This window comes from Equus caballus, chromosome 6 (genome assembly GCF_041296265.1).
Source record: "Equus caballus isolate H_3958 breed thoroughbred chromosome 6, TB-T2T, whole genome shotgun sequence".
NCBI classification, from domain to species: domain Eukaryota; kingdom Metazoa; phylum Chordata; class Mammalia; order Perissodactyla; family Equidae; genus Equus; species Equus caballus.
The window spans coordinates 12,569,820-12,691,715 of NC_091689.1; the positions used below are offsets into that span (position 1 = coordinate 12,569,820).

At 40.2% G+C, this 121,896-nt stretch overlaps 1 protein-coding gene across 1 annotated transcript; it reads right to left on the reverse strand.

Moving 5' to 3' along the window:
• Nucleotides 1-50,563: 50,563 nt before the first annotated feature.
• On the reverse strand, nucleotides 50,564-121,527 carry AP1S3 (adaptor related protein complex 1 subunit sigma 3). The gene is made up of 5 exons (XM_023642427.2): nucleotides 121,256-121,527; nucleotides 72,010-72,188; nucleotides 70,078-70,186; nucleotides 61,440-61,577; nucleotides 50,564-57,049 (listed from the first exon to the last, which is right to left on the reverse strand). Exons 1-5 carry the CDS (start codon nucleotides 121,448-121,450, stop codon nucleotides 57,014-57,016), a joined length of 657 nt encoding a protein of 218 aa, XP_023498195.2. The 5' UTR covers nucleotides 121,451-121,527; the 3' UTR covers nucleotides 50,564-57,013.
• Nucleotides 121,528-121,896: the final 369 nt, after the last annotated feature.

Consider the following 121,896-nt stretch of genomic DNA (forward strand, 5'->3'; position numbering starts at 1 on the left):
TTCACAATAGCAAAGATATGGAAACAACCTAAGTGTCCATCAATGCATGAGTGGATAAAGAAAATGTGGTATATACATACAATGGAATATTATTCTACCTTAAAAAAGAAGGAAATCCTGCCATTTGCAATAGCATGGATGAACCTGAAGGATGTTATGCTAAGTAAAATAAGCCAGTCACAAAAGGACAAGTACTGCATGATTCTACTTATATGAGGAATCTAAAATAGTCAAACCCATACAAGCAAAAAGTGAAATGGCGGTTGGCAGGAGTTGGCGGTAGGGGAAAATGGGGAGTTGTTTTCAATGGGTATAAAGTTCCAGTTATGTAAGATGAATAAGTTCTAGAGATCTGATGTACAACATAGTGCCTATAGTTAACAACAGTGTACTGTGCACTTAAAAAAATTGTTAACAGGGTAGATCTCACGTTAAGGGTTCTTACCACACACAGAAAAAAAAAGTGGACATGGGAAAACTTTTGGAGGTGATGAATATGTCCATTACCTTGATTGTGGTGATGGTTTCGTGGGTATATGCATATATCCAAACTCATCAAATTGTATACCTTAAATATGCCCAGTTTTTTGTGTATCAATTATACCTCAATAAAACTGTCAAAAATATTAAATGGAGAATGGAATTAAAAATGACTGTAGGGAAAAAAAAGACACTGTCCTCTTTCCTGGTGTAGCCCATGCCATGATCAGATTCAGTAATGCTCACCAGGCAGCTCCTAGGCTGTGGCTACCAGCATTCTCTCCATTTCTAGAACATAAGTGTTTCCCTCTTTTTTCTGGTGAAATTAGCCGTTGTGATGGTTAGTTTTATGTGTCAACTTGGCTAGGCCACAGTACCCAGATATTTGGTCAAACACCAGTCCAGATGCAGTGAAGATATTTTTTAAATGAGATTAACAAAGTCAATAGATTTCGAGTAAAGTAGATTACACTCCATAATGTGGTTGGGCCTTATCCAATCAGTTGAAGGTCTTAAGAAAAAGACTGACTTCCCCAAGCAAGAGGGAATTCTGCCAGCAGACTGCCTTAAGATTCGAGCTGCAACATCAGCTCTTCCCTGGGTCTCTGGCCTTCCAGCCTACCCTGCAGATTTTGTGCTTGTCAGCCTCCACAATTGCCTGAACCACCTTCTTAAAACACACACGCATGCACGCACACACACATCCTATTGTTTCTGTTTCTCTGGAGAACCCTGACTAATGTGGGCACCTTAAAAAAAAAGAAAGATGTTTCTTATTTTTATTTTATCCAATAACTCTAGATGTTTCCAGAAGTTTCTATATTGGCCTAGTGTTTTTCTTAAAAAGCCACTCAAACAATTCTTAACATTTTTAAAGCAAATTTATTTCATCCACAAAACAAGAGTGTTGTGGTGTAGTTCCCTTCTCTTGTTAAAAAGCTAGACTGCAAAAGTTAAAATTTATAAGTAATAATAATTTGCACTGAAGAAAAATTTCCTGAGGTAACATCTATGACAAAAACAAACAAACCAAACTCAATTGGGATTATATATATTTTAATTATCAGAGGAGGATGTTTAGATGGAGCCCTTCGGGGAGTTTTAAGTGAAGTGAAGTGACATACTGTTTTAATTTCTAATTAATTCAAAAACTGTCATTTCAAAAAACCAATCAGCCATTCAGCCATGTCAGAGTTGGAGTTTTCAGACTTGATTGTCAATAGGCAACAGTTCAGAACTTCCTAATAAAAAGCAAAATAAGAAGAGCTTTTTATGGAGATTTAAATAATTATCTACTGGGATTTAAATAATTATCATTAGGAGATTGCTATTTGATAAGCATCTGTATGTTCCCGCCTCTGAATATAAATAGAAGACACGGTTCACTGTTGACTTCAAACCGTCCCAGCTAAACCAACAACCTACTAGGCCAGAGAGCTAATTAAGTTCACTGACCTGACTGTTTTGCCATGCCATGGTTTATTTGCTTGCCCCCATAGGCCACTAGCTAATATTCTAAGTGTATTTGGGCATGTACATACATCTGCATGCATAAAATGTCCTATCTAATAGTAGCAATAATTATATCAATAGTAACCATGAACACACGGTGTTTCCTAAATGGCTGTCACTGTGCTAGCTATCTTACATGTGTCGTCTCATTTAAAGCTCGCTATAACTCTGTGCAGTAGCTACTTTTGTTATTCTCATCTTCCAGATGAGGAATCTAAGGCTCCTCAAGATTGAAAAGCTTCATAGCTAAAAATTGACAGAGATGTGGGGCTGGCCCCGGGGCCGAGTGGTTAAGTTTGCGCGCTCCACTGCAGGTGGCCCAGTGTTTCGTTGGTTCGAATCCTGGGCGTGGACATGGCACTGCTCGTCAAACCACGCTGAGGCAGCATCAAACCACGCTGAGGCAGCGTCCCACGTGCCACAACTAGAAGGACTCACAACAAAGAATATACAACTATGTACCGGGGAGCTTTGGGGAGAAAAAGGAAAAAAATAAAATCTTTAAAAAAAACAAAATTGACAGAGATGTGATCCAAATCTCAGTCTAGGAACTCACTCACTAAGCTTCAGGTTTCTCAATGTAGAAAGGGAAGAATTATGATGATGATAATACCATTGCATATAAAGTAATTATATTTTTCCAGGCATTGTTTTATACGTTTTGGCTATTTTAATTGATTTAATCCTCACTACTATAACCCCCATTTTACAGACAAGGAACTATGGTTAAAAGTGCAAAATCACCTGCCCAAGATCACACAGTGAGTAAATGGTGAAGTTGCATTCAAACCCAGGTGTCCAGCTCCAGCAAGGGCATCAGTGCTCCCATCCCCTGTACTAGCCTGCAACGATTCTTTAGACAAGCACAAGAGCCTTTCAGAGGTTCTGGGAGATCACAGCTATTTTAATAAAAATACTAAGATATTATTTGCCTTCTTACTCTCATTCTCTCATGATTCTCTCCGGGATTTTCCCAGAGGCTACATGGTGTGTGATATTGCCACAAATTAAATCTTGCATACTTTTTTTCTTAAACAGCAGTATAAGCAGAAATTAGGGCACGTTGGAGAAGCAACACGCTTTGGACTGAGGCAGGCTGGATGAAGTCCTGGCTTTTCTCAATGACCTTTGCTCACTTGAGTGATGAGCGATCACTCAACCTCCCCAAGGCTCCGTTTCCTCATAAATTTGTTGTGATTCATGAGACAAAATATTTTAAGTTCTTAACACAGTGCCTGCATACAGTAAACACCTAGTAGATGTTGCTCTTGTATTTATGATTATTATTTTCATCATTATCATAGGATATTCTCCATTGCTTATAAATACAGGGCTTTTAAACATCCACACGTAACAATGGCCAGACCGTGCCACGTGGAAGGCTCCCTTAGTCCAAAGAGCTAGACATCTGCCACTTCCTCTCCAGGGGAAGAAACAGTCCCCAAGCTCCCACATTCCCTTCTCACTAGAGGGCATTTTTCATTATAACTGTGTAATAACTATTAGTTTTGTATCTCAATGAGCCCGTCCAGGCATATTTAGCTTGTAGCTTAACTGTGCTACACGGTGTAGAAATGAAAAATAATGAAAAAATGTTGTTACCAAATATAAACTATTTCAGAAATATAAGCTGAAAACCTGTTGCTATGTGGGCTAATCACAGTTAGCCATCTTTTGTAATATCAGAAAACCATAATAGAGTAATATGTTATAATAAATTATAAATTAGTATGTAATTTAAAATATATATTATTCATATAAAGTATGCATATATTATAATATAATAATAAATAATATAATATCAGAAATTAGGCATTTTTCCCAGTTCCAAGTCACTGACTTCCAAAGGCACCTGTGAACCATAAGCGTAGTTTAAGTACCTAAACTTAGCTTAATAAATAACTAAAGTTACCTTAAAAAAGCATTAAGCTTTTGGTTGCCGAGCCAGCCACTCAAAAGACATTTTAGATAAGCATAATGCAGCTGTATGACACAGTTACTAGCAAAACAACCAGGTAGGAAACCAGGCCGCCCCCATCCGTGAAGTTCCCTCTTTCGGAAAGCCCCGGGTGACCTGGATAACTGACCATTTGGGTGACCCCAATTCTCCTTTCCCAGGCCTTAATTCCCACTTCTCTGCTTTAAAGCGGCCGATAAACAGTGACCCTCCAAAATCCTTCACACTCCACCCTTGAACCCTAATAAAGACAGAACCCCAGGTCCACGGCCTCTCTTTCTCTCTCGTGACCTTGTACGTGGCCTTTAGATGTGCCATGTCCCCTCCAGGTCCCGTAACTAATAAATCTTCCTCTCAGAGTTCCCTGATGGCCTTTGCTAAAGTGCATCCTGCAACCACGATAAGAGCCACAACAGTGGGAAAGGTCCGTGGGGCTCCCCACCAGCAATAGGGGCCTGGGCAAGGGCCTCGGGCCGTCCTAGCCGCAGGATCACCGTCAGGAGGCTGGGACCCATACCACAAGAACACATTTCTAATTAGGGATAGGATAATGTCTCTCTCTCCTCTCTTTCTCTCTCGCTATGTCATTTTATATATTTTATAAATATATATTATTTTGTTATTTATATATTTTATCAATTTTATTTTATCAATTTTTTGCTATTTTATGTATTTTATTTTATCTTAATATTTTATATTTTGTTATTATTTATACTATATGTATAATATCTAGGTTGTCAATATTAGAAAACAGCGATTCTGACAATCATTTAAATATTTTGGTGTTGCAGACTTTTAAAGAAAATTAAATATGCAAATCCAGCCCTGTCTGAGGAAGTGACTTCCTGTGCTTCTGAAATATTAAGCCAGTGATTGAAGTGTCTCCTCTGATCTCCTTGAAAGAATTAGGGACATTATGGGTGTGAACTGCTTCTGATTTCCCCCATGAGGGATTACGTAGGTCTCATCGCCTTAATATGAGAAAATATCAAAAAGGCAGAAAGCAGTGATTTTGCTAAGGAGTCTTAGATGAAAGGGCAAAGCTACCTTGCTGGACAGATTATGTCCACTTGTCTGAAGTCCCGCTTCATTCATTACAGTCGCCCAGTAAGGTGCATAACTTTTGGATGAAAGTCTTATTTCCCAAAGTTTCCCTTCATTAATCTGTTTGGACCGCTGTAGACAGAAATGCATTATCCTTTTTAAATTCAAAGGAACAGCTGGGTTGTGCATGTTGGGTCACAATAGGTCAGTGCTACCAAAAAAGAAAAATCAGAGTTTGGGGGAGATCAAATAAATAGATAAATAAATAACTGAAACCTTTGCTCTGATGAAGGAGAGTTAGTATAAGACTAGACGGAATCTGGTTAACCCAACCCTTACAGGAAACGTGCCAAGACCTAAAAGGATGATATTGTCAACTCTTGGGGAGTCAGTAACCTACAGGTAGGTGGTGGGCAATGCATGAGAGCTAAATTGCTTGCATAAAAATGGCCCAGGTAGAGGATTAAAATACAGATCCCCGGGGTGCAGCAGGGGATCTGTATGTTTTAAAAGTGCCCCAGCTCTTAAAAATTGATGGCAAGCTATTTGGAAACACTGACTTAGGAAGTAAAAATGAGACAAATGAGTCAACTTTTGGTATACTAATCTGTAACCATCCAATGACATTTCAGGAAAAAATCAAAGTATGCTGAAACAGCCCTACTTGAAATAGGAAAGATCTAAATAATCCATCAGATATTTTTGCCTTTGAATCACCAGTTTGACATCTTTTTCAGTCCCCCAGTCTACTTAACTGAGCAGTTATTTTGAGTTATAAACACACCACTTGCATCTCAACTTCAAAGGAAATATGAAATTGAGGGACAAAGGTAAACTGCTCTTGTGGATTCTATAATGATATTATAAAGGTTAACATTACTCATTACTGAACTAATTAGGCTAATTGCCTTTACAGAAATCTAGATTTGAATATACTGTAGACAGTGACAGTTTATTCCCACCCAGCTAATGGGACGGTTGGAGTTTACTCAGCAATTCCACGATGCTCTCAAATTCGACCTTCAAGTTCAGGCAATCTATCTGCGCAATGGCGTTAGCAAAGTTGCAAAGTTTCAACTTTGTCCTCCCAAGAGGTTTTCAACTTTCTCTGACAACTTGGCCTAGTGGCGATAGTCCTGGGAGAGTTGAAGACCTAGATGATTGATTCCCAAAGTGGCCATCTTTTACCATCAGAATGGGAATCACCCCCGATCACAGGAGGAGCTTCAGAATCTGCGTCTCCACAAGCTGTGCAACGTGATTCTGATGCGAGAACACGGCTCAAGATTCTATTTGCAACTTGGTCACTAAATGCATTGGCCAGGATGGAGAAAGTACGTAATCTCCCGCGCCTTGCTTTGCCAATCTATACAGCAGAACAATGATGTTTGGATTTTCCCTTCACCTGGGAATATCAGAAAGAGAACATGAGTGAATTTACATTTAAAAATTAAATCTGAGGGCTATGTTTAAAACAGTAGCATAACATAGTAGTTAAAAATAAAAGGTTTAGCATTAGAAAAATCTGGATCCAAAACTCAGTCTGCCACTTACTCATTGATCTTGCATCTCAATTTCATATCTGCAGAAAGGCGATAATAATGCCAACCTCATAGAGTTATATGAGATTAAAGGAGACATCGAATGCAAAATACTAGTCTTGTGATTACTACAACTAGATAATCAAAAAGTAGATGTTACTAAGGAGCTATAAATTTGCTGGATTTTTGCCAAGAGTGAGAAATAAAACCATGTTGTCACAGCCACTAATATTTTAGGAATGTTTGTTACTGCTGCATATAACCTAGCCCCTCCTGATTGATAAAGAAGCCAATTGATGGTAGAATGTTTTGGTTTTAGATAAAGGAACTACTAGGTGCAGCTTTTTCTGTGAAGTTTGTGCATTATGGAAGTAAAACTCTGAGCAATGGACCATCTCCAAGGATGCTAAGCACAGATCTTCTACTTATAAATATCACTTGCAGAGGCAAACAGGAAGAGCCCCTGGCAGGAATACACCTCTTGCCAGATGTTGTTTCATGTTTAGCCAGATGTCCAGTTGTTTTATTTTCCAGCCATAATTCATTACTAACGCTCATGAGGATGAGACCTTCTTGAGATGCCCTAAGAGAAATTCTCTCAGTGATTTTCAAGGATCCACTGTCCGCAGCGATGTGCAGTCTCCTGACTGTGTGCAAGAGTTTGCCACTTCCCCAGAATTCCAGCCTCTCTTGACAGCAGTCTGTTCAGCTCAGATCCATCAATACTGCGATTGCATGAGACATCAGCAGTCCGCTCTCTGCTTGTTTACTACACCAGCAGCTCTCAGGCACTCCTCTCTGAGGTCTGGAGGACCCCTGGAGTCTTGTCAATGTCTGTCATGGATGAGGAATTTGCGTGGAAAGACGCTGCTGTAACATGTGTCAGGAGAGAAAAGGAAGGATAAGAAGTCACTAGGAGTGAAACATAAAGCCTATTATTGTTACAGATCAACACCAGTTAGGAAAACAGAGCAGAGGGGTAGAAAAAAGGCAGAATTTGGAGCCAAAAAACAGGGATGTGAATTCCCGCTCCTACAGTCCTACCAGTAGTAATAATGGCTAACCTTTACTGAGCACTCTCCATGCACATTATACATATCAACTCATTTAATCTTCACAAAAAACACATGAGCTAGACTCTACCGTATCATTACCTTGGTTTTCTGGATGGGAAACTGAGGAAAACTGAGGTATACTGCAAATGAAAATGTTCCTTTAAGTCCATCAGTTACCTTCCTTTTAAACTCCTCTGATGGTCAATTCTTCTGTATGTCTGCCAACTATATTCAGGAAGCTAGGAGTCTGAAATGTCTGTGTAATTAATTTCTGGTACAATCGAGGGACAATGGGTCCATGAGGAAGTATCTCCTGCAAAGCAATGTGGTGATATTTGCCAAAGGTGAGATGTAAGACAACAGCATGTGAGCATTAGGCAGAATTGGGCAGCGTGGGACGGAAGTAAGGCTATGTCATTTACAGGCTAAAGTGAGTTTGTCAGTTTCCACTCACTGGATTACGTGAGCATTTCTTCAGATATTTTCTTCCAAAAGTGAGTCGTGTAAATAAAAACAATTTAGATAGATCTAAACATCTCAAGCTCTCCCCTCCCCATTAGGAATCTTCAACAGCTCCTCGATATCCAAACAAAAAGGTCCAGAACCTTTAACAAGGAATCGCAGACTCTTCACAATCTTCCCCAAACATCCCTTTCTGGTTAGGCTTTACCATCCTCCACCATGCACGTACACTGACTGTCACAGCTACCTCCCACCTCTGTTGCCAGAACATGCTTTTACCCCGCTATGTCTTTGTTCTTGCTGTTCCTTCTACCAGGTAAACTTTTTTCCTAATAGTTGTCTGTCAAAACAATACACATGTGTCTTGCTTTGTGAGGGCTGCCATAACAAAGTGCCACAAACTGGGTGGCTTAAGCAACAGAATCTTGTTGCCTCACAGTTTTCTAGGTCGGAAGTCTGAGATCAAGGTGTTGGCAGAGTTGGTCTTCCTGGGCTGTGAGAGAGAATCCGTTTCGTGCTTCTCCCTTAGCTTCTGCTGGTTTGCTGGCCGTCTTTGTCATCCCTTCCCTTGTAGACTCATCACCCCAATTCCTGCCTTCGTGTTCCCATGGAGTCCTCCTTGTGTGCTTGTCTGTCTCCAAATTTCCCCGTTTTATAAGGATACCAATCGTATTGGTTTAGGAACCCACTCTATTCCACTATGACTTCATCTTAACAAATTACATCTGCAACACCCTATTTCCAAATAAGTCCACATTTTGATGTACTGAGGCTTAGGACTTAAACGTGTGGATTTGAGGGGAACACAATTCAACCCATAACACCATGTCTCAATTCTTACGTCAAAAAATTACCGCATACCAATTTATTTAAAACTGTCCCCAAATTCCAAGGCAGAATGTAAGTTCCTCTCCTCTGAATTTACAAGCATAATGTACCTTGAATGACTTTCAGATGTCTGAGGGTACATCCACCACTTCTGTGTTTCTTAGTGCTTCACCTCGTATGCTTCTCTCCTGAAGATAGGATTTATTTCTTCTTCATCTTCATGTTCTCTTCGTGAACATAACCTTGACACAGTTGACGCCTTATCCATGTGTGTGGAATAGAATTTTAATCTTCGCTTTTGGTTTCTTCTCATGTAGTCACTTCTTCATTCTTTGTTTTCCCACCAAGAAGCTGCAACTGGCAACAACCCAAAGGATGCCCATCCCCTGGCCACAGAGCTGGTTTGGTAACATGCATGAATTAATCCAATTCCTTAACATTTTGGCTGACGTTCTGGAAGCTTCAGTGTATCAGCACAAACATTTCTCACAAATAAAGCCGCTTGTTCTCGAATACCAGGCTGATGTTTTACATAGGTAACTATACATTTATTTTTTAATTCACTCTACTGGCAGAATGCTACTAGATTTACTGTAAAGAATTTGAAATTGTCCTATTTAATCTGCTAACCACGCAGCTGAAGACAAGAGCCTCTTCAGATCCTGGGGAGCCAGCATCATGCAGCTGTATCTGGTCTACACTAGGTGTATCTAGTGTATCTAGTCTACACTAGGTGGCATCACAGACAACCAGGGAGTTGATCTCTATGGATATGTATTACAAAGGATTCCAGAGACTGCCATTTCTAACAATAGTCCTTTTCCGGGAAGAAAATAAACATTTAATCACAATATCTACACAAATTTTCATAAATTTGTGCTCATGGACAAATTACAGCAAATGATATCTATAATACCTTAAAAGTAGCATTTGCAAGCTTACATGTAAAACCAAGTATTCAAAATCAATATTTAAAGACAAGGAAGACTAACCTATTTGAGATGCCTCACCTTTTACTGTTTATTTCTTGCATGTAAGTTGCTATTTACCTTGTCTAAGGTGACCAGCCTGTTTTACTCTCTCCTCTCTATGCACTCCTCTCAAAGATTTCCAAGAGCCAGCATGGAGAGATTGGTACCTCTTTCTGCCACCCCAGCTGTCTGTGACTTCACTATTTGTGCAAGAAGTGTGTTAGTCTGCAGAATCATTAATTTAAGTCAATGATTCTCATCTCTGACTGCATATTAGAATCACCTTGGGAGACTTTTTTTTAAAGATTTTATTTTTCCTCTTTCTCCCAAAGCCCCCCAGTACATAGTTGTGTATTTTTAGTTGTGGGTCCTTCTAGTTGTGGCATGTGGGATGCCGCCCCAGCGTGGCTTAATGAGTGGTGCCATATCCATGCCCAGGATTCGAACTGGCGAAACCCTGAGTCACTGAAGCGGAGAGCGTGAACTTAACCACTCGGCCATAGGGCCGGCCCCAACCTTGGGAGATTTTAAATGATGTTGACCTCTTGATCCCTGATTTTCTGATTTAATTAGTTGGGCAAAGGGTCCATGCAAAGCATTGCTTTGATATTTTTAAAAAGCTTCCCAGTGATTCTAATATTCAGCTAGTTTATGAACCACTGAACTAACTTTCTGAATGTGTGACCCACAGACTTCCTGCATCAGAATCATCTGAGAAGACTAGTAAGAAGATACATCTCCAGGTCCTACCCAAACCTACTGAATCAGAATATATGGCACTGAGGCCCAGACATCTGCTTTCAAAAAGTTTTCAATGACTCAACTTGAAAGTTACTGTACTAAAACAGTAGTTTTCCTATTTCTTTTGCTGGGCCTCATCTTTGGTCACTTTTTGTCATTCGAGGGCAAGTCCCGTGAAGTTGTGACATGCCATGACACACATGGTTGGCTTACCCAACAGTCAATTCTAGCCCCTTTCCCCCTTTTGTCTTCCAATATAGATGCCAGAAAAGCTAAATCCTCACTTTTGTAGGTTCCCATACAGCTACGAATAATATGATGGCACTATGACCCAATTCGGCAAGTAACTCATAAGAGGAAGTCTGCAAGTGGGACTGGGAAACTCTTCCTTCTTTATAAAAAGGACTTGTGTAAGCTACATGCTCCTGGCTTCACCCTTTCCCTGTTCTTTCTGCCTTGAAACTGGATTTGATGCCATCTTGTGATCACAGAGGGGAAGTGTGAAGACAAAAGACCAGGACAATATGGCTGATGAAGCAGAATGATAGAAAGATCCTGGATCCTTGAAATCATTAAGAAGGCAACAAATGCTTTCTGTGTTCCTATCTGATAAAGCACCCTCCTCCATAACCCATTCCAGAGAAGAACCACATTTAAAGAAACACGACCTAGTTAGTAGTCTCAATTTTGATTCCTTTTTAAACACTTAATATTGTCCAAGAATTAGTCTACAATGCTTAATATATGAACTCTTTACCACAGTTTCCACCTCCACTTCCACCCTGTCTAATCCTAGAAATCTTTCATTCTACTGCTTCCCACCCCAAAGTGAGAACTGCTTTACCAGGTCTTCCATCCACCCATCTAGGTCCCTTAAGTCCTTCTTTCTTTTTTTTTTTTTTTTTTTTTTTTTTAAAGATTTTATTTTTTCCTTTTTCTCCCCAAAGCCCCCCGGTACATAGTTGTGTATTCTTCGTTGTGGGTTCTTCTAGTTGTGGCATGTGGGACGCTGCCTCAGCATGGTCTGACGAGCAGTGCCATGTCCGCACCCAGGATTCGAACCAACGAAACACTGGGCCGCCTGCAGCGGAGCGCGCGAACTTAACCACTCGGCCACGGGGCCAGCCCCCCTTAAGTCCTTCTTTCATCCCCACAATGCTCTACCCTCTCTTCTCCGAGAAGAACACACCCTCAAGAGTTGCTTCCTTTTTCTCTGAAGAGAGTAAGAGGAGCAGCAGGAAGCTAAGCAGGGCACAGAGGAGTGGGACAGCTGTGGATGCCTTCACAGTAATGATTTTTAGCCCCTCTCACAAGGAAACCAAAAATGTAAAACACATCAACTTAGATGTTCTGGGACTGAAGACAAAGGGGAGCGGATAGCAGGCGTCCTCCCACATCCGTCCATAAAACTCCAGGGATCCATTCTCAACCCAGGATGCCCCTCTGGATAACAACTGGAGCTTTCCCAACTACAGATGCCAGACTCTGCCCCCAGAAATTCAGATTCAATAGATTTGGGTGGGACTCAGATGTCTGGTTTCAAAGCTTCACAGATGTCTGATGAGATCTGAGGCTGATAATCCCAGACCACAGAGAGCAGCTTGAAAAACAACTCTCGTTGTGAACAGCAGCTCTCAATGAAACAAGGAAATCTTGCCCCTTCCTCTACTCTATCCTACATTTAAAGCAACTCAAATAATGACTAAGGCAGTTACTCAGCCTTCTGGTCACTGAGATTTCATTTCTCTTAATCAGAGAGAACCTGCAACTTCACATAAATGTGAATTGCTTCCTTGATTCCCCCATAATCTTTCTATCTAATATAAATACTTCAGCACAAGGCAAGAATAGCCTAGTCATCTAGCATTTCTACATCATCATGTTATTTTATCCACAAATTGTTCACTCCCCCTGCTTCTGATGGGTGACCCTGGCTGAGTCAAACTGAATCCGTGCAATGAACAAATACTTCTCCAAGAGAATGGAACTTTTGAGACACTTTCACACATTTTCAGAACAACTGGCAAGACGCAGAGCCACCATAATTATATATAGTAGTTCAGGTCGTATGTTTTGACCACATTTTTACCTAGCATTCCAGGCTTATCTGTTCAAAAAAAAAAAAAGAAAGAGGGAGAGACAGCCAAACATCTTAGTCTATTTCTTCCTATAACATTTTATTATAATAATGAAATTCCTTTGTTTTTTGGAACTATTTTTGAAATCTCCAGATGCAAGTGAAATAATTGATGAGTACCAACATGGGATAATAGCAATGTATCAAATGGAGGAAATTTATTTTTTCAAAAAGTTCTGATAGGATTCAGTAGATTTTAATGATATATTCACACCTCTACCATTATGTCATTGTCTATCCCAGATGTGTCACTACTTGTAAAGTTTTCCAACATTTCTTTCTCTTAGGCTCCTCGTCTCTAAAATAAGGGTGAGCATCCATCATGACTGCCAATCTCACCAGCGCTTTGAGACACAAAATACCTTTGAGAGCATAGCATGTTTTTAAAAATTACTAAATGACAAGTATAATTTCCATAGCTAAAAAATGTTTGTCCTCAGTACCAGTTATTAGTTCATCTATTTAAGTGAAAGGATTCTCCATGGAAACTGATCTTCCTTCATTCAACAAGCTGAACCCAGGCCTTGTAATTACCGAGAGAAGGAAACATCAGTTGAATTGATACTGTCCCAAAGGTTGTCCTTTTCATTTATTTCTTGTGAATCACGCGAACTTCGGGAAGTGCTCACACCCATGCTTTTCATTAAGGAACAGGTAATGCATTTAGCTCTTTTTTTTTATGATTCAGTCTAGAGAACACTATGATCAGGACCCTGGGGTTTCGAAATAAACAAAGTACTTTCTCATCAATATTGAGATAACCTCAAAGAAGCAGAGAGACTGGTTTGACTCAGCATAGATAAAAACCAATGCGTTTTACACAGGCAAAAAAAAAATATCTAAGCAAGATGGAAGAAGTTGTCTGCCAGGGTGTATGGCACAAAACCCACCTGGGCCTGTAGGCCAGGAGAGTAATTTTCTTTACACACCAGCTTCCAGGGTCAGTTCTGAGAGGGAGGCCAAAGACTGTTTCACACTCGCAGTTGGTAGTACAGATTCCCATTGTTCTGATACAGGTGGTAGGTCACCTATTTCCTTATGTACCCACATTATCATTTAAGGCACAATTAGATCCTAGGGGAGCAATGGTTGGACTGGGTGGGGGCGAGGGCAGGGGATCTGTGTCCTCAGTGGTAGGCAACATATGTACAGCCCCTCACCTTCATAACTACCTACTACCTTCTCTCTACTTCATAGTCTTGTTTTTTTTAACATGTTCTCAGCACAGCCTTTCCTGTTGACTTAACACATTACTCTTTCTTTTTCACAGCTTTATTGATACATAATCGATATACAAAAAGCTGCGTATATTTAATGTGTACAATTTGATGAGTTTGGACATACGTATATATTCATGAAGCCATCACCATAGTCAAGGTAATAAACATATCCAACACCTCCAAAAATTTTCTCCTGTCCCCTTTTTTTCTCCTGTGTTATTGTTTTGTGTGTGTGTGGTAAGAACACTTAACATGAGGTCCACCCTCTCAACAAATTTTTTAAGTGCATAACACAGTGTTTAGATGACATGTTACTCTCTATAAATATATTATCGAAAAAGAGCCACATTTGCCGAATGTGCTCAAGGAGAAAGACTGTTTACCCTAATCTTCCCCTGGCTGTGTTTCTGATTGTCATTCAAAGATTTTAAATGTTCACTAAATACCGTCATCAATGTCCTAAAGAAGGAGAAACTGTGGGATGTATTCTTCACAATGACTTTGTATAGACTCTCAGAATAAGCCAAGATCTAAGCTATATGGACCCAAAGTCTTTTCTTTTCCCAGAGATTATTTCTTGCCTCAAATGACATTCATTCTGTTTAAGAGCGCAGTTTTTTGTTCATTACAAGTGAGCACAAATACTGTTTGAAAATATGTCCCAATCTATTCTTAGCATCTTTTGAGGTCCCCCTAATTTCATCAAGTCCAGCACATAATGTTTCCACTCTTTCTTGGCCGTTCGACCAAATTTTCTCTAAGGTTTCCTTCTTGCCAATAGAAATGGAGATTGACTCAGAGTAATAAATTCTGCACACACTTATCAAGCTAACGCCTTTATTATCCTGATTGCGATACAAGAATGAATTCAAGTATCTACCTCTCAGACTTCTGCCGCTGTGTTTTGTATCCAGGCGCTACGTCCTCTTAGAAATGGCTCTACCATCCCATCTCAGCAACTGGCCCTTCTGGCTGATGGCAGTGCGTTAGGACGTGACAGAAGAGTAAATTATTGTTTTGGTGCAGAAATTCAACCCAAAAATTGGGTGGAATAATAATCAGGCATGTAAAGGAAAGTAACCATTGAAAGGGAGTGGATTTTGGAGTCAGCGTTAACACCTGATCTCAGGCATGGGCAAGTTTCAAATCAGTTTCACCAACAAGGTTAATGTATTTGGACTGTGCTAGAGGTAGAAAGGATGGTGTGAAGGCTAGAGAGAGTTCAAAGGGGAAAAAGTTTATAAGAAATGAAAATGAGGAGAAAGAACCTGGACCGTCCAGCCAGTGTTTAATGATATCTCATGCAGTTGCCCAACCAAGTCACTTAATATGTATTTGAAAGAAAATCAGGGGCCGGCCCCATGGCTGAGTGGATAAGTTCGCACATTCCACTTAGGCATCCCAGGGTTTCACCAGTTCGGATCCTGAGTGTGGACATGGCACCACTCATCAGGCAATCCTGAGGTGGCGTCCCACATAGCACAACCAGAAGGACCTAAAACTAGAATATACAACTATGTACTGGGGGGCTTTGGAGAGAAGAAGAAGGGGGAAAAAAAGAAGAAGAATGGCCACCAATGTTAGCCCAGGTGCCAATCTTTAAAAAAAAAAGAAAAAAAGAAAATGGGGGTGTACTTAGATACCTATCTACTAGTTCAAAAGAACATAAGGTACTTTGGAGTTATCTTAAGACCTTTTGCGTAGATATGATGAACAAAGATGAGTTATGACTCAGTGACTAACCAGAGGAAATGAGTCAGAAGATGGTGTGTTTAGCTATTTGAGCTTCAGCATCACCCTTTGCCAATCTGACATAGAGTTTGCCTGAAAGTTCAGAAGTAAACTTACTGAACATTATTTCTATTGTTAATATATTCATTTTCTAACATAAAATATATCTCCTAATCCCATAACTTTGGATCCAACCTTAGAATGAACTTCACTCTCGAAAGCCAAGAGGTTTTGATTTTTTTCTGTTTTTTTCCAAGTAAACATCTGCACTGACCATGGAACTTATTAAAATTATAGAACATTCATAAATACAATTAAATAATCTATACTCTCTTCCTGTGGAGCATATAAATTCATCTGCATTAAAAAGAAGTTAAATTAACCATTTCAACAAGTCAATCATGACAACTATGCAGCAGCCACATCATAAAAAACACAGCCTTAGGGTCTAGAAAATGTTTGGTAATTTATCCAATGAAATACAAAATATCACATTTTTCACATTATAAAGAAAGATGAGGGGGCCAGCCTGGTAGCACAGCTGTTAAGTGCGCATGTTCCGCTTCTCGGCGGTCTGGGGTTCACCGGTTCGGATCCCAGGTGTGGACATGGCACCACTTGGCAAGCCATGCTGTGGTAGGTGTCCCACTTATAAAGTAGAGGAAGACGGGCATGGATGTTAGCTCAGGGCCAGTCTTCCTCTGCAAAAAGAGGAGGATTGGCAGTAGTTAGCTCAGGGTAAACTTCCTCAAAAAAAAAAAAAAAGAAAGAAAGTATGATGGTCTCAAATTTCTTTTGCATTTGGTGCTCTGATAGCCACCCAAACACTTGGACTCATATTCATAATGAATAAACATCTATCTTTGAAACAAAGTGAGACCATGAAGACAATGAGAAGGTATTTTTTCCAGCTTTATTGAAGTATAGTTGAAAAATAAAATTGTATATATTTAAAGTGTACAACTTGAGGAATTGATAAATGTGTACATTGTGTCATGATAACCACAGTCAAGTTAATTAACACACGCATCACCTCACAAAGTTACCTTTTGTGTATGTGTGTGGTGAGAATGCTTAAGATCTACTCTCTTAGCAAATTTCAAGTATACAATACAGTATTATTAACTGTAGTCACCATGCTGTACATCAGATCTCCAGAACTTATCCATCTTATGACTGGAAGTGTCAGGAACATAGAAGTAGAGATATCTCTTTGAAATAATGATTTTTGTTTCCTTCAGATATATACCCAGAAGAGAGTGGCTGAATCAAATGGTCATTCTATTTTTAATCTTTTGAGAAATCTCCATACTGTTTTCCATTATGGCTGTACCAATTTACATTCCCACCAACAGTGAACAAGGATTCCCTTTTCTCCACATCCTTGACAACACTCGTTACCTCATGTCTCTTTAATAATTGCCATCCTAACAGGTGTGAGGTGATATCTCATTGTGGTTTTGATTTGCATTTCCCTGATGATTAGTGATGTTGAGCCTCTTATGTACCTCAACCATTTGTATGTCTTCTTTTGAGAAATGTCTATTCAGATTATTTGCCCATCTTTTAATTGGATTATTTGATTTTTTGCTATTAAATTGTTTTAGTGCCTTATATATTTTGGATATTAACTCCTTAACAGATGTAAAGTTTTCAAATATTTTCTCGCCTTTAAATTGTGTTGATTGTTTCCTTTGCTGAGCAGAAGCTTTTTAGTTTGATGTAATCCCACTTGTTTATTTTTGCTTTTGTTAACTATGCATTTGGGGTAATATACAAAAAAACAGATCACTGCCAAAACCTATGTCAAGGAGCTTTTCCCCTGTTTTCTTCTGGGAGTTTTATGGTTTCAGGTCTTACATTTGAGTCTTTACCCCATTATGAGTTAATTTTTGTGAGCGGTATAAGACAGAGGTCCAATTTCATTCTTTAGTTTGTGGCTGTCCAGTTTTCCCAACACCATTTGCTGAAGAGATTGTCCTTTCTCTATTGTGCATTCTTGGAGCCCTTGTCAAAGATTAGTTGACTATATGTGTGGGTTTATTTCTGAGCTCTCTATTCTGTTCCATTGATCTACGTGTCTGTTTTCATCCCAGTACCATACTGTCCTGATTACTATAGCTTTGTAATATAGTTTGAAATTAGGAAATGTGGTGCCTCCAGCTTTGTTCTTCTTTCTCAAGATTGCTTTGGCTATTCAGGGTCTTTCGTGATTCCATTCTAGTTTTAGGATTGTTTTTTCTATTTCTGTGAAAACTTCCATTGGGATTTTGAAAGGGATTGAATTAAAGCTGTAGATTGCTTTGGGTAGTATAGATGTTTTAACAATATTAATTCTTTCAGCCCGTAAACATGGGATATCTTTCCATTTATTTGTGTCTCTTCCAATTTCTTTCATCAATGCCTTGTGCTTTTCAGTGTATAGGTCTTTCACTTTCATGGTTAAATTTATTCCTAAGTATTTTATTCTTTTCAATGCTATTATAAATGAGATTTTCTTAATTTCTCTTTCAGATAGTTCATTGTTAGTGTATAGAAATGCAGCTGGTTTTGTATATTGATTTTGTGTCTTGCAACTTTACTGAATTCATTTATTAACTCTAATCATTTTTTTGGTTGGAGTCTTTAGGGTTTTCAATGTGTAAAATCACTTCATCTGCAAACAGAGACAATTTGACATCTTCCTTTCCAATTTGGATGTTTTCTAACTGTTTTTCTTGCCTAATTGTTCTGGCTAGGACTTCCTTCATTATGTTGAATAAAAGTGGGCACCATTGTCTTGTTTCTGATCTTAGAGGAAATGATTTCAACTTTTCACTATTGAATATGACATTAGCTGTGAGCTTGTCATATAAGGACTTTATTACATTGAGGTACATTTTTTTGGTACCTTATTTGTTGAATTATTATCATGAAATGATGCTGAATTTTGTTCATATGCTTTTTCTGCCATATATTGAAATGATCATGTGATTTTTATCCTTCATTCTGTTGACATGGTGTGTTACGTTTATTGATTTGCTTATATTGAGACATCCTTATATCCCGGGCACAAATCTCACTTGATCATGATGTATGATCCTTTCAGTGTGCTGTCTAATTAGGTTTGCTAGTATTTTGTTGAATATTTTTGACTTTATGTTCATCAGGGATATTGCCTATAATTTTCTTTTCTTGCAATGTCTTTATCTGGTATACAGCTAACACAGGCCTCGTAAAATAAGTTTGGAAGTATTTCTTCCCTCTTATTCAATTTTCTGGAAAAATTTGAGAAAGATTTGTATTAATTCTTCTTTAATTCTTGGGTAAAATTCATCTATGAAGCCATCTGATCCTGGGCTTTTCTTTGGAGATTTTTGATTACTGGTTCAATCTCCTTACTAGTAATTGGTCTGCTCAGATTTTCTATTTCTTCATGATTCAGTCTTGGTAGATTGTATGTTTCTAGGAATTTGTTTATTTCTTCTAGCTTATCCAATTTGCTGGTGCGTAATTTTTCGTGGCAGTCTTTTACAGTCCTTTGTATTTTTGTGGTGTCAGTTGTAATATCTCCTCTTTCACTTCTGATTTTATTTATTTGAGCCTACTCTTCTTTTTTCTTAGTTGGTCTAGCTACAGGCTTCTCAACTTTGTTTATTTTTTCAACAAACCAGGTCTTAGTTTTGCTTATCTCTTCTACTGCTTTTGTAGTCTTTATTTCATTTATTTCTGCTCTGCTCTTTGTTATTTCCTTCCTTCTACTAACTTTGGGCTTAGTTTGTTCTTCTTTTTCTAGTTCCTCAATGTGTAAACTTAGGTTGTTAGTTTGAGATCTTAATTTTTTCTTAGTGTAAGCATTTATCACTATAAAATTCCCTCTTACAACTGCTTTTGCTGCATCTTGTAAATTTTGCTATGTTGTGTTTCCATTTTTGTTGTTTCAAGATACTTTCTGATTTCCCTTTTAATTCCCTCTTTGACTTTTTGTTCAGAAGTGTGGTGTTTAATTTCCACATATTTGTGAACTTTCCAGTTTTCCTCCTTTTTATTGATTTCTGGTTGCATGCTATTGTGATCAGAAGTGATATTTGATATTTCAATCTTCTTAAATTTGTTAAGACTTGTTTTGTGACCTAAGATACAATCTATCCTGAAAAATGCTCCGTGTGCATTCTAGAAGAATGTGTATGCTGCTACTGTTGGATAGAATGTTCTGCAATGTCTATTAGGTCAATTTGGCCTAAAGTGTTGTTCAAAGCCAGTGTTTTCTTATTGATTTTCTCTCTGGATGACCTATCCATTGTTGTCAGTGGGGTATTGATGTCCCCTAGTACTATTGCACCACTGTCTATTTTTTCCTTCAGATCTGCTAGTATTTGCTTAATATATTTTGGTGTTCTGATGTTGGGTGCATGTATATTTACAATATGTATATCCTGTTGACGAATTGACCCCTTTATCATTACATAATGACCTTCTTCGTCTTTTGTTACAATTTTGACTTCAGTCTATTTTTCTGAAATAAGTATGGCTGTCCCTACTCTCTTTTGGTTTCCATATACATGGAATATATTTTTCCATCACTTCACTTTCTGCCTATGTGTTCCTTAAAGGTAAAATGAGTCTCTTGTAGGTAGCATATAGTTGGGTCTTTTTTAAAACCCATTCAGCCATTTAATATCTTTCAATTGGCTAATCCATTTACATTTAAAGTGATTACTGATAAGTAAGAACTTGCTGTAGCCATCTTGTTATTATCCTTGTCTTGTTATTTGTTTTCTTGGCTTCAATATGCACTGTCAAACATTGATATATCCACATTCATTTAAAATATTTAATCAATGTCATCACCTAAAGGTGTTGGCAGAATGTACAAATTACTTTCGATAGGTATAAAATCAAATACATGCTCAAGATTTTTATTTTCCATTCATGATCTTCCTACTTTTACATCTCCTGGGAAATGTAACTTCATCTGGTATAGAAAAAAGATGATAAGTACCCAAAGATTCACTAATTTTTCACTAAAGATTTACTGTCTTTAAAGTATTACAGGATTTATTTACATCATGAATTGGCAAATTGGCCTTTTCTGTAAGAGATAAGATAGTAAAAGTCTTAGGTTTTGTGGGTCACACAACCTCTGTCACAACTACTCAGCTCTGCTGTTTTAACACAAAAGCAGTCATAGACCATATATAAAAGAATAGACTTTGCTATGTTCCAGTAAAACTTTATTTACAAAAACATGTGGCAGGCTAGATATGCCCCATAGCCATAGTTTTCTGACCCTTGACCTAAATTATCACATGAGATCTTACATTTCCTACTCTTCATTAATCAGGTAACAATGAGGAAATGAAAACCATAAAACAGTAAATTTTAGGCATGCTAATAATCCGTAAGACTTCAGTTTCACAGAGAATAGCATGATAAACATTTTTCCCTCCAAATCTAACTGATAGTAATGTCTTGGACTAGTAGATGGGCTCAAGGTATATTGTGGAGGAGAGCCAATGGCAAACAGGACTCACTAATGGATTGTACGTAAGAGAGGAATCAACGACATTGCCAAACTTTCCAGCATGAATAAATGGTGATGATATTTACTGAAAAGAGAAAGACTAGGTAGAAATATATTTAGAGATGGAGAGCAGAATTAAAAGTTCTAGATTGAAATGTCAATTTTGAAATGTCTATGAGACATTAGAGAAGAACTGCCAGGTAGGCTGTCAAATGTACTCAGAGAAGAGGTTTTGACTAAAAAGATAAATTTGGGAGTCAGTCAGCTCATAGATGGCATTTAAGCCGTGGAAATGGATTAAATTACCTGGGCAAAGAATGTGGAAAGAGAAAGCAAGACAAAGAAAGATCTGAATCACCCAAGAAAGAACTAGTCATGTTCAGCATAGTTAACCAGTACTAAGAGGATTTTATTGTACTCCCAATCTCAGCAAATTTATAATTTGTTTGTGATAATAAACCCACATTCCTTTTCCCCAAGTAGTTTTTTCAAATATATTGAATCACACAGTCCTTTTTCTAAGAAATATCTTGGAGTGCATGTTCATCTGAACAAAATTTGGGAAATGTTATACGAGATAATAGTGATTAGTGTATCATATTTAATTTTGACTAAATTCGTTTTCTTTTACTCATCACCTGTGGTTTTCTAGTCAGAGTTAATATTAGCTTTCCCAGCATGAAGAAAAGCAGCAAATTTCAAATTCGGACTTGCACTGCGTTTTATTTCTATCCACCTAATATGTTCAGCATACTCCCTCTTGAGGTGTTACCTGCCCAGAGGTATAGGGAAAAGTCCCTGCAGTTTAATAACGTGGAGAGAACCAAGACTAAAAGAGTGGATGCTTTCTTGTTATCTGCTCAAACATTTTATCTTTCACTTATACAAGACCACTCTGTATTTTCAGGAAGGCAATGGGAAAAGGAAAAGAGAACAGTAGATCAAAGAAGATTGAGAGCGCTGAAGACAATGAATCTTGTGCAAATAGCCATTTCATTTTCTAGAGAGAAGGGGGCAAACAGAAGAGGTGGTGTAGTTTGACTTCCAAGATGGTTGAGCGGCTCGTATCACACCAACCCTCCAGTAAATAACAACTATAAACTCTGGACAAGGTATAAAAAACAACCACCTGAAGGTTCTGGAGGGTAAACAAAAGTGGGCAGAAAATGGAGTGGAGTCAATCTTTATAAAAAGAGAACGGAACTGGGTAACATTCCAGTTTTTATAACTTTCTGATGGAAAGCAGTCTCAAGGATAAAAGAACTGAATTGAAATTTGAACCTCCGCTTACTACAGGGGAGACAAAAATTTTCAGTTTCAGTTCAGCCAAATTACCAGCCTGATTTTAAAAAATCAATATTCTTCAGAGGAGCATAACAGAAGCAAGAGTTTCCATAACATGCTCTTTACAATGTTCAGGATACAATACTAAATTACTCAACATGCAAAAAAATAGGAAAACATGGCCCATTTTCAAGAGAACAGACCATATAGACCAATCCTGAGATCATCCAGATGTTGCTATTAGCAGATTAGGATTTTAAAGCAACTATTCTAATTATGTCCAAGGATGCAAAGGGAAATATTATCATAGTGTGTGAAAATTAGCATATCTCAGCAGAGAAATAGAAACTGTAAAAAGAAATCAAACATAATTTCTACACCGAAAAAATGCTATTCCTGAAATTAAAATGTTACTGGATGGGCTTAGCATCAGAGTGGAGGTGACAGAGGAAAGACAAGCCAACTTGAAAATAGATCAATAGAAATGATCCAATATTAAGAAGAATAGAAAAGAAGATTGAAAATTTAAAATGGAGCAGGGCTTCAGGGACCTGTGGGACAATATCAAAAGACCTATATTATATGTAATTGGAGTCTCAGAATGAGAAGAGAGAAAGTATGCGAAAGAAAGAATTTTTGAAGAAAAAAATGGCTGAATTTTTTTCAAATTTGGCAGAAGTAATAAATTTACAGTGAACACCAAGTGTTAATACAAAGAGAGCTATACCTAGACACATCATAGTTAATCTGGTGAAAACCAAACATAAAGAGACAATCTTAACAAAGAAAAATAATACATTGTACACAAAGGAACAAGAATCAAATAATCAGACTTTTCATAAGAAACAATGATCTTTAGAGTACTGAAATATTTTTTTAAATAGTCAGTGTAAAATTTTATCTCCAGCAAAAATACCCTTCAAAAATTAAAGTCAAGCAAAGACATTTTCACATAAGAGAAAATTAAGATTTCATAACCTGCAGATCTGCACTGCCCAAAATGCTAAGGATGTTCTTCAGGTGGAAGGGGATGAAAACCTGAATCTTCAGGAAATAATAAAGAACATCAGAACTGGTAAATATACAAAAGACTATTTTCCTCTTAATTTTTAAAAATACATATGACTAAAGAACCACACTGACCCAAATACTTGAAGATACATTAAATTTTTCATTTTTCATCAAACTGTTTTCAAGCTCAGATCTTAAAAGCTTATCAAATTTTTTCTGGCATGAAACTGAGTATATCGTGATTATTATATTCTTAAGGTAAATATATATTATATATTTATATATTATATATTATAATATTTTGTAATATAATTACATATTATATTGTATTATATTATATCATACTATATTTTATATATAATGTTGATGTCTATCAACATTTACTTGTCACATTCATTCTATCTGGATTTTCTTCTCCCTTTTGTATAGAAATGTGTCTAGAGTTGACAAGCTTAGCAAGCTTCTAGCCTAATAGGATTATTCTCGGAACATCTCTTTTAAAAGGGGAACACTTTTCTAATGGATTTCCATTTTGAGACTTCTGAGTTGCTAATAAATGAAGCAGTAAGTAATGAACACACTCCTGTATAGTCAGAACTCCTAGGTTCCAGGAAGCATACTTTGTTCATCAACTCTGCTGACATTTACGTTAAAATAAAGATCGCTTCGGCGGCCCGGGGTTCACCGGTTCGGATCCCAGGTGCAGACATGGCACCGCTTGGGAAGCCATGCTGTGGTAGGCATCCCACGTATAAAGTAGAGGAAGATGGGCACACACGTTAGCTCAGGGCCAGTCTTCCTCAGCAAAAAGAGGAGGATCGGCAGCAGATGTTAGCTCAGGGTTAGTCTTCCTCGGAAAAAAAAGAAAACACAAATGAACAAAAAACATGTCAGATAAGGGTAAAATTCTTAGAGAAAAACAATAAAATTTACCACTCCCCAAATTATGATGTAAAGTTCCTCCAAAAGTAAAAGCACAGTTTAAAAACTAAGTTAAAAATGACTTCAAATCCTGAACAGAAGGAAATTATATACTATTAAACATGTAGAGCGAAAGCATCCGGAATAAAGTCATCAAAGTCGTATCATATTCAGATTTTTAAAATAATTTCTAGAAGTAAACAAAATTTTACTTTCCCTGTTCTTGCATTTGCCTGCTTGACATATGTTCTTGACGCTCCATCAATGCCTCAACATCTATATATTAATATTAGCAATTAAACTCCTCATGTCTCTCAAAACATTTTCCTCTCATCACTTCCCATTTCCTGGTATCACCCTCTTTTTTGTCTCTGAAGTTCCAAACCTAAAAATCATCCTTGGTTTGACTCTCATCTCTCGTAAAAGGATTTACCTTGTCCTGCCTATTTTTTCATTGCAAAATCTCTATAAACTAGCCTTTTCTTTTCCTTGCCTCTGCCTCTATTCTAATTCAGGCTATAAAACATTTAATTTGGGGCCAACAAGCCTGGATTAGGGATAAAGAATACAGAAGTATAAGAAGATATTGTCCAAGCCTTAATAATAACTGGTGTATTTTGAGCATTTAAATTAATTCCTCTAATCCTTACTACAAGTCTATAAAGGAGACAATATTATTATCCTAGTTTTAGAGAGGGGAAGGCTAATAAAGAAGTTAAGTAACATGCCCAGGTAACACATGTATGTACAGTAAGAAGTGGGGCATAGATTGAAGCCAAGTAAGTCTGTTTAAGTCTGTATAAGTCTTAACCAGCACAAGTATTACCTTCCAGGGCCAGATACTGAGGCCATAGATAGCTTGATGACATCACCGTGCCTGTACTCCAGGGCAAGTCCTCTCTAATCAATTAAGTTCAATGTGCAAAAACATGATGGTCACAGAAATACGTTCCGTGGATCAATACCTGGTCTATTCTGGTGTGCTCTTCTTCACCCACAGCTTTAGGGGAAAGATATAAGCAGATTCTGCCTAGCTAATTGGTGATACAGTCTTATGTAAGGGGAAAATCTATTCAGGATCCCAGGGAGTTCAGTTTCTGCTGGGTTAGCCCTAATTATTTATAGCTTCCCTTCCCTCTGTTGCTAAGGCCATCCCTAATCATAGGAAGAAGTATAAAATGCAAAAATTTAAAAGCAGCTGGAGCTGAGAAAGAAATGGCCTTGACAGCACTGGAGGAAGATAAGAGAGCAGTTGCTATTGAAAATGCCGGTATCACCAGCAGAAAGCTATTTCTGCATGAGCCTGAAGATACAGAACGGGAAGAGAAGAGAGAAGGAAAGGGAGAGAGGAAACGATGGGGCTGCCAATGCTGCCTCGGTGTTAGGAAGTTTTTGCTTTGCCTTTTGAAATGAATCTTCTTAGTATGAAATTCGTCTTCAACTGTGCACACAGCCTGTGAAGGCGGAACGCTGTTCCCTTCTAAATCTGATTGCCCTTTTAGCATAGAGTGGGAAGAGGGTCCCAGAGAAAGGGCTGGAATAGCCAGGAGGACGAGGAGGATTTGCTCTATATGGGACCCCAGGAACATTTCATCCAACCATCTATTGATCATCTCAGCAACTAGTGTTTGTGAGCATCTTTCAGCCAGAATCACGGCTTAAGGGGCCGTACTCCTGGTTGAAATTGGCAGGATCTGAGCTTTTTGCCTGTCAAAATCCATGCCTGCGGGCACAAGAACAGAGATTCCTGTAAAAATTGAACATGTCAGCCGAATTAATCTCATTAAACTCTAAATGACCTTCCATTGAGGAAAGCTCATTAGGAAAGATGTGGCTGTGTTACTGCTCCTTCTCTACCATAAAAATCTAAGGAAAACAGAACTTTTAAAGATGTCATAGAATGTCCAAGATAGAGGTAATCTTAAAGATTATAGTCTGCCTTAGAGATCATCTCATCCAACCATCTTATTTTAAAAATGCTTGGCATAGGGAGAAAGAAAATTCATTAGAATATGTGATCCACCTAAGGGTTTTTTCTTAGTTGAAACATCAAATACTTGTAATATACAATATCTGTAATTTGATTTATGAAATAAAATAATCAGCAAATTTTGATGATTTCTTTTAATCCTTTTAAGTAAATCTCAATATAATCTAATGCATGACCTTTTCTAAGGATAACTTGAAATCACTCTTCATGTAAAGTTCTAATCTATATTATTCTTGTGTTGATTCAAATATCTCCTCTGGCCAGACTGATCTTCTCTCCACCATTAGAAGAAGCCTTTCTAATCTCTAACTCATTCTTGATATTTTTCCATCAAATTTTCCACTTTCTATTTTTCCATAGGTTTGAGTTCACTATCTTCTCACCAATATCACTATACATATTTTGACTTCCTGCTTTCTGTGTACTTATCTGTAGATTGAACTTTTAACATAGTAGAAAGTTCTTGTACTTCAGGTTTTGGTCTTCCAATGTCAATCGGAGTTTAGAAAAAACAGGCAAAGTGCAGCATGAGATATACTATTACTGTTACTAATAACAATAGCTAATATTTAGAGTGCTTAATAAGTGTGGGACAACTTACTAAGTGAATTACCTCATTTAACATGACACCTGATTTTCTCAGGAGGTTGGTGATGTTAACAGCTCCATGTCGCCAACAAAGAAATAGGCTGAGTTAGGAAATTTGCCCGAAGTCCCACAGTTAGAAACAGGAGAGCCAGGATTTTAGTTAGTGACCTGATATCAGAGCCCTCTCTCTTAACCACTATGTAATCCTGCCTATAAATTTGTGATGCAACATAGTGGGAGATGAAGCTGGAAAATCATTTGTGACTCAATTTGTTAAGAAGCTTTGAATGTTGTGCTCAATGTCTGAGTATAACAAGGGGAACTTAAGGAAAATTTCACATATGAGTGGTTCTCAGAGCTGAGTTGGGTTTTGTTTTGTTTTGTTTTTCTCTTTATTTTTGAAGGGGAAGATTCACCCTAAGCTAACATTTCTTGCCAATCTTCCTCCTTTTTTCTTCCATTTCCCACTCCCCCCAAAGCCCCAGTACATAGTTGGGTATAGTTGTAGGTTCTTCTGGCTCTACTATGTGAGCCGCTGCCACAGCATGGCTACTGACCAACGAGTGGCATGGTTCTGCACCTGGGAACCAAACCTGGGCTACCAAAGTGCACCAAACACTAACCACTAGACCATCAGGGCTGGTTCTCAGAGCTGAATTTTGAAAGAATAGTAGGAGTTAGAATGGCAGAGTTGTTCTCCAATCAGTGGGAAGAACACACAGAAGAGAACAGAGGTATCAGAGAGTGTAGTGAATTCGGGTACTGCATAAAATTTAATAATCATTGTATAGATAGATGAATGGATAGATGGATTAGTGAGTAGATGGATCAATTTCTATGGAAATTCATATTAGAGAGGAAGATAAAGGTATAGAAATGTCTAAAAGTTGTTAGTAATGCATTCTAAGCTCTGGTCACAACAATTCAAACCTGAGGGGTACTTGAGAAATATTATTAATGGGTGCAAAAAAAGATAGATAAACATTTAGGATTCCTCACCAACCTGGTAAATCTTTGTAGAGAATAGGAAAGGTTCTTAGCAAAAGCCCACCATCACTAAATCCTGGAGCTGCTAGCCCACCAGGTACCCACCCACAATCCCTACATTTAACTCTGTATTCATATGGGGTCAAACGATTGTCCAAGTTCCTTTGTAAAGGCTCACTAGTCCATCGTCTTTCCGGGAGAGCCTCTAGATACATTTGTACTATGCTTACTTCATGCAGGCAACTGTTCTAAGTGCTTTACGTGAGTTCGGTTATTTCTTCTCACTGCATCTCTAGGAGGCAGAGGCAGTAGTTATCCTCATTTGACAGATGACAAAAGGGAACCAAGATTTGATCCCAGGCAGCCTGTCTCATAGTCCACGATCTCAACAACTACACTGAACAGCCTCTCACAGCAGAATATATGTAGGTTTAGGTACCTTTTGACCTGGAGTTCAGGTCCCAGCTTGGCCGCTTTTCAGCTGCGTGAATTTGTGACACATAATATTCTGAGCTTCAAGTTCCTCATCATAAAATTCAAATAATAATGTATACTTGATGGTTATGTGAGTGTTATCTAAAGCACCTGGCCCATAAAAGTAAGAGAACTAATATTTAACAAGTACCCAGAGCCAGTTTAACTGAAGTTAAATGTTCATCTAGGACCTTCTTGCCAACCTGGAGAACATGCTTAGAACATAAAAATGGTTCTAATTACCCTCTTACCACCACCAAACTCTCTAGTTGACAGCCATGCAGGCGCCCATCCACATGTACCACTTTCACAGAAAGCAACTGTGAACTGAGGATTTTATATTCAGTCAAGATGGACTTTGCACATCAAGAATATAGAAAACAGTTTTAAACGTGGCAGAACCCAGAGTATATTGTATATATGTGCCCTTCTTGAGGATCTCCTAGAGGATGAGCTTCATCCAACCAAGAGACGATTAAAGAAGCAATGGAAAAAGAATGGATGGTGAGGGGGCTGGCCCAGTGGAGTAGTGGTTAAGTTCAGCCTTCTCTGCTCTGGCAGCCCAGGGTTCTCAGGTTCAGATCCCGGGTGCAGACCTATGCCACTCATCAAGCCATCCTGTGGCAGAGACCCACATACAAAATAGAGGAAGACTGAGATAGATGTTAGCTCAGGGACAATCTTCCTCACACACACAAAAAATGGATAGTGAGCTTTTAATATAAATAATTGTAGATTTAACTCTAAAACAAAGGTAGGAACAAGATGGAAGAATAATATTTAAATGTTATATGTTCTGACAAAGTAGAAATAATGCAATCAAAACATGAGAGGACAAAAAACTGGCAAAGAGGAGAGGAGAGTGACTTCACTGGTGAATAGGCAACTGGTGGGTGTCAAAGGATATCATTAAAACCTTACAAGTCAGATAGTGAAGATTAAATAAGGAAACATGGGACTGGGGGCATTTTAAAAAGGTAACAGTATAAAGGTAACTACTGAAAAACTAAAACTTTCTTAAATATCAAAAGAATTTTTAAAAAACAGCAAAGAAAACACACCACGTAGAGAAACACAGAAACCATAATATAGTATACAGAGTATTTATAAAATAATTTGAAAAAGTTAAGACCAAACAAAAGTCATATTATTAAATGTGAATGGGCTTAATTTACCTACTGAAAGAAAAAAAAAATCAATTATGCTCACAAAACAAGACCTATCCTTATGTTGTAGTAAAAAGACACACTTAAAACAAAGGGATTCCAAAAGGGTTAAAAAGAAGCGATGGGCAATTGTGTACCAGGAAAATGGAAATAATAAGAAAGCACACTTTCAGATTCTCATGTCTGAAATAAATAGAATTCAAGCCAAAAGTCGTTAAAGGTAACAAAGGACCATTTAAATACTGTGTTAAAATTCGTAATAAAGATCAAACAGCTATGAGTATCAATGCACCAAATAAAGTAGAAACTACCTTTATAAAGGAAAACATTCGTTTGCGGAGGAAGTGAGAAGCCTGGGAGTGGTTGATAAGCATAAAAATTCAATTCAAATAAAACTGGCTTTGCATTTTTTAATATTCGAAGACGAGTCACAGGGAGGTTTTGGGGGAGTTTCATTCTGCTGCAGTACTGGCATCCATTTACTTCTCCAGCAAGTATTTCTTGCATCTTGATCATTGGGATGGGTTGCTGGGCTCAGGGATACAGTGGTGAGAAAAACCCAACAGAGGCCCTGCCCCACCAAGTGTAGAATCTAGTCAGGAAGACAGATTGATTAAATAATCATGTAAATTAATGTAAGCGATGGTGCGTGCAAGAAAGGAAAGGTAGGTGGCATAATAAGCACATATGACAGGGAGATCTGGAACATTCCATCAGGGTCAGATGAGGCTTCTCTAAGGAATTGACTTTGTGACTGAGAGCTGAAGATGGCAAGTGGTAACTAGGTGCGGAGGCAGAGGATGAGAAGTATATTCAGGCAGGAGCATGCACTGTGCCCAGCTTTTGTAACATGGGGAAGTTTTCCTGTATTGAGGAACCATAAGATGTGCTCCATAATATAACTTTACAGTAATGCATCAGTAATTTTGAGGGGAAAAAAATTTGAAAAATGGGTCACAGTAGTTAGCACAGAATAAGTACTAAATAAACCCTGGTTTCTCTTACTATCATTTTCCGTTTCCACACGCTGCCTCCCACCTCTCTCCACAGCTGCAGCTCTGCTCAGGCTGCCTCCAAACGCTCCCAAGAATGACACAAACATTCTCTCAGCCCCCAGGCAGGAGCTCCTTTCAGTGCCTATTCTAAAATCTGTTCTGTGACATAGCAGAAGTGTTCCTTGAATGCATAAAATCAATGTATTAGTCATTCAGTAAATACATGTTAAGCATGTGGTTAACAACAGTGACGGCTAACAGTTGCTGGGTCCATACCATGTGCCAGGGGTATCTCATGGGTGGTGACCTCTTCACAACAGTTTTATGAGGCAGGTACTTTTACCGCCATCATTTTCCCAATGAGAACTTAGAGGAGCAGAGAAGTTAAGCAACTTCCCTAGAGTCACATACCTAGCAAGTGGCAAGGCTGGGTTTTGAATCCAAAAAATCTCTCCAGAGGATGAGTGCTTCACCACCGTTCCCTGCTGCCTCTTTTGAAACAGAAGAGCACTTGCTCACATAACGTTTACAACCTGCTTGGAAAGAGGTAGGGAGAGGGTGGAAGTTCAATAAATGGGTAAACAAATAAGCTGGATAATTGCCATTTGTGATTAATTTTATGAAGGAATTAGAGTGATGTGATCCACAGGGATTGGGAGAGGGGCGGGTGAATGCTACTTTAGAAAGTATACTCAGAAATGGCATCTCGAGGGAGGCACCTTAGAACTGAGATCTAAAAAATGGAAAGGAGACACTTCTGTGAAGAGGTAGGGAAAAGATTTCCAGCAGAAGAAATCGCAAGCACAAAGATCTTGAGGTAGAGCGAGACTGGTGAATGGGAGGAACCAAGAGAGGCCAGAGCAAGGAGGCGGAAGTGGGATGAGATAAATCAGCTCGTGTAAGACGCTGCTGCACAGAGGGAGGTTTGAATGTCATCTGAAGGACAACGGGAAACCAGTGGACATTTTAAAGCATGTACCAGGAGAAAAAGGCCTAGTTAATATTTTTAGAATTTCACGTTGACTTCTGCTTGGAGAATAGATTATAGGAATCAAGAGTGAAAGAAGAGACATCAAGTCAGAGAGACTGCTGTCAACGCAGTGAGAAGTAACCATGGTTTATACTAGGGTATTGCCATTGGACGTGAAGAAAGGGGATGGAAATAGAAATTAAAAGTCTTGGTGATAAATCAGAGGTGGGGAATGAGAAGTACAGAGGAACCAAGGATGACTCCTAGAATTTTTGGCTTAGATAACTACAAATGGTGGTCCCTCCTAAGAGAGACAAGGTAGGAATAAGTTTGGGGGGAAAATCATGAACTCCAGTTTGGATGTGAAATTTGAAATACCTATTGGACTTTCACATAAAGGCGCAAAGCACAAAGTTGTATATATGGTGTTGGAGCTTACAGCTAGAGATAGAAATGTAAGCATCATCGACATGTAGATAGTACATAAAGCCGGGAGATCACCTGAGGGGAAAGAAAAGAGGGTTTAGGCCATAGTTCCTAGCCATCACTGGCTAATTCACCATCCTTCTCCGGTCTCAGCTTTGTTATCAGTTAAATGGGAGCAAAGCAATCCTGCTATATCCTGTCTCAGGCTGGAGGAACCTAGGACTAATACTCTTTTCTTTCCTTCTTGATCGTTCCTCTACATTGCTGGTGAGTAAGAAGATATTTTCATGTTTTCCCCTAGCAGGTTCTCAAATGGGTAAGGGCTTCCTGGAGCAAAACAACAAATAATTATTAGATCACAGTTCACTTTCCTTCCGTTGAAGCTCATGTGTGACCCTGCAGATAAGTTCCAGACAGGAGCTATTCATTTTCCTTTCAGAACATTCGTGCTAGTGGGGCCAGCCATATTACTAACCTCTTTATGTAAATCAGATGAATCTGAGGTGACATTCCACAGCACAGAGGAGTAAATAAGCACCAGCTTCTGTATACTAACCACATAATCATAGCTGAAGATTCGGTTCAACACCCAGATTTACAAGGACCCAGCAAATCCTTTTGTCAGTCAATCAACAAGTATTTACTGCATGCCCTTAGGGTGCCTGGTACTGGATGAGGCTGCTTTTGTGAGCAAGCAAGTGAGTTCTCTGCCGTGAAAATAGAAATTTAATCACTTGTTCATCCAAGCTTTTCCAATATGCTTTTTCGTGAATGACTAACAGAATCTCTGCTGCAAAGGCAGCCTGCAAATCCCAGCCAGAGGCCTTGAGAGGAAGATGACTCATCCGGACCTGACGTCAAAGCCTCGTTCCTTTCAGAGGAATAAGAAGAGAATGGCAAGGGCCTGGGTAGCATGACCCAGATGCCCTCCCGAGTACCGCGTGGGTCACGATGGCCTCCTCCTCCCCCCGCCTGCCAATGATGATTTCAACCCAAAGGGTGTTGAAACTGTAAAAACTCCAATTTCATTGTCAAGTTGACTGGAAAACTAGAAACAGGAGTTTCTCTTCTTGTCAAGTCATACCAAATCTTTGTTGCGAGTTCTCTTCCTTTGGGAAATGCTGGAGGCATGCAGGCCCTTTCATAGAGTGTTTTGTATTGATTTATGTCTCAGTTCAGGCTGCTATAACAAATAACCCTGACTATGTGGCTTAAACAACAAACATTTCTTTCTCCCAGTTCTGGAGGCTGGGGAGTCCAAGATCAAAGTACCAGCAGATTCGGTGTTTGAGGATCCTCTTCCTGGTTTGCAAATGGCTGTCTTTTTGCTATCTCCTCACATGGTAGAGAGAAAGCGTCTTTTTCTCTTCTTATAATGGCACTAATCCCATCATGCAAGCTCCACCATCATGACCTTACCTAACCCTAATTACCTTCCAAAGGCCCTGCCTCCAAATGCCATCACATTAGGGGTTAGGGTATCAACATATGAATTTGGGAGGACATGCGCATGCAGTACATAACAATTTGTTTGCAGCCATATTAACAGTGACCATTTCCAGTTTGCCTTTTATTTTGTGATTCCCAAGGACCTTACCAGGTTATGCATAGGACTGTTCCACTGCTGACTGACCTTATTCAAACACAGGTTCAAATGTACCAAGTCACCTCCAGGTCACAATTTAACAAAACTCTAACATCCCTGTGAAAATAGTCATGCTAATTTGCCCTTGGAAACTTTTTGGCTACATCACATTTCAGCCTGCTAGGTGTTTGTCCTGGAGCCTCCCCGCTCAGGTTTGTCTCATTGTTTAGTCCCCTGGGAAGTGACATCAGATCCATTCTAAATCTTTCTCTTCTTTCCGAGGAGACTGGCTGTCTAACTAACAGATCAAGCCTAAACTGTCAAAGACTACTAATGGGTTACTTGCTTTTCCTCTAAAGTCCTAATTCATGTCATCTATCTGGCCACTCCAGCACCCACTGTTCACTTAGTTCTTTGAATTTTTGTTGCATAAGGGTCATTACGACTCCTCTGAGAATTTTTTTGATGTATTAACTTTTCATTATATCTTATGATTGGTTTGTGACTCTTGAGAGAGGTAAACTTTCTCTATCGTTATCCTAATTTTTCTTCTGTTCTTTTACTCAGAACACCCATCGCAATGCTTTACACTAAAGATTCACGCAGTAAGTTTGTGACGTTGAATTGAATTTACATGATGGGAACTTCTGGAACCACAGTCTAGTGGCATAAATCTAATAGCAGCATTTCCGACATGATGACAGGTGGGTAGGCAAGATCATCTGGAATTAGAAGGACTTTGGGGACCTCTTACTATGACCACAAATATGCTACTGATGTGGAAAACCAGCCCTAAGCAGTTAGATGTTAACCCTGCCCCAGCTCGGGCCTCAGTGTAACATTATCACCCAAATTCACACAGGACTGATTGGTAAGAGGAAACCAATTATTAATGTACTAAATTATAATGAGAAAAGAACCTGGCCTGTGAACTACAGCACTGGCAGAGGGCTCTTCCTTCCTAGAGGGTGAGTCTGCTAAGGAGAGCAAATTAGAGAGAGAAGATGCCTGCTGAATCCCGGATAAGAGTTAAACAGAAGTATTTTTAATAGGCTTTGGAAAGCTGATGAATGGCCCTTTCCTTCTCTAGAAGGATAAAATTTTGGTCACTTGGAATTGGAACCCCAATCCTTTGGGAAATGCCCACAGTCATTATGACAAATTCTCATTCTCTGACTCCGTTTTCTAAAACCTATGTAATTTTGCATTTTCTGAATTCTATATCTTCATCTCATTTCAAGACTCTCTACATTTCCCTCTTGTCTCTAGGGTGTCATTTCTGTGCTGGTGTTTATTATTATCACACTCATTGGGGCTCTGCCTGTTGTACTCCTGGAGGACATCTGCCTGGTAGCCTCTAACCCCTTCTAATATTCAATGTGACATCTCCCAAATTTGGATAGATTGATAAGAATACCCACTTAAGAAGATTGTGTAAGAATTAAACGCATGAAGAAATACAAAGCCCTTATAATAGTGTCTAGCATAAGAACTCAGTAAATAGTAGCAATAACAAATACAACAAAATAATAGCAACTAGCGTCTGTTGAGCACTGACTGTGTACCAGGCACTATGCTAATCTACCATCTGAGTAGATTATGTCCTCTCTCCCTAGCCAGATGTAACTAATGAGGATGAGATTTTAATTTCAACTGCTTTAGTTATCCACATTCACAGTCTTGCATTAGAAAAGTAAGAAGCGTGCACAGGTATGAATAATTCATTACTCCGTTAGCTACTCATTTCTACAATTCTTTTGCTTCTTTCTACTTAGAAAACAATGGCACAGATTACATCTTCACACTGTGAGTTTGTACCTTTGCCAAAACTGGACGAAAGCTCTAGACTCCTTCAAGTCAGCACAGACTCGCTTTTACTATTTGTCCTTTGGAGTAGGAATTGACTTCAACATTGGCCTCAAATAGCGATCTCACTGTCAGGTGATCTAATTACCGCTGGGATGCTATTTCCAGTCTTTTAATGAGACTTCAGTCTCCCATGAAGAAGGAGAAAGAGAAGGAGGAGGAAGAAAGGAATAGGGAGGGAGGGTGGGAGGGGAGAAAGGAAGGAAAGAAGGAAGGAAGGAAGGAAGGAGGGAGGGAAGGAGGGAGGGAAGGAGGGAGGGAGGGAGGGAAGGAAGGAAGGAGGGAAGGAAAGAAAAAAATGACAAAAACCAAAAAACCCTGCTTTGAATATATTCTGCACTGTAAGTCACAGGTGGGGGTGCTTTTTATCCTTAAATAAGGATATCTTTAATAAAACATTCCTTGATCCTGGTTTATCCAGGTAAAAGCAGCTAAAAAGCCAATACAAGAGGGAGAAGCTTGATGGAAAACACGAGATAAACTTTTGGCCATGGCTCCTATAAATTGCCTGAGGCACTTGTTGCTATATTTAGTCTTCTGAATTCAAGTCTTTGTCACAGATACAGTAACTAAGAGAAGCCTGATGTAACTGATATACAGGCTGCCAAGTGGCTTGGAGGGGTATAATTCATACACCAAGACCAGTTATTCTTGTTTTTCTGCGTCATCCCCTTTTCAGGGAAAACTTTAAATCATCTGTGGGTAGACAGTTCAGCCAACTAAACGTAAAATTTTCGTAAAATAGCTCCTGTACAAACAAAACAAATGAGCAGAAGAACATCTCATTCTCCTTTGGGGGTATTTTTCTCTCTATTTGCTTCCTCCCTTGCAGATTAGCTAAAGTCACTGATTCCAGAAGGGACCGGCTACATGCTAAATATACTCTCACACCTTCAGAAAATATTTAGTGACTATTGCCATGTACCACGCCTTTATGCTAAGCTCTAAGGATAAAATGATGATCAACACAGAGCCCCTGGTCTCCAGGAAGTTATTGTCTAGAGAGGAATTCAGATAAATTGGCAAGTAACGTGAAAGTGCTAAGACAGGGAAGTACTAGAGAGTAAGGAAGAACCAATCTTGAGTATTTCACCATTGAGGGGGGATAGGCAGGGATCAGAGAAGGCCCCTGAGCGTGACACATAGGCTGAGACAAAAAGAACTTCATATCAGTCCTTTATTCAACAAATATTTATTGAGTCCCTTATCTGCACGAGCATTGTTATAGACCTTGGGTTACAGTAATGAATAAGATGAATCCTCACCCCCAGGTAGCTTATTAAGGAAGACTGACAATAAATAAGTAGATAATGAATATATTACCTGCATAGATGACTGTATCACTTTAAGTAGAGATCACGGCTAAAAGAAACTAAAGCCAAGTAAGGAAATAGGAATTAAGTATTTCTAAAGAAACAGAAATAAAACAATAATATTATTAAATAAAGTTTATTTTATTAAAAAATAAAATAATAGAAAGTGATGAAATAGTCAGGAACAGCCACTTTGAGTAGGAAGCATTCAAACCTAGATGAGCAAAGTAAGGAAGCCTGCCGATTGGCTCTTTGTTGCCAAATGGTGCCTATAACAAACAATCACGAAACTTCTGTGGGATACAACACTGACCTTGTGCTACCCACGTGTCTGGAGGGCTTTGCTGGGTGGCACTGCTGATCTTGGCTGGGCTCCCTCACTAATCAGAGGTGAAATCCAACATCATCACAGCAGAACAAAGGGGAGAACAACCTGAAGATAGAGATGGTGGAAGGAGCTAGATTCATGTAGATGATGGTAGCAAATTGGAGTTTAATTTAAGGTATGATGGGAAGCTTTTGCAGGCTTTTGAGCAGAGAAGAGCCATGACGTGCTTATTTTTGGAAAAGATCATTCTTGTTATTACAGTATAGACTGTAGTGAAGCAAGAGTGGAAGTGACCAGCTAAGGGGACTTCAGGATGTCCTGTCAATAGATTTTGCATAGTAAAGGCAGAGATAACGAAAATAGTCAGAATTGTCAAAAATCTTTTGGAGATATATCTGATGGGTCTTAGAAATGGGCTGGAGGTGGGTCAGGGAAGGAGAGGGATAAGCAAGCCCTAGAAATGGATTCTGCAGGCTGGACTCAGCAGTCAGCCCCACAGCAATGCAGAGTGAGTTCCCTTCATTGCCCCAGACACTTGTCTGGAGAGGTGACATTGCCCCTCTCCTGCCACTCTGATAGATGGCATCAGCAGATTTGACATAAGTCGGCATGTTCCTCACCCCTGATGGCCAGAGGGAACACTGAGTACACACCTAAAGGGATGCCAGCAGGTTCAGGGGTCAATAGACTCAGAATTAAACCCAATCTCTACGGGTTCCCAGCAGTATGAGCTCTGCAAAACTACTTCACCTCTCTGAGTCTCAACTTTCTCTTTAAAATGGAAGTAATGACTGACAGCATCAAATGCTGGCAAGAATGTGGAGCAACAGGAACTTTTGTATATTGCTGGTGGGAACACAAACTGGGACAGCAATTCGGAAGACAGTCGGGCAGTTTCTTGAAAAACTAAACATGCTCTTATGGTGTGATCCAGCAATCATACTCTTTCATATTTAGCCAAAGGAGCTGAAAACTTCTGTTCGCACAGAAACTTTTACAAGGATGTTTATAGTAGCTTTATTCATAATTGCCAAAATGTGGAAGCAACCAAGATGTCCTTCAGTAGCTGAATGGGTAGATAAACTATAGTACATCCAGACAATGGAATATTATTCAGTGCTAAAAAGAAATGAGCTATCAAGCCATGAAGTCATAGAGGAAATTTAAATGCTTATTACTAAGTGAAAGAAGCCAATCTGAAAAAGCTAAATACTGCATGATTCCAACCATAAGACATCCTGGAAAAGGCAAAACTGCAAAGATGGTAAAAAGATCAGTGGTTTCCAGGGGTGGGATGGGAGGAGAGATGAATAAACAGAGCACAGTGGATTTTAGGCAATGAAAATACTCTGTGTGACGTTTTAATGATGGATACGTGTCATTATAAATTTATCCAAACCCATAGGGTATACACCACCAAGAGTGAAGCCTAGGGTAACTATGGACTTTGAGTGATTATAATGTGTTAATGTAGGTTCCTCCTTGGTAAGTGAAAAAAAAAAAAGTGCCATTCTGGTGGGTTATATTAATAATGGGGGTGGCTATGCTTGTGTCAGAGTAGGGAGGATATGGAAAATATCTGCACCTTCCTCTCAATCTCCTTATAAACTTAAAAATGTCTTAAAAAAATAAAGTCTTAAAAAAAGAATAAAATAAAAAGAGGGTAATAATATCCACTTTGCAGCACTGTTGTGAGGACTGAGTGGAAAAACTATATGGACAAGGACCTACATGGTGCGACACTCTCCCCCTTAGAGTGTCACCTTTACGTGAAGTCAGGCAGCATTCTCCAAGAAACATTAGTTCTCTGGGTTGTTAGTGAGTACTTTCTGTAAAAATGTTTCTATCACTCAAATACAATTATGAAACACTAAGTTAAAAGGTCTCTTTACAATAGGAGTTTCCAGAGCCCGCAATGGGCTCATATGTACTGTGACTCTCCACGAGGGCAGAGAGACTGTGCAAAACTTCTAAATGTTTGTAAGGCAATTTTCAGCATGAGACCTTATTTTCTTGACTATCTCCTGCAATGTCTTGGATGCTTCACACCTTGGAAAGTAGTTGGGTGAAAGCAGTGTACCCCAAGCACCCCTAGTAAACACTCAGTAGAAATAACCATTAACCCACTCACCCTCTCTGGAGGGAAGTGGATATGACAGACTTCAGTCTCAGTCTTCAGAGCTGCTGTTGTGGTGGGGGGAGGGGAGCTGTTCAGAGGAGTGAACTTTGAGGCCAAGTCCAAGAGGTCAAACACCAGAGAAAGTGCTGGAGCCATATGTAACTGGTTGGGTAATCCAAGCAGGGAGTCTGAGGTCAGAAGTCAGAGGTCAGAGGTGGAAAACCCCACCTCTAAGAGCCCCAAAGCTAGGATACAGCAAAAGAGAAGAGAAAGAATGGAGTGAGTGTTGAACACAGACCAATGGAGAGGGAGGGAAGTTCAGCCTTGGATCAAGGCAAGCCTTATGACTGTGGAATTGTGACCCTGTCTCCCTCCCTCATCCCTGTCTTGGCATGTTCTGTTTGGGTCAGGTACAGGACCCTTCAGAGGTAAGGACAGATTAGATGATTGGGATATTTGTATGGATTTGCCAATGGAACAGAAATGGGTCACTTTGCACCACGGCAGGGATAGCTCTTCCAGAGCAGTGAGCAGGTAGAGCCCTTGCAGAGGGCTGCGGTGGGGACAGGCTCCAACAGCAGTGTGCAGAGAGCAGCCAGTGATGGGCCCCACGGCTGAATGGTTTGTTTCTCAGTGTTGGACTGGCTTAGCTCAAACCCACCATGATTTCTCTTGCTCTAGATCACAACTTCACAGAGAAGGCATGCGCAGGATCCTGGGCATCTCCAAGAACATCCGTAACTTTGAAGCATCTAGAAGACACAACCACATTCCTTTCTTGCCCTCCTTCTCATGTTCGAACTTCCATTCTTCCACTTTGAGCACATTCTCAGCCAATCTAAGAATATATAGAAGTCCATTTTTAAAAACATCATGAGCCAGGAATTTGGCCTTCCACTCAGCTGTTTCTTTGGCAAAGTCCCTCAACGCATATATCATCTACCGACTCACCAGTATCCCAAGTCAATTTATTTTCTGATTGTGGCATAGATGTCTCAGAAGAATGCCTGACTGTCACTACAACAGCTCAATTCCACTCATTCAAGTACCCATAATTGGATTTAGGTGACATTTATGGAGCACTTTCTAATTGTCAGGCATTGAACCAAGCTCTCACAAGTTTTACTTCATTTAAACCCACAAAACCTTAAAAGAAAAAGGGATTTTTTTTTTCTCCAGTTTTACTGATATAAGAAATTGAGAAGTTGGACAAAACCCAAGATCCCACAGAGAATAAGTAGCAGAGCTGTAATTCAAACTCAGGTCTAACTCCACAGCCTTAAATATGACGTTGAATAAGAAATTCAAGTCTAACTCCAGCACCGAACTGGAAATCTGGAGATGTGGGTTCCAGTTCCAGCTCTGCAATTCACTGTCCAATGGAGAAGTCACTCACTGAAAACAAATTTATTTTAAATTTTCTCATTTATCATAAAGATGTGGGATTATGAGATGATCAGATTTACAGCCCTGTCAACTCTAAGAGCCCTTGTTCTTATTTTTTCTAAATTTAATACACAGATGAAAGTGTATTCATTGCATTTTTCTTTTTGGAAATATTTTCAATTAAAGTTTGGGAATTTTTTCCCCCTTTCAGTTCTTTGAATCAGTCTTGATCATTTTCTCTGGAATCTTTTTGTTCATTGTATAACATGCCCAGGATTCATTCCCTTTCTCCAAGCATTCTAATTTCCTTGTGCACAATTCATACTCTGCCATGTGGAGCACAGGACATCATCTGGGTAGAAGGGTGATTCTGAACACCTGCTTCCCTCTGTAGATGCTGAGGGGTGCCTTTGTCTACCATCTCCATGGCACAGCCAGAGGCTGGTCCTGTGATCATGTCAAAGCCATTCAGATTTAAGCTCGTGGGCTTTCAGGACACAAGACACTGGGAATGATCTGAGATGAAATCTTGCTGTGCTTTGGGTAACAGTGGGAGCAATAGTTCTAGAGTAGCAGAAGCTGCAGGAGCTTCCTATCCAAGCTGTTTCTGCAGAGTCATTGGACTATGATCCTGCTGACGGGCTCTCTGGAGCTGTCCAAGGTCCTGTCCTTCCGCAGTCTAGTTTCCTTGACTCCCCACCCTTAGAATGTGTTCTCTGATGGCCTTTCAATTGTTTTTTCCTCCTCTTCTTTTCTTTGCTTTTCCTTTCTGTTCTCTTCCTTTCTTTTCCATTCCCTTCTCTTTCTTTCTCTCTTTTTATCTTCCTTTCTGGTGTTTCTCCCTCAACACCCATGTGACCATGCTCAAGTCAATCACTTTCTGTGCCTCAATTTCCTTAGCTGTAAAATGGGAACAACCAGCTTCTATGAGACAGGTTAGCGAGTGAGGGCTCCTAGCACAGCATCTGTCACACTGTAGAAGCTCATTAATTATTCAGTCATTAAATAATTAAAATTGTGGCCTCTCTGAGGTGAGTTCCAGACATGGAATTCCAACATGGGTGTGAGCAGTAGCAGCAGGACCAGACTAAGCATAGATCTTTCCAACATGAGGCCAACGTTCATTCAGATTTTATACTCTGGAATTTCAGCTCTAAAAGCAGTCATAAACAAGAAAGCCTAACGTGGCCACTGAGCCTAGCTCTGCTCAGCCTCTCACATGGGCTGGCTTCCTTCTTTCTTCTAGTCGTGCCACACCACCTGGCAGGCAAGTGAGGAAACAATGCTCTTGTGGTTGTATCTTTGGGACAAGCTTTGGCCTGAAATTGAGCCCCCTGTGGACCTCCCCTATCCCAAGCTAGCTGTTCTATTACAAGCTCATTGATTCTTATCAATTAGCATAATTCACACCAAGTTCTTTCTTATTCAAGTGAGGTATTACTAAATAAGGGATGTATGAATGGGTGAATGGATGAATGAACAAGGAAATGAATGAGTGAACAATCTTGCCATCTTCCCTGGATCTTAAAACCAGAACATCTGAACAATGCCTGTCCCTGAGCCCTTACTTTATGTCGACCATTATGCAGCCCCAACTCTGATTAACTCCTGTTTCCTTGTGTTTGAGGTGTCTGGCCTGAATACAATCTCATCTAATGGAATCTTGAAGTGAACTCTTTGAAGCTGTTTAAAGAACTCCATTTTCCATGGCACTGTAAACACCCTTAATGGGGGAAAGAGATGGATACAGTGAAATAATAGCCAGAGGTATTGTGCCTCCATATGATTTCTAGAGTTTTTGTTTGTCTATCAAGTTAGGAAAGAGAGAGAGAAAGAAAGAAAAAAAAAGCCTAATCCAAATATAAACCAAGCTAGCCTTCTCCATAAAGACACATATTTTTAAACTAGAGTAAAAGTATTTATTAGGATAATAGATACAGCTTAGTATTAAGATAATAGATACAGAGATATGTGAGGTTTTGTTGTTTGTTTCTTTCTTTCTTTTTAAGAAAAAGGAACCAAGAAATTGGAGATTCAAGTCAACTCAACATAACAACAAGTATTAATTGGGAAACTACTGTCAATGCATTCATTTTTTTTCTTTGGGTAATAAAAATCCGCCCCTACCGTGAGCTCTAGATACAGAGAGCCCAACCCTTGCCTCCACGGGCTCTTCACAGTTCAGTGGGGGATTTGATACATAACCTGCCACAGCCGCTACGTCAGAGCTGTGTTGGCAGAAGGCAGAGGAGGAGGCATTCTCCTCTACATGGGAAGGTCTGGAATGGTAACCCTTGGGTCCTAAAGATGAGAATGTGTCCTCTGGCATATGATGGAAAACGGAAATTTGGGGAACCTACTGCATGCTAGGCTCTCTTCTAAGCAGTGTTCTAGGTGCTGGGGAAATGAGTTCCTGTCCTCAAAAAGCATGCATTCTAGTGAGGGAGAAGAGGGGAGAATGAATGCATAAATACAAGCACACATAGATAAATAAACAGGCAAACAACTGAATAAACCAATAGGATAATTTCAAATAATATAAGTGTTATAAAGAAAACAAAAAGTTTTATGGCAGTGAGAGTGATGGTGGTGGGAGAGATAAGTTGCTGCTTAAGTGGAGTGATCAATAAAGAGGTCTCTGAGGAGGTGACATATAAATTGTAAGTTCTGAACATGCAAAACTACAAAAGAAAGCAAGAGTATAGCACATACCAGGGGCACAGCTGAATGGGGGAAACTGTGATCAGTGAGGCTGGAGAGACCATGGCAAGACCTGGTTTCACACCAAGGAGCTTGAACATTATCTTACGGGCACAGAGGGACCATGGCAGGGTTTAGAGTGATAGATGGGGTAGATCTGATGTGCATCTTAGCTGTGCTTTGCTCCATCACAAAGAAATCACTGGCATAGGGCCCAGGTTAGGGAATTCCTCTCAAATTCTTCATTGGAAAGACGGAAACAACACACATTGTCACTTTCCCTGAAAAGAACAAACAAGGTAAACTATATCTGATGTTTTTCAACAAAATAAAAATGTGACCCTGATTATATTCCTGGCTGAGGCTCCAAAGCCAGGCTTTTACAGAAGTAACCACAAAAGTCCCATGTAATGAGATACACATAACATGCCTTAACAGTGGCCGGTTTTGGAAAGACATATAAATCAATTAAAGAGCATGAGAATCCCACCCACCCACACCACACTCAGCAGAATGTGAAGGGAGGGGTCCTTTGAGCTGTAAGGAAAAGAAGAAGCTTCCTTAAGAGAGGAGAAAAGGAGAAATTTCCTTCAGAGAGGAGAAAAGAGAGTCTGAGCTAGAATGTTCTAGAATGTCCCCAAGTAGACTGTATGACCCTGGGTGTCGCTTCCCTGCTACAAGGGTCTTAAAAGCCAGAGCACAGGTCTTAGGAGCTGTTAGGGTCTGTTCCTTAAGTCATTCCTGTTCGAAGCAGAATATCACCAAATGCTAAAATGTCTGGTTTATCCAACATCTGCCTAGAGCACCTAGGAGTGAGAAAGTGTCTGTGAGCCATGGCAGTCCATAAAGGCTTCTGTGGTTGGGCAAAATTCATCATCACAGATCTGAGAGCATTTCTCCATGGCCTTCACTAGCCATCACTTTATTGGTGTTAAGATATCCTCTTATGTGAATTGCTTCATAGCTACATAACCATTCTTCTGTCTGGGCATTTAGATTGTTTCCAATCTTTTGATAAAACTGCTGCAAAGATCAGGATGTTCATGTAGATTTTCCATGCTTTGGATTATTCCTTAGGTAGGATCAGGAGTAGGCAAACTTTGTGTGGAAAGAGCCAGATAGCAAACATTTTAGGCTTTTTGGGTGGTACAGTCTGTCTCTTCTTCCTCCCCCTCCTCCTCCCACTGCCCCTCCTCATTCTTTTCCTTTCTCTTTTAACACCCCCTTTAAAGCTGTGCAGACCACTCTTACATTGCTGGTCATATGAAAATAGGCCACAGGTTGGATTTGGCCCATGGACCAGTTTACCAACACTTGCCCTAGATTCTCAGACTTCCTGGTTCAAAGGATAGCATCATTGTAATGGTATTTATGCATCCTAACAAATTCTTCTTCAGCTTTGTATGCCATTTACCTGTGTCATCCAAACTTGGGTATCATTTTTAGTTTTCACTTTTTGCTAAATACAGTTTGAGTTTTTGTTAAAGACAAAAAAATTTTGTTAGGAGTTCTTATTCACTTCTTTAAACATGTCAATCTTACTAAAACTTTTAGGAGTTTGGAAAGAGAGCCCACAGCCCCAGAGAAAGAAGATGCCTCATTATGGCTTTTGTCTTACTGTCCTGTGGAGGGACATCCTATTATTTAAGCCGGCTGTGTCACATCAGATCCTCAGCACACTGAGGGAATTATGTTCTGGGGTACACAACTGGCCTGCAGCCTTTCAAATCTGTGTAAAAATAAGCTTTATCATTCAGAGATTATCCTGGATATGTCAAAGAAAGAGATTATTTTAAACCTAGAGTTTGTCTATGATTAAAGTTTTATTTTGTCAGATTTGCCCTCTGGACTTCAGGGGTGATGTTAGCCTCATGCTTGCTTTGTCCGGTGAAGCAAAAAATCCATCCTGGCCAGGGGCACATCCGCAGCCCCATCACAGCTGCCAGCAGGAGTCAGGAGGAAGACCACCAGGGAAAACACCCCAACATATTTGCAACAGAGAAATCCTCTTTCTTCAATAAAATATGTAAGAAACGGTATTTAAGTGCAATTTCTGTAATCGACTCATAAAATGCTGGCTCAGTTCCAGTCCCTTTTTTTGTGTTTTAGCTCCATGAAGCTATTTTAGGCAACGTCAACCCTCTTCCCAACAACACAGTAAGGACAGCTCTTCTGCTGTTTATCAGACGGATCCAGAAGAGAAACCACCAACAGCAGCCATCATTTATCGAGCACTTATGAGGTCTGGACTCTGTCCTGAGTACAGATGAGGAAATTGAGGCGCACAGAAATCACCTGCCCAAAGTAACACAGCAGGCACATAGCAGCATCAGGATGCGAACCCTGAAATTCCAGGTCCAAAATCCACCTTATTAACCAACTCAGAGATTCTAGGTGCTAATTTCAAGAATTTATAAAGTGGAATATATAAAGAGGTCCCCCTGGTCTTAGCGGACAGAGACATCCTGCAAGATGGAGAAAGACCCATTTCTCCCCTCATTCCCACGCAGGTCTGACTTTCCTGCTCCCCAGAGGGACCATCCTAGCAAGGCTGGTGGGCAAGCTGCCATGGGCAGAGTTAGAACACCCAAATCTGCAAAATTGCCAGTTATATATATTTACCCTTTGTTTATTTCATCCCCTTCCCTTGGGAACATGGAGATATCTTTTGTGTCAGAAGAGGCAAACTAAGAGTCTTCACCCCAGCCATGACAACTCTGGCTCCAACCACATAATCCCAGTAAAGCAGAAAGACCCAACCTTCTCACAGAAACCTTTGCACTCCACCCTCAAACACCTTCCCAGACTCTCCCCTTCCTGGTCTCCGTGATAATTTTTTTTTTCCCATACCATACTACTGAAAGACAGCATCTGAACTGAGTTGTGCATCAGGAGTCCCCAAGACCACTCAGGTTCAATGATCCACTAGGACTCACAGGGCTCAGAAGCTGTTATTGGCACAGTTGCAGTTTATTGAAGTAGAAGGATATAGAATAGAATCAGCAAAGGGAAAAGGTGTGTGGGGCAAAGCTCAAGAGAAACCAGGTGCAAGCTTCTATGTGTCCCCTCTCAGTGGTGTCACATGGGATGCACTTAATTCTCCCAGCAATGGTGCATGACGACACATGCAAACTGTTGCCAACCAAGCAAGCTCATTGAACCTTAGTGTCCAGGGGTTTTATTGGGGGTCATTTAGATATGCATGGCCCAGGTTGCCAATCTCAGCTACTCAAACTCCAGCCTCCACCACAGAGCAAAAACGAGTGCTCATAAATCACATTGTTAGGATAAACTTATCCAGTCCCATTGCTATAGCCATGCACAATGCTTTTATCAGGTAGACTATTCCAAGGGCTCAGAGGTTATCTCCCAAGAGCCAGCCAGTTCCAGAGGCAGGTATTTCTTTAGAATGTGCACACAGTTTGAGCAACCCAGACCCGCTGAGTTAACCCTTTCCTGTACAGACTGTGATCAGAGAAAAAGGTGTATCTCCTCAAATGACTCTACTCACAATATCAAGCTATAAAAGGGACAGTGGGACCCTGAATCTATAGTCAACTGTGTCCACGGGGATGTGGTGGGTGGGAATCCCATGGCCAAGGTTTCAACCTTCTTCCTTTCACCTGAGGTTTGAAAGCGTGACATATTTATTTAAGTAACAAACTCTACGTAGCTATCTGGATAGCAATACGCAGCTTGCAACCTCTGCCCTGAAGAAGCTCAGTGTTGAGGAAGAGGCACCCCGTTGTCAGTGTGTGGTCACGTATCAATGAGCCACAATGGTCTCTGCTCCTGTAGCACCCAAGGTAATCCATTAATAGTGGGGAGGAGGGTAATGGGGACAGTTTCACAGGAGCTGACACCTGAACTGGAGCCTGGATAGTGACCAAGAATTGCCAGGTCAACAGTGCGCAGGGCTCTCTCAAGGCAGGAGAGAAAAAGATAGGATATTTCAAGCCGAGTGCTCAGCACATGCGTTAGAGACAAGAAAGCTCAGTGTGTTGGGGCTTCTGGACTGTCATATTGATAAGCTTGCTTTTCTAAGTCCTCTCTATAAGGTCAAGTTGGTAAGGCTAGTTGTTACTAGGTAGTCTATGGCAGAGTTTCCTAACCTTTTTCTATCATGGCACTCATAAAAAATAATCCAATTTGGCTCTCAGACCGCCTTTACAATTTGTTCATTCCAAATTCTTGTTTTACTACTTTTCTATCTGTAAACAGGAACGTGAAAGGAGAGAACCAATAAATGGAGAATCTTTATGTTTACCAACATGCAATGCCATTTTCTCTTTCACTGCTGTCTGTCCTTCCTTACCTGCTCATCTGTTCAAATTTTTTAAAGAATTGTTTTCAGTAGAAACTGTCTTTGTTGTCCTTTATGAGTAATATCTTAGGTAGGTTTGGTGTGAAATGTAATCGATAGTGAAACATTCCCACGGTAAATACCACCTTCTGCTACAGTAAGTTCCTTTAAAAGATGGTTTTCCATTTCTGTTTACAAATGTGCCTTCACAGCTTAGCTTTCATATCACTTGCACTTGTACCAATCTCACAGGGCATCTAAAGAGCAAGTCAACTCATTTTTGTAGCAGAGGACAAAGGAAGACTAAGGAGACAGAGAGAAATTAGCACATTACTGCTTTCTACTTCACAAGTTAAGCTTCACAAAGAAGCTTCCATTTTAACAAAAAGCCATTCCCTGTAATAATCGTGTAGTGGAGTCATAATCCATGTGACACAATTAAAAACACAAAAAGTGCCCATCTTTGGGTAGAAGTGAATCATATTTTTTAAGAGGCTCTTCGTCTTTGTAAATCACATCAACAAACCCCCAAGTTCTCTTTCATCGTTCTGGTAAGAGCTGATGATGGGTTTGCCACCCGGAGGAATGGCTTCCACATAAAAGCTTAGTGTGTCACTCACATAAATGATATTGAATTAAGGCTGGTCTGGAAATGTGGTAGCTTAACTTCTGGTCCCAACCCACTTGTTTTCTTGTTTCTTCTTTCACAAGAAACAAAACAGGGCCCAGCCCAGTGGCACAGCAGTTAAGTTCAACGTTCCGCTTTGGCAGGGTTCGCTGGTTCAGATCTTGGGTGTGGACATGGCACCACTGGGCAAGCCATGCTGTGGTAGGCGTCCCACATATAAAGTAGAGGAAGATGGGCACAGATGTTAGCTCAGGGCCAGTCTTCCTCAGCAAAAAGAGGAGGATTGGCAGCAGTTAGCTCAGGGCTAATCTTCCTCAAAGAAAAAAAAGAAACAAAACATATCTTTGTGATACCACCCCTAAGTGCTCAGTGTTAATTTTGATCACTTTACAGCTATCGTAAGAATAACTGCAGCCAATTAATTGCCATGTTGAATTTAGTCTTCCATCACTCAACTGTGATTCAGTGAACATTTATTGATATTTTACTGAGTGTCAGGCACTGATATGGGTGCTAGGAACCCAGTAGTAGACAAAACTGAAAAAACCCTGCACAGCAGTGTCACCTGAAGTGTTGGGATCCTGCTGTGCTTCAGAAATACAAGATTGTAACGTTATTTCTGAACTCAAGACAATACAAGAGATAAGAGAGACCCTCTTGACGAAAAATAAACTATTCTGATGATATATTCCAGAAATGAGCAGACTGCTTGCTGGTCTAATGAACTTCTTCTTGTTCTTCAAAAATGTTCCAGTCTGGGAGTGTTAAGGAAAATATACCTTTTTAGAGGGAAAGTCTTAGGATCCTGATCTGATAGCCATTAGCAATTGTGTCAGTGTATGCAAGATATTAACAGGCCCTTTAGGAGACTGAAAAACAGCAATCTCCCTCTCTCTCATTTTCTCTCTCTCTCTCTCTCTGTCTCTCTCTCACACACACACACACACTCAAAGATTTTTCATGTCAGCAAGAGATAAGACATGTATTTAAATATTTACAATATAATATTAAGAGTGATAAGTACTCTGGGAGGCAAAAATCTAATGCAAAGGGATTTCAGAGAAAGGAGGAAGAATGGAATAAAAGAAGAGTCATGTAGAAAGTAATACTCGAGCTGAGTATTAAGGAATCTAGATATAGCGAGATGGAGCAGATCACGTCTCGGATAAAAGGAATAAATAGAACAAGCCACGGCCAAGGAGAAGAGAGTAAGAGACTGATCTATGAAGGGGGGTAGATATGCGCCTTAAAACTTCAGAAGTTGTCAGATTGTGGAAAGTCTCAGAAGTCAGAGTAAGATGCTGTATCAGTAACCACAGAAGCAGAGAAAAAATTGAGTACCTGGACCCAAATGAGAACACCCCTGGGCTAGGCTTGCATGTAAATCAGTGAGGTGGGCAGGTCGAGTGGTGCAGACTACAGAAAAGAGCAGTGCACGCCCTCCAACTCCAGTTCATTCTGCCATGCAGAAGTTCGGCCCAAAGTGGCCAGTTCTTACAATTTTCCAAGCCAAGCAAAAAAAATATATAATTTTTATAGGAAATCATACAACTAATTCAATTTTTTATACAGTGAGGGCCAAAAGAAATTTGTATGCAGGCTCCGGGGAGCCTGTGGGACCCAATTTGTGCCTCTACGAAATCGACGTGATGTGTGGATGCTATCAGCACGCTCCCACGTCTCAGCAGCCTACTCTCCCAATCACATTTACTATTCACCCTCTTCTAGACGGTTGGGTGCTTGTATTAGCTCAAAAGTGTGCATATTTTTCCATTCTCTGGAAATAAACTCAATTACACATATCCTGATCCTGCTATTGGTAGCCCATAATTGCATCAGGTATTAGGGTAGGCTCATTGCTGTAACAAACAACCCCAGGAATTCAGCGGTATAACACAACAGAAGTTTCTCTCTGTCACACTCAACAGTCCAGTGTGGCTGTTTCTTCTTGGTTGGCTTTCCTGACAACCGTTTTTAGGTTCTCCCCATCTTGTGGCTCCGCCTTCTCTGGATCCTGGAGTATTTTCCTTCAGCTGTAAACAGAGAAAAAGAATGGAGAGCCACATGTGGGAGGGTTTGATGAGCCAGAACTTCACTTGGGCATGTGTTATTTCAACCCACATTCCACCAGTCATAATTCCAGAATGGATAATCCAAATTTCAAGAGAGGCTGGGAAATGATGTCTAGCTGTACGGCCAGTAGGAAACAGGAAATGATTTGGTAAATGAACAGCTGCTCTCAGCCTCATTTTTCAAGGAGTGTTTGGTTTCATACAGCACTGGCACCTCAGCTCAGAACCAAACGTGAAGGTCTTATTTCATAATTAGGTAGAGACAAGGGTGAAAAGATAACCTTTATTAATTGCAGGAAATAGTCACAAAATTCAATGATTTTTCCAGATTATTAGTCCATTTTATTCAACATTAGCAAAAAAATGTATTGTTTTTCTGTTCTCTCTTTCCCTCTGAAATACATAAATATTTCACCTCGAAAATTCAACAGCATGAACTTGAAAATTCACCCTTTATCTATATTCCAGGAGCGGCTCTGCTTTCTGCTCCAATAAAGGTACCTTTCATGAGAAGTGCACTCAAGGTACTTCACCTGTATCATTTAAATGGGTGAAAAACACGCGTGAATGTCATTAGGCTTGTACTTCACACCAGGAAAACAGGCTCATCAAATACTTTCATGAGGTCACAGCTTTGATCAAGACAAGGTTTAATGAAACAGATGATTAGCACTGGGACGTGATGGAAGCATAAATGTTAATGCACTAATTATTCTTTCCTCTTGTGTGTAGTGGCGTTTAGACGAGCCCACTTCCATGTTGCCATCTGACTCCAACATTCCGTTCACTCCACAGAGCAGGTTCATGACCCTTGTCAATGGCACATCTAGGTCCAGCAGGAAGGTCCCCAATTCCTAGTCCATATTGATGTTCTAAACATAAATATAATTAGTCTCATGGCTCAGAACATCCTGAACAGTAGGTTATGCCCCACTTGTTTGCTCGGACAAACTAACAGCTGAAAATCATTTATAGAGATTTAAAAAAATTAAGCAATTATTTCTCATCAATTCAAAAGGTCACAATAGGGGCTGGCTGTGTGGCCAAGTGGTTAAGTTCGAGCGCTCTGCTACAGCAGCCCAGGGTTTCACAGGTTCGGATCCTGGGCGCGGACAGGGCACCGCTCATCAGGCCATGCTGAGGCGGCGTCCCACATAGCACAACCAGAGGCACTCACAGCTAGAATATACAACTATGTACTGGGGGGCTTTGGGGAGAAGAAGAAGGAAATAAAAGAAGATTGGCAACAGATGTTAGCTCAGGTGCCAATCTTTAAAAACAAAAAGTTCACAATAGTTGAAATATTTGGATGACTGCCTCAGAAAAATTCCTGAATTCAATAATAATGTATTTTGGCTCATAAGATTTTGAATATAGAATACAGAGAGCACAGAAAGCTTGAATAAAAGTGTCTGCAAATGTAACACTTCCTAAAATAATGAATCAGCTTGATTTTTACTTTATGACGTATCATTCTTGACGTTCTTTGCATGTATGCAAAAGATTTAAATTTTCTCCTAACTTAATTTGCTCTATGTTCTTAAATTTTAAATAAAGTTTTCAACTAATACAGAAAGTACGCATAAATTGTTTTCTTTACAACTATTACTATTATCATAAAGGATTAAGTATTTCCAAGTAAAACACAATTGATTTTACTCATTTTTCTTATTATGTGCCTTAGTTTGTTCTTTCATTTCTCCATCGAGTTTTAATTTTGTAGTTAACCAATGTCTGACTCTTGATAAAATATCCTTAAAACTTTGTTTCCAGAAATAAAAAGAAAACTTATTTCTAGAAACAGAAAAACATAATTTAATCAATTTATTAGATAGATTCTCCAAATCCAAAGTATATTTAATCCTAAGTGAAAATATTTATATTGTAAGACTTTTTTAGAAGTTTATTTTATTAAATGAAAATATTTTGATGCTTTCAATTTTTGACTGCATTAATTTTCAAAATAATGTTTTATTATGCTTCAATTTATTTTTGTACCATTCTAAAAAATGCAAATAATCTAGTTTTCAAAACTTAATTTTCTGACCGCAAACCCCTGTTATTTATTCTTCACATTTATGTAGTCTTAAATTTACAGATAATTTTCCATCATAGTGGGAAAATTTTATTGAAACTAGAGGCTTCACAAATTCAACAGATTTCTCCTCCTCCAAAAAATAGTAAAAAAGAAAAAAAAAAGCTTACATCAGTATTGAAGCTGTCTGAAGATTATCTCACATTTGGAACCAAGTGTCCTCATCATTCTTCCTTTTCTTCAGCCTAAATATATTATTTACTTCAAAATATTATCGGGTAAATTATGCTGGCATCTTCTACTAAACAGCTATTTTACACACAAGATTAACATTTTAAACATGTGCAATTATGAAATAAGCAAAGTTTCTTATGAGTTATAACAATATTAGGTGGCACTTCTAATGCTAGTTATAAGGTCATGCTAAAAATAAAAAAGCCCACACAATTCACACAATTGCTCATTTACCAGCCTCCACAGAAACTCAACATTTTCCAAGAGAAAGAGAAGTGTCACTTTGAATAATACTCTTAGCAAAAAGATAGAAGCATGTCAAACACATGGAAATAATTCGATCTAGAAGATGGTTAAATCATAAATGTAACATCTCAGATTAATCTGCCCTTGTTAGGAACTATGCTGCTAAGCCCAGAAGAGAAATGGTTAAAGCCTTTATTCTGTAAAGAAGCAAAATAAACTAGTTAAAACACTAAGTTAATACTTTGAAATACATAAGTTATGGAAACACTGCAAAGTTATGTACTGATGGCACAAATCCAAGGTGAAAACCTTGAGATTTAGTTAATATATGAGTTCATTCACAAAATATTGATCAAAAGTAAAAGTTATCTGTGGGCCTGAATTACTATCAAAAGATGAATCTAAAACAGCTCTAGCTGTTAGTTCTTCCTGTTTTTAGCTTTCTGTGACAAGACAGATTATCATTGTTTTTTTTCTTCCCCGTAAGGAAGATTCACCCTGAGCCAACATCTGTACCGGTCTTCCTCTAGTTTTTAGTATGTGGGCTGCCAGCACAGCATGGCTGCTAACAGAGCAATGTAGGTCCACTCCCGGGAACTGAACCTGAGCCTCCAAAGCGGAGTGCACTGACCTTAACCACTAGGCCACCAGGGCTGGCCCTCTTGGGTTTTGTTTTTTGCAATGTATTTTTTAATTGAGATAACATTGTTTTATAAATTTCAGGTACACATCATTATATTTCAAATTCTGTGTAGATAACATCATGTTCACCACCCAAAGACTGATTACCATCCATCACCACACACATGTGCTCTATCACTCCTTTCACCCTCCTCCCTCCCTCCCCTCTTCCACTCTGGCAACCACCAATCTAATCTCTGTACCTATGTGTTTATTTGTTGTTGTTGTTTTTATCATCTACTTATGCGTGAAATCATACAGTATTTGACTTTCTCCATCAGACTTATTTTGCTTAGCATAACACCCTCAAGTTCCATCCATGTTGTTGCAAATGGCAAGATTTCATCTTTTTTTTTTGTAGTTATTAACAAGACAAGAAATAACAAGTGTTAGAGAGGATGTGGAGAAAAGAGAACTCTCATATACTGTTGGTGGGAACGTAAACTGGTGCAGCCACTATGGAAAACAGTAGGCAGATTCCTCAAAAAGTTAAGACTAGAACTACCACATGATCCAGCTATTCCACCTTCTGGGTATTTATCCAAAGAAGACAAAAACACAAATGCATGAAGATACATGCATCTCTATGTTCACTGCAGCGTTACTCACAATAGCCAAGACTTGGAACAACCGAAGCAGCCATCAATGGATGAATGCATAAAGAAGATGTGGTATATACATACACCATGGAATACCGCTCATCTATTAAAAAAAAGATTATCATTGTTTAATATCCAAATACATTGTCTATGGGCAGAGTTTCTTCAAGAGTTTGTCAAGAGTTAAAATTAGAATTGAAAAAAATTGTAATGACCCTCCCTTTGCAAATTATTGAAAAATAGCCATTGGCTTGCTTTTCTTACATTCCAGAGCATCGGAGTGAACTTAATCCAAAGTTGCAGGAGGTATTTGAAAAAATATATTAACATTTTCCAATACAATTTATTGATTAATCCTTTAAGTATTTAAGCCTTTAAACCATTAAGTAAAATTAAATCCAGTTCACCAGTAGGGTTTAGAGGTATTAGAATATGAATCCTAAAGAAGAATCTCCAGTTTTAGAAGAACATCTGCGTATGTTTGACGGAAATCTTTCTCATTATTTTAGGAGACTTGATGTGGAAAAAAGTTTGAAATAAAAATTCACTTGATTTGCTAAGAAATGTCAATTTCACATTTATTAACGAAAGAAAAGGAGTTACTAGATTTAAAGAATGGTCATATCCTTTTTACATGTAAAAAGATCAGATTATCAAAATGTGGGTGAACGATGAGAAGGCAATAGGAGCAAAGCAATAAATATTCTTCTCTCATTTGCTATCACCTACTTGTGAAGCTGCTCCTTGCTGGTAAGTACCAAGAAAATGAAGAGATCATCTGAAAGGGACTTCACCAGGAATTATGGATAGGAATTTCTAGCATATAGTGTGATTTTTTAAAAAATTATATTCACAAAATCACACTCAAGTTCCTCATTAAAAAACTTAAAAACATTTTATTTGGAAGTTGTATACAAATTCGATATTTATTATCTTTTCTTTCATCTGCTAGTTTTATTATAATTATATAATATAAAGAAAACATAATGATTATTTTCACCAAGATTCATCTTTCATGTAAAATGTCCCCAAAATCCCCCAAATTTACCCCGGTGTGCCACATTGTTATGTTTATTTTTCTGTGTGTGATGCTGACATGAAGCCCAAGAAGCCCTGTCTATAACTGGACTGTCTAATATGGAATTCCCAGGATATGCGTCATACATTTGAATGAGGTTCAATAAATATCTTCACCCAACAATGGTGGGAAACTTCAAAAGAACCAGAAGATTTTTGATGGATTTACATAAAGTCTATCTTTACAAAATTGTTTTTAAAAATAAAGAGTTCTACCATATTAAAAAAAAATAAACTACAAAACTAAAGATCTAAAGTAAACAAAGTGATCAAAAATGATAGTTAAACTCCAATCCGATGCCATAATTGTAATTATATGATTAATTTGAGGAATTATTAGATATTAAAATCCCAACAATGACTTCATATACTAATCTGACTTGTTTCCTTTTAGCAATGGTTATATTGAGAAATTGGCCAATTTTTCCTTCTTTTATTCTGCTCTTATCTTGCCATTTTTCCCCTAAATATATCTGGGAAGATGAATCAAAGGGCACATTTTCTCCTCATGTTCTCTTAAGGTCTACCTTATGGGGGTCTCCTAGGGAATCCAACAGCAAACACACTCTTCTCTTAGGAAAAGCACTAAGGTCCCTCAGCAGTCTAACATGAATGATACCAGAACTCGAAACTAACACCGAAAATGCATGGAGAAGCCATCAAAAGCAGGGCACTAAGACACAATATCATGAGCTAGTTCCTACAATATGTCTGATCACATTTACTACCTGGTTACACAGAACCTGCATTCCAGGAAGCATAAATGCGACATATTTACAATAACAATGGTCAGCAGCAAATATTTCCTTTGGGAGAGTGAGGAAAGAAAAAAGGAAGAAGGCATCCATTATAAAGGCTGAAATAATGTTAAACATTCTAAGTAAGCCTAATAAACAATTTCTTCAAATATATTAGATATACATTAAAACACATTTGAAACAAAATCTCTCCAGCAACTAAGAGTGCTTGAAACATAAAGATTATTAATAGTAGTAGTAATAATAATTATTGCTACTGTTATGAATCTTTATTATTTTTTTTTACAATTTCCCTATTTTTACAATAAGGGAAGTCATAGACACTGCATCTCCAGATGTCTCAAAACCTTAATAAATACCTAGAGTTTGTTGAAAACGCAATCTTATTGGAATGCTCTTGATACTCAATTCAAAGGTAAAATTAAAAACTCAGCCTAAATACTGGCTTCCAAGGTATTAAAAACGCTTAAGTCCTATCCTATCTTTGGTTATTTTTCTTAATTCCAATCCTGAAAAAAATAAATGAATTCAGGACATTAAAATCAGATACATTGTACCTGGACTGAAATTACAGTATTATTAAGTATTAAAAATGTCTAGCATTATGTATGAACTCTGAACTATTAACATAATTTTGAATTATTATACAATTTAAAAAGCTAAACATTTAGCAAAAGTATTATTGATACAAGATATACTTTACATTCAAAATCATGGATTATTGCAATACAGTTTTCAGCCTGTCAGTAGAGGATTCCAATGCAACAAAAACACATTGCCACAAATTTATTTAAGTTAGCTTAAAAATATTACAGGAGTTAAAATATTGCAAATACTCAATTTATTGAGTTATGAAGCAGTTATTTTAACATCTAGAGCTACAATACATAGTCATATACAGTATAATACAGCCATGTAATAATGATAAATATATTGTTGAACAACTTTAAGTTTTGCTCATTAACAAAGATCCCTTTTAAGTCATTGTTGGCATGGTGCCAGAGGCTCTGTCAGAAAACTGGACGTAAGCCGTTGCTTATTGACAGGTTCACAACACGCAGCACTAGGAGTCTTCAAGTAGATACACACTTAAAACGTAGGCTTGTTCATGTATTCTTCCATTGTCTGAAAGAGAATGATAAATTAGACCACACCCTTTGCAGACCGTGAAACCTTCTCATTCTTTTATGTTTTTCACCATTATTGAAAAGAACTTTGTGAAGGTGTATCTGGACATAAATCTTGGCATTCTAATTAAGAACGGTGGTTCAAGGTTTGAGCATAATTTGTATACACATCCACATGGCTGGAAGTGGATAACTTTCACCTGAGACAAAACTAAGCTTGATCATAAAATGGATGTCAGATAAGAGAAATGCTAAAGCAACAGCTGCCAAGACATCACAGATGACTTCAGATACATGTGTCTGCTAGAGTAGTCATGAGGGCCACCTCCGGGCACAAACATTAGAGCAACCGGAATTGTATTTGCATAATATATGTATTGTCACAGATAATGTGTAGAACATCTCACCTACACTTATGGCCAAGATATAAAGGATAAACAACTATAGCTCTTAAGAATAAGGTTACATCTGTGTAGTTTGAAAAGGCTTTCCTCCAAAGTATACAAATTACGTTTCTTCATCCTCCTCATCAGTTACTAAGTTAGCTAACATGCCATAAGGCCATAATTTTTTTCCAGCACTCCTTTTTAAATGTTTGAACGGATGAACAATTATAGGCAGAGTTAAAAGTTACAGTGATGCTGCAAGCCCTTTACGGTGCATGATGAATGGACTTTCTCTCGCACGCTCTCCAATTATAAACACACAGATTTGTGTGACACCGTGGCTGGCATGAATCAATGAGGGAGCTCAAGGGGGCAGCCTCAGGTAACACCTGCCTCTTCCACGCACATCACAGTCAGCTCAGTCAGCAATGCTCAACCTGTTCTTAAATCTGAACCCCAGGATACCCGATTCACTTGCACTTGCCAGGGAAGACATCCACCAGCATGGGCCAAACAGACCAAGGCCATGGCCAAGAAAGATTGCTCAGGGAACATGACAGCTGGAAACCAGGAGTTCTAACTGGTCTCCACCAGCTCTATCTAGAATTCCAGGGCTCCTCTAAGGAAAACACTTGTGCCCAGTCATTCACACTCTTATAAAGCTCCTCCACCTCCTAGATGAGTATTGGCCAAGAGAGGCCCACACCCTAAGACCTAAGGTATCTCCTTTCACCCACACGGCCCATGTCTTTAAACTTAGTGGAGGTATCATTCTGGCTGGGGGCTTACATCCATTTTATGGTGCCTAGAGTTTTACATCACTGAAAAAGGGACACAAAGTTACAAATACAAAATTGGGTATAAAGTTTACTTAGAATGAGAAAAGAAATGACAGTAGATTCCAAGTTTTTAAAAGATGACAAATATCACAAGATCCAAACCAACACCATATGGTTTTCACTCATTAAGTGCCTGACACACCTCTATCATATGCTATGTTCGTTGCCTGGCTACATATTCTTCGCAGTTAAGATATCTTACTTTGCAAATTTGACCATATGAGGGCATTGCTAGGCCCTTCCTGCAGCCTTGGAACCTGCAAAGGAATCAGCAAAGGCCGTGAGTTGTCACTTCAGTGGCTTCATGGTTCATTGGCCTCTGGTGATTGGCACTGCTTCACACCACTGGCTAACTCTATCTGCTAAAGACTGCACTGAGCCATGCTATCACTCAAAAGACACGAACCAACAACACATGAGGTTGGTATTTTCTTGAGCTTGCCACCTCAAAGTTGGAACAGACTTTTAAGGCTGGTACAACCTTAAAGAGCTCTGCCCCAGCCTTTCACAAGAGGACTAGAACCTGCATCTTGGGATCTCTCCTGTTATCCATCTTGTACTGCAGTGTTTCTTGTGCATTCAGCACTTGTACATGCTACGACTTTTTACTGCATGATGGTTTGACTTAGCTGTTATGTTTATGCTTTATGGGTGACAGTGTTGGGGTGCACCTAGCTTCTTCTCATGAATCTACACCTATACCTATTGCTTGAGCTAATGAGGTGCCATTTGACCCTCCCTCCTTAACTTGCTTTATAATTCTCTGGTCAAAACATCTTCTGTTTGTCGCCCCCACTGGTGATCCCAGGAATTGCAATCCCTGCAGTTAACGATCACTATCTTCTCCTTGAAGAGTTTCTTTTTCCTTCTAATCACTTTGCACCACTGTCCACAGGTCTTAGTTGTTACCCACAAGATAAGGTACCTCCTCAAGTCATCCCCAACCGATTAAACTGTTCCTTTATTTCCATAGTATCAATGTCTAGCCTTAGTACACTCAGAATAAGCTTTGAACATTTTGAGATTTGAGACTATGTATCTTCTAACTAAATATATGAGGACAGCCTTTTTATTCTAAGAAACTTTTATTAGGTAGGGGTCAGGGGAAAGTACCAGTTTTCAGTGGTGCTAAAAGTGAAAGCAATGTTACAAAGGCCTCCCTTAACCTTTAATAACCCCACAAATACATGTTTGGGTCCAAAGGACATTAAAAAAAAAGAAAGCAGTAATTTTCTTTCTTTATGCCATTACATTACTTCCACCTATTCATTCTACACTTCCCTGACCGGATATACGGAGCCAACCAAACACACAAAGTCAATTTTTGAACCAGCTCCCCAATTGTTCATTGATTCAGCTGAAGTACCAGAGCCCAGGAGACCACTGATAACACTGTCTCTACATGGCAGGTGCTGTAATTCAACAAGAAAGGTTTAGATGGCAGTCATGACACTGCCTGCTCACTATGGGGACACGGGGGCTAAAGGGAGGGTCCCCCGAGACCTACCCATCAAGACCCTCCAGTCAATCGTCAAGGACATGAGCAATTAGTATTTAATTGTGAAAGGGCTTTCTCTTGAAATACCTGCTTCCCAGATTTAAATGGAACTGGAAGCATAGATACACTGCAAGCTCTTTAAAACTCTATTCCCTCCTGGCAGGGGCAGGGGGAGAATTCAAAATAATGCAGGTGTGTCTTGGCCCCAATTCAAGGAGCTTTAATGGCTGAGGTGCCAAAGACCCCATTAAAAGTCTCTTTCTCCTATAAGGAGATTCCACAGTAAGGGCCCTGAGGATAGAATTATAAATAACCTCCTGGCATATTTAAAGAAAGGTTGTTCTGTGGAATTTCCAGACCACTGATTTCTCAACTACCTTGAAAATCCCCTTCCTGTGGCATCTGGAGAGAGCCAAGTAAACATCAGAAAGATTAAATGCATTTTCTGAGGTGAGAATGTCTAGTAAGAAATACACCAGCCTCCTAACAGGCGCCCATGGAGGCTGATGTTTCCACCCAAACAGACGTCTCCTCAGCGTCGGTTCACCTGAGGACTGGCTCCTTAGATGGGCAGCAGCAAGGCCTCAGTTCAAAGACGTGCCAACATCGTTGCTGGGAAATCATGCCTAAGGCTGTTTTATTAACTTAGTCGCTTATTTCCAAACAGCAAGAAGAATGGCTTCAATGCCAATTTTTAAAAGACACTTTATAAAGCTCTGGAATCTCTTGACTTGCTGCTATAAAAATAAGAAGATGGAAAGCCTCAGTGATGCTGTGGGAAGAGTTGATGGTGCTGGGATGGAGCCCCGGCCCTCAGATGCACACTTGAGCTGCCCTCATTTGGGAGGGCAAAGGTCAGTGGGGTGAGGGGCTCTTTCTTACAGTGTCCATGGAGGGCAAAGGTCAGTGGGGTGAGGGGCTCTTTCTCAGTGTCGTTAGGAGGACTGAGGGGCCAATGGTTTTCCTTTATGAGGTGCGATGCCAATCTTGGCTGCTTCTAAAAGTCCCACTGTATCTTTCATAACTATCACGGAGTCAGGAGCATGACCGAATGGATGCTTCGGGGCCCATTTATACCTTGGCAAGCAAGCCACCGGTATTCCCAATTTATTTGTGCAAATAGGAGCACACACACAGCCTCCCCAGGAGGTGTAAGAAATTTTAATTAAAATGATAAATGCCATCGTCAGTAATAAAGCTCTAATGAAGTAACGATGGACTGCTAGTCTCCTCACCCAGGGTAGCACAGATATTTTAATGAAAGTCTTTTTATACCTCTCATAAAATGATTCTTGAAAAGAATAGCAGCGAGCTTTCAATACCTTTTTGCCAGTGAGGTGTCCTCGCTAAAAAACTCAGCCTAACATGAAGAGCGAAGACTCTGGAGCCCAATTATCTGGGCTCAAAGCTCTATTCTGCACTTACTAGCTGTGTGACGTTGAGCACATCGCTTAACTTCTCTGTATGTCAGTCTACTCATCTTTAAAAAAGAGGGCAAAAATACTACCTACTTCTTAGACTGATTGTGACAATTAAGTAAGTTAAGATACGTTAAGTTGCTTAGAAATTGTACCTGGGACACAGTCAGTACTCAATAAGTGTCGTCTAATATATAATTACCACCAGCAACATCTTTTCCCATGGCATGAGAAAGTGTATACTGACCTCCTGTAACATATCAGAATCTTCAATGGCTTTGACAGCAGATTTCTTGGACGTTTCCTGAACTTCTCCACCGATGATAAACTCATCCAGGATAAAATAAGCCTTTTCAAAATTAAAGATAATATCCAGCTCGCAGACCTGGTAGGACAAAAAAACCCACAAATATCCTCATGAACCTGCAGTATTATCAGAGGAAGCATGTGTCCAGCTTTTCAACAGTTACACCCATGTGGCGTACCCAAGACAAAAATATCAGATGGTATTTTAAGGACAGAAAAATAGAATGAGGGAATTCCAGGCATTTAATAAAAGTAAAGCCACATTCTATCACAGCAGAGCATGTCCTTAAATAATATTGTTTTTGTTGCAACCAGAAATTCGAGACTCGGTAGCGGGAAGTGGCAGTTCAGCTCATCCCTCCACTGCACCGATGAACGCTGAGCCCCTGCTGCCTTTCAGCCACGAGGCCAGGCCTTCCTTTCTCCTGCTCTCTGCTCCGTCAGTCTTGGCTCCTAGCTTTAGGACCCTCAGAAGCTCACTCTTCAGAGGCAAATTAGCTCCATTGTGCTAATTTTTCTCAAAATCATGTCATAAGCCAGTGGTTCTCAAACTTCAGAGGATCAGAATCACCCAGAAGGCTCATTGCAACACCCACTGCTGGATTCCCCCACTGGAGTTTCTGATCCAGGGGGTCTGCGTAACGTCTGAAAGTGTGAACTTCTATCGGGCTCCCAGGCAAGGCTAATGATGCTGGTCTGGGGACCACACGTCGAGAACCCCCATCACCATCAGGGACCACAGCAGAGTCTTATAGATTTTGTTGCTGAAGTTCAGAAAGTGGCAAGACCACCCCCTATAATCCAAATAAGGCTCATTTCCACTTCTTCAACCAGATAGCAGCCACTTAGGCACGATCCCTGCTGTTTTCCTTCCCACTCATTCCTCAGCTCCCTGACGCTTAACTTTCCCTTCCCTACCCTCTTGAGGGTCTGCTAATTGAACCACTTCAGTTGTCCCCATGTTGACGGTGCAGCAGCACTGGATAACCCTTCACCAATCTCTTTCTGGAAAATCTCCTCTCCCTTGCTCCGTGCCTTTGGCAACACCATTCAATGCCTATTATTCTCCTCCATCTCTTGAGATTCCTTCTCAGACCCCTTGGATGAGATCTCCCTCCACCTTGCACTCATTTGAGAAGTATTTACGGAGCATGTGGGACATCTCCATCAGCCAAACATCTCTGCCACACACTGCTGACGTTCTCGCGATCCATCTTCTTAAATATTGGTGTTTCTCCAGAAAGCCTTTCCACTTTGAAATGCACATACTCTCCTAGACAATCCCCTTGGCTCTCCACAGCTTGCAGGTGGCTTAACATATCTAGATGCCTAGCCTTCATCTCTCTCTGGAGCACTAGTCCAATATTTTCACCTACTAAGCAGACATCTCTGCCTGGATATTCCTCAGTCCAAGTCACCATGTCCCAAACGGAAGTCAAGTATATTCTTTTCCCTCTGCTCCCTATTTAGCCTAGTAGCTGCAACCTCTGTGTAATGGCTGCAACCTCCATCTAGTGGTTAGGTCGAATTCCTTCTGCAGTTCAACTTATTTTCCCCCTCCCCCTCAGTCCGCTCCCTCCCTTGGTTTCACCCTCTCAATCTGGCCACCAATTCCTGTGGACTCCATCGTGTAAATAAACCCCTAACCCTTCCCCACTTCATCTTCACTGCTGCTGCTCAGGCCTGCAACATCTCACTGAGGCCACCGCAATGACCCTCTAGGTGGTGTCTGTGTCCACTCAAGGCCAACGACCACTAACGCTCTGCTAAAATGCTGACTTGTTCCTCTCCTGTGTAAGGTCCGACGTTCAGGACAAAGTTTTCATTCCTCAGCAAGGCATATAGGAATCTGTACAACCCAGCCTGGGCCCTGCTCTCCAGCTCCCTGTGCCAGCCCTGACGGCACGCTACAGCCACACATTCCACAAACACACCATGTTCTTTCATGCCTTTGCCCTCTGCACATTCCAGCCATTCCTGGAATGTTCCCCAAATGTCCTTTCCTTTATTCTGCTGGCAAAATCAAGCTCATTTTTCAAGGCCAAATTCAAAAGTCAGGGGCACAGTGTTTCCCCCAATCCTCCCTTCTCCCATTCAGTATTTGCACCAGTACATGCCTGTGTGCACTAGAATATGCTGACTTATCCCTCCCCACTGTGTACTGCGAGCTCAGGCACAGACCTTGTCGTAGTCATCTTTATATCCCTGCTATCTGGCACATAGCAGGATGCAATATAAATGTTTGCAGGGTAAATGAACGAGTCAGCCACCATGAAGGCCTTCTTTCTATGATGCTGGGGATTCACAACTTCCCAGATCAACAATTCTCCGATCCTATTGAATGCTACAACTTTACATAAAATGGATGTCAATATTTTTGCAAATTGCTCCACACATTCAGGATTTAGGTCAATAAATTTGCAGACTCCACAAGGAAAATGGTTTATGTTGACAGATCCAATTGAATCTAGAAGCATAAGAATAAATGAATACAATACCACTAGAATAGCACGAGAATAAATGGCCAGCTCAGAAAAACTTACTGAACTCATCTGCAAAGGTCACAGTCTCTTCGTTCATTAGAAAACAGCATCCAATCAACAAGTGTGCATATCTATATCTATCTCCCCCTCCCTCAAGAGCCTCTCTCTGTCTCTCTCTCTATATATATGTGTGTGTATAAGTGTATATATATATATGTCTGCATATACACACATACATGCATATATATATGACCAATTTAAAATAAAAGAGTCTATTCACTGGGACATGATACTATAACCCAGGACTTGCCCAGACCTTTAGGGCTCCCTCTTGAGAACAACCATCAGAGAGAGGATGGCATCATAAAAGGACATGTTCTCAGCTTATGAACCCTTTCTCCTACTTCTAAAACACTCTCATTTCAGGAATTGGAATGACAGTGGAGCTGAGCTCCCCAGGCAAAAAGGTGGAGAGATGAGAGTACAGTGTGGGCCAAGCACTATAAACAAGGTGAACAGTACAACACCAGAGTGGGGACAATATGTGCAACATATATAACAGGGAGGAAAGGATAGTATCCATGATACAGAAAGAATTCTTGCAAATCCCTAAGATAAACATCAATAGAAAAAACAAATACAGTCATGCACTGCACAACAACATCTCAGTCAAGGACGGACTGCATATATGATGGTGGTGCCATAAGATTAGCACCATCTACTAGTACATATTCTAGGTGTGTAGTAGGCTATACCATCTAGGTTTGTGTAAGTACACTCCACCATGTTTGCACAACGACGAAATCACCTAATGACACATTTCTCAGAGCATATCCCCATTGGTAAGCAAGGCATGACTATAAGGGTTGTCGAGAAGCAATTCGTAGACAAGGCAAGAAACGGAAAAGGCCATACACATCTAATAAGATGTCCAGCCTCACTAGTAATTAGGGAAATGCAAATTAAATTAATGTTCATCCGGCAATTAAGAGATAATGTCCACTGTGTCCTGGAGGCACTCCATGGGCCAGTGGAGCCTCTTCGAAGAAACTTCCACCCTGAGAAGGAACCTCTGTTTAGTTCTGATCCCCTCAGTCCAGGCTTGGGGGCTTCAGAGGCTGTGTTCTGCAGGCGACCCACTGCTGTCAGGGCTGCATTTCCTGAAAACACTGCAAACACATGAAGATAGCTGTAGTCCCCTAGCAATGAATAACTTCATTTAAAAGAAAATTTTTTAATAAAAACTGAAATGAAGAAAAAGAGATAATATCCATTGCTGGTGAGAGTATGGATAAACAGGTATTCACATTCACTGTTGGTGGAATCTGTAAATTTCATAGGCCATTTCGAAGGGTCAAATGGTAGTATCTGTCAATTTCAAATGTACAAATCCTTTGACCCAATAATCCCACAAGGAATTTATTTCTATGCTATACTCAAACTAGTGCACAATAATATATATGAACAATAAAGATTATGGCAGCATTACTTATAATAAAAATTGGAAACAACCCAAAATCCATCCATAAAGGAATTGTTTAAACAAAGTATGGTATACCCCTTCCTGGTATGGTATGGTATACCATGGGAATTCTATGTTGGAAACAATGAGGTAGATTTCCATGGACAGACACGGAATCAGCTCCAAGACAGACTTGTAAAGGGGGGAAAAAGTTGCAGAATAATATGCATAACGCAATTCCATTAAAAAACTGTATATGTCTAGAAGGATATGTAAAAAATATACATTATTTATAAGTGTTAAACAATATAAATACACAAAAACAAAGCACAGTAGATCAGACATCCATTCACATGTAAGAAGGTAGAAGAAGTAAGCAGTTACCAGAGGTCAGAAGAGGCAGGAAGTCAGGAGTTATAAGAGCTGAGGAACCTCAGAGTTCCAGGCAGGTGTAGACCAGGAATCCAAGACAGACAGGAGCCTCATTAGCAGAAAACAGCAATCAGCATCCTGCAAAGTGAACCTGACAGATACTAATGCAAGTTCTCTAGGAACTTCACATACCCGCTCTCAGAGCAACAACCCATCCCCAAGCCTGCAGGGCTCGCCAGCAGCCACGGGGCAATCAGTTTATTGCATCTAGTTTCAAGGGATGCAGATAAGGTAAGGTGGTATGCAAAGTCAGATACACACAAAACACACACATACCCAGTGTGGATATACAGCTACTACCTCCAGATCATAAGCGAAATGGATGCACAAGTGTTATTGGCATCACAGAGAATGTTACCAATGAGCAACTATTTCATATACTCCAAACGCTACTCTATGGTTATTCTTCGAGACTGACCCCAAGGGGTTATAGTATCTGAGAGTAAGAAGAGAAAACATCTCAGAAGAACCTTGGACCAAAGGCAGGTTTCTTCAGCTAAAGCCAAATTACTCAAATATTTCTAATTCCACCTTAAGGAAGCTATCCAGGCACATGAGAAATATGCCCTTGTTGTTCAAATGACTGCACTCCATCGAATTATGCAAAAACAATGGCTTCCATGTTAATAAACACATGAGCCCCTTACCTAATTGTTTTTTCTCATTTTCTCATGTATCTATATTCTAGAAGAAAGCTTATAAAAGGCAGGAACAGTGATCATTTAACTTGATCTTTGATCTCCTAGCTTTGTGCTTTACAGTAATTTGGCCAGAGGGTCTTCTCTTAAGGCAGAATATGTGACATAGTGAGATTATTTCTGGCATTTCAATAACTAAATCCATGTGGATAGAGCCTAAGAGGGACCTCCCCTTACTGAATTCTGTTCTAAAGTAAATACAAAAAGTTTCAAGTTATAGACAGTAAATGTATAAAACTATATACAAAATAATAATGATAATGTGAGGTACAACTCCATAGCAATTGACAGTTTATACAGTATTGTTAATTATACTATCTCTTGGACCATCACAAGAGCCCTCTGAGATTAGCAAAGTAAATCTTCCTATTAACCTTTTTGAGTGTCATTATTCATATCTGAAAATAGAGATGTAGGATGGGCCAAAGCATGGGTCTGGTCAGTGAGCAGGCTGACACCAGGATCCAGCAGGACTCAAGAGCTCCTCCTCTTACAAGAAAAGTCCCTCCATCAAGATTAAACCTCTCTGAGACAGCTACACCCACACCCTCCAAGTCCGTCAGTAAAAACTCACATGACGGTCTGTAATGGGAAAATACAGCTGGTGTCCAATCCTCAAAAAGATCCTTATCTACTGTGAGACTGAGGCGTTTCCTCTGAGCCTCTATAAATTGGGGTTAACGCTACTTACTGAAGATGGAAAGATTAACCATTTAATCCTTATAAATCTCTTTGGAATTGAATGGTACTCAAAAAAATACATAACTTAGCAGCCAGAGATTTTGACTTATCTGTCATAGGAAGGCAATATTTTCCAGTGTTATAAGAGAAACTCAACACAAAGTTTTCTCTTGGATAATTATAAGGAAACCATCAGTATTAACACAAGAGGAAAAGAAAGCCAAAGAGAAATATATTATTCCTGAGATGATGTCAATGAGAATCAGTAGTATAAGCTTTGCTCATCACTGTTAATTAATAAGAACTGAACACCACTGGGCATATAGCCTTGAATTGCTCTTAGCTGCTCTTAGCTTAATGAAAGATTCATTGAATTTTTTAGTGAATTAAATTTTGGTTCATGACAAAGACAGAGCTTCTAAAGGTATGCCAAAATAGGATGAAAAATTAATGTAAGAGAAATAGGAATTCATTCTGATTCTCCTTACACTTTATCTGGGCTTAGCATTAGTGAAGGTGATTCAAATTCTTTTGAGAAAGCAACATGTTCTGAAATTTGGTCAGATAAGATTGAGATCGAAATTCAACCCCAATTCACACTGTCACAGTTGGATAAATCTAGGAAAACACAAGAGGTCGAATCAGAGTGCAGAATTGAGGGCGAAAAGGCAGGTTATGGGAAAGCTGGGCCTCAGGAACGCTCCTTCTGGGCTTTGCAAAAGGCAAAGTCTGCAGTTTATTTCAAAAGTACCCAAATGTCAGCATTCATTTGAATAACAGAAAGCATAAAATTAAATAATCTCAAGTTGGAACACATGCCAGTATATATTTACAAATATCTCTTTAAAAAAATGAAAATAAACTTGGTGAGCCAGGAGAAAGCAAACGAAAAATGGCCTGGCTGTCTTACAACTTCTATATACAGACCAACAACTGAAATCCCTAAAGCAACATTTTAGGTCTAAAACATCATTTACAAAGGAAAAAAAGGAATAAAAGAGAGGGAGAGAGAGTGGGCAGGAAAATTCTTTCAGAAACCTTTCAAATACTCATCGTTGTGAAAAGTGTTGTAACAAATCTCATAAAACCCCAGCCAGTACTGCAAATGCAGCTCATTCCATTAAATTAAACACAGAAAACTCTCCTGAAGGCAAATTCTCCCAACAACACTGAATAAAAATCTTCAGTGAATGAGGGAACCGGGAAGAGAGTATTACTGAGAAGAAAACATTTTCCAAATCCAACCATTTATTTCTTGAGACTGTGAACTGGATTCTGTGAAACTGTGAAACGTTTCTCGGACTTTTGCTAAATCTGGCCCAGGGCTGGTTACGAGTGTTGAAAAAACAAACAAGGGGTCCCAGGTCATGATCTTGAGAGCGACTAGCTATGTGATGGTCAAGCAAATCCTGTACAAGTTAAGGATAAGCCAAGGCTGTTCTGTGTCACGGGAGCACTGGATATATGAGGGATGTAAAGAGAAAAAAGCCAGAAGGTTGGAGAAGTGGTTCTGGGATCGATATTTAGAAAGCTTAGAAGCCAGGCTAAGAAGCTTGAATTTTATTCATTATAGGCAATGGAAAGTGACCAAGAAGGAATGTCTCCCTGGATCTGTGCTTTGTAAGGAATATGGTACCTAAGAGGCCAGGGAAGGGCAGCAGAGATGAGGCCCAGGGGCAAAAAGGGCCAGAGACGAGGTTTAAAAGTAAAGCAAAACTGCATCCCAAGTAAACCTACACTCATGTGAGTGGAGTAAGATGAATTTTAGTCCAATTTGAATAGACAGGGGCAGATTTTAGTAAAAGGTGGGGAAGGAAGAAAGAAACAGCGCCTTTTTGCAGTGAAGGATCCTGGGACACAATAAATTCAAACACAAGACAGAACAGGTTTTCAGAAGATGATGAGTTTGGCTCTTGCCACATTATCCTGAGACGACTGTGAGAAGCCCAGTGAAGATCGTCATCAAGAAAGTGACGAAGAGTCATCTGGAAATGGATTTCCAAGAGAGAAAGTCAAATAGACACACAAGGGGAGTCGGAAGAGCCTGAGGCATTTAGAGGGCAGCAGAGGAAGGGAGCTCAGGTGAAGGAACCAAGGAGGGGTCTTCCAGAAACCAAAGACCAGAATCAGCAGGACTCAGTGTCATGGAAAAACAAGGAGCGAATTTAAAGAAGAGTTGTGAAGCGCAAGGATCCAGTGTTGCAAAGTGTCTAAGGGAGGTGAAGATTTGAGCAGCATCACTATTGTCAACCATTAGCAAGGGGCCAGTGGTAACTTTACGATTTCCTTGGAGCAGTAAAGATGGAAGCCAAGCTGTAAACTTCTGTGGAGTGAATGAGTTCTGAGGATTGGGGATACCATGTAGTCTATTACTTGGCAGTAAATGCATGGAGATGGAATAGCAATGGGAAGAAGGAAGATTTTGGTTTTGGTTGTTTATTTGTTTGGTGTTTTTTTCTTAAGTAGAAATAATATTAAAAAATATTTGTAGCTTAGTAAAAGAAGTGAGAGAGGGGATTAAAAAGTCAAAACAGAAGAGAGATGACAAAGCCAATGAAGAAGGGACAAAATATCAAGGAATCCTTCACAATTAAATTCTGGTATATTGAAAGAGGGTCTCTAGTGTGGTTGTGGTCTGAAGATAGAGACATCATGTGCCTCCTGAAAGTTTTGGATCTTTCATTTGGAAACACCTTGTATGCTGATCCTTGGCACGAATGTAATTCATATCTTAGACTTGAGAGAGAAAAGGAATGTGATGAAAGAGAAGCGAAGAGGTGAGATGGAGACAGACTAATTCTAATAGACCAGCACAACACTTACATTTCCAAAGTATTTGTCCAGCAACTCCACATAACGATGCACAATCTCAAGTGTCAAGAGCTCATTGTCCTGATTTTCTACTGCACAGCAAAAATATAAACTAGCATACCTTGAAAAGAAAAAAATAAAGTAAAGCACAAGGACACATTAAACAACGTGAAGTTTCTCCCCAATGAATATGCAAAGTTACCTCCTCCCCTCCAGAGAGGCTCCCCGTCCAAGTCCAAGAATGAAATCTTTACTCATCACATCCAAGTCCTCTCAAAACGTAAAATAGAATATAGAACAATATGGTGGTGATTGGAATATTTCTGTTAATTACGTGACAGGTCTAAAGAAAACTTGCCTTGAAGAGCTATGATCAGGGGACAGGGTCCTTTGATTCTTCCCCTCCCCAGCTTTCAAACTGTCTTTTCTAAGCTCCAAACTGTTGACCAGGGGTCTCTGGGCTCCCCGGTGCCCACCTTCTCACTTCAGACTGTACTGTGGTCATTCTGGACACGTCTCCCATCCTCAGCTTTGTCAAGTCCTCCCCTCCCCTGTGTGTTTCTTCTGCCTAACATACCCTTCCCTATCCTCATTCGTGTGGCTAACTCCCATTTCTCCTGTAGCTCTGAGCTTGGATGTCATTTCCACCAGGAAATCTCTATCCTCTCTGAGAGGATTGGATGTCCCTTCCATGCAGCCCTGGGCCTCCCCCACCATAGCATCTAGTGCTCTTTGTTGCCATTTCACAGCCTGTCTCTCCTCCACTAGATCGGTGGCTTCCCATAGGCCGGTACTGAGTCTGCCTGGTTCACAGTTGTGTACCCAGTACCTGTAAATATCCATTGAGAGAACTGCTGAAGCCTATTTTTTATACAATGGTTTAAAAGACAAATGAACCCAAAGTTTCAGAAACCAGCCCGCAGGGAGTAGTGAGAAATTTCTTGTTGGCAAGTACTTTCCGGGACTTTGCCTCTCCATCCCTGGGACGCTTATTATAAAGGGCCCTCGCTGACATCTCTCAGGATGCTAGTACTGAAGGTTTTGACTTTAGACTCAACAGAAGGAGCTTTTCCCAGGCACTTCCCGGTAATTTAATCCATCAAATGTAGTCTGCAGAGGTTACCTCCACATTTCTCCTTCAGCTTTTATAAACACTCCTTACAAGAGCCTTTCTAACGTGCATTTTTCTTCTAGAGGTTGCCGTAGGACATTGGATGGAGGGTCAGGTCAGCTGTGTTCTGGTGTTGGCTTGGACATCAATTATCTGGGCCTTTATTGGCAAAATTACTTTACCTCTTGGGGCCTCCATTTCCTCATCTAGAAAATGAGGTTCCTTTCCAGTATTGTCCTGCCATGGCAAGTTAGTGCAGTAAAGAGACAATACATAGGCTTTAAAGCCAGAAAGATCTGGATTTGAATCCTGGCTCTGCTAATTACCACTCAGTTACTGTGATGGGGGACTAATTACTTAAACCCCCTGCAGCTTCAGTTTGCTCATCAGCAAATATGAGTAATAACAGCTATAATAAGAGCTCCCTATCTCTCTATCACATTAGCCTGCATTTTTTTCGAGCATTTGTTACTCACTGAAAATGTTTTGTTTACTTAACCAATGAGTAAGCTCCATGAGAGCAGGAATGTTCTGGGTCTTGTTCACTACTGAAGCCAACAGTGCTGGGAATTTAATAGGTACTCATAAGACATTTCTTGAATGCGTGTGTGCATCAGCAACACGTAGACTAAGTACCTAGGATCCATCCTGGCACGTGGAAGACCTTTCAGCAAATGATGGTTCTTTTCCAGTTAGTCTATTGCTACAAATATTTGGGTTCCAGCCTTCCAAGCTTTCAGTAAATGATGGAATTGGTGTTGCAATCTAAAATATTCAGGATTCAACAACCAAAGCAATAATGAGAAACCCAGTTCTCATAAAGTTACTCACACCTTTTATAAACAAGTTTTAGCTCCTTCCAGTCAATAAAACTGCTTGTCCTCTGGCCACGAGAGAGAATGATCTGTACAATTTCCCGGGTGATCTTTTTCCTTTCTTTGTCAGGGAGAGTAGTGTACCATTTCTGCAGCCGTAATTTCCCTTGTCGACTGAAGAGCAATATGAAATGTATCTAGAACAAATAAAGGACAGCAAAAGCAGAATTTGGTCAACCAAATCATTCTCTGTAGACACTGAAATTCAATGGCAGGGTTTACAAAGGATTATAATTCTGAACAGATGAAATAATACCAGCCTGAAAACTATCTCATTTGACAAATTACATTTAACCCATCAGAGAACAAAGAAATGTGTACATAGTAAACATAGCTTATTTATATTATAGGGGAAAGATAAGTTCTTTAATTCCTTTTACATTCATTATTGGGAGAAAAATAGATCAAGGAAGTATAAAACTCTTTCGAGAAAACTCAAATTCTTCCTTCATAAGCCAAAAAAAGTTTAAAACATGGGAAGAATTTACGTTAAAAAAATTACATGCCACTTCCATATCGTATAGAAACAGAATGATAATAGAGAAATAAAGGAGAGAAGTAAGGGAAGAAGATGAGGATGAAGCAAGGGGAAAGAATGAGACAGTGAGAAAGGGATCATATTCTTTTTAAAATAAAAATTGTATATGTTTAAGGTGTCCAACACAATGATTTGATATACCTATACATAGTGAAGTGATTACTGCAGTTAAGCTAATTAACATAATCATTTCCTCACACAATTACTATTTTTGTGTGTGATGACACCAGAAATATACTCTCTTAGCAAATTTCCAGTACTCAATACAGTATTATTAACTATTGTCATGATGCTGCATATTAGATCTCTAGACTTATCTATCTTATAACTGCAACTTTGTACCCTTTGACCAACATCCCCCCATTTCCCTACCTCTCTGCTCCTCGTGACCATCCTACTCTCTGGTTCTATGAGTTTGGCTTTTTTAGATTTCACATATAAGTGAGATCACGCAGTATTTGTCCTTCTGTGCCTGGCTTATTTCATTTAGCATGATGTCTCCCAGATTCATCCGTGATATCGCAAATGACAGGATTTCCTTCTTTTTTATGGTTGAATAATATTACATTGTGTATATATATACACCACATTTTCTTTATCCATTCTTCTGTTGATGGACACTTAGATTGATCCCATATATTGGCTATTGTGAATAATGCTGCAACGAACATAGGGGTGCAGATATCTCTTCAAGATACTGATTTCATTTCCTTTGGAAATATACCCAGAAGTGAGATTGCTGGATCATATGGTCATTCTAATTTTAATTCTTTGAGGACCCTCAATGCTGTTTTCCACAAGGGTTGTACCAATTTACATTCCCACCCACAATGTCCAAGGGTTCCTTTTTCTCTACATCCTCACCAACACTTGTTATCTTTTGTCTTTTTGATAATAGGCATTCTAACAGATGTGAGGTGATATCCCATTGTGGTTTTGATTTGCATTTCCCTGATGATTAGTGATGCTGGACACCTTTTCATGTACCTGTTGGCCATCTGTATATCTTCTTTGGAGAAATGTCAATTCAGAGCCTTTGCCCATTTTTAAATCAAGTTATTTGTTTTCTTGCTATTGATTTGTTTGAGTGCCTTGAATATTTTGGATATTACCTGTTTAACAGATTTATAGTTTGCAAATATTTTCTTCCATTCCATATGTTGTCTCTTTGCTCTGTTGATTGTTTCCTTTGCTGTGCAGAATTTTTTCAGTTCGATGCAATACCATTTGTCTATTTGTGCTTTCCTGCCCACACTTTTGGGATCATATCCAAGATATCATTGCATAGACCAATGTCAAGAAGCTTTTTCCCTGTGTTTTCTTCCAGTAGTTTTACAGTTTTAGGTCCTACATTTAAGTCTTAAATCCGTTTTGAATTGGTTTTCGCATATAGAGTGAGATCAGGGTCCAATTCTTCTGCACGTGGAAACCAGTCTTCCCAGCAACATTTATTGAAATGACTGTCCTTTCCCCATTGTGTGTTCTTGCCACCTTTGTCAAAGATCAAACTAAGTTTTAAATGTGAGCTCTTTACTCCACTTTGTGGATTACTTGGCTGAGAGCTTTAGAATCAACCATCTCAAGTTACAATTGTCTTTGGTATCACAATGGATTTTTAACAATTTAGATAGTATGTTGGCTACACTGGGAAGCAATCTGACTTTATTTTTCAATTAAGTTTTAAAATGTGTATTTGAAATGAATGTTCATACTTCAATGAATTTTAAAAGCTTTAAATGAGTAGAAGACATAGTAACATGCATAAGTTTACCTTGGTATCTTAGAGGAGTGGTAGCCTTGCTTTTCACGAGTTGTCAGATGGTCTGACCTTTCTTTTATGAGAGATTAAGTTTTCTCAGTCCATAGCATGAGAAGTTGACATTTAGAATCATAATTGATTTTGTTGGGTTTTTGTTTTGTTTTTTGAAAAATAAAATTCATTGTTGGGGTTAATTGTGTCATGGAGGGAACAATATATACTGGGAAACAAATAATTAAATTTTAAAAAGACTTTACAAATAGAATATTCAACCCTTTTTACTGAGGTTTGGCTCTGAATGTCACAGCATGAGTCCTAAAAACTCACTAGGTGGCGCTATCTGGGGCCAAAAGAAACCAGGCTCTTTTCTTCAGAGCTTTCTCTACCCCCAGCCTCTAGAATTTAAAGTGTTCTTAATAAGCTATACTCTGTCTTCGAAAGGAAACATCTGTTATGACAAGGAATTGAGGTCCAAGACATTGCAAGTGAAGAGAAAGCAAGTTTAAAAGCCCAGCTCATCTAGCAACTTTAAGAAAAATCACTCTCAGTGTGGAATTGTAAATATGTGCTTAGAACACAGCATTTTCTTAAATACCCATTTCACTATCAGCACAGGCACAGATAATTCAATAATGGAACACACTTACTGTTTTCTAAGAATCATATTGAGAGCTATTTTTGCTTCCAAGAACAGATAATCATAAAAGTAACATTCTAAAGGTATAAATCAAATGGTGATAGAAACATAAAACCTCAGGATCTTGAGAATAAAGCTCAGCTTGAGATCATCACAGTAGATAAGACTATTCAATCCAATGTCTAATGAATGGTCAGATTTTTTTACTAGAGAAATGAAATGCAGACATTTTCTTGGTGTTCCCTTTGCATTTCCTGTCAGAAAATTTTCTTCTTCCCATCTAATCTAAATCTCCTCTACTATAACTTAATCGAATTTTCCTTGATTTTATTCACAGAGTATATAAACAGATAATGTTTCACTATCCTTGGAGGAACTAACTTCACATGTTTGAAGACAGCCTTTAAGTCTAGCCGGAGACCTTTCCTTCCAGAAGAAATGACCCTGGTTTCGTGTCTTCATTGGTTCTATTTTTGAGCTCTCAAAATTATCATTGCAATTCCTCTGGGATTTCTTCATAGGTTAAATGTTACTTTTAATTTCGGGTGCTCAGATCAATGTCCAAAGTGAGAGGCTGCAACTATTGCTGGTTTAATTGTGGATTCCTTTCTAGTCCTTCTCTGTTGCAACCTTCTCTCAAGACCAAGGACCTGCCTTCTTAAATAAGGATCAACAGTGTGGAACAATCAACAAAGAGCAATTTTTCATTCCAACAACGAATTCAAAGAGAAAGGATCATCAGAAACATAATACACACTTCAATAAAGCCCGTATAAAACAGAAAAATGCTTTCCAAATTAAAAAGAAGCAACAAATAGGTTTTAGGTTATCCCATAACTGCATAGCCTAAGACAGTGCTGAAAGATTTGGTCCTCTCAAGTTCTGCTCTGAGCAGGAACCAGAGCTTGTGTTGTGGTGTCTGGTGCCTGTGACGTCTCCAGAGTTAAGAGTGTGGCTTGAGAACCAGCGGAAGGAATTGTAATGATTCACAAGAGTTCATCACCTCCAGCAATTAATTTTATCCAATTTATCAGTTTAGTCATTCAAGGCATATTTGCATAAAGTGTTTCAAGAGGTTAATCAAATAACAGTTTTGATTAGCATTCGCTTGAGACTAGGAAAAAAGGCAATCGGAAGTGTTTTTTCAATATTTAAAAAGAGCCAAGTTAAATTCAAGCTGACGTCTTAAACAAACTTCATCTAACTTCAGAAAACAACACTCGGTCATTCTCTTTCTGTAATATTGCTGAGATGAAAGGCGTGATGGACAGACTGACTGGTAATACTGTTCTGGGAAACATCACCTCCGTAAAGAACCATAAAATGCAAAGGAGGGTGTTGAGCAGGGGTGACTTCTTATATCTGGCCCAGTGCTCCGGCCTCAGGCAGGCAACTAGCTTCACCAAGGTCTCCCATCCCTGTCCCAGAAGGAGGCCCTTCCATCAGCAGCCCTTTTGAGGGGTGTGGTTCTGTCACAGAGGATCCCTCAAACCCAGCATGTCAGATTAGTCCAAGCGTTCCTTGTCTTCAGAGTGTCCACTAGAACAATCCTTGACCTACTTGGGCACCACCCCAAATTCTCACTTTGACCCATAATGCAAATCAGTCTGGGTGTTTTCGTAATCATCTATTTCTGAAGCATGTCCAGGGAGGCACAACCAGGCCTTTGAAGGAAGCAAAAAGGAGACTAGGACCAATCTGTTTTGTCCACGGCTCTGAATCAGTGATAGCATCTGCCTTCTAGTTGAAGACAGTGAGGGCTTCCAATAGCAGCTTTGGTTCTTAATGTTTGCAAATCTCCCTGCTCCTGACCTGAAGCATGTAGAGGACCCATAACCAGCTTCCAAGAAGAGAGGTATCCAGGAACCTCTTCCTCTCCCCAACACTGTTACACCATGAACACCACCTCTTTAGCTTATATTTCATGATCTGAGCTGTAAATAAAAATACACAGAATTTGTTCCTTTCCTCCAGTACCATCAACCTGACAAGCCCTTCCTCTGGTGGCCCAGATCCCACAATACATCACTTAAACAACCCTATTGCTAGGGTCCTCACCTCCCTAGCATTTTTTCCAGCCTCTACAGCCACCCCGCAAATTCCTAACCCAAATCAGCCCATGCGCTCTCATCATTGCTTCTATGCTGAGGCATCAGGCACCCCTGGGAAAAATCACAGAGGACTTTACACATTAGAATCAGCTTGAATGTATGATGGTCCACCTCTGCCCAATCTCCAGTGTAACCTGGAAACTTTCCATGTCCCTCTTCATGTAAAGGGTTGCTAAGCAACTCCCCCCTCCATTCCCCACATGGGTTATTCCAAGTCTCTACCATGCCCCTCATACTCCCTATCTCCATCCTCACTCCCTAACTCTGAGAAGAAGATAAAAGCCAAGAGGATAAAAAGCATTCTGATGGATTTCCCCCGCTCCTCCCACATGTGTACACCCATACGCACAAACTTGGTCATACCCACGCCCAGCCAACTTATTTTCTTCCTATGTCAGCAAACACCACATCATCTTCTACTTTGGCTTTCAACCCTCACCTATCTCTTTGGGAATGTAGCTTTGTCATTCCAACACTGTCAATTTCTGCCCCTCTCTTCTAGGACTTCTTACATGTAGAGGCTGAATAACTCTAAACCTCTCTCATCTTTACAAAACAATGGCCCTCTCTAGAATTCCAACCTTTCAGAAAAGTAACTCAGCAGTCAGTGTCAAGAGTCCAAAGGTGCCCATACCTTTTGACCCAGTAAGTCTACTTTTAATATCTATCTTAAGGAGAAATATTTAGCCATTCGATGTTTACCGTACTTCTTTATAGTAACACACAAAAAATGAATAAAACTGGAAAAACTACCTAAATTGCCAATAAAAGAGAAATTTTTAAGTGGTATTTGTTAAATGACTTCAGTGAAGTGAAAATGCTTATGGTATAAGGTTAAGTTAAAATGAAACAGACTATAAAATAGTCATGGAATATTATAGCGACAAAGTAAAACTATAGTTGCATAGAAATTATACAAAGGAAACACACTAAATTGATAACAGTATTTACCTTTGAATAGTGGAATTATAAATGTTATTTTCTTCTTTGCACTTGCTTGCATTTTCCAGAATTCATATGCATAATTTTATAATTAGAAAAATGCTTAATGAAAAGAGTATTCGTGAGTTCAATAAAAATCAGTCAGCATTCTATCTGAGGACCAAATACTAAGTAAATGTCAAAGTTCTTTCACAAATAAAACAATACCTGAAGGAGACTGCCCACCAATCAGGAGACCCCGTAGGACTGTGTAACCAGACAAACTGAGTGCACAGCCCGTCTGCTGGTCCTATGACCATGAGGCCAGTGACGTAAGAATGAGGACAGAGAGGGTAGACAAGGAATATATAAAAATGATCATTGTTGCCGTGTTAAGATGGAGGAGCCCTAGTAGTTATTTTTCTCTAATTTCAAAACAATGTTATTTAATTCTGCCAAGGAAATGAAGAAAGTAAATGAGCGAGGAAGCACAGACCTGTAGCTCAGGCTTTATTCACACTAACGAGAGCATTGTTTTCGCAACAGCAGGCTGCAATCCAGTGGGTTAAGTGACAAATTTGGTGGATCACAGCTGGCATATTTTTAATGAAATAGAGCAGAACAGAACATATCAGAGCAATCACATATATTGAGGGTGTGTGTTTCAAGAAACTTCTGTTCCATTTGCACAGACTTCTACTGGGTAGAGGTGTAAAATGCATTTCTTGCTATTGGGTGTGGCTAAAAGGAAAAGGAGGAGGAAGATGGAGGGGACAATGACATAGACACTAACCCTAGTGAAGAGGTCATCCACAACGAGATGAAAAATCAGGAAAAAATATTTCAACACGAGGCGAGTCAGTAAGGAAATGTTAACAGAAAAACAGCTTTTTAGTTAGTGTTCATATTTAAACTCTTAGAGAATGTTGGGTCCCAGGAAGAATACTAATACATATAAATAATTTTTTCCTAAGTGTGGGAACCAACTATTTGGAGTGGACCTTTGGGCATATCAAACTATGGCTTTGTAAACAGAGAGCTGACCTTCAAAAAGGGCAGGGTAAGATGCCCCCTCTGAAGCAGGAATGAACACAAACTTCTTTTTCTTAATGCGACAAATTAAATAAGCAAGTGAAACAGAGGGGTATGCCTCACTCAGTCATGGGTGTCAATTTGAAACCCCTCCACCTGGCAGTCAATACTCTCCCCTCATTGCAAGAGCAACTTGAGACAATATCAGAAGAAATAATCACATCGGCAGCTAAAATAACTATATTTCAGAGAGACCTTCAAGCACAGATCATTTATTCATTCAACCCATATTTACTGAGTGCCTACTCTTTGCACTATAAAACATACAAATACAAGACCTGGTTCTTTACCTTGAAGAACTTATAATTGTGATAAAGAGTCAAAAGAAATATCAAGGTAAACACAGTGAGTTAACCACGGGCCTTTACGCCCTAAAACGCCACTAAAATGACAGTAGTAGAATTTTCAAAATTGTGTTGGACCCTAAAGACTAAGGGAAGGTCAGAGGAGATGATAGCAAGGAAGAGATTTCAACAAATCTGTGGAAGATGGAAGGAGAGAGAAGAGTGATAAGTGACTTAGCAAAGTAGCGGAAGGTATAACTTAAGAGGTGATTCTGAAAAGAAACCAGCCAACTGTCCCCAGAGAATGCCTGAGAGTGACACTTGGGGGTGCCATAACCCCAGAAGACAGCAGATAAACACGGTTCTGAAAACAGGGAGACTGGCTAACGGTCCACCTACAGAGTAGTAGGCATTGGCTACCTGCAGCATTTCCAAGGACTACAGCTAAGAAAGAACACACACATGCACAAACACACGCACACACGTGCACACACCCACACACACACACATACCCCACAGTAAGGTCCCAGTTGCTTTATTCAAGGATACAGAAATTTAACGGAGGCCATGTAGCTGGAACATCTCTTAGGACAGCTTCCTTTGGCCTCCAGAGTCAGTGATGGGTAGCAAGCAGCAATTGTTGATGCTATTCACATGAGGCAAGGCCTTCCCGAATCTGGGAAGCTCAAATTTGTGCAATGCTATACTTCTTTTATACCTAAGACTTACATTGCCTCTCAGAGGACTTAGACAATCAATGCCCTTAAGAGGAAATATTTATAGACACTTGCAACCCTCCTGGATCTTAAACCTAATTCGGAGCCTACAAACCCATATATCTTCATCTAAGAGGGAAGTGTTCCTGAGCCTCTATCACCAGCTTTGTTGCACCAAAAAAAACGCATCTCTTCCATCAGAAGACTGAATGATTCTTCCCTGGAGACACTATATGGCAGAGAAAAGACCTCTAGGCACTAACAATGAAGCCTTCCCAGCCCCCTGACTAAGCCCTCAGAACTGCCTATTAGCATGGGAGCACCCCACTTTCAAATATGAGCAGAGGCCAAGGATCACCAGACACTTTAGGACAGTCTCTAACACAAAAGAAAGAGACTGAAAAGAACAAATTTTTAAAAAAGTAAACCAGGGCCGGGCCCATGGCCGAGTGGTTAAGTTCACACACTCCGCTTCAGTGGCCCGCAGTTTGCTGGTTCGGATCCTGGGCGTGGACCTACACACCACTCATCAAGCCATGCTGTGGTGGTGTCCCACATAGAAGAACTAGAATAACCCACAACTAGGATATACAACCATGTTTGGGGGATTTGGGGAGGAAAAAAGCAGAAGATTGGCAATAGATGTTAGCTCAGGGCCAAACCTCCTCACCAAAAAGCAAAAAGTAAATAAATAAATAAACCACTGGATACAGTAAGAAAGCATGGAACAGAATAAAATGTCACACGCGCACGTGCGCCCACACACACACACACACAAATATGAGTTAAAAGAAGACGGAGTTCCTATATCAATAAAATGAAAACAAAGCTCTCAAGAATTACAAAGTATGATAACTAAAATAAAGTTAAAGGAGTCACCAAGAAATTGGAACAAAACAAAAAAACAGATGGACAATTAGAGGAAAAGATAAAACCATTAGGGGGTCAATACAGAAAATCAATATTCAGAAAGATAAAACAGAGATCATGGAAAGGAAGAAAATCTCAAAGAACTAATTCAAGAAAATTCCCCAGGCCTAATGAGATGAGATTTCAGATGAGAAAGGGTCATCAAGCGCCCAGCACAAAGAATTTTTAAGGCACGTTAGCATGAAACTTCAGAACACTCAAGATAAAGAGAGTAGCCTAAGAGATTCCAGGAGGACAAAAAGTTTACACTCAAAGGATCAGAAATGAAAATAGCATTGGCCTCCTCACCTGCAACGCTAGCTGTTGGAAGAGTAGAAGTCTACATCCAGCCAAATTATCAATCAAATGAAAGAGCTGAAGAGACATTTGACATATTCACACATGCAAAGAAAAAAATACAAAAAAATTTAAAAAAGAAATTTGCATCCAGTATACCTTTTATAAGAAGACCCTAGAAGATGTCTCTCATCAAAAGGAGGGGAGAAATGCAAGAGTTAGAAATGGTTATCTAGAACACAGGGAACCCAAAGCAATATGGTGGTGACAGGCCAGAGTGACAGCCATATACCAGGCCAAGAAAGCACCCATTCCAGATGGAAGTGGAAGGGGCTGGAGAAGAGGGAGGGAGGAATAGAATTTATAGGTCATTTCATTTCTTTGTATAGTTGGAAAAAATATTGATAGCCATTTGAAAGATCTGCTAGCACACTGGGGAAAAAACAGCAATAGATAAATAGAAAACCAGGAAAGTGGAAAAAGAGATTTACAAACTCCAGGAAAAGAAAAGAAATGATGCAAAAAAGAAATTATAATAATAGTTCTTAAAACTATTTTGGGAGAAGGAGAGGAGAGGAAGGATGTGTGTGAACAGAAGAGCAGTAAATGCTCAATAACCATAACAGGAAGTTAGAAGATAACGACAAGAAGGATGAATGGAAAGCTACCAGCATAAGGACATTATTTAGAAATATAGAGGTAAATACAAAAGAAATGGCTGCAATTATTGAAAGTAATTACCTCTGGGAGAAGAACTCGGAAAAGGAGAAGGGTTGCTGTTTTTCATTATCTAACTCTATTTGATTTTTTAAACTGTGTACATACATTATTTGGATTAAAAAATAGAAAGGAATGTTTAAAAGAATAAATCAGAAATGGTGGAGTACCTATACTTGACAGTGACATTAAATAAATATTCTGAGATGCTACTCTCCCTTCTCCCTCCCAGCATTAAAGTCAAAAGTTCAGAGGAAAATCCTTAAATATGTTAATTGTTCTAAACATCTGTTATGAGCTATCATTAGATTTTATATGACGCAATTTTATTTTTCAAGCTGCACCAGTTCATGGAATGAGAATACCATTAGTTTACCAGTTTCCAGGTGGAGTAATACATTTCAGTATATGTCCTGATTTTACTTCGAGGCATATAAGATTTGACCTGAATTCTAATGTTCCTAATACAATTTTTAAGGAGAGAGGATTGACAGAAGTTTTTGCTGATTCTGTGCTATCCTTCCTGTATTAATAAGTCATTACATATCCCCTTCAGCCTTCACCTTTAGAGTAAAGAAGTTTCGTCTCTTAAGCTTCTTTTCATACTATTGGTTTCTTAGTCCCTTATCGTTTTGCATGTTTCTTCCTGAATCAAATGTAACTCCATTCTTCACTTATAACAGGGACCCAATAAATATTGGTGCAAGTGTTGAATTTTGAGAAATGACAACTAGCCCTGTATTAATATTCTCAGTAGATAACTGGCTGTTCTATAAGAGTTGGAGAACACATTGGTTTTCTTGAGATGACCTTCCTAAAAAAGCCCAGGGTTTTATTGGGCAACATAAGCTTACAACTGGAATTACTTTTCTCCAGATGCAACAAACTCCACTAGCACTTGTCCTTTGTGCCAGGATCTTTTGGCAGCTTAACCTGAGTGGTTTAACAGTTCTCTGGCCAGAAGAGCTTAATAGCATCTGCAAACCAAGAGCACCAGCGGCTCTATTCTCTCTGCTAGATCGTTATAAAAATGTTCCACACAACTGGTCTGGGCACTCATTCCTTCAAGGCCCCATGGTTGATATTTGCACATAGGGATGAGTCCTCTAACAATCATTCCTGATTTCCGTCCTCTAAGCCTGCTCTGAAAGCCACAAGACCATCCCTCCAGGGCTGCTACCTCTCAAGCATCTTCTTTCTGAACTCCTATCAGAGGGGCTTTTGGATAGTGGAAAGCAGAGATATGCACTGCTTATTCACCAACTCACGTATTCACCGTCTCAAAGGGCTCCAGACATATACAGTTTCCTCGTCCACAAGCCAAGTCCCCTTCCCCTCACAAAGGTCATGTGCTTAAGCTTTCCGTGATCTATCCTTATCATAGATTTTACCAGCATGCCCCGAGTGGAAATAAGACGTGCCAGACTACTGTTTCCCAGAATTCATTTACACATGTTCTTAGGATGAAGGGTCACTGACAATCTGCCAGTACTCTAGCTTAGTGACCCTTTGAAGCAAACTTGTTACATGCCCAGAATTAAAATTTTAAAACTTGTTAACATGCTATTGAGCCAAATGGTGTATCTCAACCACTGTTTCAGATTTGGTCCAGAGCATGCTGTGTGCATTTACCACTGGGTCAACCTAAATTTGACTCAGGGCATGCTGAGCATCTATCACTAAGCCAAGCCATACCCTTAGCCAGCGGGTGGGGGGCAGTAGAGTGGCTTGGTTGTTAAGTGGGAAGACTTTGGTAACAAGTAGCTTGAGAGTCTGCATTTGAATCCTGGCTCTGTCATTTATGAGCTAAGTAGACTTGGAAAAGTTACCTGATCTTTCTGGTCCTCAGTCTCCTCATCTGCAAATTGGGATGACAATAGTATAGTGACCTCAGTAGTGTTAGGGGGATGCAATACTACACATGTCAACCTCTTAGTGCAGAGTCCAGCACAGAGTAAGCTCTCGATAAATGCTTGCTGTCGCTAATAAGTCATCCACAAGTCTACCTCACCCATTTACGCTCCCATTAATCTTCACTGAGGCAAGCAAAAGATTCTCGGCTTCCTCCTTTGGAATCACTCCATTCCTGCTCCATCACTTTTCCACTAACTGGTTCCCACGCTGATGGAAAGAGTCTCTGACAGCCATTTCATAGGTACCCAGAAAGGCATTCTGCCGATTCTTTGGGTAATAATAAATCATCCAATCTCTAGCCGACTTGCTACCCTGTCTCCTCAATCACGTGGTCTCATCAACCACCTTTCCACCGCTTCAATAATGAGTTTACCCCAGCTTACCCCAGAGACAATCTAAACTTGCAGGTAAGTCCTTTAGAGTTCCTTTCTTTCTTTTGACTGTTGACCAGTGGTCTGCTGACTACATATTTATTAATTCTCTCCAAGTTCCCTGTAAAATGTTTACTTTAGAGGTCCCTATTTTTTCACTCATGTGTGTGCATGCTTTTTCTATAATTGAGTAATGGCAGTTAATGTTTTAATCCTTAGTTTTCCCCTTCCCTGACTCTTTGCTTGAACTGCACCACTCCTCCTGGTGGATCTCTCTCACTCTTTCCACCAGCTTCTCTTCAAGGAAGCAGCATGATGCAGTTGGAATTACGGGGCAGGTGTGGCACTAAACCACAGCTCCCCTCTCAGGCCTCTTGTCTCCAAGTATGAAGCAGGAGAGCAGTGTCACATATTCAAATACCTGTCAAGGGCTGGGCAGAGGCAGGTAACACCTTAAATGAGGTTAAAGGTTCAGCATCACATGATAGAGGGTGGAAGAAACAGAGTCAAAGTATAAATCACAGGTTCCAACTAAAGGGCTACCAACTCAGCCACAGTAAGGTGCTGCCAAGAACAACACTGCAGCCAGTATTGCCAGGTCTTCAGATTTTAGATTTTTTCCAAAAGAATCCTGAAATCTGGATGATTATATAAAATATAGGGATTATTTTAATTCTGGCAATTAATAATAATAATGATAAAGCCCTGTTCAAGGTGCACAAAGCACACTGCAAGTGGCTGTGGTCTGCGAGCTGCATTTGGGGTGCAGGCCTCATTTGAGACCACTGAATTCATTGACAGCTCAGGTCCCTTATTTCACTAAAATTATTCTACAGTTTCGTTGTGCTCAATAAATTTCCCCTTTTTTTGTAGTTTCTGAGTTTACCTGTTTGAGGAAGTGGTCCTCTGATCCGAGAACCTTGCTTCCGCATCTCAGCCTAATATAGTGTCATATCTAATCTGAGATCAGAGTCTCCTATTAACCTTATCCATCAAATTTTATAAGTTTCTTTTCCTCAAGATTTCCAGCTCAGGTTCCTGTTTCCAAAATAAAGGAAGACAACATTTATATGGAGAAGTAAAATCCACACAATCTCAGAATCTCATTTTTGGCTCATTATGTCAACCTTTTTCCTAAAATAACATGTTGAAAAGCAGTCGCCAGCCAATGTATTTCAGTTCTTTTCCCAATCCTTGCACACCATCTGGTGGCAGAACTATCTACTTATAACAAGGGAAATGCTCAGTGAAGAAGGAACAGCAGGTGAACTGGGTGAGGAGAATCAGAGGAACAGAGAGAGGGCAAAAAGGGAATGAGATGGGAAAAAAGTCATGAGTCATCCACAAGTTAAAAGGTTCACTGCTGAGAATTAGCAAGTGGCCACTTACATAAAATTTTAAAGATCCCTCTGTAAAGAAAATTCCTCATAAAACTATTACCCATCCACCTGTATTGCACAATAACGTTTATTGTAGGGAAAGAAAGAAACAAAGGACTGGATAGATGGGTAGTTACACTGAAAGGACAGGACTGCAACCTGTTATGAGTTGAAGTGCATTACCCAAAAATTCATACATTGAGTTCCTAACTTCTAACACCTCAGAATGTGACCCTGGTCATTGCAGACGTAATCAGTTAAGATGACGTCACACCAGAGTAGGGTGGGCCCCTAATCCAATGTGACAGGTATCATTATAAAAAAGGGAAATTTGGACATAGTCATGTACACAGAGAAAATGCAATGTGAAGATGAAGGCAGAGACTGGGGTGATGCAGCAGAAGCCAAGGGACACCGCAGACTGCTGAGAGAGCACAAGAAGCTAGGAACGGATTCTCGGAGTCAGAGTCCCCAGAAGGAACCAGCCCTGCTGAAACCTTGATTTTGGACTTCTAGCCTCCAGAACTGTCAGATGATGAATCTCTGTTGTCTAAGCCACTGAGTTTATGGTACTGGGTTACAGCAGTCCTGCTATACAGCTTGTCTCTGGCTTTGAATTTTATGTCTTCTTTTTCATCTCAAAAATCATCATCACTGTTTTCTAAGTCATTACAATTCAGTATCATAAAACCAATTCATCCACATTCCAGAGATAAAGTTAGCAGATTCCATTCAACTTAGCAAATATTTATTCAGTGTCGACCACGATGAGGTATTTAAAATTAAGTAATCACTCATTTCTGGACTCACAACATGTTAATATTAGAAATAGAAACAGAGCTGATTTGGTGCAAACCTCCTCACTTTCAGACAAGAAAATGCAGACCCGGAGAGCTGAGGGCTGGCCCCTTGGTAAGTTGTGTATAGTGAGCAGCAGAGTTAAAAGGACCTCCTGTCTCCCAGCACCAAAGCTTTTTGCACTTGGCACCTTAAAACACTTTTTGTTTTCTAGTAAAGCTAAATTACTACTCTTCTTTATTTTTTTCCATTTACACAAATAATTATAACCAGGCAAGTCTTATGCTAACACCAGAGGCCTATTATAATGGTTGACACGTGTTGAACCTGCACCAGAGACAATGCTAGGCACTTGACATGCATTACTTCATTTAATCTTCATTAAAACCATAAGAAGTAGATACTAGTACTACCCCCATCTGATTGATAAGGAAATGGGGTCCAAAAAAGTTAAGTACCTTGCTCCAGGTCAATCAGCTAGAAGGTTCCAGGGGTGAGCTTTGATTCTAGAGGCTACTCTTCAAATGACTATGCAACATTGCCTCCTTGAAGAGAAAGCAAAGACATATACACTGGCTCCAACTAAGCTGGCTTCACCCACTTTTAAAGTCAATATGATACTGAACCATCTTTTTTAACTAGAAGGTACTTCTTAAAGCTCTCTCTACCCCATCCAATACCAAGAGGTTCTGTGCCAATCATAAAAATGGGCAGGAAGACCCAAAAGGCCTATGCTTGTGAAGATTCAGATAGAAGAAATAAATACTTAACTAATGATAATAATGACATTAGCACTGAATCAATCTGGGTCACTACAATTAAATATATCACAGCAGTGACAATAAGATGGGTGGAAAAAGGTTTAAGCAACGTTCCCTGGACTGGCAACTTTTTGCTAACAGAAAAAGATCATCTGAAGTCATCTATGTAGTTTAGCTAGATCAAACATGGGCTCTTATCTCTTCTCACATAAACGAAAGCAATGAGGAACTTAAACAGAAAAAAACTGTTTTAATATTTCTACGAAGGGTCTATAATATTACTGAGAGAAGGAGCCATAACTTCCTTTAAGATTATAAGATAACTAAAACAGGCCCTGTACTGGTAGGAAGTCCCTGTTTCTAACAGAAGTAGGAAGGGGGGTAGGAAGGAAGATGGCATGGAAGAAGGTAAAACTGCTGCCTGCTGGGCTTTCCTTCATATTAAAAACGCATTCAGTTTTACCTTTCTTCCTTTCTTTCCTTCTTTCTTTCATGTACTCATTCAGCAAGTATCTACTGAATCTCTACCATGTGTCAGGCACTGTGCCAAGAGATGAAGATACCACCAAGAACAGGACAGACAAGTTCCTACCCTTATCAAGCACACAGTCTCATAGAGGGAAATGGACAAGTAAACAGTATGAACTATATCCAAGCATGATGTGTTAAAGTAGAAGTAGCACAAGGAGCTATGGGAAAATAAAATAACCTTGTCTAAAGGTCAAGGAACTCTTGAGGAAGTGACTTCAAGATGAGACCCAAAAGATGAACAGGATTAGCCAAATGGAAACTAGTAGAGAAAGGAGAAAGTAGGGCTAAGAATGATTAGGCAGAGGGAACTGTGGATAGGAAAGCCACCGGAAGAAAGGACATGATGTCTTCAAAGCACTGAGAACAGCACATATGGCTGGTTGACTAGACAGGGAGAATGAAGAGATGGCAGAGGGATGGCAGAGGCATACAGAAGGAAGGTCTTGTAAGCTACAGTAAGGAGTTTGGACTGTAGTCTAAGTGTAATAGAAATGAAGAAGCACAAGAATGGAGTAATACAGCCAAGAGATGACAACGGGGCTTCCATCAGCATGTAGCAGTGAGGACTGGGAGAAGCGAAAGGATCCTAAGCTATTAAAGTAATAGAACCAATGGGACTTGGTTAGCTGTGGGTGTGAGAGGAAGAGAAGAGTCAAGAATAATACCCAAGTGTCGTGGCAAATTTTCTGAGCCAAGGAACTCAGGAGGAGTAGGAGATAAACCAAAGGGAAGGAAGCAGTCATGGTGGTGGCAACAGGCTTGGAGCCTCTACCAGGTAATGTTTCAAGGACCTCTGGAATGCAGAGACTATCCTCCAACAGAGGCTGAGAATATAATTAAGCTGGAAGGACTCTCCTAAATCATTTGCTCCAATCTCGTATTTTTAAATAAGGAAACTAAAGTACAGAGAAGGGAAATGACTCACCAAGACCATAAAGAGAGTGAGTAAAATCAGATATCGAACCCAGGTCCATGTTCACCACCCTACACTGCTTGTCATGAAGCAAAAGTCAATCTTTATGCTCCTCCCCATCACCTTTCTAGAGCAAATCTGTTCAACTTGGTAGGAAAGAGAGCATTAGTTACATCCTGCATTGCTTGCCTATTCCTTTCAAATTCGGAATTCACAGAAGGACAGTAGTTTCAAATGTCTCAGAAAAAAATAATACTGCGTAGACTGGGGAGTATCTCAATATTTTCCAATAACGAATCATTTTCCAATAATGAGCCACATAATCAGCAATGCTTATATGGAGTGTCCCAATTAACGTTATTTTAACAGTGGAGGAAAAATTAACAGTGATTATTTGCTAGGTTGTTTTAAACATTTCAAAGTTTTTCAACCTAAGGACATATAAAAGTATTTTCTTAGAAAACACAACATAAAAATTATTAATGGTCTTTTGTTTTGATTCCTAGTAATGAATCTTATCTTTAAAAAAGAATTCCCAAAATCATAAAATTGTATTCTTAGGCAATATGTGAACTCCATTAAACACATAGCAGCTCTTAAACAACGTTAACAAAAAGCCACACAAATCCCTAATGCAGCAAATGCATTTTCCCTTCATTTACACTGAAACGTGTTCGACCTCAGGGTGAAGTAATCTGTTGAAAGAGTTTCATTACTGGTTTCAGTAAAGAGCACTTTTTCTGCAGTTTTGATTCCACTCTACCATCCACAGTTCTCAAAAGAAGCATCTTTCTGGAAACCACATAGTCCAGGAATATTTTTGAACAATCAAGCATTTTTTGTAGATGAAACTGCAATGAATCAGCATCTTCACCCTTGGCTATCTACACCAGTATATGCTAGACCCAAAGTAAGATGGTTTTCCCATGACTACAGTCTACTTAACTGTGTTAAAATCTGAACACTTCCATCGATTAAAATTTCTGTATCAGTTCATAGTACAGACCAATCTTTTTCTATGACTGCTTAAATCCTGTTTAAAGCAACTTAAACCTGCAATGATGTCATCAAATGGGAACAAACATCTCTACCAGTGGTCAAGTGAGAAGTTTTGTTCTTTTGTAAATCATTGGTAGTCAATGAAGACAACCTACCCCAATTCCAACATCTTCTATCCTCAAATATGTCATAAAGTCACTTACAGGTCTTCCTCTCTCAGAAAGTTTAAGCTTTATTCAAAGTCAAATGAAGTCAGTTAATTTTTTAATTTATATCCAAGATAAGCCAAGAGGAGCCAAAATGGCATGCAAAAGTTGGGTGCTGTTAGTAAGGCTTATAACGCCTCAATTTCACAATGCAATTTTAGTGTTATTAAACATTACTGCTCAGAATTGCATACGTAAATGCTTTTCGCTTCATGCAACAATTAATCGATTTTATCCTAAGAGCACGGCATCTAGCATGACAGTAAAGGTGATGATTGTGTACTCAAAGAAAACCGTTCTTAGAAGTCCCATGAGGGCAGGTCACTTATTATGTTTGGGGTGAAAACTGTATGTCTGACTTTAGGAAACCAGGTGGGAAATTTGAGTAACTAAAACAAGAGAGAGGAACCCCAAAGATGGAAGCACTGGCTCCAAAAGAGACTTATTAATAATGAGCACAATTTTCCTGACCTTTGAAAGATGGAAGAGACAGCACAAAGGTTGAGTGCAAGGATGTCTTTATTCAAACTTAGACAGAATGTCAAATTGTGACACACCCTACTCTGGCTTTCCCTTACCCATAGGCTGAACAAAGGCCCGTCAATTAAAAAAAAAAAAAAGTTGTGATGAGAGCCAGGTAAAGCTCAACATGGTGAACTTCTCAAGTGATGCCTAGGTTCAGGCTCCTAAATGTAAGTCCCAGCCATGGCTCTGGCATGACAGAACAGCTGTCAGGCAGTGGCTGAGCACACATCCCAAACCTTCCAAATTAGTGGCTGCAGATCTACGCTGCCAACATGCAGGTGTAACCGCTAATTAACTTCACAATGCACACTCAAGTGCACATCCCTGCTTTGCCAATGCCATAATTCCTGCTAGTTCTCTAGGTCACTGATTCCAAACTATGGGAGGATCGGAAAGACCAGGATCTTCCGCATCAAATGAAAGGAAGAGGAGTTTTTAAAGTAAGGATGTTAATGGTAAAATCTGCAAACTGTGTTTGTAGGTCCATCTCGAATAGTGAATCTTAGGAAAAGACTTAATTTTTCAGCAGTGTTGTAGGGAATGGGCAACCTGGCTCTAGTCAGTTGAAAATCACATTAAACTAACAGCTGAAATTATATAGGCTTGAAACTTATACGTGGATAACTCTAAGTCAAGTGAAAAGAACCTGTGCAACCACATTCATGGAGAAAACCACAGAAAGAACTTGCCGCTGAATGGCCCAGCAAGGAAAAGGCCAGCATTGAGCAGAAGCCTTAAAAAAACTGTCAGTGGGCTTAGGAAGAAGGAAAAAGGCACCACAACAGCTTTAACATATGTTTATGTACAATTTCCCAAAATACTTCTGAAGACTGTGGCAGAAAGCCTTTCCATTTTCAACATATGGTGCTACACTTCTAATGTCAAGACAAAATTATTTAGTCTCCAAGTGTATTCTGCTAGTTAAGTGATCCAGCAGATATTTTAGATTTGTATCCAATTCCACTCTAAACTACTTTAACCAATATATGCTAATGCCTTATTGTGATTCAGAATTACATCTAACTTCTAAAAGAATGTAGTTTAGTTTCTTCCAGGCTGATCCTGAATTTGTGTTGCTTTGAGGTTTCAATGAGTTGAGGTTTTTTCCCTTTTGCTCTATTCATTCTACTCAAGTAGTACATATAATTTAGTTAAAATTGTTTTCAGAACTTTTGCAAATAATGATGATTCTGAGGTTAAATTTGAGTGCTTTCTGTGCTTTCACCAGTCTGAGTAGACCAGAAATCTCCATTTCTAACACTGATTGATCAAGCACAGAATCACAAATGTTACAGCAGAGTTGGCACTGTACTAAATAGAGGTTTCATCAAAGTAGAGAGAAAGAATGTCAAACTTTTAACTTCTAGAAAAATAAATACAGGCAGACTTGAGTACAAACACTAGAAAAACCGCATAGCTGTCTAGCAGGCACGCTCACCAAGTTAAAAAGAAACCAGACAGGTTCCAATTGAGTGAAGGACCACGTACTTTCATCACTGAACGTGCCAAACCCAAATGACCCCTCCTGACAATCACACATATAAATGCAAAACGCACACCTTGTGAAATTCATGGTCACATTTCAGTTTCAGATATACACAAAGAATTATTTTTACATCAATTTAGCTATATATTTTAATATCATTTAGCTGATTATTTTTCCATCATTTTATGTCATTTAGCTCTGTTTTATATCATGTTAGCTGCATATCATTTTACATCATTTTTGATTGTCCTTTTTACTTTTCTTACCTTTGAAAGTTGACTTTACACTTTCAGTATTTAGAATATATATAAATTATTTTTTATATATATATGTGGTTGCAATTGTAAATTTTTTTTGGAGCCCCAATAATTTCAGATATTGTCCATGTTTACTTTTTATAATATTTGAAGAAAAAAGTAATTGTCTGAACAACATTGCAATGATTCTGTCAAGGCATCATTTCAGGTGTTTTTTATCTTCCTCTTTACCTTTCTGTTTTTTCCAAATGTTCCATAATAATTATGTATTATTGTCAAAATTTTTAAAAAATTAAAGATTGCTAGGGAAATATAGAATATAGTAGCTACTCCAACCCAGGAAGGGAGGAACTGTGCTTTCAGGAATGCTCGACAGCCAGAGGCAGAACTGTTACTCAGGGAGCAAGGACTCTGCTGCACACCCCACCCCATGCCCCCACATACCCCACCCAAGATGTGGCTGTGCTGATGCTGGGTTAGGCCAGGAAAGAGCCTAGTGCTTGCAGCATCCCCTTAATTAGAAGTGAATAAATAGTTAACATAATTTCTTCCCAAAGGGCAAAGTAAGACCCCAGAACACAAGGAGGTGACACAGCTAGAAGTGAGCTTCAAATGGAAGGAAAGTAGACTCTTGGTGGCGAACATGATGCAGTCTATATAGAAGCCAAAATATAATGATGTACACCTGAAATTTACACAGTGTTATCCATGTTGCCAATGTGGCCTCAGTAAAATAATTTTAAAAAAGAAAATTCCAGAGAACCCCATCTCGCTCTGATGGCTTCGCTGGCACCTGCTAGCTAGCCCACACCATCCTGAGGGCCCAGGGAAGCCAGGCTGAGAAGAGCTGCCTCTGCTAGGCCCCATAAAGCCCCTTCCCTTTGGTTCAGTTTTAAATCCTAGGCTAATTAATGGAAATTTAACCTAACACTACACGGCAAGGGTGGATTTTTTTGGTCATCCCACAGGCCGCCAGAAACACTGTAGAAGGAAGGGCTCTTTTTGATCACTTTTACATTAGAAAGTTGAATGATGGAAAATTTCCAATGTTAAATGACTTTTCTTTTTGTTAAGGCAGACCTAAACAGACCCCTAAATTTTGATACTTTGATGGCAAATCAACAATGCACTAGCCTAACACACTAGAACATAATGCAACTAAATTTCCTTAGAACTACTCAACAGAATCTTTTCAATAAAGTTTCACGGGCTGATGAAGTTTTAAGAGACTTCATTAGAAAAATCCTAACAATTACTTCAGCCATTGCTCCCTTACCATCTGCTCTTAATAAGGCAGCCAGATTTATCGTAGGTCAGAGAAGGTCAGCTCCCGTGCTCAAAATGTTCTCTCTAAGGAAGAGCTAATGCCTTACCGTGACCCACAAGGCCCTACTCAAGGTGTCCCTTGCTACCCCTGATGTCATCATCTATTCTTCCCCTCACTTACCCTATCCCATCCAGACTGGCACACCCTACCTCAGGGCATTTGCACCAGCTGGGCCCTCTGCTCAGCACTCTCTTTTCTCAGATACCTGCATGGGTCACTCCCTCACCTCCATCAAGTCTATTAAAAAACCCACCTAGTAAGTCCTACTTTGACCATCCTATACAGAACGCAGCACCATGACTACCATATCCAACACTCTTAATCCTCCAACCCACTCCATTATTTTTCACAGTATTCATGACTTACTCTTTCACTTATTTATTTTATTGTCATTATTACATACCCTACAATGTATGCTCCATGGGGCAGTGATTTTTGTCTTTGTTCACTGATGTATCCCAAGCTTCCAGAACAGTGCCTGGCTCATAGTAGGCCCTCAATAAATACTTCTTGAATGAATGAATTACTATAGCAAAGCAGCTCTTGTATGAAGACAATAAAGCAGTGATTTACTTAATAGTATTTCCATAATACAAAAAAAAGTCAAGTGTAAAGTGTAATTAGTTAACTTACAATAGATCTGTGAGAATTTACAAGATTAATGTTTAGAATAATATCGACGGGTTTCAAATTATGTCACAAGTCCATCATTGCATCACAGAATTTTGCCCGTGGGAGGGAAGATAAATTCATTTCTTCTGGGAATGTTGATTGACCGTTGGCATACAAGTACATTTGGTGTCAATCTTTGACGAACAAATCTAAGATAACACACTAAAAGCAACATGAGAACATGATGAATTTTTCTTCTTATAAGTGTTATAATACAAAAGAAGATGCAATGATTCATAATAGCATAGTCAAAGAAAATCTCCCATAGCCCATTTATTGGTAAGACCAACATTCGTGAAGTAATTGCCACGGGGTCTTAACTTGTAGTTGAACTCAAAATGAAGAAATTAACACAACTTTTCAACTGGCTACCAAATATCTGTTCTTCCAACACATTCAACAATACCCTCTCCCAGAAAACGAGACAGACAATAAACAATCAGAAAACAAGTAACGGCCAAATGAAGTATCTTGACAACACACAAGCAGACGGGGCCATGAGTCCGGCATGCACCTAGATTATGACAATGATCATGGTACAGCAAGCAGAAGACAAGCTTCTAAGGACACTTGAAACTTTAGGTAAGTATGAAATTTAAGAGTTTTCTTAAAACCACTCTTTAGAGGAGGCCATTTCACTTTTTTGTTTTCCCAGAAAAACTTAGGTTTTAATTTCCAAGCCAACAGGTTCAGAATGGGAATCCAAGCCTTCGTCATCATCTATCCTTCACGTTCTTATGATTTTCCCAGGTGTCATTCGAGTAGCAGAACAGCAGCAGTGGCCACCAGCTGAAGAACTGTAGCGCAAGTTATTAACTGATTCCATCTGCACTAGCATCAAGGGCTTACTAGCAGTTTTCACAATAATGCTTCTATAAATAATACTGAGAACGATGTACTAGAACCTTCTAATATCAAGATGCCATGACATATTTGACCATGGCTCTTCTCAAGTCTGAGCTAGTAACTGAGTCCACTAGGTTTCCTAGATTTCATTCAAAATCAATCTTCGAGGAGTTTTTTGATTTAGAAATTAGAAAAGAGCTATATGAATCAAGAACAGAGAGTGATATGATTTAACATCTCAGTAGGTACTAAAAATCCCAATGTCACAGACCAGAGAGTTCACAAAATGCAGAAGCTGTATAGGATCTTAGATATAATCTAGGGGGAACTCAGTTCCAGAGGAGAAATCTGTCCCAAAGTCGCATGGCTGGTAAGCCGCTGACTCAGAACAAGAGCTTGGGGATCCTGACCTCGAATACAGTTGTCTTGACCAAAGGAAAATGCAGCTGGGCCACTGAAAATTTAGACTAAGTGGCTTCACACACGACAGAAGGAAAATAAGTCATACCTGACCCCATCACAATTCCTCTCTTTTTTGTAATTTTCTAAACACAGTACTCTTAAGTTTGCACCTGGCCCAAAGAAGCAGCATTATTTCCTTTCTTGAAACAACACATGAAGCAACGTCTAACTTACCTAAATGCAAAGATGTTCTGCCCCACTTTAAAAAAGGTACTAAACAGAAAATGTTCAACGAACACTTGGTGATGGATAGAAAACTCTCAATAATTAGGCGCTCACTATTTATATTATAATAGACCATTTATGATTCCTCCCTTATAGACCCACTCCCTGCAACACTTTTAACAAGCACATTATCTTTTTATTACAGTTTAAATTTTGGTTCCATTTATAAAAAGCTTTTTAATTTTTTTAATGTAGTCAAATATATATAACATAAAATTTGCCCTTTTAACCATTTTTAAGTGTTTCAGTGGTATTAAATGCATCCATCACGTGCAACCATCACCACCACCCATCTCCAAAACGTTTTTGCTGAGGTAATGTTGGTTTATAACATTATATAAATTTCAGGTGTATGTCACTATATTTCAATTTCTGTGTCTGTTACATCATGTTCACCACCCAAAGTCTAATCACCATCCATCACTGTACACATGTGCCCTTTCACCCCTTTTGCCCTCCCACCTCTCCCCTTCCCCTCTGGTAACCAACAATCTATTCCCTATATCTACACGTATTTTTGTTGTCTTTTTTATCTTCCACATGTGAGTGAAATCATACGGTATTTGGCTTTTTCTGTCTGATATATTTCACTTAGCATAATGTCCTCAAGGTCCATCCATGTTGAGATAAATGGCAAGATTTCATATTTTTTATGGCTGAGTAGTATTCCATTGTACAGATACCACATCTTCTTTATCCATTCGTCCATTGATGAGCACTTAGACTGTTTCCAAGTCTTGGCTATTGTGAATAATGCTGCAATGAACATAGGCGTGTTTATATCTTTTCAAATTAGTGTTGTTGTGTTCTTTGGATAAATACCCAGAAGTGGAATAGCTGGATCAAATGGTAGCTCTGTTCTTAATTTTTTGAGGAATCTCCATACTGTTTTCCATAGTAGCTACATCAGTTTACATTCTCACCAGCAGTGTATGAGAGCTCTCTTTCCTCCACCTCCTCTCCAACACTTGTTATTTCTTCTCCTGTTAATTATAGCCATTCTGACTGGTGTGAGGTGTTATCTCATTGCATTTTTGATTTGCATTTCCCTAGGAGTTAGTGATGTTGAACATCTTTTCATATGCTGGTTGGCCATCTGTATCTTCTCTGAAAAAATGTCTGCTCAGATCTTCTGCCCTTTTTGTAATTGGGTTGTTTGCTTTCTTACTGTTGACTTGTATAAGTTCAATATATATTTTGGATATTAACCCCTTATCAGATACATGGTTTGCAAATATCTTCTCCCAATTGTTAGGCTGTCTTTTTGTCTCGTTGATAGTTTCCTTTGCTGTGTAGAAGTTTTTAGTTTAATGTAGTCCCATTTGTTTATTTTTTCTTTTGTTTCCCTTGCCTGAGGAGACGTGATATTCAAAAAGATACTGCTAAGACTGATGTCTAAGAGCATACTGCCTTAGACATGTTTATTTTAGGAGTTTTATGGTTTCATGTCTTACATTCAAGTCTTTAAGCCAGTTTGAGTTGATTTTTGTGTATGGTATAAAATAATGGTCTACTTTCATTCTTTTGCATGTGGCTGCCCGGTTTTCCCAACACCATTTATTGAAGAGATTTTCCTTTCTCCATTGCATGCTCTCGGCTCCTATGTCAAAAATTAGCTGTCCATAGATGTGTGGGTTTATTTCTGGGCTCTCAATTCTATTGCATTGATTTGGGTGTCTGTTTTTCTGCGAGTACCATGTTGTTTTGATCACTATAGCTTTGTAGTGTATTTTGAAATCAGAGGGTATGATACCTCTAGCTTTATTCTTTTTTCTCAGGATTGCTTTAGCTGTTTGGGGTCTTCTGTTGTTCCATATAAACTTCAGGATTCTTTGTTCTATTTCTGTGAAGAATGTTGTTGGGATTTTGATAGGGATTGCATTGAATCTGCTAATTGCTTTAGGAAGTATGGACATTTTAACGATGTTAATTCTTCCAATCCACGAGCACAGAATATCTTTTCATTTCTTTGTGTCTTCTTTGATTTCTCTCAACAATGTTTAATAGTTTTCAGTGTACAGATCTTTCGCCTCTCTGGTTAAGTTTATTCCTAAGTATTTTAATCCTTTTGTTGCAGTTGTAAATGGGATTGTATTCTTGATTTTTCTTTGTGCTATTTCGTTGCTCATGTAGAAATGCCACAGATTTTTGTATGTTGATTTTGTACCCTGCAACTTTACTATTCATTCATTATTCCTAATAGTTTTTTGGTGCATTCATTAGGGGTTTCTATATATAAAAATCATGGCAACTGCAAATAGTGACAGTTTTATTGCTTCCTTTGCGATTTGGATCCCTTTTACTTCTTTTTCTTGCCAAATTTCTCTGGATAGGTCTTCCAGTACTGTGTTAAATAAGGGTAGTGAAAGTGGGCATCCTAGTCTTGTTCCCATTCTTAGAGGGGGAGCCTGAAATTTTTCACTGCTGAGTATGATGTTAGCTGTGGGTGTGTCATATATGGGCTTTATTATGATGAGGTACTTTCCTTCTATATCCATTTTATTCAGAGTTTTTATCATAAATGGATGCTGGATCTTGTTGAATGCTTTATCTGCATTTATTGAGATGACCATGTGATTTTCATCCTTCACTTTTTTTAATGCAGTGTATCACATTGATAAGTTTGCAAATGTTGAACCATCTTTGCATCACCAGAATAAATCCCACTTGATCATGGTGAATAATCCTTTTAATGTATTGTTGTATTCAATTTGCTAATATTCTGTTGAAGTTTTTTGCATCTGTGTTCTTCAGAAACATTGGCCTGTAATTTTCCTTTTCTGTGGTGTCCTTGTCTGGTTTTAGTATCAGGATAATGTTGGCCTCCTAGAATGAGTTAGGAAATGTGCCCTCCTCTTCAATTTTTTGGAAGAATTTGATAAGGATAGGTATTAAGTCTTCTTTGAATGTTTGCTAGAATTCACTGGGCAAGCTGTCTGGTTTGGACTTTTGTTTTTTTGGGAGGTTTTTGATTACTGCTTCAATCTCCTTACTACTGATTGGCCTATGCAGATTCTCTAACCCTTTTTGATTCAGTTTTGGAAGGTGATATATTTCTAAGAATTTATCCACTACTTCTAGATTATCCAATTTGTTGGCAGATAGCTTTTCATAGTATCCTCTTACAATCCTTTGTATTTCTGTGGTATCTGTTATAATTTCTCCTCTCTCATTTCTGATTTTGTTTATTTGAGCCTTTCCTCTTTTTTTTCTTAGTGAGTCTAGCTAAAGGCTTGTCAAATTTATTTTTTTAAAGAATCAGCTCTTAGTTTCACTGATCTTTCCTACTGTCTTTTTAGTTTCTATTTCATTTATTTCTACTCTGATTTTCATTATTTCCTTCCTTCTACTGATTTGGGACTTTGTTTGTTCTTTTTCTAGTTCCTTTAGACTTATTGTTAGATTGTTTATTTGTGATTTTTCTTGTTTCTATAGATAGGCCTGTATTGCTATAAACTTCCCTCTTAGTACTGCTTTTACTGTATCCCATAGATTTTGCAATGTTGTATTTTCATTTTCATTTGTCACCAAGTATTTTTTTATTTCTCCTTTGATTTCTTCCTTGACCCAATAGTTGTTCAGTATCATTTGGTTTAATCTCCACACATTTGCGACTTTTCCAGTTTTCTTCTTATAGTTGATTTCTAGTTTCATACCATTGTGGTCAGAAAAGATGCTTGATATTATTTCAACCTTCTTAAGTTTATTGAGACTTGTTTTTTGGCCTAGTATGTGATCTATCCTGGAGAATGTTCCAGGTGCCTTTGAAAAGAATGTGGATTCTGCAGTTTGGGGATGGAATTTTCTGTATATATCAATTGTCCATCTGGTCTAATGAGTCATTTAAGGCCAAGTTTCCCTTATTGATCTTCTGTCTGGATGACCTATCCATTGATGTAAGTGGAGTGTTCAAGTCCCCTAGTATTATTGTGTTACTGTCAATTTCTCTTTTTATGTCTGTTAACATTTGCTTTATGTATTTAGGTGCTCCTACGTTGGGTGCATAGATATTTACAAGTGTTATATCTTTTTTTTTTTTTTTTGAGGAAGATTAGCCCTGAGCTAACTGCTACCAATCCTCTTCTTTTTGCTGAGGAAGACTGGCCCTGAGCTATCATCCGTGCCCATCTTCCTCTACTCTATATGTGGGACGCCTACTACAGCATGGCTTGCCAAGTGGTACCATGTCTGCACCCAGGATTTGAACCAGCGAACCCTGGGCTGCCAAAGCAGAACATGCACACTTAACTGCTGTGCAACTGGGCCGGCCCAACAAGTGTTATACCTTCTTGTTGGATTGTTCCCTTTATCATTATGCAATGCCCTTCTTTGTCTCATTAAAGTTTTTGATTTAAAGTCTATTTTGTCTGATGTAAGTATTGCTACTCCAGCTTTCTTTTCATTTCCATTTACACGGAATATCTTTTTCAACCCCTTCACTTTCAGTTTGTGAGTGTCTTTAGGTCTGAAGTGTATCTCTTGTATACAGCATAAATATGGGTCTTTCTTTTTCATCTAGTCAGCCACCATATGTCTTTTGATTGGAGCATTTAGTCCATTTACATTTAAAGTACCTATTGATAAGTATGTACTTATTGCCATTTTATTACTTTTTTCTGAGTGTTTTTGTAGTTCTTCTCTGTTCCTTTCTTCTTCTCCTGCTCCCTTCCCTTGTGATTTGATGGCTTTCTTTAGTGTTACATTTGGGTTTCTTCCTCTTTATTTTTGGGGTATTTATTACAAGCATTTGGTTTGTGACTACCATGAGGTTCATATATAATAACCTATGTAAATTGCAACGGTCCCTTAAGTTTGATCTCTTAAGCACTACACTTTTACTCCCCACCCCATGTTTTATGTCATATTTTACTTTTTATTGTTGTGTATCCCTTAACCTCCTATCATAGATCTAGATGATTTTAGTACTTTTTTCTTTTGACCTTCATACTAGCTTTACAGGTGGTTGATCTCTTACTTTTACTGTATGTTTGCCTTTACTAGCGATTTTTTTTCTTTGATAATTTTCTTATTCTGATTTTTGGCCTTTTCTTTTGCACTTAAATAAGTCCCTTTAACATTTAATGTGATGAACTCCTTTAGTCTTGGCTTATTTGGAAAACTCTTTCTCTCTCCTAACATTCTAATGATAACCTTGCTGGGCAGAGTATTCTTGGTTGTAGGTTTTTTTCCTTTCAGCACTTTGAAGATATCATGCCACTCTGTTCTAGCCTATAAGGTTTCTGCTGAGAAGTCAGCTGATATCCTTATGAGGTTTCCTTTGTATGTAACTTGCTGCTCTTCTCTTGCAGCTTTTAGGGTTCTGTTTATCTTTACTTCTTGACTTTTTAATTATAATGTGTCTTGCTCTGGGTCTCTTTTGTCTCACCTTGCTTGGTATTCTCTGGGCTTCCTGTACCTGGATGTTTGTTCCCTTCTCCAGGTTAAGGAAGTTTTCAGCTATTATTTCCTCAAATAAGTTCTCTGCCCCTTTGTCTCCTCCTTCTGGGACACCCATGATGTGGGTGTTAGTATGCCTAACGCCGTCCCAGAGGCCACTTAGACCATCCTCATCCTTTTTAATTCTCCTTCCTATTCAGCTTGGGTTATTTCCTCTATTCTTTCATCTAGATCAGTGATCTGTTCTTCTATGTCATCTACTGTGTTACTGATTCCATCTATGGATTTTTCATTTCCATTATTGTATTCTTCAGCTCTGATTGGTTCTTTTTCGTCTTTTCTAATCCTTTATTGAAGTTTTCACTGTGATCATCTATTCTTCTCCCCAGATCAGTGAGCAGCCTTACGACTATTAGTTTCTACTCTTTATCAGGTAGATTATTTGTCTCTGTTTCATATAGTTCTTTTTCTGAGGATTTGTCCTGTCCCATCATTTGGAACAAATTCCTTTGTCTCTTCATTTTGCCTACTTCTCTGCGCTTATTTCTATGTATTAGGTAGATCAGCTATGTCGCCTGATTTTGGAAATGTGGCCTTATATGAGATGTCTTATGAGGCCCAGCAGCACTCTCCCCTCTCATAAACCATGCCAAATGCTCCAGGAGTATCCCCTGTGTGGGTTGCATGTACCCTTCTGTTGTGGCAGGCTTGTTATTGTTGCAGGCACACAAGTAGGCTAGGGTGGCCCTCAGGCCAGCTGGTTGTAAGGCTTGGCCGTGTGTGGCTGCTACAGTCACTTTACTGGGCAGGGCAAGCCCCCATCATGGCTGGCTGTGAGGTCTAATAGCACATAAATACTGCAGTTTTGCTGGTAAGCAAATCAGGCCCCCAGTGTGGCTGGTTACTAGGCTTGGGGGCATGCAGTTGCTGCAGGCCTCTGGTGTGACTCCCTACAATGTGCACCTGTGGTCAGCTCACTTTGGGGTGGAGGAGGCCTCTGGCAAGATCTGGCTATGCTTTCCTGCAGTACACAGCTGCCTCAGGAGCACAGATGGGTGGAGCAGGCCCCAGGCAAGGCAGCATACAATGATTTCAGGTGGTGGAAGGCAGGGCTGATCCTGCATGGCTGTTTGGGATGGCCAGCAGTCTGCTGCTGGCCCACAAGCCCAACATAGGTCCTCAAGCCTGCCATGGGCCCATGAGTCACCATGGGCTCACTGGTGGGCAGGGCCAGGCCCTGGGGCAGCCTGCCTGCTGCCTGGCTGTGCCAGATTGCCTCAGATACTCTAGTGGGCGGAGTAGGCCCCAGTGCTGACGGGCCAGAGGAAGGATTCCAATGGTGCCTGCCAGTGTCTGTGTCAGCATGACTGAACTAAGTTACAATAATGGCTGCCACCAGTGTGTCAGTCCCTGGGAGTGGGCCTAGCTGCCTTCTGCCTCTCTGGGATGTGCTCTGAGCTTAGTAAGTTAGTCTCTTTTACCAATGGATAATGCACTTTTCTATCTGGTGTTTCTGTGCTGGTTTCCAGCTCAAGTGAATCTGTGTAGGCCCTTTAAGGGCAGGTTTTCCTTTCCCTGAAGTTCTATAGTTTTCCTGGGCATATTCCCTGTTGGTTTTCAAGGCCAGCAAAGACAAGTATTATGAGATCTCATCACTACTGTGCTGGATCTAAGGGCTGAGGTGCCTAACGTGGAGCTAGGACTCCTGCTTCTCTGGGAAAAGCTCCATACCTTTGAGATCACTCTGGGCTGTGAAACGATGCAGGTAGAGTGTGGTTTTTTCCTCAGTGGGGCTGTATCTCTGCCTTTTCCACCCTGGTCAGTGTTGTCCCTTGCTGCGGAGGTTCTTTCCATACAGTTTCCCAACCTCTCTCAGAGGAAATTGTTCCACAGGTGGTTGTAGATTAGTTGTGTCCATGGGAGGAGGCAAGTTCAGGATCCTCCTACACCACTATCTTCTAAGCTCTTACTGGTAATTTTATGTTTAATTTTTTGAGGAACTGCCATAACGTTTTCCATAGTTACCACACCATTTTACATTCCCACAAGCAGGGCATAAAAATTCTAATTTCTCCACATTCTTACCAACACTTGTTATTTTATGGGTTTTCTTCTTAATATTAGCCATTCTAATGGGTGTGAAGTGCTAGCTCATTGTGGTTCTGATCTGCATTTCTCTAATGAATCACGATGTTGAGCATCTTTTCATGTGCTTAGTGATCATTTGGCTATCTTCTTTGGAAAAATGTCTATTCAAGCCCTTTGTCCATTTTGCCCTCGTATTGTTTTGTCTCCATTTTTAACACTTCCATCTAAATACAACTGTAGATGCTGGGGTATTCTGGTTCAATAGCTATTTGGGACTTGAGAGTCCTGAGGCCTCTTGGACTTAAGCTGTAGAAATTTGAAAATGTGATTTGGTAGTTCTTAGGTGTGCTATAAGTAGTTGAAGGCCTGCTTAGTCTCTTCCTATTTACTATTGAGCCGGTTAAATAATAGCCTTTGGAAAAACAATATGGAATACTGGCACACAATATGGCTACAAGCCCAGAATTTTCCAAGAACCAGTTCTATGTGACTATGCAAGTTGACAGCATCTCTGGGGTGCGGGACCAGAAATCATTTCCAAGGTTCCCTTCAACTCTAATCATCTGATACTAGACATCTCTTACACAAGGCTATGATAAGCATACATTCTTTAAAATAATGGGCTACAGAAACTGATTCTCAGATCAGCAGTCATAAAGCATTTCTTCCATACTTCTCAGAAACCAAATATTATAAAATAACACAAATATCACAGTGATTGACCAAAGTCTTCCTCCATGTATGCACGTAGGTGTGTGAGCATTTGTTTACCTGGTGTAAGGTAGGTGCAGGAAATTTGGGTTCCCTTCCCTACCTCCTGCCTTTAGAGAAGCAGTTTTCAAGTGTAAGGGATTTTTCAAACATGGAAACTCTAGATGTAAATAAAAGTTGATTACAAAGAGTAAAAAGCAAAATCTGAGAAACCATGGTTAAAGAGAGGCTGGGGGGCTTCAGGGACTCCAGGGACCCTTCCTTTGAACACCACATCTTGTTGTTCAAATAGTGGAGAAAGAAAGGAGGAGTAAAATCAGGAATAGGCAGTTAAGTCACAAAATCCAGTAAACTGAACTCAAAACAATCAATAAAAACCATGAAAAAATTTCACTTTTCTTCTACTGTTGCTTCATATATGCCATTTTGACATCAGAATGCATATTATAAAATCTTAGTGAGCAATTTTTCCATGACTCTCAAAGCCTGTCTTTTGGAATTTATGCCTAGTGATGGAGTTGCACCTCCATGTGGTATACTCATGGGCTTTCACTGCCTGTATGAGCCCAAGAACAGGACAGTAAACATATTAAGATCTTGGGGAGATTAACAAATAGTACAACAAATAATAGCAATTGATTACTATTGTACATTACTTGGAATATCCTTTGCTACACTGTGCTAAGAACTTTACTTCATTTAATCCCCACAAGAAACACATGAGACAAATAACAATTATTCTCCATCTTTTAAGTTAGGGAACTGAGAGACAGACAGGCGACGCAACTTGCCCAAAGTCACACAGCTATAAGTGAAAGAACTGGGCTTAGGAGCCAGGCAGGTTTGCAGTGGATCCCTGACTCTGAAGATTTTTACCAACTATAGACCTGTCGGGAGGACACAGCCTGGCTAAACCCATTCTGACCTGCTATAAGCCATTTTTTAAAACATGGACACTATGAGTGCCAATGCATAGGACAGCAAAGACAAATCATCCTTGGAATGATAGCCCCATTGAGTGAAAGGGTGAGAAGGAAGGAGAAGGCCGTACATCCACAAAGGGTCTCAAATTGAGAATCATGCATTATTCAGGCTGTCGCAGAGAAACTCCAATGAGGCTACAAGACAGAAGTATTCTTCATAAGGCTATAAGCTTGTGCCCCATTATCAGTTCAAGCTCCTGGCATACCCAGTGAATGAATATATTTTTATAAATCCTTAAAACATTTTGCAAAAGGCAAGATGAAAGTGCACAGCATTTTATGCATGCCACATGCATTAACTTGTTAAGCAGAAGGCTTGAAAAGGTGCCACAATACTTATAGCCTTGTTTGGGCACTTCATTTTTTCATATGCCAGTGGCTTCAGAATACGCAAGTGGCCTGGGCTTCACACCCCCTCCACCCTCCAGGCCCTGACCCCTTGTGACTCTGACTGGGAGGAAGACTGCGCTGAGCAAGTCAGAGAAAAACCATGGAGAAGATGCCATGGTGAACAGGGCTGGCGTCATTGGGTATCCCACACTCTGCTCTTCGTTTTCCATTAACGGTGGGAAGTGGCTGCTCTCTGCTTTTCATTTTCTGTTCTGCTCTGTCGAATTCACAGCCTGCAGCCTAGGAGCAGAGACCATTCCCATCAGTGCTGACTTTAATAAAGGGGCAAAAATGACAAAGAGTTGGCCTTTCTGCTTCTCAGACACCACCTAATTCTGAAACCAAATATACTTGAAAGGTAACATGTAAACCATCCCTGGCCACCCTCCAGACAAAAACAATCAGCCAGAAGTGCCCAGGACTAGTTTTTCAATGACCTTAACAAACTTCATGAACAAAATTCTCATGGATAATGTGAACATCCGCCATTTGCTAACAGTCTCTTATTTCAAATATAGAAACTCTTACTTGCACTTCAATCAAAACGAGGCTTCTACATTAAACTAAAAAATACAACAGGAGTTCTAAGCCTGTACAGGAGACTTCAGGCTGACAATAATAATAACAAAGACCCAATCTTTATTTTAAACGAATGTGATTTAGTTTGAGAATGGGACTTTTAATTCATTTTACCAATTAGGTTGATGAAGTTAGTAAACACCATTTATTATGAAAGTAAATGTCAATGTTTTATAAACTACATTGGAAAAACTTCGAGTATCTTTGTTATAAAACTAAGGACAGTCATGGGTTCTCCTTGCTTGGTAAATTTTAGTTGCGGGCTCCAGCGTAAGTCACATTTTCTTTGGGAGGGAGACCTTAGAGGAGCTAATTCTGGGAAAAACCATCCAGGGTTGATTTTGAATGCAATCCAAGAAAAGCAGAGAGACTGGGTTAATTAATTCCAGACAGACCCAGTAATGATTCTTTAGGATCTGACCCAACTCTCAGATAACAATCACTTTCCCTCCTAAGTTTATGAACCAATTTCAGATTCCTAAGGACTGTGGTACTAATTAACCTAAAATAATGACGCATAGATTTGTAAAACCAAATGTGCACCTTGTAAGAAAAACTAAGGCAATGGGTTCAAGTTTCCTAAGAAATCTAAAAATGTTTTTATTCCACAGCAAATAACCCAAGCACATAAACCATTCTTATGGATACATTACTTTGCATTCCATAGAACAGAATACTACCAGAATGAACTTTATCATCGGTTAGGTTAATTGACTAAGTTAGAAATGTAATATATTTGATGATAAACCTCTATGACAGATAGTGGATAATTATTCCTTCCACACCCAGGCATTTGAAAAAGCTACGTCAGCTGGTCACTTGTCAAAAGCAAATCAAGAGATCAGATGGCCTTTTTGGAGCAAAGCCAGGGTTCTAGGCCATGAACATACAATGTTGCTAAGAGAAGCAGGAAATGTGAGTAGCCCCAAGTCATGAAAATCCTGATAACCACCATCAAGGAACAGACAGGAGTGTTCATATGAGGCCATAGATAGATGTCCCATACCTATGTCATTGATTGAGCTCAAAGGCCAGTAAATGGTAGAGAGGGATTCCAACACAGATCTGTCTGATGCCAAAGCCTGAGCTCTTCGCACCTTCCATGCATCAGCCCTTCCCACCAAAGGCAGTTTTCATAAATGCACAGTATATTTGGAACTGCTGGTTACAGAATACAAGGCTTCTGAGTCTGTGTTACCTAGACACACAACACTAAAGTCAACAATACTGCAAACTGTTCATAAAAATCTACCAGTAGGGGCTGGCTTGGTGGCATAGAGGTGAAGTTCATGTGCTCCACATAAGTGGCCCAGGGTTTGCGGGTTCGGATCCTGGGCATGGACCTACACACCACTCATCAAGCCACACTGTGGCAGTGTCTCACGTACAAAATAGAGGAAGATTGGCACAGATGTTAGCTCAGGGCCAATCCTCCTCACCAAAAAAAATAAATAAATAAGTCTACAGGTCATCCCCCCAACTTTGCAAGTAAAATAAAATAGCCCATAGGCAACGCGATTAGCCCTCTGTAGAAGACACAGTTCAATCAACACGACCATGGTGTGGTCACAGTACAACATGGCTAGAATGACAATCAGAAAGTGGCTCCAGGATCTACTCTACAGTAGCCTATCTGAAGAAAGCTGTGTTAACATCCGTGGGCTGCTTAGAGTCCATGTAAAAGAAGACAATTCAGAAGAACACGTGAACACATCTCCAGGAGAAAAGGTTCCCTGTCTGGCCTCTCTGAGAATCTGCTGTTGACTTGTTTACCTGGAGTGAAGATAGACGCAACAGCTATAACTTAGATGACTCTAGACATATTAACATTGGCCACTAACTCTTGCTACTCTGTCCCTAAGCTCTCCCAGGAACCTTCTGATCATCATGTAACTTCTCAGGGAGCCTTTCCTCCAGAAAGACTGGGATCTGCTGACAAACTAATATGAACACAGTATTCCACCCGGTGACTATATTCATCAACAAAAATGACCCACTGCATGGCAGGCACAGTGCTGGGCACATTTACATACATCATATTGTTTAATCCACATTTATAGGCAATGTACCAACACTGAAGATAAAAAAAAACAAATTAAGTTGTTGACACTTAAAAGACTTTCCCAGAGTCTTCAAGCTACAGATCACGGACTAGGCACTGAATTCAGGTAGGATTCCATAGCTAGCTCTAGAAGAAATGCCCAAGGTCGAAGGATAATCTGGAAGGAAAAGGGGTGTCAGCAGACTTCCTGAAAGTATACGCAAAATTCTGGATTTATGAGCATTGCTCTGGGGAAAAGGGCCAGAAATTTTAGCAGATTTTCAAAGGGGTTCTTATCCCAGAAAACTTGGAGAAGAACCAGTTACTTTGAAGATGACATGATTGAACTGTTCAGTCATGGGGGAAGAGTTTAAAACTATTTTAATTGTCATTAATGTAACTCCAGGGCAAATTACTTGATAGCGAACTTGGCCTCCTGTTCAAATCTCATCATATGATTCCTTTCCAGGTCTTTTTCAACTCTTTTTTTTTTTCTTTTTTAAAGATTGGCACCTCAGCTAACAACTGTTGCCAATCTTCTTTTTTTTTTTTCCTGCTTATTCTTCCCAAATCCCCCCAGTACACAACCGTACACTTTAGTTGTGGTTCCTTCTAGTTGTGGCATGTGGGATGCCGCCTCAGCATGGCCTGATGAGCAGTGCCCTGTCTGCGCCCAGGATCCAAACCGGCAAAACCCTGGGCCACAGAAGCGAAGCGTGGGAACTCAACCACTCAGCCATTCAACTCTTATAATGCAAGGTGATTAAGGGTAGGCAGTGAAATAAAGACGCATTGGCTCGAGGGCATCTGCTGTCTACCTGGTGACCTCCAGCTCCCTGCACGGAGGAAGCACAGAGAGCACCACACCACACCCAGCACTGGCCTGGCTGTTTCGAGGTCATAGCAATCAACCACGTGCAGACAGGGCTGAAGATGGACTTAACATCTTCAAATTTGAACATCTGTTTCTTTTTTCATTGGACCTGTCAAATAGCATGAAGTTTATTTAAGGGAGAATGCAACAGATATTTTTGGGTCACTTTAGCTGGAAATAACCATTCTTTACATCACTGAGCAGAGAAACAGGCAATATAAGAAAGCACACTCTATTTTCTCACTTCTTTCCCTTGCCCAACATTTTAAACAGTTATTTTAAAATTGAGAAATCTCACCTAATTTTAGCAATGTGTAGCTACAGAATAAACTACGAAGTCATTGGTACCAATAAAGAATTATGGCTCTTGGCAGTAAAACTGATATTTAATTATAAATCTTTCAAGGATGTTACAAAAAAAAAATGCCACCCCAAGATGCTTTGGTCCATTACATCTCAATACGGGAAGAAAAAAGAAGTTTTGCAAAGAAAAGGAAGTCCTATTCTGTTTGTGATTATCTTATTTCACACTTAACAAAAAATAACTTTGTGCCCTTTTTAGGTCACTTTTGCTCAAAGTTCAAAATTTCTACCTGCCATAGCTAAGACTCTAGTACAGAATATAATTCTAAATTGGAAGTATATTATAGAAGCATTCACATTGAAAATATTTGCTAAAAATATAATGATTATTGCAAAGTGAGTTATCTTAAATATTCTGTTCTTTGAACTCTTACTGATAAAATCATTATATTCACTAGTTATAAAAAGGAGCTCGGGAAGATGAGATTTCAAAGTTGGTTTTCTTAAAAAGTCTTAATGTAACTCTAATTAGAAAGATTTATGGGGTCTTTAAAATATCATTGTTTTGACCCTGAAACTGACTTATGTGGAGCAGAGATTGCACCAATGCAAATTTTATTGGCATAATGTTTGCTAAGCTAGTTGCTCCAAAAATTAGTTTCTATCATGACTTAAAAGGCACTTTTGGTATTGATTTTACTAAAAAAGATGGATAAACATTAGTTAATCAGGCAAGCCTATTACTTCAAAGAAAGTCCCTTTAAAACAGTTTTTTCTCAGACCAAAAGTCACTCATCTTGCAATTGACACAGGATAAAAGCCTTTTTCCAAATGCTTTACACAGGGAGCCGGATTTGAAGTTTTCGCATTTGGTCCACTACGTCTTAAAATGTTTTATTCTTAAATAAGTTTAATGGTTTGAATTTTAACAGGAAATGACATACAGCTGCTCAATAAATAAATACTTATTGCCTGAATTTTCTTAAAAAATGACTATGGATGTTAACTGGACTTATTGTGGTGATCACTTCACAATATATACATTTATTGAATCATTATGTTGTGCACCTGAAACTAATGTGATGTTATGTCAATTATATGTCCAAAAAAAGAGAAAATTTTACAGCAATTTGACATTGCCTTAACCTCCAAGCTCATGATCAGTAGGCTCATTTCAATAAAGAGGATATAAAAAAAATGACCATAGGCAAAGATAGGGTCAAGATTTTCTGAGATATGGGTGTGGGTTGTTCAACTTGTCTAATATAAAAGAAAATGAACATAAAACTTTGTTTCAATTTCAAACTTCAAGTTAGTCACATCTGTATGTGTACATACTACTCTTATCATCCGAAAAAACTAGAGAGAACAAGAGATTTACGTCTTTGTCCCAAGCAATGCCTGTCACATTGCTCATATTCATATCTAAGAAATGATGATTCTGAAAAGGAAACAGAAAAGCCAGACCTTCGTGGACTGTCCTCCCGACAAATGCCAGGGACAACATCTCCTCTGTCACTCAACATCCTCCATCAAACGACCAGTTTTTCTTAAAAACTAGATTTCTGGGGATGTTGGGTGTGTGTGTGTTTTCCAAACTCATTCCCACATGCAGCCATGTCAATCTGCCCGCAGGCCCGGAAACACAGTTTGCTGGGACCCACCTCACCACCCAGCTCCTCTTCCTCCCCTGTGTCTGAAACATGCTCCTCAGCAAACCAAATCTACAACATCCTTTCAGAACCTCTCTCAAAATTCACACTTCCCACATACCCGAACCCCTCCTGACCACATCTTCAATTTCGACATTCTTGAAAGAAACTTACAGTTGAGGGTAGCATGCAAGCTGCTCTATTTATGTTTTCCCTCCCTGTGGGATCAGATGCATAATCACTTCTGTTTCCTTTACAAATCTCTTAAAAATCTCCAGTTCCGGGTATAGACCTCAGTAGGTATTCAGTAAATGGGTATCTACAGCAAAGTAATAATGCTGTGCCTCTTTTATCTTGACCTGATGGAAGCCAAGACTGTACTTACTACAGTGCCTAGACAGACACACGAACAGATGCGTGAGCAATGCAACCACAAGATACAGTGTGCTCCCTGCTGGTGTGGCCGTCACGTCTTCACGCCAGCCCCAGACATGAAAACCCCACCTGCAAGCTGCACTTAGGAGGGGCCCAGCTCCTGATCAACAGCAACTAAGGACATACAGATCAACAATTTAGCATCAGGTCAGCCCTCCTTGTGATTCTGACACATTCGGAAAAAAAATGTATATTAGGTTTAGGGAGGCATATGATTTTCTTATAGCTGAAAACAGACTGTGAGAGCCAGACAGCATTTTTAAGATTGTATCTCAGGCCCCAGCTCAACTCATGTGACAGCTGAGGACAGGCTTGGGGAAGTCAGGTGACCCGGTGAAGGTCACAGCTATTGGCATAGTCGAGTAAAGAACCTGAATTCCCCTTATCTCGCAGGCCGGTAATCCTAAGCATTATGCTCTTCTGCTGTCTTTCTAGTGATGACCGTCTTAGGCTGGTATTAAAATAAGCTTCCCTTCTCAAAATATACACTGGAGGAGGAAGAGAGCCTGGGGGCACACATGCAGGGGAGAGGTGAGGGCTAGCAGAGGGTTTTTTAGAAACATGTAAGGAAGGAGACAAAATATACACACACACTCCCATCCCTCAGTGCGCCTGCAACTTCAGTAACCTTGAACCTTGGCCACCAAGAAGGCAACTCATCTCCAGAACCACGCGGTTGAGTGAAGGGAGGCTCCTCCTGACTCTGGACAGGCCTCAAGCTCTTTTTGACCCATTTCCCCAAAGGCTTACAGAGGGTACTAATATATTTTTTTAACTTTAAAATTTTTTTTTAAAATGGGGCCAGCCCGGTGGCGCAGCGGTTAAGTGCACACGTTCCACTTCTCGGTGGCCCGGGATTTGCCGGTTCGGATCCCCAGTGTGAACATGGCACCACTTGGCAAAAAGCCATGCTGTGGTAGGCATCCCACGTATAAAGTAGAGGAAGATGGGCACAGATGTTAGCTCTGGGCTAATCTTCCTCAAAAAAAACAGTTTGTCCAGATTAGTTATCTGGAAAATCCACTTGTGAGAAATGTCACTCCCTGATAATACTGGACAAATCATTTCTCAGTGGGGTTGACTCGAGGACAGAGTTAGAGAAGGGGAGAGGGGTGGAGATGGGAGAGTCGGGAAGAAACCACCTGGTGGGGGACCTTCACCAGGCTCTCCTCCAGGATTTACATTTTCTTCATACAACCTTTCTTTACAGCCTATTCATTAACCCGTTGTGACTCACATACACATCCAGTCATACACATGCATGCTCTCTCTCGTCTGAAAAGCTGAAGGCAGGGTCGCCCCACCCTTCCGGGCTCAGCCCAAGGCCTGTGTCTCGCATGAGCCCCTCCCATGAGCCCCTCACCAGCATTCCTGCAGCAATTAGATAATCTGAACAACACACTTCAAAGTTTAATTATCCACTCCCGTACTCATCTAGATTTGCCATGCATGTGAGAAATTTCTTCCCAACAACACAAGTTTCTGGTAATCAAGAAACAGATCTTACACTTATAGGTTTTTCTTTTCTAATAACCTCCACAGTTAAGAATACAACGATTAACAAGTGATTAAAAAAAAAAAAAAGGAAACCCTGAAAAGTGATTCATGTACTGTTTCTCCATTTACCATTCCCTCTGGACACAGTAACCAACTGAGAATCTATCAATGACAACTGTTAGTTGTTTATTTTGTCTTATAGTAAATATGTCTCTAATTAGATTTCCTCCTGGAGTCTTTTGAGACGCAGACTGGCCTTCGGCTCTTTTTCAAATCATTCAAGGAGAAAAAAGATACTGAAACTAGGGGGCAGAAGTTCCAGGCAATTTTCAATATGACTGTGAAGTTGAATGAAACATTAATAACTTGGGACCCTATTCATTTTTCATAGTGACACTTGTTTGATCTTTCTTAATGTGAATTTCTTTGTGATCGGGAAGCACTTTGTTCAAGAGGCTGTGCTTAACGTGCTAAACTCAGCACCCCGCATGGCGATGACCACTTAAATGTTTATTAAGAACTTTCATTTCCTTCCTGCTGCAGCCTTCTCAGCCCTCATTAAAAATCTGTCCCCAGGGGCTGGCCCCGTGGCCGAGCGGTTAAGTTCGTGCGCTCCGCTGCAGGCAGCCCAGTGTTTCGTTGGTTCAAATCCTGGGCGCGGACATGACACTGCTCATCAAACCACGCTGAGGCAGCGTCCCACATGCCACAACTAGAAGGACCCACAACAAAGAATATACAACTATGTACTGGGGGGCTTTGGGGAGAAAAAGGAAAAAATAAAATCTTTAAAAAAAAAAAATCTGTCCCCAGGGCCTTTATACCTTGACAACGAGGCCTATAGTGGCCATCAAAATTTGTTAAGAGGTAGGAGATGGCATATCCATCACCTCTTTCCAAGTTCAGGGTCAATCTGAAACACACACCTGCCTTGCTATATAGTCAAGGCTCCCCTTTCCTCCTTATTTTTTGCACAGATGGCAGACTAGATTATCTGAATTCTTAAGGCATTGAAATCATGAGGCCAAAGGGACTATGAAAAACGGGACTCAAATACAATGTACTTAGAATTGAGGACCTGACTTCTTAGTAAAGAAACTGAAGACAAGCAGTACTTGTTTAAGAATTTTTTTTTAAAGTTCTATACATACAGTTTTGAATCACATTTGAAAAAAAATGTGATGTTCCAATAATACTTACCTCCTCCCATCTCCCCAATATTTGCAGTCTATGATATTTTATTTCAGCTGTTCAAATAAATTTCTGAGGTTAAAAAAAAACCTTATGAACCATTTTTTTGTTTTCCATTAGCTTTTTCCTATTTCTCTTAAAAATAGCCTAACATTTATGGAATGTGTTCTGGGTACCAGGCCCCGTGCTAAGGGCTTGAACTGGATTATCTTGTTCAATCTTCAGGTAAACATAGGAAGTGGGCCCAGTAATGAGAGAGATGAGCAACGTGTCAAGATGAGGGGGCTGACACACAGGGGCCTGGGGGTTGCCAACCTCGCCGCATTCTCTTCCCCACCACATCACACGATACCTGACACCTGCCTTCAGAAGTGAAGATCTAAAGGCTTCATGAAAAGCTGTGAAAACTCTCTGTGTGTCACTTCCACGGGGAACGTGTAAACATTGACACAAGAGAGTTGTCTCTTCCCACAGCACGTTCTGTCACCCAATGAAACTCTGACACGTCTCTTAAGGGAAATATTAATTTTTTTCAAGGCTCTTACAGCTTCACCTCCATAAAGAAAAGTTTCTACCTGGATTGTTTTTGCAAAGAAGGCGAGCGAAACTGAGTGTGTGCAGCAGACACTGAAACTGGGGGCAGAACAAGTCAGCGACAGTCTGAATCTGATACCAGATTTGACGGGTCCTTCCTGACTTTCTCAGGAATGTGACTTCTTAATCTTGCTGGAATGTTCAACTGCTCACTGAATGCAGAGAGGTCAACCCCAGAAGATCTGACAAACACCTCCGGACTTGAACGGTTCAGTCCTAGGAGGCAACTAGAAATATTATCTTACCTCGTTACCAAAAGTTTTCAGAGTCACTGAAGTGAGAAAGATAGATCTCATTTTTTCCCCCAGGCTATTCTCCATTCTCACATGAAAGCACAGTATGAGCAGAAGTCCTGGGAGTCTGGCCAAGAGCCCAAGTTAGAGAGACAGTGTGTGTGTGTGTGTACATGTGTGTATTTGAAGGGAACTTCCTCTGTTTCCATCCCAATTTCAGACACACCTAAGCTTAACAAGTTACAAAACAGAGGGAAAAACAAAACAGAGTTTTGTTTTTTTATATTCAATAGATATTACCTTCAAATAGAAAAAATCGAAGTGTCTAATAGAACATACAATAAAAGGTGAATTTTTTTACCACACTCGATGCTTAGAGCCCTTCCCAGAAATAACTGTTGCCTCTTGCATATCCTTCTAGAAGTTATCAGTTTATATGTAGGCATATCTGTCTCCTTATTTTACCCCAAGGGGGAAATAAGGGACAGGATCTAAGCTGACAAATTATACCACACCTGGATGAACAGGGCAGACCTGGGAGGCGTCCTGCGCCCAGGGCTCCACGGGGACCTGCACAAAGGCAATGCCTGCAGCAAAAGCGCTAATCTGAAGCCAAAAGCTGGGAGATGGAAACGGCTCCTGAACTCTGTCCAGTCACAATTGGTTCAGGAAGTGACCAAGTGCAGGCTGAGCCAGCTGGAGGAATGGCCTCACCTCCTCAGGCCAAGAAGGGCTGGGGATGGCAGGGCCTCAAGAAGCCACCAAGGCCAGCACTGCTGCCTGCTCCACATGCTCCAGCTGGGTCCCCACACCACCGCCCACCACAGAGACGTGTGCAACTTCCCTGAAGTAAAAAGGAGATGATGACTTACCAAGGGTAATAGAATAATATTCTTCTTTGTGCTTAATACGAAATATTTGGAAAGTTTAGAGAACTTCCCACCAGGAACATGGGTTCCAGGAGAGCAGGGAGCTCCTGGCTTGTCTGACACAATCTCTGGGGCCTAGACCCAGGGCTGGTTTCTGTGGACGCCAGAGTCCCGGGTTCAGAAGGCAACCACATCTGGTTTAATGCTCTGCTGTCATCATCTTGAAAGTCTCAACACATTCTGAACAAAGGATCCTACATTTTCATTTCGCATTGGAAGCCACAAATTATGCAGCCAGTCTTGCCTGGAACACTGCCTGTCATAGGGCAGGCGTCTGATTTATTTGTCAAAAATACATAGGAGTAAATTAATGGAAGCCACCTTAGAACATGGGTCAACAAACTACAGACTATAGGTCAGTTCCGGCCCTCCATCTGTTTTTGTAAATAAAGTTTTATTGAAACACAGCCACACCCATTTGCATCTTGTCCATGGCTGCTTTCACTCTATAACAGAATGGTAAAGTAACAGTGACAGAGACCATAGGGCCCACAAAGCCTAAAATACTTACAACCCAGCCCTTTACAGAAAAAGTTTTCTGATCCCTGCCTGAGAACACTGTCTCAAATTTTTCTACGCAAATAATGGTAAGAGCAAAAAAGGCAGATAGTCTTGTGAGACCTAGAGGGTTAGCCTTCAGCAACAAGCCATAAACAAGCTATTTGTCAGGTTTTTATCTTTAAGTCTTAGGTGAATTTTGCATCTTGGACTCAAATATATTTCATGTTTTAATGCAAAAAAAATTTAATCTAAAATTAATCTAACCACTGGCCCCATGACCAAGTGGTTAAAGTTCTGTGCACTCTGCTTCAGCGGCCTGAGGTTCTCAGGTTCGGATCCCGGGTGTGGACCTACTCCACTCATCAGCCATGCTGTGGAGGCATCCCACATACAAAGCAGAGGAAGATTGGCACAGATGCTAGCTCAGGGCGAATCTTCCTCGCAAAAAAATAAATAGATAAAAAATAAAATGATCTGGATGAGTGTGTTTATTCCCCTGAGGTTGCCCCTCCACAAGAGAGCCCTGTAGTATACAAAAAGCACAAGCACCCCACTTTGCAACCCCGGCCTTAGTTCCTGCCCCTCAACAGGGCCAGTGTGGAAGGAAGGCTTCAGTAGCATTTGAGTGTCCAATGAGCCTCGCCACGTACCCATCATTTCTTACCAGCCCAGAAGTCCTGCTAGAGGAGATCCAACAAGGACATCAAAACTGGAATCCCAAATGCCCTTATTCTTCACTGTACTTCAGGTCCACAGCCCATCACACCGAGAGCCTAACGAGCGATTGTATTATTTTTCCCCAGGCAATGCTCAGAAACTATTTAGAGAACCCAGCTCTGCCTATAGGGCAGTTTTCAGATATGGGACTGTGTCGGAGATTTGTCAAAGGCCAGCTTCCTCCTGATGGTCTATTTCTAACTTAATTTACAGTACACCCTTTCCATGCTCTTAGCAGCCATGCAATAAGCACATTTTCTCTAGCTACTCAGGGTGCTGGCAAGACAGCTGAGCACACCACTGGCAGAATTTTAGGGGCATGCGGACGCCTCTGGTTTCTGTGTACATTCTTTCCCAGCACAGGATCTGGGGGCTTCAAATGGTGGAAAGAGAGTTTCGTCTGGGTAAACAGCTAGGAGTCTTCAGAGAAAACAAAGAATTCCATCAGAGAAGAACAAATATACCAGGAAGGGAGACTTCCCAAGGGACAGAGCAACCCCAGTACGGTCTCAGAAGTGAAGCTCTCTGGGAGAACCTCTGGCTACAAGAACAACAAAATAAAATCGAAAGAAAGATTCACGGAGATGTCAAGCAATGCTTATCTTTGGGGACTCCTAAAGGGGTTTTCTTTGTGTGTTTGGGGGGGGGGGACCTTTATCTATTATTTCTGTCCATAATGGAATAATTCATGGGACCCAAAAGGATAGACATTGAAAATACAGTGTGGCAAAGACACAGTCTGCTGACCATCTCCTTCCAGCTGTGGTCAGTAAAACGCCATATAAGAGTGGCAAGCTGTTGACAGCATTTGCCACAAAAACCAGAAATGGGAACTCAGAAGTTGACAATCCTGGCAAGGGGTAAATACAAGTCTCGATGGGGTTGTTGGGAAACCTGTGGGAAGGGCCTGTTGTGGGTGAAGGCTCTGGGGACAACTGAACACCACAAAGGGTCATTCCCCCCCCCATCCCTAACCTCTCCACATCATACTAACCTGGGCCAGCAGCCCAGACCAAGCTCAGCGGAGGAAGGCGCTCATTACTATAATAGACTACTTCCCCCTCAAAGTGGAATTTAAACTGCAAAATCATCACACACTTACTACAATTCACTTATGCCTCGGCCAATAAAATTGAACTACTGGGTGGGGAGGGGGGGTCATGGCAGGATCGACAAGTTCATAGTTAGAGTTCTCCCCGGCACCTTCTGCAATGCCTTCATCTCTCCTATTTCTACGTAATACAGTGAGATTTTGATGAACATGGGAAACTTTGAATTACGGATGTAGGAAAAGGATGCACTCATGCTGTTTCAAACTAGCAGGAATTCTGATAAAGAAATGGCTTCATAGTTCAGCTTGGGAAGGTTGTTCTCTCTCTAAAGATTTAAAATCACGCCCAAAAAAATCTCTGATTTTTTTTAGCATAAGCCTACCTATCTCACATTATGAGAATGGCATATGTGCAACACAAGAAGACGATTACTCATATTTCAAAAGGGGTCGCTATGTGAGTTTCTTTCAGTGGGTAATTCCCCTATTTTGTTCACAATGTGGTTGTAAAAGTTACCTTAACTTTTCAGAAGCATGTGGATTGCATAAAGCAAAACCCACTTGCATTTTTATTAAAGATGTCCCAAAAGCCTTTCAAACTTCACCCTGAAAGTACTCACTGCTATCTTCTTACAGGGGGAAAAAAAAAGGAACAAATAAAAAACAAATCCTCCTTTTTCCATCAACATTGTCAACCATTCAATAGTAAATCCTTCCCAGTAAGATGTTTAAGTGCACTGGGCTCAGAGCCTTTGGGGATCCCTGAAACACGATAACCCTAGCATTGTTTTCCAAGGCAGAGATTTCTAAAACAAAGGCAGGGCGCAGAAGAACAAAGCTGATTCAAACAGTATGAGCCAGATACAGACACAGGCCCAAGATGCACAAGGTATGAAATCTCTGCACTAGAAACCTGGATCACTGACACAACAGGACCGAGAATGACTTCCTGAGTGTGGATACCACATGGGATGCTGTGAGCATCTCCCAGTTTCTTAGAGTAAAAGTTAACATGTGACAGTAACAATGGATGAGATGTCACAGCCACTGAGCAGCTACAGTGGGCAAAGCTGCTCTGACGGCCTTCAACCACATTAATTCACAGGCCCTGTCTGTGCCTCCCTTACACTCTTACAACCAGACAGCCCCAAAGACCTTTCATTTATATAGATTGTATCTATTGATACTTACTATAATACATACTTACAGGGAGAAAAATTTTAGATATTTACCAATTCATTTTAAAAAATAAGAAAGCTATTACACATGAACAGAAATAACTTAATGAACAGTAACAATATTTCCCAAAGCAAAAAAAAAAAAAATTAGTGGGAAGAGGGGCATTGTTTTACTTTTTTGCAAATCTCCTTAATGTATGGCTCAGTGGAAGACAGCTGGACTCTCCTAGCTGCTTCTGCATCCAACTTGTTGCACTATCACAGGTTGTGTTAGCCTCAAGAAAACTTGAGCCAGCCTTGATGGCCCAGTGGCTAAAGTTTGGCACTCACGGCTTTGGCAGCCTGGGTTCATTTCTTGGTCACAAAACCACACCACCCATCCATCAGGTGCCATGCTGTGGCAGCGGCTCACAAAGAAGTAGAAGGACTTGTAACTAGGATATACAATCACACACTGGGGCTTTGGGGAGGGGAAAAAAAAAAGAGAAAGACTGACAACAGATGTTAGCTCAGGGCAAATCTCTCCCTGCCAAAAAAAAAGAAAGAAAGAAATAAAACTCCACATACAGTCATGTGGGAATGAATGTGAAAAGGGCAAATTATATCACAGTGCTACTGTGAAAACAGGCCTTGGTGACCTCTGAAGTCTTAGGGACTCCTAAGGGTACCCAGACCATACTTTGAGAACCCCTGCCTTACGAGTTTGGAACTATCATTATCTCCATTTTACAAATGAGCAAACAGGCACGGAGAGAGGTCAAGGAATTGTCCAAGGACATACTGCTAGAACAGGTCAGAGCAGGGAAAATGCAAAGAGCATACTTCTTCCCCTCATCTGGTTGTTGCCAGGATTGACTGAGATCATGAATGCAAAGGTGCCAGCATCTGCTTGGCCTACCACACGTGCTCAATAACATTAATATTTCCCGTTGGGCAAAGCCTGGTGGAAAGGCTAGGGAAACTTCCCACACTCCTGATGAACTGATTATGTGACACCAGCAAGAAAAAATAAAACTTCACAGCAGGTGTCGTCTAGAGCAAGGACCCTGCCGCAGCTCTCAGGAAGGAAGCAGTCTTTCGCTCCTCAGAACTCCAGGGCCTTATTCCACCCTCTGTTAGGCAAATGATGCTGGCTGGCTGCACACCATCACCTGTTCCTTGGGAAACCTGAGCAAGCCAAGAGAGCTGCTCCATTATTTACAGCCTCCTTTTTGCAGCATGCTGTATTTACAAGGAACCTTCAACAAGCAATGGCGCCTCTAGTCTATGCAGCCTAACGTCTCCTAGAACCGCCACCTGTGCTCTTCATGTCCAGGGGCTCAGCACTTCACTGCCCTCCTTGCCCATCAACTTTCTTAACTCCCACGACCCTCCTGCTCCAGCCTGCGATGGGCACTCAAACCCAGAGAGTGCGGGTCACTTCTGTTGCTCCTCGGACTTGAGAAGTGAGCTCACCTGGGGAAGGGGGACCGGTGCAGTTCAGGCCACTGCACTCTCAAAACGCTACCCCTGGACAGAAGGGAAGAGCAAGAAGCACCTAGGCTACTGCTTCCAGCCAAGTGGGTGTCCCCAGGATCTCTCACCTGGAGCACTGCAACTAGTCACCTTGTTTCCATTTTGACACCCCTCCTCATGCACACGAACCCCAGTCTGCTCTCCACCAACAGGGATCTGTTACATATATAGAAGGCATGGGGTCAATTCTCTTGCTAAAACCCTCCCAGGCGTTTCCCCACTTGGTTGCAATAAAAACCAAACTCCTTGACTCGGCTTATAAGGACCTGCCTCAACAGGCCCCTGCCTTATCTTTCCTGGAACGAGCAAGGGTCTCTTCTCTCTGGCCTTTGCGCTCTCTGTTCCCACCACCTGCAATGCTCTTCCAGGACCTCCAAGAGCTCAGACTTCCCCTCCTCAGAGGCTTTCCCTGCATGCCCGCTCTGTTGAGTTGCCTGTTCACTCCTCCAGTCGAATGAATGAAGCAGCGGCGCCCGGTGGCCGCTAGAGTCCCAAGCTGGCGTCCCTGGCGCCCCGGCGCGTCCTCACCGTCCTGGCCCTGGGGCCACAGATGCGCGCAGGCCGGGGGACCCCGAGGGGCGGGGCGGGGCCGCTCCCATACCCGGCGGCGCGCCCGGCCCCGGCGCCGCAGGTGCCTCCGGGGAGCTCGCAATCCCCGGGTCAGCGCCGCCGCCCCGCGCGCCCGCACTCACCATGGTGGCCGGGCCGTCGCCGCCCCCGCCCGGCGAGTGGCGAGAGCAGTGGACACGAGGGCGAGAGCCGAGCGCAGGAGCCGGCGCGGGTGACAGGTGAGGCGCCCGCCTCAGACCATGGCTGCTTCCCACAATGCCCTCGAAGCGAAAGTTTGCAGACTCCTCCCCGCGCCCCTCCCCTCCCGCTCCTCCCATTCCTCCTCCTTCCTCCCCCTTCTTCCTCCCTCTCTTCTCTCCTCCTCTTCTTTCTCTTTCCCCCTCTCTTCTTCTTCTCTCCCCGTCTCTCACTCCTCCCCCTCGCCCCGGCCCGCCCCCCGCGCCGCGCCGCTCCACGCCACGCTGGCGGCTCCAGGTGCGAATGCACCTGCTCTCCTCTGCACCTGCGCCTCGTCTGCGCGCGGCCGGTGGCCGGCAGCCCTGCGCCGGGAGCGCCGGGGAGCTGCTTTCCGGCTGCCGCCGCGCGAACGTGTCATTCATTCATTCCACAAACTTTCAGCAGACCTGGCAGAGATTTCCCGAAACACTTGCGGCAAGTATCGGAGGCTGTCTTGTCCTAAACCGCATAGACAGGGAGCGTTTGGCAAAGCCGGAACTAGAAGCGATTTCTTGCCTCCGATTTCCTTTATATATAGATAGATTAT

Coding starts and splice junctions, on each gene's coding strand:
- AP1S3 (XM_023642427.2), bottom strand. CDS start 121,450: ATGGGAGGAGCGGGAGGGGAGGGGCGCGGGGAGGAGTCTGCAAACTTT. Junction 72,189..121,255: donor GCGACGGCCCGGCCACCATG/GTGAGTGCGGGC, acceptor TATTTGTTCTAG/ATACATTTCATATTGCTCTT. Junction 61,578..70,077: donor TGGACAAATACTTTGGAAAT/GTAAGTGTTGTG, acceptor TTGTCCTACCAG/GTCTGCGAGCTGGATATTAT.